Source organism: Peromyscus californicus, unplaced genomic scaffold (assembly GCF_007827085.1).
Source record: "Peromyscus californicus insignis strain IS unplaced genomic scaffold, ASM782708v3 Scaffold_24__1_contigs__length_46423439, whole genome shotgun sequence".
Lineage (NCBI taxonomy): Eukaryota > Metazoa > Chordata > Mammalia > Rodentia > Cricetidae > Peromyscus > Peromyscus californicus.
This window is the reverse complement of record NW_026294535.1, coordinates 6,403,582-6,547,760: the sequence shown is the minus strand read 5'-3', so window position 1 is coordinate 6,547,760 and position 144,179 is coordinate 6,403,582. Positions and strand designations below refer to the sequence as shown.

At 41.5% G+C, this 144,179-nt stretch overlaps 1 protein-coding gene across 7 annotated transcripts; it reads right to left on the bottom strand.

The window, feature by feature from the left end:
* Nucleotides 1-54,128: 54,128 nt before the first annotated feature.
* Igf1 (insulin like growth factor 1) lies at nucleotides 54,129-129,177 on the bottom strand. Of its 7 annotated transcripts, none has more exons than XM_052753028.1 (5): nucleotides 128,529-129,177; nucleotides 123,360-123,516; nucleotides 74,506-74,687; nucleotides 73,096-73,147; nucleotides 54,129-60,345 (listed from the first exon to the last, which is right to left on the bottom strand). In XM_052753028.1, the coding sequence occupies exons 1-5, from the start codon at nucleotides 128,589-128,591 to the stop codon at nucleotides 60,320-60,322; spliced, it is 480 nt and encodes a 159-aa protein (XP_052608988.1). In that variant the 5' UTR covers nucleotides 128,592-129,177; the 3' UTR covers nucleotides 54,129-60,319. The 7 variants fall into 7 exon arrangements, with proteins under 7 accessions (XP_052608988.1, XP_052608987.1, XP_052608991.1 ...); XM_052753027.1 differs by lacking the exon at nucleotides 128,529-129,177 and adding an exon at nucleotides 128,310-128,413; XM_052753031.1 differs by lacking the exon at nucleotides 128,529-129,177 and adding an exon at nucleotides 127,492-128,246.
* Nucleotides 129,178-144,179: the final 15,002 nt, after the last annotated feature.

The following is a 144,179-nucleotide window of genomic DNA, read 5'->3' as shown; positions in this document are numbered from 1 at the left end:
TCAGAATAGCTTGTTTGCTAGATCCATTGGCTTGAAATACCTTTTTCTAACCTTGTACCTTAAGGTGGTGTCTATGGTTGACAGCAAGGTGTTTTTTGGAGCTAGCAAAAAAATGGATCTTGTTTTTCAATTCAGTATGCTAGTCTGTGTCTCTGTATTGTGAATTGAGACCATTAATAAGAAGTATCATTATTGAAAGAGTTATTGTTGTATATTAATTGTTGTCATTTTGTTGCTTTGTGGTGTTTCCTTAGATTCCTTTTTATTAACTATTCTGGAATTGTTTATTTATTCCCTACAACTTCTTGGATGTGCCTATCCTTACCTTCCAACCAAATTATTACTTCCAGTATCCTCTGTTGAGCTGGCTTACTGGTCATAAATTAATCTGTTTTTATCATAGAAATTTTTTATTTCTCCTTCAATTTCAATAGATTGTTTTTTGGGTATACTAGTCTGGGTGGACAATGCGGCAACTAGTGAAAATGACCTGGAAGAATTTCCATACAAAGAAATCAAATAATTATTGTAAGTATATTCAAACAACCCAAAAGACACAAATGTACTCTGCCCCGGCCAGCAGGGCTTCAACGGGTTCTCGACCACCCTAAGGACTGAATGATAGGGACAGGAGACACAAAGGAAATACACCAAGTCAAGATTCTGATCAAGGTGCAACTTTATTTTTCTCCAGGAGAGTTTATATAGTTCCTGCAGGGTGGGGGGAGCAAGAAGCTGTTATCTGCATAGGGTGGGGCAAGCTAACAGGATGTTTATGTAGGATGTTTACAGGGTGAAAAGGTCAAGGGCTCTACTCAATGTCCTGTTGCTAGGCAACCTGACTGTAAGATGATCTAGTTCCCTGTCTTATGGGGTCTGTATTTTTCCACTAACTAGAGATTCTGTCCTTGTCCCTGACAGTACTCCAAGGGAACAAAAGCAAAGTGATGAATGAAATAAGGTAGTTAATACAAGGTATGAAAGTAGACTGCAACAAAAAGATAAAACTCATTGAAGAAAAGCTAAACTGAAATGATGCCGAGAATGAAAAACTCACTAAGCCAAATGAAAACCTTAGTAGAAAGCCTCACTAATAGGATGGATCATGTAGAAAACAGAACCAGGGCTGGAAGACAAGGTAGAGGAACTGAATCAACTCAGTAAAGGTCAACAGTATAACGAGTCTTTTTCTGTTCCACTATATATGGGACAGTTCCCAAATAATGACATGGAGACTTATTACTAATTGTGACAGCTTGGCCTTTAACTTAGGCTTATCTCAACTACCTCTTATAACTTAAATTAACTCATATTTTAAAATCTATGTTCTGACATGTGGTATTACCTCTCTTCCATCTTGTACCTCCTGTTTCCTCTCTGTATCTGGCTGGAAACTCTGCCTTTCTTTTTCCCAGAATCCTCTCTCTCCCCAGAAGTCCCACCTAACCTCTTCCTGTCTAGTTATTGGCTGTTCAGCTCTTTATTACACCAATTACAGCAAACACATCTTCACACAGTGTACAAATATCCCACAACACAACAATGTATTCTAAGGAAAAGAACCGAACATAGAAGAGCTGTGGGACACCATGAAAACACCTAATATTTGAGTTATAGCCATAAAAGAAGGAGAGGAACACCATACTGAAAGCATAGAGAATATTTTCAATAAAATAATGGAAGAAAATGTCCAAAGCTATAGAGAGTTGCCCATTGCTAGTATTCTCAGAACTGGAATGAACTCTGCATGCTGCCCAAGGAGAAATTTAAACACCAACCCAGCTATAAACTGCTGTGGGATGTTCTGTATGTCAAATGTGTTGCTGATTAGTCAATAATTAAAACACTGATTGGCCATTGGCTAGGCAGGAAGTGTAGGCGGGACAAGGAGGAGAATAAAGCTGGGAAGTGGAAGGCTGAGTCAGAGAGACACTGCCAGCCGCCAGGATGAGAAACAGCATGTGAAGATGCCGGTAAGCCACGAGCCATGTGGCAAGGTATAGATTTATAAAAATGGATTAATTTAAGCTGAAAGAACAGTTAGCAAGAAGCCTGCCATGGCCATACAGTTTGAAACCAATACAAGTCTCTGTGTTTACTTGGTCGGGTCTGATGGCTGTGGGACTGGCAGGTGAGAGAGATTTGCCCTGACTGTGGGCCAGGCAGGAAAACTCTAGCTACAATAAACCCTTCAATCTACAGTGATGTCCTGTCTGCAAGGTATGCTAATACAATGGCAGCACAAAGCCTGTGGGAGTTACAACCAACATCTGATTTGATTTAATGCCCACTCCACAAGATGGAACCCATACCCAATGCTGCTTGGGTGACCAACAACCAGAGACTAGATAGCCCAGGGACCTAAGGAGAAAACCAAATGCCACTGCTCTCCTAAAGGAACATAGCGATAGAATGACTCCTAATGACATTATATTACACTCATAGATCAATGTCTTGCTCAGCCATCATCCAAGAAGCTTCTTCCTGCAGCAGATAGGAACAAATATAGAGACCCACAGCCAGACATTATGCAGACAGTGGGAGACCTGGGGACTCTGATCCCTAAATGGGATGTCTCCATTGCATCACTCCTCTTAGGGCTCTGGCAACCTCATGGAAATGGAGATAGAAAGAGTGTAAGAGCCAGAGGGGATGGAAGACACCTAGGAAAGAAGGTCTTCTAAACACAATAGGAACAATGCACATATTAACTCACAGAGCCTGAGGCAGAAGGCCCAGGACCTGCACAGATCTGCACCAGATGGGGTCCTAGAGATGAAAAGAGAACTGGACTCATGCCCCTATCCCTAACCCAGAAGCTATCTCCAATTGAGAACCACTTGCAAGCAAAAACTTAGTTTTCTTCAAGGGAGTCTCTCTAGGGTAGCAAACTATTCTTAAGGATAGACCATATGCCCAGCGGTAGATGGCCAACAGAAAATAAGCTCATCGGCATTTTTGGAGGTTCTTTGTCTCATAATATAGTGACATAATTCTGTTTCTTTTTAAAAAAAATTTAGCATTTTAAGTCTCCCCTCTCTCCCTCCCTGCCTCTCTTTTCTGCGCGCATGCGCGCGCACGTACACACACACACACACACACACACACACACACACACACACACACACACATACACACACACACACACACACACACACACACACACACACACACACACACACACACCATCCAGGTCCTTTCTGTATATATTATGGCTTCGAGTTTGGGGTTTTTATGGGATTCCTGAGCGTGTCTCTGCATCTGTATCTTGTGTCTTTTCTTGGGCTCTTTTCCTCCTGTTCATTTGTTTTGTTCTATTCTGATATTTTTGTTTTGTTTTATCTTATTGCATTTTATTTGATTATATCCCTTAGATGCCTGTTCTCTAATGAGAGACAGAAAAAGAGTGAATCTGGATAGGAGGGGAGGTGGGGTGGAGCAAATGGAGGGGAAGATATAATCAGAAAATATTGTATTAAAAATCTATTTTCAATACAAGAAAGAAAAAATTAAGAAGAGTTGCCCATTGAGATACAAGAGGCTATAGAAGACCAAATAGAAGGGACCAGAAAAGAAACTCCCCACGACATAATGTAATTCAAACACTAAAAACACACAACAAGAAAAGGTAGCAAAAGTTGCAACAGAGCAAAGTGGAGACACTTGTAAAGTCAGGCCCATCAAGCATCACCTGATTGCTGAACAGTAACTTTGAAAGCCCAAAGGGCCTGCAGAGACATTTTACATGTTCTCTACAGAACTTTACAATTTCTTCCTTTGAGAACAGGCCTTTCAATTAATTTGTCCACTTGTTGCTTGGATGATTTTTGATGTCTGCAGTTTAGTTCTTTGTATACTCTAGAAGCAGTTATGAGTTCCTCACCAGCTGTGCAGCGGACACAGGTTTTCTCCCATTCTCTGGGGTGTATCTCTTCACTCTGCCGATTGCCTCTACTGCTGTGGGGACTTTTTAAATCCTTGAGATCCCATTTGTCTGTTCTTGTAATCATTTTCTGAGCCAATGGGGTTCTTTTCAGAAAGTCTTGGCCTATGTGTATACCTTTAAGTGTTTTGTCTGCTTTCCTCTAGCAGAATTGAAGGTTCAGAGTTAAACTACACCACAGACAAAATAGATTTAATAAACATCTACAGAAATATTTTATCCAACAGCTCTGGAGTATGCATTTTTATCAGCAGCCCATGGAAAATTCTCTAAATTGGATTACATTTTGGTCACAAATCAAGTATTAGCAAATGAATTAACCTACTTAACACATACAAACAAATCAAAGTTGTTTCATATGTATTATAAAATCATAGTAGAATAAAACTAGAAATCAGTGGTAAGAGAAACTGTACGAATGTGTGGAGATTCAGTAATATATTCTTGAGTTGAGCAAGTTTTTAAAATCCCTAGAATCAAAGTGAAAATACAGTTTACCAGAGCCTTTAGGATTCACAAGGCAGTGATAAGAGGAAGGTTTATAGCGGCAAGTACTTATACTTAAAACAGCAGAGAGTTGGCCTTGGAGTGAAAAGAAATAATGGATGGACCTCATGGCTTTAGAAAAGCAAGAAGAAACCAAACTCAAAAACACTAAGTGAAAAGAAATAAGGATCAGGGCAAAGTTAATAAAATGGATATTAAATTAAAAATATAAATAATCCAGGGGTTTGCGGTAGTATCTTTAGGGTATTTTAAATATAGGACCATGCATGCCATCTATAAATAGGGGTAATTTGACTTCTTCCTTTTCTATTTGTATCCCTTTCGTCACTTTATCTTGCCTTATTTCTCTAGCTAAGACTTCAAGAGCTACATTAAGTAAGAGTATACACATATGCTTGCCGGGCGGCGGTGGCGCACACCTTTAATCCCAGCACTCGGGAGGCAGAGGCAGGTGGATCTCTGTGAGTGCAAGGCCAGCCTGGTCTACAGAGTGAGATATAGGACAGGCACCAAAACTACATGAAGAAACCCTGTCTAGAACCTCCCCCCACAAAAAAGAGTATACACCTATGCTCTTATATACTCATGTATAAGGCTTTAAGTGAGCCTTATATATGTTGTAGTTCTCAATCTTTAGTAGTTCAACATTTAAGTAAGGATACAAATGTTATCAATGACAACATTAACAATTTAATTCCAATTGTGATTAGAGCTCTTTGACAAAAGTATTGTAGGAGAACTTGGCTTTACCTCCAAGATAGGATGGCAAAGTCTTACCAGAAAGAAACCAGAAGAGGGTAGGAAAATGCAGTGGTGAGAAAAGGTAGAGCAGGCAAAAGGGACCCGAGGCTGGGAGAATCATGGTTTTACCCCTAGACAACGCAAGTAGTCCCAGGGGATGCTGTGCTGCACTCACTGCATTCTGGTGTCTGTGCAGTTAGGGATTCACAGTCTGTGGACTCACTCAATTGGTTTTATACTTCTCATAGATTTGTTGCCTTGTACAACAGACACAGAGACCTGCTGGGGGATGTCTTTCTGTATGCTATGAGTATATGTTGTTCCCATTGGTTAATGGTTAATGAATAAGGTGCTTTGGCCTATGGCAAGGTGCTTAGAGGCTGGCCAGAAATCCAAGGAGAGAGACAGGAAAGAAAATGGTGGAGTCTGGAGAGACACCAACCTTCTGCCTAAGGAGCAACATGCCAGCAGACTAGTAAAGCCATGGAACACGTGGCAAAACAGATGAATAGAAATGGGTTAATTTAAGATGATAGCAAGCGAGCTAGGAAGAAACTTAAGCCATTGGCCATACAGTTTGTAGTCAATATAAGCCTCTGAGTGATTATTTTATAAGTGGACTGTGGGACGATGGGGCCGGGTGGGACCGGAGAAACTTCCAGCTACGAGACTATTTTGCTCTAATTGGAAATGTTTCTTCAGAAATTGAAGTCAATGCAAGAAGGGCTGAAATAGGTTTATTTTCTACCTCGGTTTTTTCTTATTTCTGACATGTATCCAGGAAAAAGAAGCCCCTCTTCTGACTTGGGAGCTAATAATTTAAATATGTGACATTTAAACCGTGGGAAAGAGTTCAGTCTGAGAGGAAGGAGAGCCCTTGTGGACCCCAAAGAATCTCTACTGCCATTTGGCTCCATGGCTCATGACTTTTGGACAGCTACCAAGCTTCCCTGAGCTTCTTTTGTCTCATTTGTGCAACAAAATAGTTGAATCCACAAAAAGAGGCCATTAATCAGACTTACTTAGAAACATCATATAACAGAGGTGTTTAGATCATAAAGCAATGTTTAGAAATGTTCTCAAAGTCAAACAAGTTTATAAAATCAGTATGTACCCTGGATTTCAGGTCTAAAATATTTGGCTTAGTTTTGCTAGAGAAGAAAAAACAAACAAACAAACAAACAAACAAAAACATTTTTTTGCCATGGTTTGAAGATACACCATAAGAGAAAACTTCTTTTAGATACATCATGGTGCACCTAGGTTGAAAAATAATTTATAGTACGGTATTATAAATAAAGATATGCTTGAATTCATGTGAAGTACCTTAAGGAGATTTTATGTGTAGATAACACCCTCAACTTGTGCTTGCTCGAAGAATTAAGTGAGCTGTGGACACACCCAGGAACACGTACATTTTTGAAAGGATAAAATGTAATTCCAAAAAGAATTCTAGACATTAAAAAAACCCCTTTATTTCAGCTTGGTTTTTATGATAAATATGAATTATTATTTCATCTCTTTCAAAATTAACTGCTGGTTTTTCTGGTTAACTTTGAGTCATTTCTGCCAACAGACTATTGATTGAATAAAAACTCTTCATTTACTGACAACAGTGTTCTTTCACATGTCTCTAAACCTTTACTTTTAAAATACACCTTTATTATAGTGCAGTGTGATGTGTTTGATGTAGATGAACTAGATTTATTCCTGAGAATCTATCAATTTACTTCCGAGAGTTCAAGAGATACCATTAGAGAAGGAAAAGGAAAGTGATCTTCAGTTACCTTATGAGCTTCATGAAACTTAATTTTAATATACATTGACAAGAGAATATTTTTGAAGGATGCCATATGAAATAATACAAATCATGCGCCCCTATAGTCAGTAGGTTAGGTGGAGCAGTGTTAAATGTAAATGATAATTATGAATATTCATATGGACACACGTGAATACTGCAGGGTCGTTTTTCCCTTCCATTGTGTGTGAGTATGTTAAAGGAGGGAGTTTTATAAGAAAGAAGTAAATGGCAAAAACATGTAATGTTTGTAACTGCAAAGCAATATAAACATAGGTTGGTGTCCTTGATGAACAAAATTGAAAGCTTGAGCAAACTCAGAACTTGCCATCTTTCTTTCGAAATTCTCAAAAAACTTTTTTTAATTAAAAAAATGTTAATTAAAAAATTGTCTGCCCCTTTGGCCTATCTGATTTGTGGGAAAACTTACCCTGTGATCAGGAAAAGTGTCAAAAAAACCATGGTGCTATAGGGGTGGCCTCATGGAGCATGTTAATTAATCAAATTGACCTAACATCATGACTCATCCTCCTTCAAGGCTGAAGGTGCAGAGAGTGACTGGGGCATCTTACACCAGCTTTTCCACAGTCCTCTTCCAGTTCCCTAAAGGAGCCTCAACATCTCTAGTCACTGGCTTCTGAGATCAGCCAGAGCTTGCCATCTTAAGAACAAGCCCAGAGTACCTAGGCCTGGTGTACAGAACTTTGTGAATCTCTACCCAATCCAGATGTTTCCTTTGTCCAGTTTGAAGCTTTGCTGAATTTTCTTAGACTGCTATGGTAAAATGTGTGGGAGTGCCTATGAGACAGAGAACAGAGAATCAAAGGGAAGAATTTATATGATGAATTTGGAGCTTGCTTGCTAATGAGTATTTCTATGTGGCAGACTGTGGTCTGAGATTACCACTCAGTTAATGATGAAGGAAGGAAGTGGCCACAGCTTCTGTTTAACTTTTATCAGATTAACAAATGCTTCAGTGATGAATATTTATTTGCTAAGAGAGTCTGATAACTATGTAAGATCAAGTTGGTTTACATTATCCTGTATGCCATTAATTATCTGTGAGTTTGCATATATATATATATACATACATACATACATATATATATAATGCATTATATGTATAGTGCATGCATTATATATATATATATATGCATATACAGAAATTCCATGTCTACAGAGAATTCATAGGTTAATTTAAAAATAGAATGTTATCATTTCTGTTTATGCGAAAGCATTGGATTTTAAGACCACATATACCAGAGAGAATGGTCTTATTTGCAATACTAAAGTTGATTGAGGTCAATGTAGCTAGAGTTTTCCTGCCTGGCCCACGGTCAGGGCAAATCTCTCTCCCCTGCCAGTCCCACAGCCGCTCAAATCCAACCAAGAAAACACAGAGACTTATATTGGTTACAAACTGTATGACCGTGGCAGGCTTCTTGCTAACTGTTCTTACAGCTTAAATTAATCCATTTCTGTTGCTAAAGTTTTCCTGCCTGGCCCACAGTCAGGACAAATCTCTATCACCTGCTAGTCCCACAGCCCCTCAGACCCAACCAAGTAAACACAGAGACTTATATTGGTTACAAACTGTATGGCCGTGGCAGGCTTCTTGCTAACTGTTCTTACAGCTTAAATTAATCCATCTCCATTAATCTATACCTTGCCACGTGGCTTGTGGCTTACCGGCATCTTCACATGCTGTTTCTCATCATGGTGCCTGGCAGTGTTTCTCTGACTCAGCCTTCCACTTGCCAGCTTTATTCTCCTCCTTGTCCCGCCTACACTTCCTGCCTAGCCAATGTCCAATCAGTGTTTTATTTACCAACCAATCAGAGCAACACATTTGCCATACAGAACATCCCACAGCACATTTCCATTAATCTATACCTTGTCACATGGCTCGTGGCTTACCGGCATCTTCACATGCTGTTTGTCATTGTGGAGGCTGGCAGTGTCTCTCTGACTCAGCCTTCCACTTCCCAGCTCTATTCTCCTCCTTGTCCTGCCTATACTTCCTGCCTGGCCACGGGCCAATCAGTGATTTATTTATTGACCAATCAGCAACACATTTGACATACAGACCATCCCACAGCAGGTCAAGGTAATATTTGATTAATAAAACATTTCAGTGATATTGCTGTATCAGTTTCTTAAGGGACAGATCTGAAACTGACAAATGACTTAGTAAGATCTAGAGTTATATCCTGGCTCTGTCAAATGACCTCTTAGAATGTTTATTCTTATAAGCCAGTCTCCATGCTGTGAGGAAGACTAAGGCACCGGTGGAGAGATTTACCTAGAGAAGAACTCACGGGCAGCACCAGCTTACTAGTGACATTAGTAATTAGCCTTGGAAGTCATCCAACCCCAGTGATGCTGCAGGGAACATCACTGTGATATTCTCACCGAGACAGAGTCATTTCAAGGCTGCAATGGGGAATGTGGCAAGACTGTATCTTAAGAAGGAGGGAAGGTGAGGGAGCTACTTGGTGGAGAGCACATTCCTGGTATACAGGAAGCCCCGAGTTGATCCCCTCTGCAGCACAAAAACAAACAAACAAACAAACAAACAAACAACAACAACAAGCTATCAGTATCTCATAATTGGGGCTGAGAATTGAAATCGGGTTTTATTAGTGCCTCTGATTTTAATTAAAAAGTCAAGGAAAGCCATCGAAATAAATAACAGCCTTTGGAGGTGTTTCTTCGTCCTTTGCGTACTCCGTGTGTGCTGCAGCCATTATTTGACCTACTTGACAGATGGTGGCGTCACCACAGTCAAGGGTTTGTCACAAACATTGTTAGGTGGGAGAGCAAAGTGAAAGTACACTCCAGGTCATACAACTCAGTCTTTGCAGGAGAATACCTCTAATCTCTTGTGCCCCAGGGGAACTGTTTCAAAGACATTCCAACCACAGGATCATGCCAGTGCACTGGTTATCAATTATTGGGCTGATTCTTTTGCAAATCCTGAGACTGACATTTCTGCCTTTCTGAGACATAGATCACAAAGCATTGTGATCCCCACTTTGCTTTGGCATCCCCACTCCAGTCCCAAGGCACACAGAACAAGCATAGCGGGGCCAGTGACTTACTGTTTTCCCACACAGATCATGGCCGAGCTCAGACAGATACAGAAGATCTATCGTTAAGGAGAGAAATGCAGCGTTACTTGCTCATAAATTCAACTTAATGGTAATTTCAGTAGGGCAGCTTGCCCAGAGTTTGTTGAAACACAAATCAAAAACCCCGAATTCCACGCATATTCGCCTGGAAACTCTTTTGGCAACTTGGTTCCATTGACTTTTTAAGGAAATCAGCTCCCCTAGTTATGGGAGTTAGGGAAGGTTTGTGCAAAGTCTGGATATCACTTTGGCAGCCCAGAAGCAAGTCGGTGGCATGCTGCTCAAATGATTTTGCCAAGCATGAGGCCTTGACACCAGTCATCTAGGAAGTACAGACAGACAGACACACAGATTTACAACACAGCCCAGCAAAAGCCGTCAGCTGTCAGACAATTCAGATGACTAAGTTTATGCTTTTTTTTTTTCAAATCCTCCTGCTATTGGCCAATCACAAACAGATGAATCCTGATCATTACCACTCTTCCATCACAGAATGAGTTGATCCTTGAAGAGCTGACTCGGTTCATGTCAGGTTAGTAGAATATAAATTGTACTCAGGCACAATACCATTGGATTGTTCTTAGTCACCCTGAGAAGTGGACTAGACTGTGGCACCTTGTCCATGCACAGTACTCAACGTTCACTTCTCCTGTGGAACCTACCAAGTTTGTGCTTACATATTGTTTGTGTTTAAGTATTCCTTCAATAAACGTGTCCCCAGGTATGGTGATATCATACCCAGAACTAATTTTCTAGCTTCTTGTACAGTGCGTGAGATGTGAGGGAAGCATGGTTTATAATGTTGGATGAACAGAGATGTGAAGGAATTAAGTTCATGACTTTTAGGAAGTCAAGGCTTTTAAGTCAAGGAGCCTGGCCAGTGGGCAGGTAATTTAAATGGCTAAGTGAAACTATGGGGAGAAAATGCATTCAAAGACTACCACTTCCCATAGGCCACAAGCTTATTAAAATATAGTTTTGTTTATTTGAATAAGCATGTGTAATGCCAGTACAGGCAATGAATAGTGCCCAGTCCTGAAGAATATTCAGGGTGACTAGAAATCAAAAGTTTTTAATCTATTACTAATTAATTCTAAAAATCCAACACGTGATGATACCCTAACTTGCCCTCCCAATAGCCTAGTTCTTTCTTTAACTTTCTCCCCTAAAAAAAGATTTATTCTCTGATTTGGTTTGGTAGATGGATGTAGCTGCCATTTTCCTCCTCTAGGTATGTGAGCCCAGCTGGAAATTTATTTCTATTGTGTTGACATGTCTAGTACATGGGAAGGCCAAGATTAGAGTTGAGATGGAGGCTTGGAATACCTAAGGGACATTTAAATCTTTATGGTTTTCTGTCAGTCATGATGCTAAGATTGAAAGGCAGTGGCTTTCCAGCTGACGTGTCCATCATAATTACTCTGAGGGACCATTAGGATGCTGAGATTGCTGCCCGGAGTGTTCCTGTCTAGGCTAACATCCCAGGGTCACATTTCTTTTTGTGTATGTATGTGGTGCTAAGGAGTGAGCCCACGGTCTCATGTGTGCTGAGCATGTGCCCTAACACTGAGCTAGACCCCAACCCATAGATGAATGATTTTAAAGGAATCCCAGCAACAGCTGATCTAATGTAAACTGATGATTACTATGCATCTTGAACCCGATTCTCCTGAATGCCCTCTTATGGTGCTCTTCATTGATACGTTCAGTCATGGCAGCCTCTGACTGGAACAGAAAAAAATCAGTTTGAATTGACATAACTATTTTTGGTGATTTTTTATATACAGATGTTTTCTTTATTGCTGTGTACTTCATGGCTTTTTGTGCCACCTTTCCTGCTGTTAGTTGGGAGTAAAAAACAGTCTATAACCCTGTTAGTAACATGGGCATACATGCATGCAAATGATGCCACTGGCCTTGTGTGGGTTATTGTATAAAAATGGAGAATTTGACATCAAACTTGAGACTATTTCTTCTTCCCCGCATCTTTTCTGACTAGGAACACACAGGAACTTTGGTCTAAATGGGGAAATATCAGTCATGCCTTTCAATCTTCTAAAAAGCTCCTATAGTTCAGCCAAGCTACCTGGCTTTCTGATTCAACAGTTTTTGTAGAGGGGAAAAAACCTCTCCCAAGGACCATTTTTAGTTACTTTCTTCTCTAATGATGAAAAGCTTTTCCGGACAGCCCAAATTTCATTCAGGATTCTTTCCCATTCTCTGTCACTGCCCATTCTTCCCTGACCCCACCGATCCTCAGACAGCCAGGGATTTAAAAATACGTTGGAAGCTTTTAATGATGTCTGAAGAATAGAATTGTATTCAGACACCAAGCCAAAGAGAGCAGTCTGTCTAGCTCATTTGTCATTAGTTTCACGGGATTGTTTTCATTGTGGCATGGCTTAATCACTGGCTGTGTGCAGACTATGCTACATAGTTAAAATAATTATGGGGGTCGGATACAAAAAAGTTTTGAGTTGGTATAATGCTTCTTTTACAATGAGCTTTGTGTTTTTTAAAAGGAAAGAGCAAAGAAGGACAGCCAGTTGGTGCTATTATCCATTCATTTTTGCCCCTTTACTAAAGCTGGCCAGAATAATATACATCTACTCTTCTAGATCACCTTTTGTCTGTTCAAGGATGCTCTTGTCCCTGTTCTGGAGATAGTGTGTAGTGACTCATACTATTTAGAACAGCTAATAATCATATATAGGCTTCACTACTAGTAACTTTGTCCCCATGACACATTCTTCTGAACCCAATGGTATGTTTACATAAATGATGTCTGCTACCATCAGAGTGTGTTCTGAAGGTCAGTTTTTGATGCAACTGGTGTGATAATCAGTTTTATGTTTCAATTTGACTGGGCTAAGAGCTTCTCACATGGGTGGTGGAGAGGAGGGAGTGTAGGTTTGGGAATGTCTTATTTGTTCTGGTTTCACTTAAGATATTTCAGCATCTCAATGATGCAAAAGTGAACATTTTCACTAAAAGTACACTTTAGATTTTGATTTTGGGTCATTATACTGGGTAAGTAGTTTGCAGTGTGATATATTCTTCAATGATGGTCAGTAGTAGAAAGCATCAGTCCCCAAGCAGCCTTAAAATTCATATCATGAAGTTAAAGAGCTGTTACTGTACTGTGTGGCCAGCTTTGGGGAGGTGAGTGTTGTATTTTGTGTTTTTGTATGTCATATTTGCAAAATGCCTATGTGTTTACATGAGACATTCAATAATTTATCATAAAATAAACCTCTTTGTGTCAGGTAATTTTTACCTGACATAGGTTAATGTAAGTGTTCAATGTAATATTGAAAAAAGACAAACTAGGCTTAATGCTTTGTAGTTTAGGTGCGTTCAATGCAGTTCTAAGGTTTTTGAGGACATAACTCCACAAGAAATGGAAGAGCAGCTTTTTTTTTTTGAGCTAGCAAGAATCTACAAGAGTTGCTAATAGATGGGGTCAGAGGGTAGGAAGCTAACTGCAGACTTCTGGATTAAGCAGTGGGGTGGAGTGAGTGTGTGGAGGAACCAGTAACTGATGTTAAGAAAACAAGAGGGCATAAGGCTTTTTGAGACATGTGAATCTGAGATAAACATCAACTATCCAAGTGGAAGTATCAGTGAAGAACACAGCAGATAAGGCATGTTGATTAATATGCTTCTTGGAATCCTTGCCGTATACATGTAATATCCATTGCTAATGTAGATCTTGAAGGAGAAGTTAAGTCAACATAAAGGAGATGTATGCGTTATTACTCTATTCTAGTAGGGCACTGTCTTTAGATATGTTTCATGGATAATAAGTAAGGGGTGTGATTTGAATTTAAAAAAAATCCCTCTTTCCACTTGCCTTTCTGTAAGAAAATAAATATCAAATTTACTTTTACAGTAGCTATGTGAGGGGCTACAGAACTGGTCAAGCAATTCCTTAGAATATTTTAGTGTGGTTAAGACCCCCTTTTCGATTTTCTTTTTTTTCTCTTTTCTTTTTTTTTTGTTTGTTTGTTTTTTGAGACAGGGTTTCTCTGTGTAGCTTTGGTAACTGTCCTGGATCTTGCTCTGTAGACCAGGCTGGCCTCGAACTTACAAAGATCCGCCTGGCTCTGCTTCCCGAGTGCTGAGATTAAAGGCGTGCGCCACCACCGCCTGGCCCCTTTTCGATTTTCTTATGCCATACATCAGAAAATGTCTGTCTTTCTCTCTCTTAAGACAGTCTTACAGTGTAAACCCCAGCTGATCTTAAACTCATGCCACAGCTTCTTAAGTCCTGTGACCCTAGGATATATGCCGCCATGCTCATTTATATAGCATTTTTGATTGAAAAATAGAGAATAACTTGAAAAATCCAGCCACTATTAGGTGAAACAAAATTAGAAAATGAGTAAATAAATCCAGTGTGTTGCCTGAGGAGGATGATACAGCAGCACTGCTGATTTTAAGTTGGCTGTTTTCACTTACTTTGACGGCCCTTGGAATACTGTTTGCATGTGTTTTGAGCAAGGGGTGATTGGGATAAGTACACAACCTACCACGTGATCGCTTCAAAGGAAAGAGCGTTTATTTAGTTTGCAAAGCTTCCTTTTCATCCGTTGACTCGCTCATGATGATATAGTTACCATCTATCTGCCATGTACCAGGTGATTTTCTAGTCAATTATACACAGTGAAAAGAAGATGACAATGCTAGCTTTTGAGATTTCATCTTTGGTCTAAAACATTGCCATCTCTCGGCCTTATTCCCCAACCCCTTTACAACCCCATCTTAAAAAGGACAAAACTAAATAACTCAGCTAACATTGAAACAAACACTAACAGTCAAAACGTGGAATAGGGCTGGGTGTATCCCCCAGGGGTAGAGCATTTGCTTAGCATGTGGGGGAGAGTGGGTTCAATCCCCAGCAACCCCGAAAAACCCTACATTTTTCAAACGATGAAAATGAAAGAATTTTTAAAAAGTTAATCAATATGTATTTTGCCTGGGAATCTTCTCTATGGCTGAAATCACAACCTACACGACTTATTTAAACTGCCAGGCAGAAAGTCTGGGAGCAAAAATCTTTCGGTTTTCACCAATGATACTATTTCCTTTTAAGAGATGTTCTTCAGCACTCAAATGACATGTAACATATTAGCCAGTGAGCCTCACTATTGCGCTCCAGCCATGGGCCGCATTTTGCCTTGGTTTTGTTTAGCTAGACGCTGCCTGTACACTGTACTGGGCCCTCTACTACCAGAGCACTTCTTCAGCCTGGGCAACATGTTATTACAATCAGTCCTACTTGTTCCCAGTACTTTCAACATCTGTACTGGCAGCTGGCTCATCTCCCACTTCGTCAGGAAGTGCATTCAAGGGTATCCGGCTAAAAAGTTCTTCCAGCAAGCATTTCTTCATAGTGGAAAATGAAGAAGAAAGGGTTCAGTTGAAGGTATTCGTATCTGGGGTGAAGTAAGGTAGAATGAAGCCAGGGAGGGTCTTCCATCATCAAAGTGTCTCCATCATGGGTGAGACGTGTAAACAATATCCCTTCTTTTCCCCTCGTAGACTAATAGACTGGCATTCCTTTTATCCTGGTTGGAATCAGAAAAAGGGTGAGCAGAATTATGCTACTGGCACAGCCCTTGCTTGTTTTCTAAATTCCCAAAGGTAATTGCTCTCATACCATGGATTTGCTCCAAGATCTACAGTCGGATTACTCCAGTTCACTTTTGTGTGGGGCTTCCTGCGCTTTGCCACTAAATAACCATGTCTCTCTTTCTAGAAGTTAACAGGAAACCCCCAGCATGCCCATGGGGTTTTGCTTTTTCTTCCTGAGAAAACAGCCTCCTACTGTCTTCCGCTTGTCCTTGTGTTCTGGATTCTGAATAAATGTGCAACAGTATGAGGAAGGTAGTGACGATAACTAGGACCTATCATAAATATCCCAAACAAGTCCAGTTAATGAGAAAGAGCTTGTGTGAAAATAACTGTGACCCGGAGAACAAACATCTCACATTTTCTCCCTGCGGGGAGAGCTCTGGAAAATGTTCATTCATTTGTATGTGTGCATGTTCATGTGTGTACGGGTGCATTCAGAAGCCAAAGGGCAATCTTGGGTGTCGTTCCTTAGGTGCTGTCTACTTTGCTTTGTGAAACAGTGTCTCTCCCAGGCCTATAACTTACCAAGTAGGTGAGGTTGACTGGCCACTGAGCCCTGGGACCTGCTCTCTCTGGCTTCCCAGCTCTGGGACTACAGTGGAATATCATCATGTCTGGCTTTTTTTTTTTAATGTAGGGTATAAAGATTCAGACTCAGGTCCTTGTATTTGCATGGCAAGCTCTCTACAACTGAGTCATCACCCCAGCCCATTCAGTTTTGTTGTCGCTGTAGTTAAACAGTATGCTGTGTGTCTAGGAAGGACTGTTACAGCCAGAAAGGCTTCCCTAGTGTTTGGCAGTTATGGAGATGGATGTGTTTTTTATAGAAAGATTAATTGGAGTCTTAAATGTTTAAGGGAGCTAACAATTGTTGAGTGATTGTTTTGTAGCAGGAAATATGTTAGGAGTTTCTGCATCTAGTATGTCACAGAGTCTTAATTTTCCACTTGTTAGTTAGACATTGATTTTATTAGTATGGTATGAAATGTTGCCTGTGTAATTTATACATGAAACAAAGTGTATTTAGTGATCTGAAAAGAAGCATTGTTTCCGGGCTGTGGCAGTGCACACCTTTAATCTCAGCACTCCAGAGGCAGGCGGATCTCTGTGAGTTCAAGGCCAGCCTGGTCTACAGAGCGAATTCCAGGACAACCAGGGAAACCTTTGTCTCAAAAAATAAATCCACTCCCCCAAAACACAAAAAAACTAACAAAAACAAACTGTAAATAACAGGATTTGTTTACAAAGCAAACAAACAAGTGTAAATGATAAAGTTGGAGGGGTCAGAAGACCCACAAGGCAATTTCCTGAGCTTGGGACTAAGTCATCATTAGACCTATTCATCCATATTTCCAGACTTCTTACTTATCCAGGGTCCTTATGGTAAATTATTAGCAGATGATCCTTGTAATTATACATTTTCCCACATCTCCCAAATTGTGGACATGCTTGCTTTGACCAATAAATAGAATCAGAATTGTTGACTCCTACCTTCAGGTATAAGGTTTTTGGGCTAGTACATGTTGGTGACCAGCACCATTTTAGAGGATGGCTCTGCCAGCCTGAGTTCTGAGTGAGGATAATGAAGTGAAATTCATCGACCACCCAATATACCAGGAATAAAGAAAAGAAACCTTTCTTGTTCTAAGTCCACCAAGCTTTGGTGATGCCTTTCAAACTTAGCAGCTCCTAGACTCTGGCGAACGTAAGTACTATTCACCTAGAAGATGGAAACCAAAAGCCTTCTCTAAATGCATCTCCTTTCTGGTCCGAAAAATTCAGTCTGAGTTTTGGACTGCTCACGCCTTTTGTTTGTATACGGTTCTGCCACTTTCTGCCTATAGAAAAACGTGATGACTTCTCCTGAGTTTCAAGTTCTTCATCTGGAAAAGGGGGTAAGGCAGCACTCACCTTACAGAGCCGGTGTAAGGCGAACTAAAATGATGGACAGAGGCACTGAGCATGGATGTCCCACTTACAAAGGGTTCTGTAAAGACTGTTAGCTTCCTTCTATTGTGTAGTCCAAGTGCTGATTTATAGGACTTTTGTGTTTGGAAGTGGGGGAAGGGGAGAGAAACTCAGACAGGAAGAGGGATGAGCTTAGAGAGAATATAGAATACAGTCAGGGATGGAGAGAAAGCTCTGGGGACCAAAAGTTAGAGGGGAGCCCGGTTTGTTTAGTCCACGGACAGGAAAAGGGGCATCCTTTAAAACAGCCCAGGTTATAGGCTGGAAGGAGAAGACAGATAACAGGGAAGAAACCCTGCTTCTCTAGAGACCCAAAGGGCAAGGACTGTTCCAACTGCCTTTGTCCCTGTCCTACTGTGCTTCTAAGATAATAGCTTAACTTGGTTGGGATCAGAAAGCAGAAATGCAACTGTCTAAATGGAGAGGGACCCACGGAGTTTCTAAGCCAGCCCATGTCAGGGGAGACCGACAGATAAATGGAATTTGAAAGTGGCAGGTAGCCTTGCTAGGAAGGCATTTTCCCATACTTCAATAAGCCTATTCTTTTCTAGAATTCATGGCTGTTGACTCTGAAGCATGTTGGCTCTGAGCTGAGTTTACCAGCAGATGGTATTCCAGGTCAGCTCTGGAAACTGAGACCTGAACATTCCCTGTCAGGTGTTAAAGAGCCTAGTCCAGAGCTGATGCCTACTTGACCAGTGGGGGAATCCATTGGGGGTCAAGGTGGAGGGAAGGGGAAGGAGAGGTATCCTATGCTGGAGAATCAAGTGGGCAGGAGGACGAGTCACTCCTCCACCCTGACCCCTACCACAGCCCTCGGGGAGATGAGGCTAGGGATCTGGCTAAGTGGGTTGCTTTGATATAAAGGCATTCTGTTGTTTGCCACAGCCTTTCCATAGTTTGGAACTAGAGAGGCACCAATAATCCAAAGATAATACACATAGAATGGGAGAGACAATGGTTGATAACGCTTTAGAATCATCTCAATTCTTGCCTTCTAATTCTTCTGTATCCCTATTGAATCAATCCTGATTCAATCTCGAGGGACTCTGATACTTCTGATTTGGATCACCAGATCCTGAGAATTCCTTCTCTTGCCTTCTGCCTCTGGGGAGGGCTTTACAAATGTTTTCTCATTGGAAAGTCTCAGATGCTGTGACCCCAGATCCATTCTTGACTCAATAGTTGCATCTTTATGAAGTTTCCTTAATTAGTTTAGCTCTGGTTTCCTCTACTATAAGTGGGGGTACCATGCTCCACCTCCTTTGGAAGTTTGACCCAGATGTTTGAAGTGCCAAGACTACACCTGGCCTTTGTTGCCCTCTCATAAAGGGTTCCTTCTCCTATAGAAAGCTGAATGCTTAGGATTTCATTGTTGCCAGAGTCATCCTGAGGGGGCTTGCTCCAGAAGAAAGCAAGGAAGCTTAGTGTGAGATTATCAAAGAATTAGCTTGAAATCAATGAATTTTCTTCTAATTTGCCAAACTGGCATGTTCAATGTACTGCCCTATCCAATGTTCATTATTTCTTTCATCTTCCAGCTTCTGATTGCTTCCCTTGGACTCAGGCTCTTCCAGAGTCAAGCCACTAAGCCATCCACTGGTCCTACATAGGAACTAGCTAGAGGAACTAGTGAGAACTGGCCCACTATGCATATGTTCTATGCCTGTAATGCTTTATTGAAGTCAAATAAAAGGATACAACGTTAGCCCAGGCAAGGGATGATATCAGACAGCATGCACTTCCCAAGTGTAAGCTCTCAGGATTTGCAGGTCCTGACAGGGGACATTGAGGTGCCTCTCTGATCCTCTACCACGCCATACCAGAGCCCAGAGAGGTCACCACAAGGTGGTAACAGCATCCACATCTGAGTCAACCCTAGGCTATAAAATGATCAGCAGGCACTGTACATGCATTGATGATTCATTTTCTAGCCACGAGGGTTGGGAGAGACTGAGTGCCTCCCATTTGTCCACAGCCTTAACAGCCGCCAGTATTGGTCTGCAAGGCTCTTCTCCAGCAGGGGTCAAGTCAATGTTCTTCATGGTGTGAGTTCTTGTGTCTCCTGGTTCCTTTGACAAGCTCATGTCGTCAGTATTGCAGGGCATCATATTTCTCAGGTTTTCTTACCAACTAGTTTTCAGGTAGCTTGGTTTACTTGAAAGCACCCGTTGAAAAGTAGACTGCAGAACGACTCAGAATAGTCCTCTTCATTAGGCTTCAAAACGAGGCCCCCAGCAGTGGCTGCTTCTGTTGGTTTATTTGAGCAATTTCCGCTCTTGTTGATTGGCTCCTTCTCAGTGTTCTCAGCCCTCACAGAGTACAGTTCTTTAAACTGTAGTAATGAACTGACATGGAGTTGTGTAACCGAATGGGCAGGCAGGTCTCAAAACATTTGGAGACAGTAAAAAAAAAAAAAAAAACAAAAAAAAAAAAACAACTTTCTGAATATGGGACAGACAAGATGTAATAAAAATCATGTAATAAATGCAATAAATTGTAACAAATAAACATGTAATAAATCTGAAGTGTTTCCGGAAGCATTTGCATCAGGCAAGTTGCATCATGCAGCGTCACTGCAATCTTGTTGCAGGGCACACAACAGGTGCACTTCTCATGGCATGTATTGCCATGTCTAATGCTCAGGACCTCTCCCTGAAACACCTCGGCTCAGACTGTAGACTTTTGTATGTTATGAATTACAGCATTTTCACTGTACATACAAAGCTTTCTGCTGCTCTTATGATTTAACTTCAGAAATCAGAGACTTTTAGTATTTTCCTACTGTCCTTCCTCAGCATGTAAGTACCAAATTAGCAAGTATATGGATTTTTATCATTTTAGAATATTTTATTTTAACAATTGATTTTTGAAATAATGACTTGAGAGTTTCAAAAGCTGATAGATTTTTGTCATGAGATTAGAACAGAATTTCCCACAATTTCTGAAAGGGCCCTAAACATATTTCTGCCATTTTGTGCCGTGTATTTGTGTAGAACAGTGTCGTTCTACACAATTTATTATGTGGTCTCAGTATTATGATTAAAATTGCAAAATGTGGAGCAACTTTGAACAGTGTTGAAGATGCTCCATGTCCTGCGGTAGCAGATATTCAATCAGTATTTAATTCTTTACAAAAATAAACAGCACATCCATCTCATTAGTGTGCGGATTTGCTTTCATCTTTGATAAAACTGTACCAAAGGGAGGTTTCTTCTTTTTCTCCATTCCAGACAGGTTTTCTTTGTGTAACCCTGGCTGAAAAGGGTTTCTTTCAAGTCAATATTCATACATTATTAGTAAATACTTGATTTGTATAACTATTTTTTACATTTATTTATTTAGGTATGTGTGTGTGTGTGTGTGTGTGTGTGTGTGTGTGTGTGAGAGAGAGAGAGAGAGAGAGAGAGAGAGAGAGAGAGAGAGAGAGAGAGAGAGAGAATACACATGTAGAGGTCAGAGGATAACCCACAGGAGTTGATTCTCTCTTTCCACCCTCTGGGTTCTTGGGACCAAACCCAGGTCATCAGGCTTGGTACTGAGTTTTTAATCCATGGGACCATCTTGCGGGTTCTGCTACTGAGTGGCCCACACCGTGCCTGTGACATTTCTAAATGGATTTGCTAATGCTGTACCCGTCCGGTGTCAGCCTAATCCCAGGGAGGAATGTGCTGCTCTGGTCTCGGTCTCCATCTTAGCTCGCCCTTGCCTCTGTGCCCAAGTCCCTACAGCAGAACGGTTTCTGTTGTAAACGACTCAGACGGTGTGTGTTCTTCTCATTAGATTCTCTGATGCTTACCCCTGCCTCTGTTGTTTTAGCTTTATGTTGGACCTAAGACTCACCACATACTGGGAAACCTTTAGCTCTTGGCTTTCTTCTCCTTCCACCTCTGAACTTTTGACCCCACGAAGGATACAGAACATTTACCATGGCTCAGTGACTTGCCTTATGTAAACATCAGTCAACATTGTTTAAGACTACCCTCCTACTAGCTGGTTAAATTAACTTCTTTTACAGTAACGAAACCAAACCAAATCTTGTTTACAGTTGATCCCCCCAATTTCTCTGCTTTCTTTGGTTCAGGCTATAAAGTTTATATTATCCTTCCAGCCTGATGTTGGATGTAAGACTTTAAGAGAAATAAACACAAATACAGAAACAAGCCAGTGACGCAGAGAACCAGGGACCACACAGATGCACTCAAGAGATGCGCAATGTAGACAATAGCTCCATCAGATTTGGAATAATGAAGCGATGGTGGGGGGAGGGCGCATCAGCAGTGCTCAGTGATGAGAATGAGTGTCGTTGTCCCCCGCCCGTGTTTGTGGTGGTGACATGCATGTCAGCGTCAACTGAGCTCTGATAATTTTAACACATTTATCATCTTAGCCTGATCTCAGGTCTCTGGTTCCCAAAGGCATTTGTTTTCCGTGACATGTTTTGTTTTTTAATCAGCAGTTGTTTTTCCAATGTTTCTAACTAAACGACGGCTGAAGAATATTCGTAAACAAATACTGCGCTCTGACCCACAAAACTGTCCATTCTGTGCTCAGGCGCACTTTACTCTGATACGCTGTTAGAATGGGCCTGCGCTATTTGAGTTCCCACGGGATATTTAGCAGACGGTAAATCAATCAATATGCTCGAACATTCCGAATGACAGATCTTGGCCAAGTTCATCTCAGTGTTGCTCAGTGGTCTTGATAGGTAAAGGATGATAGTTGTAGGAGCTGGTGTACCAGTTGGATTTGACGGACCTCCCTTCCCCAAGGCTTGGCTGGCATCGCCACCCTTTGCCGCTTGTGTGACCAGCCTTGGTACTTCTGTCTGCGGCTATTCTGAGAACAGTGAGTCATAAGGTGTCTCCCATACTCACATGCTCAAGCCTCTCCACTGGTGTCTTCTTTCCCTAGTTTCCTTTTATCTATATGCTATGTTATCCCCTTAGTGTCTCCCCCTCAAAGGTCCCTTCCTGGCTTCTTGGCTTCCTCTTGTGCTCCAGGTTAAACACAGGACAAAAGATTCAGAGCTAGGATCTGCATAGGAGAGGACATGTGGAGTTTGTCTTTCTCGGCCTGAGTTACCTCACTCTGTGTAATATTTTCTCAGTTCTATCAATTTACCTTCAGATTGAATGATTCCATTTTTATTTATAGCTGAGTAATATTCCATCGCATGTATGCATCACACTTCACTTATCCATTCATCTGTTGGTGGACATCAAGGTTAAATCCTTTCCCCAGCTATCGTGAGCTGAACACAGATGTGCAAGGAAGTATCTCTGGGGGATGATATAAAGTCCTTCTGGGCATGTGCCCTGGAGTGCTATAGATGGGTCTTTTTCTAGGTTTTTGAGAGATCTCCAGATTGATTTCCAAAGTGGCTACACTAGTTACTCCCCAAAACAGAGTGACAGGGTTGAGGACATCTAGGCCCCAGCCCTTACTGAGGAGCTATTGGCAGTTGATAGTTTCTGGGAGAGGGGGAAATCATTCTCTCTTTGTGAGGGGGTGGCCACTGATGGGATTTCCACATTACAGTGGATGGCCCCTACACCGATACACACACAAGCAGCACTAACCGGACTTAGCGGGTTATACAAAATAAAAATGTGAGGTTGGGAGGGAGGGATGTTTGGGGAAGGAAATGGGATGAGTACTGCCATATTTGTTTGTATGTATGAAGTTCTGAAGAGTAAAGAAAAATAAAAAATAAATAAAACTGAAAATAAAGGGGTTTCAGTTGACACTTCCTTATGGAGGGAGAAGTAGTGTATTGTGGGCTCTAGAACATGCAGGATTTGGATTTTTCTCCTCCCTCCCCTCCCCTCCCTTCCTCTTCCGTCCGCTCCCTTCCCCTCCCCTTCCTGTGCTACCAAATTCATCACCTGTCAATATTCTTGACGCTTTGTGTACTGCGCAGCATCCAACACACCTGTGCTTCTCACCAAGAAACACAGTGTAAAGTCAAGGGTAATAGGTAGCCAGGAAAATCCTTGATCTGATCACAAATTCTGGGAACAGCTGGATTTACAAAAACAATGGAGTGACCGAGTCATAATACAAACTTGAAATCAGCACCTTGAAAGGCCGTGCGGCAGAAATGCTGGAGGTCATTGTTAACTGTTCTTTGTAGATGCCAGTGGGCTGGCAACCTGAGGAACTAGAGGATAAGCATCATGAAAATATGTCTTTATTTCATCTTTAGCAGGCATATTTGTGGGGGGAGGTGAGGACAGTCAGCCATTTCAGAGTTGAGTCTTCACGGGACTTCTGTCCCTGCCTCTCCAGGTGGTCAGTCACATTTTTGAGAGCATTGATGTCTGGGGCTCTCTCATCATCATACATTGCAACTCTTCCCTCATTCTGTTGATGTTTGGGCTCAGGCACTTCTTGAAATGGAAGGTTACATTAATTTATGTTGATGTCAGATTTGTGCTGCTCTTTCAGGGGCATCTGGGCTGGGGGTGCTAACTCAGAAGAAGGAAATCATTGGTGGTGCATGTGCTGAGCTAGTAATAACTCACATGTATATGCTGTTGCAATGTGGAGCACAAATGATATAGAACATGAAAATGTCCTTATCCATCCCTCCTATTCCTTATCACGTGGGGCCTTCCCTTCGTAGAGATAATAAAGAAGAAGGGCTCTATGCAATTCTATTAACTATAAAATCAACTCTCTCTTTCTAAGTGGTATGTATTTCTGTATCTTGGATGTTATTGAAAATTTTAACTGATATTTTACAATTATTCATTTATGTGTATGTATATACACATGTTGGATGTTATTGAAAATTTTAACTGATATTTTATAATTATTCATTTATGTGTATGTATATACATTTATATCCAGTTGTGCAGCAGGCATATTTTAGGAAGGACTTTCTTTTTTTTTTTTTTTTTTTTTTCCGAGACAGGGTTTCTCTGTGTAGCTTTGCGCCTTTCCTGGATCTCGCTCTGTAGACCAGGCTGGCCTCGAACTCACAAAGATTCGCCTGCCTCTGCCTCCCGAGTGCTGGGATTAAAGGCGTGCGCCACCACCGCCCGGAAGAAGGACTTTCTATCAGCATCCTGATGAAGGAACTTTTTTGCTTCTGCATATTAGGTTTTTTCTTTTTATTAAGAAAATTTCTATTCATTTTATATATCAACCATGGAATCCGCTGTTCTCCCTCCTCCCACCTCCAGCCTCCCCCCCCATTCCCACCTCCTCCAAGGCAAGGTCTCCCCTTTGGAGTCAGCAGAGCCTGGTACATTCAGTTGAGGCAGGTTCAATCTTCTCCTCCCTGCTCCAAGGCTGAGCAAAGTGTCTCAGCATAGGAACTAGGTTTCAAAAAGCCAGCTCATGCACTAAGGACAGGTCCAGGTCTCACTGCCTGGGGGCTCCCCAAACAGTTCAAGCTAATCAACTGTCTCACTTATCCGGAGGGCCTGATCCAGTTGGGGGCTCCTCAGCTATTGGTCTACATTTCATGTGTTTCCACTAGTTTAGCTAGTTATCTCTGTACTTTTTCCAATCATGGTCTTGATAGCTCTTGCTCATATGATCCCTCCTCTCTTGTTGATTGGACTCCTGGAGCTCCACCTGGGGCTTGGCCGTGGATCTCTGCATCTACTTTCATCAGTCACTGGATAAGAGTTCTATCATGACAGTTAGGATGTTCGGTCATCTGATCACCAGAGTAGGTCAGCTCAGGCACCCTCTCGACCATTGCCAGTAGTGAGGACCCTAGGAAAGACACAGGGATTGCCCAGTGACAGAGAAATGGATGAGATCTACATGAGCAAACTGGGGGAGAGGGCGGGTAATGGAGGGCAAAGGTCGGGGGAAAGGGAGCTTAGGAGAGCGGGAAGTCCTAACTGGATCAGAAACAGAGTGGGAGAACAAGGAAAGAGATACCATGATAAATGAAGACACCATGGGAATAGGAAGAAGCAGAGTGCAAGAGAGGTCCCCAGGAACCCACAAAGATGACTCCGCTATAGACTACTGGCATATCAGTTTTTGAAGTGTGCTCTAAAGCTTCTGCTTGCCCTTTTAGCAATCCATCCATCCATCCATCAATCGTGAAGCCCCAGTAAAAACTGGGCACTGAGGTCAAGTGTTTCAAGTTAGAGTTCTCTGTTTATATTTTCAACTCCTCAGAAAAGGTGATGCATCCTGGGGACAGTGAAAGCTTCACCTTTGCAGCCCTCCTAAATTCCCTATTCTTTCCCTTTGGGAGGTTCTGATCTTTGCCCTGTAGGAGCAGAGGCCAACAGTGCTGCCCATATTGCTGGTTCTAGCGATACAAGGTATAGGATTAATGCTCCTGTTCCTCATGGTAGTTAAAGGTGCGCCCTTTCGCTTTGTACTGTCCAAATCACCTGCCTCCTTCAGAACCGGCCCAGGAATTCCCACGGATTTTCTAGGCCTTAAAATGTGCCCTTAGAGACCATTTCATTGCTGCAGCTTATGTTTCACATGTAGGTCTGCAAATATAGTATTAGGTCCTTTAATCCAGCAGGATATCAAGGTCTTTTCCCCCTTTACTCTCCAACCAGCACATCTCTCCATCAGTGGTCACCAGTATTTGGGGATTTGACATGTCCTACTGCATTCCATTTGTAGAACTCTACCTATTTCACGTGGTGTGGTGGATCGCCCCCAGCTAACTTGTGATTTCTGTGCTCTTTGGTGGTGTCTCATACTTCTGAAACAGCACCCTCCCCCAGTAGCGACGGGCATACAATGGGCGCTCTTTTCAACAAAGATTGGTGAATAGAGTTCTCATTGAGCCGTAATTAAGTGTTTTGACTGAAATGTATGTTAGTCATTATGTGTGAGTGTGGGTGAATGTCTGTGTATCCATTCTTAGCCATTTCCTTGAGGCTCTATGAGTTGTAATCTCTTCTTGGTTTGATCTCAGGACTATCCAACATGAGAGGGGTCATCCTGCTCATAGGAAATCTGGTTTGGATTCTGCAAGAATTAACTTCATCCTTTGCTTTACATCTAGTACCCACTTATAAGTGGGTACATACCATGTTTGTCCTTCTGAGTCTGAGTTACCTCACTCAGGACAATATTTTCTAGTTCCATCCATTTGCCTGCAAATTTCATGATGTCATTGTTTTTCTCTGCTGAGTAGTACTCTATTGTGTATATGTACCACATTTTCTTTATCCATTCTTCAGTTGAGGGGCATCTAGGTTGTTTCCAGGTTCTGGTTATTATGAATATATGCTACTATGAACATAGTTGAGCACATGTCCTTGTGGTATGATTGAGGATTCCTTGGGTATATGCCTATGAGTGGCATAGCTGGGTCTTGAGGAAGATTGATTCCCAATTTTCTGAGAAACTGCCATACGAATTTCCAAAACAGCTGTACAAGTTTGCACTCCCACCAGGAGTCCAGTCCAAGAGAGAGAAGAGGGATTCTATAAGCAAGGGGCATCAAGATCACGATGGGGAAATCTATACAGACAACCAAACCAAACTAGTGGGAATTCATGAAACTTAGATCAACAGCTGTGGAGCCTACATGGGACTGGACGAGGCCTTCTGCGTAGCCAGACTGTTGTGTAGCATGATCTGCTTAAGGGGCCCCTTGGCAGTAGAATCAGAATCCATCCCTGGTGCATGAGCAGGATTTTTGAAGCCCACTACCTATGATGAGACACCTCGAACAGCCTTGAGGCAGGGGAAGGGACTTGGACCTGCCTCTACTAAATGCATCTCCCCATTGGAGGTCTTACCTTCTTGTAAGAGGGAATGGGGGTGCAATGGGAGGGGAAGGCTGGAGGGACAGGAGGGTGGAAAAGGGGGATCTTTGACTGGTATGTAAAATGAATAAAAATATTTCTTAATAAAAATTTTTTTTTAAAAAGAATTAACTTCATTTCAGGGATGAAGGTTCTTTAAAGCCAGACCCAGCTTCCTGGAACTAAGAGTCACCTTGGTTACTGTCACCTAAATTTCAAGCTTTCTGCATTTCCCATGAGAGTAGCAACTTAGTAGAGCCAGGGCAGATCACTAGGTGAAGGCACCCGAGGATGCTAGGCTTCTCACTAGAAGCCTCTCCCCACTCCTAGCCCTTGCAGATTTGACTTCGCTAGTTTACAAGCCTGAGAGCACAAAACCCACTCCAGTCTCTCGTTCAGATTTGTAGTACGTCTGTCTAATCTGTGATTATAAGTCTGGGCTTTGCCTCATCAGTCTATTTTATTTTAACTTTAAATAACAAATGCCCAGGTGCTATGATTATCCATTATGGCCATAGGCCTGGCTTCACATCTACTTCTAACTTTAAATCGCCGTCTTTGACCCTGAGGGGGTCAGGAAACAAACCTGATGTTTTTGGTACACACTCTGTGTTGGTGGAATTAAGCCTTCATCCTGGTCCTGGTATTTCTGCCAAGCTGCCTCATGGTGTCCAGCTATCTTCTCTTTTCTTGCAATAGGATCTTTACTGTGCCCCATTCCAGCATCTGGAGTCTCGACACACACATATTGATACCCGATATGATGACCAATCCCACCAACAATTTCACTTAATTCAGTAAACATTTGCCAGATTGAGTTACGTCTCAGGTGATGTGTTAGGTGCTGGCTGGATAATACGGTGTGATAAACGCTTTAGCAGAAGCGTGTATATACTGCTATGGAAACTCAAATGGAGAGTAATAAATTCTTCCAAGGAAGGATCAGAAAAAGTCATTGGGAAGAGTCTATATTTGGGATCAGAAGTTCTCTCTGAGGTCAGGGAGGTAGGTGGAAATGGGCATTCCATCAAAGAGCAAAGCCAAGGGAGAGCCAAGGAGTGAATACTTGGAGTTTCAGGGAACAAGGACAGGGTTTTCCCCAGTGTGACCTCTAACCATCCCCATGATGATTCCTTGGGGAGATTCCTGGAAATTACATTTTGAAATCCCATGTCACGGTGATTTGGAATCTCAGGAGTGACATCTGGCAATCTTTAATAACAATAAGCACCCAGGTAATTTGTTGTTTGTTTTGGTTTTTTGACAGGGTCTCTCTGTGTAGCCCTGGCTGTCCTGGAACTTCCTCTGTAGACCAGGCTGGCCTCAAACTCACAAAGATTCACCTCCCTCTACTTCCCAAGTGCTGGAATTAAAGGTGTATGCCACCACATCCTGCACCTTTGTGGTTTTTAAAGTAATTGAATCAATGCTTATCACTCTGTGTACACTATAATGACCAGGAGGATCAATAAGATAAGATATCAATGCCAGATTCATCTCCAGAGGTTCTTAGTTAATGATTATGTGCCGTGACCTAGATGTCTAGATTTAAAAATCTGGTGTTTCTGATGCAGATAACTGCTACATTCAAAATGGAGGACTCCAGGTCCAGAGTATGAGCTTTAGGAAGCAAAGCAGGTACATGGAGACCTGTTACACATTATAACAGGCATGTAAGAAGCTCATGACATTTTTTCAGTATATGTTGGGGAGTTTGCTACTCGCAAGTTGATCTTGCAGATGCTAGAGAAAATGAAGTGTCTCCCAGCAAGTTAAATTTCTATTGAGTTATCCCAGCCAGTGATGTCAGGAACCCAAATCTGACTTACGTACTCTCCATATTGGAGACAGGGATACTCAAGTACCTTTCCCAGGAAGTGGGTTCCGCTGTGCCCTAGTAATTGCTCTTAACACTGTTTCTTTCTCCAGAGGTACAGTATCTATTTTGTATCCCACTTTAGAAACTTCATCTGCGTTTGGGTAAACACTGAGCCAGGCAAGTTCAAGAAGGCAAGACTTCTGGCAGGTTGGTGGTAGAGATTACACATTTGTGTGGGCGCCAAGCCTAGCATCATACAATCCAGAGAGTCCAAGAGGTTCAGAAATAAAAGGAAATGTGGTTTTTTTTGTGAGGATTACAGTATGTTTGGGGCACTGGGGAGTTTTTAGGGAAGACTATAATGTTTTGGAAAATGACGATGAAAATCGCCACCCTGGATTGGGGTTTTGGAACTGCAGTGGTCCAACATGATCAGGAGAGTACCAGCTACATCATTGGTAGAGGTAAAAGGGAATGGTGGGAAGTCCCATGTAGGGCATACCTCTAGGCCCTACGTAGCAATTCATCATATAGCCCTCTTAAGTGTCCTTGATCTTATCCCCTTTCTCTTTGTCTTTTCTGTCCCTCATCCTTTTCTTTAGCCCTTTGTATCCTCACTCTCTGTCCTGAGCCCTGAGATGTCCAACCAAGCCCAAGTAGCCTCAAACGTTGCTTAAAAAAACAACAAAACATCTCTAGTCAATGGTGTGTGTGTGTGTGTGTGTGTGTGTGTGTGTGTACCCATGTGTATGCCATGATGTACATGTGTAGGTCAGAGAACAACTCCGTGGAGTCAATACTCTCTTTCCACCTTTAATGTGCATTCTGGAGAATGAACTCTGTCCTTCATCCTTTTCCTTAGCCCTTTAGGCTTCATAGCAATGCTGTTTCACACTGAGCCATCTTTCCGCTCTCCCTCCCTGCCCTTTGCCCAGAGACCTAGAGAGGAAAAACGCCCAGGAAAAAAATGTCATATGGATAATTAGTGGTAGTACTATGACAGGACCATGTATTGTGCTTTCTCTCTTGTAGATGAATTGCTAAACGGTCTTATTAAATAAAAATCACAGAGCCAGATATAGGGGTGAAAACCTGAGAGATCAGGGAAATAGGAAAAGCCACAAGCTAACCTCACCTCACCAACTCTGCAGCTTCCAAAGCAAGCTACTTCCTGTCTACCCACGCCTATATGCCTTGCTGTTCTGTTCTCTCATTTGTTCTCTCAACCCAGCTACATCACTTCCTCTCTCCGCCCAGCTCTGACACTTCCTGTCTGTCTGTACAGACCTCTAGACCTCTATGGTTAGTGCTGGGATTAAAGGCATGTATCACCATACCTGGCTCTGTTCCCATTGTGGCCTTGAACTCACAGAGATCCAGACAGATCCCTGCCTCCCAAGTGACAGGATTAAAGGTGTGTGCTACCATTGCGTGACTTCTATGTTTACTATAGTGACTGGCTTTTTCCTCTGATCCTCAGGTAAATTTTATTGGGAGACCCAGTGTATTGGGGGACACAATGAGTCACCACACTCTCTATGCCTGTGTATACTCTAGTATCTTTTGAAAGCCAAGTGAATCATTTGAGATATACATTGTATGTCATGTATGGTACCTACACTGGTTTTCTAAGAAAGCGCCACCAATTAACCTGGCATGCTGACTAAATTAATTGAAAAGGACATTGCCTAAAATTTTTGTGAAAATGGAAGTAGGAATTTACAAAATAGGAAGTTCTAACTCACATATTTTAGGCTGCATGATGAGTTACTAAAGTTACGATCTGCTGTTGTGATAATGTAGATTTCCAGAACCATGAATGTTAGGACAAGAAGAGACCGGTGACCTTGTGGTTGAATATGGAGAAGGTGTGCTGTGGTTGTCACTTTGGTTCATCGACCTTGCTCAGGCTTCTTTCTTTGGTCTTTAGACCCCTGTCTGTTGGTGTCCTCACAGGAACGTGTGGAGGATCAGCTCACTGCTCTTCTGGCACAGCACTGCACTGGTTGTTTTTGTTTTTTTTCCTGTGGTGTTTTGGAGTCTGGGAGCCCAAGGCAGTGTCCAATTCCGTGCAGACAGAGCAGATACTAAAGGTAGCTGCTGAATTGACTGGTGTGATGTTTGCCCATCATACAAAATACTCTAAGCACAGCCTTCCACAGGTTTTTTCAGTCTCCAAGCACACTATAACTCCCTACAACACATTAGATAAGAGCCAGACAATGGCTGATGCTACTTCCCATTCAGAGATTATACATGTTGGCATCTTTTTTTAAAAAATTCCAAAAATTTGGAACTTGGAGAGATTTTGAAGGTCAATGAGCCCAACCCACAGCTGCTTTGAGAAAGCCAGAGTAATTCAAAGACGTAGGGAATTGGCAGCTTCTTGGTTTGTGTACTAGTAAAAAGTCAGCCAGAAAGAATAATTCAGATTAAAAGTCATTTGAGGGCCAGAGTTATTCTTTTTGGCTACATCTGTCACATTGGTCAAGAATAGTTAAATCTATTTGCGTTTTTCTTCTTTGTTTTATGTTTATGTATTCAACACATACAAGACACACAAATTTTAAGTTTCTAGCTTTAGAAACTTTTTACCTATACGCATTCGTCCGCAGAACTATCTCACAAATTAAGATATAAATCATGACAGTGAGTTGGTAGTCAACTTGATTGGATCCAAGATCAATGAAGAGACATGCCTCTGGAGGGATCTTCGAGGGTGTTTCTTGGAATGGTTACCTAAGGTGGAAGAGCCTCCCTCAGAGTGGGAAGTATCTTCCCTGCACATAAAGAGTTCTGAGAGAAAAAGGGGGCTGCTTTGACCTGCTGCTCTTGGCTTCTTGGTGATGAGAGCATCTAAGTTGCTACTTTTGCTCCTGCTGCTACCATCTGTCCTGGCACCTGAATCCAGCTTCTTCTCCCTTACAACATAGACTGAAGACCCAGGCCTCCACACCAGACTGTGAGTGCCGACACATCCACCCTTGGGGACTGAGTTTCTACCAGGTTTTAGGCTCTCTAGCCTGTACTCAGTCCCTGTTGGACTACCCAGCCCACATCCTGAAGAGCAATCTAATAAATCTTCTCTGTAATATGCATTCAGGCTAATGGTTCTGTTCCTCTAGAGAACCTTGAGTTCCTCTAGGGGGACCCACAGTCCATTTTAAGGCTGAGATTGGTAGCGCGTGCCTATAATTGCAGCATTTGAAAGGCTGAGACAGAAGGATTGCCGGTTCCTGGAAATCCTGGGTTACATAGCCAGACACTATCACAAAGAATCTTTAAAAATGACATAGTCTGTTCCACAGGGGGAAACTTTACCCATGAGCTCATGCTCTCTTACTGCTGTTGTCTTCTCTAGGAAATCTAATTTCTACCTCCACAGGTTTGTTGCCTACCTTCGAACTTTGTATAAATGAACTATGTAGTTTTACTGGAGGTTTATCCATGTTGTTTTATGCACCAATTGTTTTTTTTTTTTCACAGCTGAGTATGAATCGCATGACTGCAAGTTAAGAGTTCATTAGTACAGGGTATTAGCTATTATTCAGAAGAAAGTCGAATGTGTTGCAACTTTAATTTAGCAGCACCATGAGCTCCTTTCTGGATTCCTTTTCTTCAAGTGAGAAGGAATGGCTAGCATTGCTTTTCAGTTCTAGAGTCAGTGAATGGTATATGCATTGAAGAGTCAACTTACAACTGGAAGACATTCACAAATTACATCTGACAAAGATTTCATACCAAGAAATGTCCAAATAATTCCTATAAGGCAGTGAGAAAAAGAGAGCAATTATAGCCTAAGCCAAAAGGGGAAGAAGGTTTGTGTGTGTTTGCTGCTGTTGTCACAAGGAAGTAATTGCTGAGCAGAGAAACCCTGGCGTCATTGTAACGACCTTGGAACACATATTTGCAAAGTCTCTGAAGTGTTTGGTTATCTTCATGCTGCAGAAAAGTGCCCCTTGTATTGTTCATAATGAGGAAGATAAGGCACTGTATTTGAGTTTGGTGACTATGTGGAAATGGTAGCACAAAAGGACTGCCCAAAATGTAAAGCTCCCTGCCAACGAAAAGCATCATTGTTATTCTAGGTCTGTATGAATGCAGTTGACATCTGCCACCATTCAACCCAGTTGCAGGTGTAGCCACAGGCGGGGTTATTTTCCTTTGTTCCCTTGCCATGGCAATGGGAGAGTCTCCGAACGCACACAAATAACAGCTGTGATCTTCATTGAGAGTTTTGAGTGGCCAAGCAAGGTGTACACTGAACGCATAGCAATAGATAGGTTTTCACTTGGGCAGGCACAGTATTATTCCCTCCAAGTTTAAAAGGGAAAGTTTTAACAGGCCTCTTGGAAGTGACCCTTGTTTCCCCCCCACCTGTTCTCAGTTACTGTCAGAGTGCGTCATCTCTCTCCCACATGCCCAGTGGGAAAACAACTTTGCCATCCAGAGCAAAGGGAGTATTTTGCTGTGTCAGGGATACAAGGGTCTGCATATGGCTCATTGTGCATTTCCCAATTAGCATTCCCCCCGCCCCCACTCAGTGCTGGAGTTCCCTGCCTTATCATTTCAGCATGAGAAGCCACTGCAAACCAAAGCTTTGCCAGAATGCTTGTGGTCTCTCTGCCTTGGCCTCTTTCAAGATTTTGCAACACTGGTCTCATCTGAGCAGGGTGAGAAATTGTCCCATCATTGTAATCAACCCAGATTGGTCAACCAAAGAGAATTTGCTTGTTCCTCACATTTGCTGCCCAAATCTTCTTGGACAAGGAGATCCCCATGACTCTGCCCCAAGACTGGTGGTTAACTGTTAGGTATTCCCTGTTTAGAATCATCCATCAACTTACTTCCCACTTGGTCTTTTCTCACCCATTTCTTTTCTAAAAGATTGAGCTGTTTGATAGTAATATAAATGCATACAAACAGCACACAGAATCTAATACAGTGTAGCTAGCTGCAGATTACACAGAGTTCTGAAGAACAAGTATAGGTTTGAATCTGAGTTTAGCACAATACCTGGGTGATTAAAACCCCAAGATTCTGGATCTATAAAACTGGGACAAAAACATCACCCCAGCTCCCAAGATTCTCAGTCTGCCATATGAGGTAACCCAGTACACCATCCCAGAGAGTGGACGGTCCACAGTAATTGCCTCATAAATACTCTGTGGGATGCTTGTTCCACAGACTGTGCAGCTGGGATCGATCATCCTGTGCAGTGGCCAGCTCAAGTTCACAGCAAAAGTGTATGATAATCCTAGGACAACAGCGAAGTCCCAGAGTTCCTTTCCACTGGGGGCAAAAAAAGGCCACAGGGAACGAGGACTTCTGCAAGCTTGGGTAGGAAACAGCACAGGCAAGACAAAACAAAGTGCCATGAATTATTACGTGTTGTTGGCTTCTCCAACTAAGTGGTCTAGTTGACTGGCACGGAAAGGAGGCTTTCATCCCGGAAATGGTAATCCTGGCTTCCACTTGCAGCCTTTTGTGAAGGGCATCCATTTTGCTTTAAGGAGTTGTGACTGTTAGATTAGAAGAGCAAAAGGAAGCCAGTAGTATGGGCTCTAGGGCCTCCTAAGAGGAGCATAGAGTTGATACTTCAGCTTTAATTGACAAGAGGCAGGTTTTTTTGTGGAGAGAAGAAAAGATCTTTGAGAATAAAGGGAAGGGTCTTTTAGGGGAGGTGTAGATCGATGACGTAAGAGCTGGCAAATAAGAGAAGGGCCAGGTTATGGCACTCCCTCTCTAGGCTACTAGGTGGAGAGCCTCTGATTGGGAGAAGGAGAGGAGTGGTGGGCTGAGTACCAGGATGAGGAAGACGGACCTAAGGGGATCACATGGAGAGGAGCCGTTGAGCATAGGGGTGGCGTTCCCTGGAGAGCAGCAGCGCCACCGAGAGAGGGCAATGTTAGCTGTTCTTCATGGTCTTTTCTGTTGTGAATCTTCTATAAACCTCTGCCTGCATGCCAATCTGTACATTTTCAGCAGAAACAATACCCTGGATTTTTCTGAGCCCCATATGAGCTACCTTGTCAGATCTCTCTTTTTAATGCCCAAGGACACTAACACACACTACAAAGCCTAGACCCAGTCTGGAAGTTCCTTGGAGATGTAAAATGAAGCTCCCAGTACTTGCATTTTGTGTCCCAACCAGTCCCATTACTTACGTTGTAAATTAGAAGTTCGCAGAGCAAGCTCATCAAGGATATGGTCTCTGGAGCCAGGTGACTTTTTCCTGGTTTTCTGCCCTTATTAGCTAGGAAACTTGGAGGAAGTTTCAGAGGTGCTCAGAGCCTTGGGTTCCTTATCTTTCATAATTCCTGCACCTGGGTTTGCATTGCCTCCGTGAATTAATACCTGGGGAGGACTTTGTTAGAGCAATGTCTCATACTTAATGGAGTACAGTAACTGCTGGTTGGAGATGTTGCTGCCTGTGCTTATCCACAAGTGTGTGTGTGTGTGTGTGTGTGTGTGTGTGTGTGTGTGTGTGTGTGTGTGTGTGTGCCTGAGTGTGTACTTTAAGAGATGAGAAATTGGAAGGTTTTTTTTTTTTTTAATTAACCAAAGAGGAGTTGTATTTCATTATCTCAACGTTTTGGGTGCTATTCATTTGATTTTTCTATTCCTTGATTAATAAATGCTTTAAGTAATTATGGAGCCCTTTAATAAATGATTCTTAAGATAGGCATACCTCTGCCCTCAATGTAGCTTGTAACTTCAATTAGTCTATCCAACAAACTTTTCTCTCTTGACCTGACTTGGGGGCCCGTGTCAATCTCCAGAGCATATTTGCTGGTCCTGGAAAGCTGGGGTCCTGCAGCAGGTCATAAACTGCATGGTATATGGGTTTAATAATGTCAGGGGAAATTTTCAGTTAATTCCTTGGACTGTGGGTACACCCAGGATTCAAAGGCCAGACCAAAATGACATGAAGAGAAACAGAAAACTGGTAATTATCTGGTGAATTTGGGTCATGTGGAAAGCCAAACCAAATTACTTTAGCCAAGGAAAAAGTGATTTTTTTTCAAATGAATTAGCTTTGGGAAGATTTTGATGGGGTCTTCCCCTCTCTTCTCTCTTCCACCAGGTATTTCCTACAAGCCAACAGATGGCTTGGTAAGGTGAAAGTTGGGGACTCTGAAGGATGTCAAATTCAGGGGAATCTGTGATCTTGCATTACTCTCAGTATAAACATATATAGAAAACTCACAGCTTGATTCTCAAAGCTGTGGCTATAGGACCCACTACTTCTTAGGTGTTCTTCATTTTAAATGAAAGTTGACAACTCTTTTTTTTTAATTTTGAAAGGAATGTTTTCACTGAGATTATTTCCTATGTATTTTTTTTTTAAATTAAATTATATTTTACTTCAAATTTCGATTTCTAGAGTAAAAACAAATGAAAGAAACAGGTTTTAATTTTTATGTTGTCAGTCACTTATTACACTTTTAATAGAGGATTTCAAAGCATTTCCTTATCCAAGAAATAGTAATGGAAATTGCTGACTCCATCTGTAACCTGCAAAATCCCATTAACTGGTGTCATGAGAATTTGTCACTTTGTCATCTAGCTGACCTTTTATAACCCGGGCACTCAGAGTGGACTGACATCCCCTTCAGTTCTTCAGATTTCATTGGGGTCTCACCAAGAACCCCTTTCCATCAGCATCTCAGCCAGCCCAAGCCAATTTTTAAGCAAAGTGCATAAGCCGAAATTGGCGCCAACCTTTGTGTATCATCTTTTCCATATTCAAAAACTGCCCGAGACTCATCTGATTAAGCATAAAAATAACTCTGTGAATGTCATTAGGCTGATGAACATTCCACCTCTGGCCATTTGAATTTGTATTCTGGGCATGTATCATTAAGTCACTGTTAAGTTGTTTCTCTTGTAAGGACCTGACCATGCTCTCTAGAGTCTGAAGAGTATTTTCATATTGAGTTTCGAAGGCTTAAATTTGCAATTTCTATTCAACAGAGAGGAAACAGCTGGTAAGTTAGGAAAGGCCAGCACAGTTCATCTGGCTACCATATACTCTACTGGGTTCTTTGGTTAATAAAGTGTCTTCATTCCAACCAGGGGTCCCTCCCTGCCAAATCTCCTCATTAAATAGAGTTGTGATTAGAAAATAATAAACGACACTTTATTTTATATGTGCCTCTTTCCAAGCTTCCATAGCTGTCTTTTAAGTTTCCTCTTACACAACTTTTCCTTGGCTTTGGGTTTTTCTTCTCCCTGGCAGTCCTTCAACATGGGATATGCAAAGTTCTTGATCTATAGCCCACTACTGAATGGAGCACCTTTTTACCCATTCTTATGGGATCAGCTGTTATCAATGCATTTGTTCTTTCCATAGCCCTTAATTGCTTCACACCGGTTAATCCTTGTCTTACTGGATCAGAAACAGTTGATACAATGTTTTTCTGTTAGTTGGGAGTGTTTCTAAAGTTAAGGAAGCTCATTAGATGTCTTCTATATAGGATTCCAAATGTGTACAGATATTAACTGGAAAAGTATCACTTAGGGAAGTTGCTAAAAATAGGTATTTTATGGTCTCGATTTCCAGACATTCTGAACCATTTTGAGTGGGGCCCATAAGGTTCTAATGTACAGTCAGATTTTTGTTCCAGTGATGGATCAGAGTGCTTGATTGCAGTGGATCCAGAGCAGGCAGATGTCCTCGAGAAATGCCTGGGAAGTGAGAACAAGGAATCAAAGACAACCTATTCATACATACAATTTTTTAATTTATTTGTTGAGACAAAAGAATACTGTTTATTTCATTAACTGATAATCTCTCAGTACAGATCGAATGGAGCAAAATCAAACACACAAATAAAAATAAAAAACCAGCCAGGCAGTGGTGGCACATGCTTTTAATCCAAGCACTCAGGAGGCAGAGGCAGGTGGATCTCTGTGAGTTCTAGGCCAGCCTGGTCTACAGAGTGAGTTCCAGGACAGTCAAGGCTACACAGAGAAACCATGTCTCAAAACAAAACAACATCAACAACAAAAAAGGTTAAAAATAAAAAAAAATACAGTCGTTTGATTACAAAAACCCAGCCTTTACCCTTTCAACAGGAAACAAATTGGCTTTGTTTATTGTGTATGTGATATACTTTTTTGGATATTTTTCTATACCCTGCTTTTCATTTAACACTGTGTATTGGAATTCCAACTACATGCTTTGTGGAGATTTTTTTCCCCATTCTTTTCAAAGGCTTCTGTCTGTTCGTGATCATGAACGTTCTCAGAGTCTTCATGTTGCCAACAGTGACGTCATTGAGACACCCTCATGGTGGTGGTATTGTCAGGGCCTTTTCAGCAGTGATCAGTTCATGAAAACCATCATTTATGAATGGATCCGGGCATTATTAAATGGCTGGGAGGAGATAGCTTAGTCCCTTCCATTTGTCTCTTTGTCTATCTCTGTGCGCCCTGGAAGATGCATCAGGAAGGCACAATTTTGGAAGCAGAGAGCAAATCTGTTGACATCTGTCTTCACCTTGGACTTCTCAGATTCTGGAATTGAGAAATAAATTTTCATTATTTATAGATGGCTCATTGTTTTACACTAGTATAAATGGACTAAGAAAAGTCATTCCCAGGTGCTTAACTATGAGCTAAATGTCTCCAACCGTGGACTTTAATGCTGTTCACAGTTTTTGATTTGGCAAAAAAAAAAAAAAAAAATGCTGCAACAAACATCTTCGTGCATGTACATGGGAGAGCTGCCCTAAGAGTAGAAATAAATCTGATGGTTCGCAACACATGGGTGCTTAAAATTTCAACAGTTTCTGTCCACTTGCTACTGTTCACTGTGAATACAGGCACGATTTGAGGACACCTGTTTTTCTGCACTGTTATCAATACTCGATATTCAAAAACCTTAAAAGTTTGCCGCCAGGTGGTGGCGGCGCACGCCTTTAATCCCAGCACTCGGGAGGCAGAGGCAGGCGGATCTCTGTGAGTTCGAAGCCATCCTGGTCTACAAAGTGAGTTCCAGGAAATGCGCAAAGCTACACAGAGAAACACTGCCTTGAAAAAAAAGAAGTTAGCCAATATTTTGGAAAAGTGGCATTTCACTGTGACTCAGGCTTCTGATTTTCTGCTTAGAAATGAGAGTAGCACTCTGTTTTCCATGTAACTGTGGATGGGTTCACTTCCACAAGCTTTCCACTCATATCTTCTCCCAATTTTTCAATGGGTTATCCATATTTTCACGTTGATTCACAGGAATTATAGGTAAGATTCTTTCCCCCATTTTCTGTAATGAAGCTATTTAACCATTCTAAGCTAGGATTACTCAGTAGGTAATTATGGTAACCCAGTAGGGTCATGTCGAGTCAGAATTGATGGAAGTAAAACATTAAACTCTTTGTGTAGTGTTTGATATATGGAAATTGCTCAGGGTGGTTGTTTCTGCTATCAGCATTATATTGTTCAGATGACAATCTTAGACCTTTCATAAAATCTTAATCTAATTTTTCCCAGGCCTCAGCCCAACTGTTAATTAGCTCATCCATGAATTCCATGAATCTTTGCTGATAGCTGGGTAAAAGAAGCTGCTGTAAATAGGTCTTCAGGACTATAAAGGTGTGATGGTCAGAGACTGGGAGGGGAAATGGCGCCCAGTCCTGTGATGAAATTTAGTGTTTTGTGAGCCTGTATCTTGGGGCTCTCAGCCCCATAGGCACTCTTCAGGATTTTTCTATCTCCAGGAGTGGCAGAGTGGTGGGGGATGTTTCATTTAGATAGTTTAAATTGTGATAACTCCTAACCTGATCTGCTAGTGTATCCTGGTACTATGCTCACTTCCGTGTTGGAAGGAGGAGAAGGCTTTTCTCTGAAATTTCTGTTGGGATCTGGCTGAGTTTCTGACAGTAAATCTCAGAATACTGTAGGGGGATCCTAGAGCTGCCTGGAGTTTGTAACTCTCAGAATGGTAAGTGCCAAGTCTCCAGTTCTCAGTCAGTTACAGTCCATGGTTTGCTACCTTAGCCCTGCCTCCCACAGTTTCTGTTTGTGAGTTTATACTCACCTGTCTCCACTCTTGGGGGCTATGATTTATCTTGGGTTTTTTCTTGCGAATCCAAGAAGAGCTGTTGGTTTTGCAGTTTGTTTCTAATATTTACTTTTAAGATGGAATTTATGCTTCTATATCTTCAATGAAGAAGCTGATACATGGACTGCCTGTTTTAAGAACAGACATGATCTGCATGTGATGGCTGATGCCTGTCATGAGCATTTGGGAGGCTGAGGCTGGAGAAGCACCGTGAGTTCCAGGCAGCCTTGACATAGTGAGTCTGAGGCTAGTCTGAGCCTTTAGTATAAAATAGTCTCTAAAAACCAAGCAGACAGACAGACGGTATGGGACAGGACAGGACAGAGGTTGGTTAGAGCTGCCATAATTAAGCAACACAAGCTATGTAGGTTAAGAGGACAGAAATTTTCTCCTTACAGATTCAGTTCTGGAAGCCGTAGGGATAAATCAAGGCACTGGCAGGGCCTTCTCTCTCTCTCTCTCTCTCTCTCTCTCTCTCTCTCTCTCTCTCTCTCTCTCTCTCTCTCTCTGCAGGGGAAGAACTCCTCTTTGCTTTGCCCAATCCCGGCAGTTTCCGGCACCTTGGGCTTGTAGTAACATCAGTCCAGTCTCTGTCACCCTTGGCCAATGGCTTCCTGCCTGTGTCTGTGTTCCTCTTTTCCAGTCCTTCTCTTTGCTCTCAGAAAGACCTTAATCACCAAATTTAGAGCCTACCTAGGTCCAGGAAGACTATGTGCTGAGAGTCTTAACTAATCCACCAGCAAAGATGCTCATCTCCAGGTACTCACTGTCATTGGTGTTTAAGGGAGACTTTGAATGTATCTTACCAAGGGATACAGTTCAACTCACCATATTAGTAAAGAACCAAATTAAAACTTGAGTACACCATGGGAACATCTATATGGTGATATATGTATGAAGATAATGGGAAATTAGATTTGAGATATATTTTTATCAGAGAAAGGTTATAGGATTTGTTAATGGATTCAATTTGGAATAAGAGAGAAAAAAGATAAAAAGTAACTCAGACTTTTCATCTGAACCACTTGCTAGACAGTAAGATTTATCTACTTGTCTAGAGAGAAGCAATCTTCCAAGGAAGGAGAATGTGAGGCCCTTCCCTAGTTATCTTAATAATTTAACAGAACCTAAGAACGAGGCTCCTGGGACCAGATGGACTGGGCTCACAGTGTTGTGCATTGATCTCCATCTGCAAAACATATTTACTAATAGGACTAGCTCCCTAAGAATGCTGTAGGGTCAATTAGATGTGATTGTGCCTGTGAGAAATAGAGTAATCCATACCAGTCAGACAGAACTCCTACAATCCTCATCTATCTCACTTTGAAAGGAAACTGTAAGGATCCCAAAGGTTTCTTTGAATGTCTCACTCTTTAATTTTGGTAGTAGATGAAGAAAACTGATATGGAGGTAGTATGAGGGGGACAGAGAGAAGGAGGCATGGAAGTTGTGAGAAGCTGTCCTTAGAGATGTTAAAGCAGCGTTCTGAACAGAAAGAAGGGAGGAAACTGCCCAAGGCTTGGTAAAAGGTAAAAAACTATGAGGAAAGATAAAGACTCAGGACTTTTTAAGTCTGGACTGTTGGAAAAGAGTCTTTAATGGAAGTGGGAAAGCCAAACTGTAAAGTGGCCCTGAGTAGAGAAAAGGTGCATTCAGTTTTACCTTGTGGAAGCCCTGGCTGTAGAAGGGGAGAACCCAGCAGAATGATGGCATGTTGTGATGGTTCGATATCAGGATGGTTGGTAGATACGTTAGATGACTAATTCTACTAGACATACAGTGAGGGCATGTGAGGGGGCTAGGGGTGGTGGTGGTGGTTAAAGGCACCTGTTGCCAAACCTGATGGCCTGAGTTCAGTCCCCTGACCTCACATGGAAGAAGGAGAGAACTGGTTCCTGAAAGCTGTCCTTTGACTTCTACATGTACACTGGGGTACATGCCCTGTGTACCCCCACAGAGATACAGACATAAATGTAAACAGAAGTTTTAAAACATGAGTAGCCCAAAAGTATAAGCTGCATGTGAATTTTTTTTAGTTGCCACTTTAAAAAAGTGAAACCCAAAACAAAACACAAATGAAACACATTTCAACAATATAATTCAACTCACTAGAAGTAACATACACCCTTCCAACACACAAGCAACATAAAATATTAATTAGCGTTGTGTAGCAATTTCCTCTGAATTGAAACAGTCCATAGTGGAGAGAGGGTTGTTAAGACTTAGAAAGTAAATGAATTGTGGAAGGCTAAGGAAGTAAACAACTTAGAACTCACAGGAAGTTCCTGAAACTTGTAAGCCACCCAGGTTGTTCCGCTGTCCCTCAAGGTTAAGCCAGCAGTAACACCTGGTGAGAAGAGGATACTCTCTGCATAGCTGAACTTCCTGTAAGTCCTTCGGGGGTGACCCAGGGGTGCAGCTTAATGAAACTTTACCATGCTGGGCCCAGCTTTTTGGGAATGCAGCTATTTTGAGTCATACATATTCTTGTAAACGAGCAATCCCAATGGACTCATTGGTCCACTAAGCTGGACTCGGGTGGAGTCGTCTCTTTGGTCTGTCTTTGTTGCTTCTCTGGGGTGAACAGACATCTGTGCACATGTCCCCAGGAAAAGTCACCTTTTGATTGTTGTCATTGTTGGTCATGGCACGTCTTTGAAATCTGGTATTTTATAGTCATACACATCCATATTTTGAGAATGCAATTCCTGCTGCAGTGGACAGTGTTATTACAACTGGAGATGGTGATCACACAGAAGATTGGGACAGGATTTCAAAAGAAGATGTAAGTCTGGCAAGGCTTGTATGGAGGGGAAGATCCTAGATAATAGGTCAACATTCTCTGGTCAGATTTGGGGAATCATTTATTTTGCACACATTCAATGTCCTGGGGCTGAGAGGTAGCTTAATTGGTGAAGTGCTTGATATCCAAGCATGGGGACCTGAATTTGATCCCTAGAAGTAACAGGAAGCCCAGCACAGTAGTCCGTGCTTGTAATCTCAACGCTAAGAGACAGAGCAGGGGAATTCTTGGGGTTTACTGTCTAGCCTAGCTTAATTGGCAAGGGCCAGGCTAGTGAGAGTCCTTGTGTCGAAAGCTAATGGCACCCGAGGAACAACACCCAAGGTTGAATTCTGGCTTCTGCAAGTATTTATACACACACACACACACACACACACACACACACACACACACACACACGTATACCTACATATAAACAATAAGGCTGTGCATGCAAGCGCACATAATTTGAAGACATTCACTTCGTTTGTTACACTACCTGGCCGAGAGAAGAGGTGAATTGATAGTAGTAATTCAGTTCACATTTTTAATCACAGCGTCTCCTGTTTTCTTTACTCTCAATTTTGTAAATACTTCACTGTGGAATGTTGTCCCCTAGGCATGCCATTTGGCTATTGTCTTGAAATCAGTGAAGCTGTGATTACTCAGGTGAGAGTCTCACAAGATTAAGTCCACGGGCATTGCTCTGTGGAGGGGAGGAAGAGCTCATGAAGTAGTTCAGGAGATGACTAAGGAGGTGGCTAAGCAGGCAGTTCCAGGAAGAGCTCCTCACCTCCCTGAGGATATGGAAGTACTTACCCATCACTGAGAGGTGGTCTGGGAGCTCTCTTTGTAGGTTAGCCACCTTGAAGTTACCCATGATTCTTTAAATTACCTCTGTTAGAGTTGTTGGCTCACCAAGCCAGACTTGGGTGGAATTGTTTCAGTGGTAACCTATCTGGAGGGACTTGACATTTTCCCCCACATCTGTGCAGGAGAAGTTGATACAAACTTTGCTCATGTATTATTCTAATTGTCCATCTCTTCATGCCTGTAATGTAAATCTGATTTCCTTATAGCTGCATTTCTAGAATAGAACATTTTAGGTCTCTAAAATTGCCTATGACATAAAAGCCAAATCCTTGCCTTCCATGAGTTTATAGGATGACTAGTAGAGAAGAATGTTATAGAACAAAAGCAATCTAGTGTTAGATAGTGGATAGCCAGATAATATTGCAATATGGGATCCAGGAATTTAACAGAAATAGAATCCACAGGGTTTGAAGTAGCCTAGAATAGCAGAAGTGAAATATGGACCATGTCTTTACATGGCTATCCAAGGGCTTGCCTTTAAGCACATGGAAAGGTTTGAAAAGGAGACAAATGGTTGGGCAAGCGATGCACAAAGGCAGGGTGCATATGGATTGTTAAGATATAACAGTGAAGAGAAAATGAAATGAACTGGAGAGTAATGGAATTTGAGTTGTGCTAAGCAAGACTTTTGTGACTAACTTTCACAATGGATTGAAGAGAGTAGAGGCGGTATGTGGCTATTGCAACGGCCTAGAAGGCGATAAGGGGTGGATGAAGGTGATGCTTTGGGCATAGGTAGGAGCAGAAATGATGACAGGTGTTTGAACAGTCCCCTCACTGGACTAATTTAACCTAACTGTGTATTGGAAGGTTGAATTCATTGTGAAGGACAACTTCAAGGTTCTGAACTAGTTACTGGGTGATGGTGCTACAGATTGAAAGTTCCAGATGGATAATTGCTTTTTGAGGCAGACATTGAGAGAGGAAAATGGGTTGAAGACAAAGTGTTAGAAGATGTCTAAGTGGGAATTTCCAGTAAGCCTTGAAATGATGAAGGGTCTCAGAGAATGTAGGTTCTTTCCAAACTTGTTTTTTTTTTTTTTTTTGTTTTTGCCTATACAGAATGTGTTTACTTTATATGCTTCCCTGTGGCTTAGTTGATTACATTCTTATGTGTGGTTTGATGCTCCTCTGGCTTCAAACTTGTATTTGTTTTGGGCACGGTTGAAGTAAAGTGCTAACGAGCCCAAGGTCACGGGTTTGATCCCCAGAAGGGCCAGTTAGTTTCATAAAGAGGAAAACAGCATTCCATGGTTCACAGACTTCACCCCTCGTCTCATCTAACTTCTCTCAAAACTAGGAAGCATTGTCCCAAGAGGGTCTGGTGAGAAAGTGTGAGTGGCCATGTACAGTCCATTAAGGCCATTGGAAGAACAGGTTCAGATGGGTTCATCTCGGCTGCTTCTCTGAGGAGCACTGTCTGCTGTTCTCACTCAGCTCTTGGGAGAGCATCTTCTCAGAGACGGCATCGGCATTGTAACCAGATGCACATGGCACTGTCATGTGCGTCTCCACTCCCGTCTGCCTCTCCTGGTCCAGTGTGGTGATCCAGGAATGCATGGGCCTTTGCCATAAGTGTCTCCTTACCTGGGCTGGAGTATTAGTAGTTTGATTTTGAGAACCCGCTTTCTAATGTACAAATAAACCCTGGAGAGCGCAAGTGTGCCCTGAAGACTGGAAGCAATCCTTTCACTGACAGATTTTTCCCATCGCATCAGGCTGCTTCAGCTTGCTAGAAACTCTTTCTGAGAAATACACACGCACGTCTAAAATTCTTGTGCATTTGTCATACGAGGGTACAGCATCCAATATCCCATGCCTTTCAAAGGAATGATGACATCTATCAATCAGCCCTGAAGTACGTTTCCAGAAGACTTCTGCCATACAAGCCATTAACAGTGCTTGTTGGGGTAGCATCGGAAGCCTGTTTCTGTTGGTACTGCATTTTCAAAAATCGATCTTGGAGGTTCCCAAATTACTTTCCAGTCAACCGTTACTTTGCAGGGTCCCATAGGAATGACCCCGTCCCCTAAAGAGGATTTGGAAGAATATTTCATGTATCTTGATAGACTCATAAGAAATCATCATGGTTTAATGGGGACTTGAAAACAGATTGCCTTTTCTTTCAGGGAATTAGTGTTTGTCACACCGGGGATATTAAACCACTCAAGATTGATATCTTAGATGATTATGCTGTGGAATAAATGCCTAAGTGTAAAGAGTAACTGCAGCATAACTCCAGTTGCATGCTGATAAATTTAATAAAACTGTTTGGAAAAATTATGTTTGGGCATAACAAGAAGCACGTGATTCACATACATTGCTTGTTTGGATTGGTCGCCCTGACAGGCACCAATATTTGGGTGATGTATGGAATACCCTGATACGGTCAAAGAAAAAGTTAGAAATCATGATCCTGAGGAGCTGTAGTTCTACTGCTCAGGTTGGGGTGAGGAAGCAGGAAGAACTGTAGTAGCACAGCAAGAAAATGCCCAACTTGGAAATCTGTGTTTGCTGGGTAGCATGGCACAAGCTTCCCTACCAGCACTTTCCCCTGCTGTTGCCAAGGAGAAGAATCTGATTAGGGCAGAAAAAGTAATCACTTGGTTAGTGTTAGGAAAATTGGGGCCACGAGTCAGTGCATACACAGGAAAAAGCCAGAGAAAGCCAGTGGAGAGGGGTCTATTGTGAGAAGTTTACATACTTAATTTACCCCTTGTTAGGTCTCAAGCCTAGGACAAATGGCTAACTGAGGTTCCCATTAGCATATCGCTACAGACCTGGTCTCCAAGTTCTCCCAGCATCCCTCAGTCCCTACCTATTACAGGGTTATGGTTGGCTTACCCTACACCCTACTCTAAACTTCTCCATCCCAAGGGCTGGGCTGCCCTTCCTCCAGCTGCCCTTCCCTATATAATCCAGCCATTTTAGTTACCCGGTACTTTGCCGCCTGGCCTCTTGATCTGGCTGGCTCTCCCCTTCCCGCTCTCCTCACATGGCCCAGCTCAGGGTCCACTCTGGACTCTCCCAGATGTCCCTGCCCCTGGTTATGCTCTCCCTTTTATCTATAATAAACCTTCTCCTCCACCAGACCTAGGAGCAGCCATGGCCTTCCTCTGTCGTTTCTTTTCCTCATTCACCCCTTACCCTCTCTTTTTCAGACGGGGGTATTACCTTAAAGCCTTGGCTGGCCTGGAACTGGCTGTACTTTGAAGTCAAAGTCACAGAGATCCACTGGCCGCTGCCTCCTAAGGGCCGGGATGAAATGTGTGCGCCACCATGTCTGATAATTTTCTCATTCTTCGTAACAACAGGAGAAGGAGTGACGATGAAGATCATGATGATGGTTCCCCCTTTCCTGTTCACAGGACTCATCTGTAGATGGAGGGTGTGGAAGAGGACGGGAAAGGAAGGATAACTAACACTAAGAGTATTTGAAAATCAATATGGGAACCTATATTTTATAAACTTCATAAACATATATATATATACACACACTCTTTTATATGAAATAATTAATTACTTGGAGTTACCCTGCACAGGCAACAGTGATTCTTCTAGAAGCCAGAGGTTGTCAAATAAAAAGCCCAGTGCCAGATGTGGGATACCTCCTCTCAAATTGTTGCTCAGGAGTGTCCCAAACAATGCAGGTTTTTGATTGCTATTGGCCTTAGTTTCCCACTAGAACTTGATGATAGACCCCTATTGCTGAAGCCACCACACGCTTTAGTCCCTGGGTGTGGAGACACCACGCTGGTACTGACCTGGAAGCCTGTTGACGGGCTTTCATAGTCCTGGAAGGTGCTGTGATGGCTGCTGGGAGAGACAAGTCATCAGCAATTGTATCTAGCTGTGAGCCCTGTGAGCTACAAATAATGACTCCCATGGTTAAAATGAATGTTATGGGGATAACCAAGTGATTTCTGATTGGCTCTCTGGTCTGATCCACAAGAGAAAAACGTATGCCTTGTATTGTAAATCTGGACAAGAACCCATGATTGTGAAACTCACAAACCCCAGGGGGTAAACCTACTATCATTATTGGGCTAAATGAATTGAATTGCCCTTACATTTCTATCTCTATATCATAGCTCACCGTTCAGACCTTATCAATAACATTTCTCTGTGCAGTGACTTGCTCTCAGCACCTGGCTGAAGGTGTCAGAACCACATCTAAGCCGCAGTCTGCTCGGCTTCAGCTTACAGTGTTCTTTTCCTCCTGTTTCTGTTTTTATTGTGTGGAGTCCCCCAAAGAAAGCAGGAGCTATGTTAGGTATTTAAAGCAGAATTTTATGTAGCTGATAAAGAGATGAGCAGTGAGAGGGGAAGAGGCGACCAGAGATGAACAAGCGTCAAAAAATCACCACACCCAGGGCTAGAGAGACAGAGAGGAGCCGTGCTTTCATTTGGAAAAACAACAGGAGGATAGATATAGGTCCGTCAGGAGGGACAGATACTTCTTGTTCTGGGAGGCAAAGATGACGGAAGGAAGATATGCAATTACTCACCAAAGTGCTACTTGGAAAAAGATAGAAAGGGGGAAACTATGACTTCCTTCCTCCCTAAAAGTCTTTTGTTAGTGCCTCTGTCGGCCACACTTACCCGAAGCCCAGGGACAAGAGGTGCTACAAAGCATAGTTCCTTATGGAAACAGATTTTTAAAAAAATGTTGAGAAATAGTCATGAGAGGGAGGGATCAAATAGGCAGCACATTCTAACACAATCAGAAGTACATTATTTCACTGCAGTTTTTACTACAGTTGTGGGGTCTAGAGATACCAGAGGCGTCTTCTCGGTATTCGCAGTCTAAGAGAATCAATATGTTTGGCTATGGGAGAAGGGTAGGAATGTCTATTTCCAAATGACCTTTAAAGCAGAGAGAAATGAAGAGAAATTTGATTCTGGGGTAGTTCTAATTGTGCGTATTTTAGGTTACATAAGGGAGTCTAAATGGGAGTTGTGAGCCAAATAAGGCGGGGAGGCCCAACCAAGAACAGCGGCTCTGCTTCTCTTACTGTTCTCTCCCTCAGTGTCTCAAAAAACCCACCTAAGCCCTTCTCATGTTTTAGAGATTTGAGGTTTGGAAGGATAGTTCCACGTTTATGGGCTGGAATGTGAGGTTCTCTTTACAGCATTGGAATAGAGAAGTTGCTACAACGAGAGCCTACGACTCCAGCCTCAAGCTTCCATTTGGAGGAAGAAGCTTTCTTCTCTGTCCTATTCCCGGGATGCTGGGAATAGGCAGGAGGATTGAGTTCAAAAAGCGAAGCGGGTTAGGAAACGGCAGGAGGGTTTCTCAATCTTTAGCTCTTCCTTTATGCCAAGAAGAGGAACATTTCCCACATTACTTGAAATCCAAGGGCAATTTCTGGTTCTGATGCACTGCTGCAGTTGTTTCAAATCCAATTTACACCTGTTTCTGCTTTCAGTTGACTGCTGTATTCTTTTCAAAGTCATCTCAGCCCATCACAGGGTGAAGGAAATAACTTTTAGAAACCAGATGTTGTAATAACTATAACCATTATCCTTTGTTGGATCCCAAGGAGAATTAGTCTCTATCTATAAACTGGAGATGGTTTTCAGCTCAGCCTTGCATTGAAGACTCTTCACTGCTTGGGGACATATGCTCTGTAACCTATTTTCCAGTAAGAGTCATTATTGATAGTCCTAGAGTCTTCAGTTTTAACTTAGAACCATAAACTTAGTAATGACTATTTTTGATATGCTAATATCCCAAAGTGAAACTCAATGTCGCCACACACAATTTCAACAGAGAATCACTGCAGAAATGCATGAACTGCAGTGGTAGGGAGAGACAGGCAGAATGTACAGCAAAATATACATGAAGAAATGCCTGACACTACCTCACTGAAAAATACAATGATGCCACCAGATGTTTGTAACCATGTGAAGAACTATAGTGGCATAGAGTGATACAGGTGTGGAATAGAGACTTCAGATAACCCAGTGAGCGTCACCATTGTTGATAAGATTTTCCAAAATGGCGGATAAGGCTTGGTAAGGTTACGAACAAGGGAGAGTTGACCTTCCCTTGAGTCGATGGCGATTTCATCCTTGTAGTGTTCAGCTTAAGTTAAAACCATGGAAAAATCCTTTGAACTTATAATAAGTTGAAGTTGTACTCTAGGCTCTGATGATGATTAAACAGGTTATCATTTATATGAAATGTCTGAAGTCTTGGTCCCTGCTCAATAAATGCCAATCACATTTCCCTTATTATTCAACAACTCTGAGTGTCTCCATAGGTTTTCAAAATGTCAGAACCTCCTGTGTGACTTGGCTAACGTGAGTTGAAAAGAGATGTAGGTATGTTGATGTTATGAAACTCCAGGCTATAAAGATATATATTTTTTCCAGAACCTCTAATTCAGCCATTGGCCATTGAGACCTCAACAATTTTGAACTGTTGAGGAAAAAGCAAATGGATTACTTCCAAGTCTCTAGTAAGAGTCTTCATGATCAACTTACACATTTCCTTATGTATGAATTGTTGGTCTGTAGCTAGAGTTTTCCTGCCTGGCCCACAGTCAGGACAAATCTCTATCACCTGCCAGTCCCACAGCCGTCAGACCCAACCAAGTAAACACAGAGACTTATATTGGTTACAAACTGTATGGCCGTGGCAGGCTTCTTGCTAACTGTTCTTACAGCTTAAATTAATCCATTTCTATAAATCTATACCTTGCCACATGGCTCGTGGCTTACCAGCGTCTTCACGTGCTGTTTGTCATCATGGCGGCTGGCAGTGTCTCTCTGACTCAGCCTTCCACTTCCCAGTTTTTCCTCCTCCTTGTCCCGCCTATACTTCCTGCCTGGCCACTAACCAATCAGTGATTTGTTTATTGACCAATCAGCAACACATTTGACATACAGACCATCCCACAGCACTTCCCCTTTTCTTTTCTTAAAAAGGAAGGTTTTAACCTTTACACATCTCCAAAGTCAGCTTGGTATATTTGGGAATTTGGGCGTAGCTTCTCTTACTACTTCCTGCTGGAGGGGGGTGCTGTATCTTCTGGGGAAACAAAGAAAATTTTAGGATCATGGAGTAGTCCGTGAGGCTGTATCGTCTGAGCCAGTTGCCTTGAAACCATTCTGGATGTTGGATCATCTGAGCCTTGGTGTCACCTTTCAGGGGGTCTTGGCTGGTCAAACCTGATGTATCTTAATCTGGAACAAATCCATAGCCTCTGGCTTTCTGTGGGAACAAAAGCAGAATCTCCTTTCCAAAGCAACATATCCTTATATCCAAATTTTGAAGTCAAAGTACCTTTAAAATATACATTTTGGCATAACTCAACAGCTTTTATGATCAAATGTTTTTCTGCAGTTAAAAATCCCAAAGACAACACAATCCAGATTCTCTGTGTAATATTCATCTTTATGTGGCTTATTTTTTATATTAATTTTACTGTCTCTTTAAAGACTTTATTTTTTAAAACTATTTGTTTATATAACTGTATATATCACCCTTTTGTCTCTTTCAAGCCTACGTATATTTTACACACATTTTAAACTATTACATCTGAATCTGTCTTATTGTGAATCTATTGCTTTAAGCTGCAGCAGCTGTGGCTGCTGGCTCCACCCACCTCAGCTTCCCAACATGGCGTGGTACTTTACCACCAGCTCTGGGAGCTATCGTGGGTCTACGCTTTTATCCAAGCAGCGTGTAGCCCAGAAACCTCTATTTTTGTTTTGTACTAGCAAAGGCTAAATCCACCATGCAGCTTAATGTGCCACTTGCAGAGGCCTCATTCCTGCCATACTGCAGGTCTAGCGCGCACTCTAGGAACCCGCCAGTAGCTCAAACCGGCAGCTGCCGCTCATTTGAGACAATTAGGAACTGGTTTTAGCTCTGATTTAGAATCTTTTTTCTCAGTTTTTAGGTGGAAACTCTTGCCACCACGTTGGACGCCATTTGTAGCTAGAGTTTTCCTGCCTGGCCCACAGTCAGGACAAATCTCTATCACCTGCCAGTCCCACAGCCGTCAGACCCAACCAAGTAAATACAGAGACTTATATTGGTTACAAACTGTATGGCCGTGGCAGGCTTCTTGCTAACTGTTCTTACAGCTTAAATTAATCCATTTCTATAAATCTATACCTTGCCACGTGGCTCGTGGCTTACCAACGTCTTCACATGCTGTTTGTCATCATGGCGGCTGGCAGTGTCTCTCTGACTCAGCCTTCCACTTCCCAGTTTTTTCTTCTCCTTGTCCCGCCTATACTTCCTGCCTGGCCACTAACCAATCAGTGATTTGTTTATTGACCAATCAGCAACACATTTGACATACAGACCATCCCACAGCATTGGTCCCTGGACTATTGCAGGTCTAGGACATAACCTTGCTCATTGATGTCTCCTGAGATTGGTTTGCCCTTGGATTTCCCAAACACTATTGAAAGTGCTATCAAGAATTAGCACTGTAACCTAAACAAGTGGAAGAGAGACAGTAGTAATGTTGAGAGTTCAGCTTAAATACATTGCTGCTGTGTAGAAATGTTTATTTATCTTGATAATGCCCTCCAACATGATTTATGACCCAAAGACATACATAACTGCATTCTGCCTCTAAAATGGAAAATGAAATTTGAATAAAAAGTGTCAATTAGTATGCTGCTGTGTCCTTACATCTGAATCAAATATGAAATGATGAAGTTTAAGTATGCAGACCATATTCAGACCATATTCAGGTATGCTTTGACTGTCTTTGACTTTTAGTGTATTGATGTGTTTGAGCCTCCATTCCTTGTCTTTAGAGTTTATAGTAGTGCTTGATGCCTTTTTTTAAAAACAAGGATAAATGATACAGTATAGGTAGATCACAGCAATAACTTATTGTTGTTAGTCATTATTACTATTACAGTTAGTGGTAATTATCAATGATGCTCATTGAACAGCAAGAATGTTATTTTTAAGAAAAGCAATGATTTGGCCTAGATTATATTGGAGATCTTTCCAGGGGTAGAATTGCTCTTCAGCTCTTTGGGAGGAAAATGGCTTTGGGCAATATTCAACAATAAAAAGTAAGTCAGTCTCCTCATACCCCCAAACATAAGTTAAAGCTATGAGGAAATATTGCTTCCCAGAACATAATGGAATTTCCTTGCAAGCTTGTGAAGGATTTGGTAGGAAGTCATGTAGTTCCTGGGAGAATTTCAGAGTAGGATAGGGTCTTACCTAGAGGCCTGTGAGCAGTCAGAAATCCTTGGTGGGTTTGAACTAATAATGATGAGGGGTGTCAAATTGGAAACCCTGTTCTATCATGTGCTACCAACCTCTCACTTCATTATCTACCAACCATTTCAGAAAAGGTGTAACCAGGTTAAATGGATGTGAATGGAGGGGAAAGATATCATCTTGGGCAGAGGAAGGAGAAGAGCTACATAGAAGACTATTGCCACTGGAGACAAAACACAGGGGATCTGGAAGAGGGACTGCAAGATGTTAGTGAAAATCCATGACAAGTTTAAAGGAACAAAAACTGGGAATTAAGTTGAACCAACTACCAATGGTATGTGGGACAATATTAAAGAAAACATCTGCCTTATTTCCTTAAATCCAAGTGCAAATCTCATGGCTCCTATTTACTTTAGTGTCTCTCTAAAGAGTGAAAGGTAGGATAATAAAAGGGAAAATAGAGTCAGACTCTTTTGAACAGGAGGAAAATTTCTGTATGCTACAACTTGTCTTTCTAATACTTGTATGAGTGTGATACCATGGTATGTATTCAGTAAATAGATTTCTTGAAAGAACTCAATGGTGAGAAATCATATTCTTATAAAATCTCTTCATATGGGAGTGCATCCAGTGTTATTTGTGTGTGTTCCTTATAGGATGTGGGTGGATCTCTTGGAATGCAAATGTTTTCCCAGCCACTTGCATCATGGGTTATAACTCACTGTTGGGTCACAGTGAATGGGCTTGGTCTCATCCACCTACTTCTTTGTTCGTGAGTATATTATACAACTCATACATCTCTTTATTCTGGGTGTTTTCTGTGTTTGTGAGTTGCACTCACCATCATTACTAAAAATGCTATGTAACAGTAGGCATTTTAAGAAATGACACACTACAGCAAAAGAACCAATTAATCAAACATGATTAATTTTAATGTAATTACTAAAGAAAGATATAACATTTTATTATGACACTCTAGCCATACATTTTCAAAATATGCTTACTGAACAGTAAATGTAAGATAATGATTCAGTTAGTTACATTTTTAGAAGTCATTAGGACTGATATTGTTTTTCCATAAATGAATTGAATAATAATCATTTCAAATACAATCAGGATTAATTTCATAGAAAATGTTTTTGAAAAAAAGAAATACAATGAGTGACCAATTATTACTTTCAGGTTTCAGGAGGAAAATTAATTCAATATCTGTAAGTTAATTATCACACTTGGCCTTTAAACGTGATAAAAATAAATGAAGAAAAATACATGATGTCATCCAAATTCTCATAGCTCATTAACTCTTTAACCAACAGAGATCTGATATGATGTGATATTTGGAGCTTTTATGTAAATTGAATATAAACTGCATGATGTTTGGAAATTTTTGATATTTTGAATAGACATTTTAATGATACATAAACACAGATAAGAGTTGTGAAAAGACAGCTTGAGGCTTCAGAGTCCTCCTGCAGTGTGGTTAGCAGTAGGAACAAGGTAAATATTCCAACAGAATGAGATTAGGCGATCAACAAAAGAAACTTTACAATGAGCTGCTGAATGGGGTCAGTGGGTAGTTTGGAAGGGAGTTTTTGAGTTCTCTTTTTCATTTTCTTACTTTACACAAGTGCATTTCAGGCAAAAGAAAATGAATAATGCTTACTTTTAGGCCTAGGCAATTTAAACTCAGGCAGATTCTAAAGACCGTGAAAGGTCATGTTGAAGGTGATTTAGCCTGGGTTTCAAGTAGGAGACAGTATTTCCATTTTAGCTCCATTTCAATGGGAGGTGACATTTGGATTTTTGTATTCCTTCTCATTTTTTTTGTTAATTTTTTTCTACTTAAAAACCCATATTAATGACAGATTAAAAAAAGAAAAATCATTTTTGAAATCAATATAATCATACATTAAGAGGGAGCATGTGAAATGTGTGTTTTAAAATACAGTCCTTTAGTTATTAGATGTTCTCTGGCCAGCCTCTACAAAATTCTGAGGCAGACACTGGGGGAAAAAGGACTGTGAGGAACAAAGACAGTTTCCAAAGTCCCCTGGGCTTCTGTCTTATCTAGGAAAGTTTTCCTTAAAATGATAAGAAAGAGGGGATAGTACCAGATGTGACTTGGTTATCATGTACCAGATGCACTTAAGCTTCAGACAGTCTTGTCTTTTTTCTTTTAAAGAGAAACCACACAAAGAAGGTATCTATGTATCAATTTCTAATACCTAACAGGAAAGTCTTATAGAATATCACAATAGCAGTAAGTAAATATGCACTATAGGATTAAACACTAGCCTTGAAAACAAAAGAAGCAACAAAAATTTCCCTTAGTTCCCCCCCCCCCCTCGAGTCAGGACTTCATGATGTTTTTGGGGAGTGGGGACAGAGACTCACACCTCTACTGTATTTTAAGGTGAATAATTCCTTAATATTAATCATCCATCTTTGAAAACATGGGAAAACCAATGTGCTTTGAATGGGAATGCTTATTCATGGGAGAAGAGCCGAGTAGGGCCTACTCTAGACAATCTTTTATGATTGAAAATAGAAAGGAACATTTAAAATAGTCTGATTCAATAAGCCAAACCATACATTTCTAGCTAGCCTATAAAGAATGGATGTGAGTTTATTATCTTCCATTCTACTCTGAAAGAGAAAAAAGACCAAGTCATTTTGAATGTTAAGACTTTGATTCATAAAGACTGTATAAGGTAAAAAATAAAACCCAACACAAAACAAAACAAAATCTTCACAGATTGTCAGCCATCTTCTTCAAAAATTTCTCATAAGTTCTTAACTTTCTTTGTTGGTAGATAACCCCCATCTCACAAGAAAATACTTTCCAACCTTTCCCAATGAGATCCATGACTGTTTCTAGGAGAGCGAGCACTCTTTGAGGCGCCTGATGGAAGAGCATCCTCTAAAAACCAGAATTTAGTGCATATCCCAGAGGCTGTGGCAGAAGCTCTTTCTAGTAATAGGTAAGTCTATGTTCTTAAAATCTTTGTTTTTATTTTCTCCACATTCGGAGCATTTGTTTTAGAGTGGAGCACACACATGTGTGCACACACACATGCATGCACATGTAAGCAACACACGCACATCAAAACTAAAATCAAAACCAAAAATCAACAAGAAACCCAACCAACCAACAAAAAGCAAGAGGTAACTTAATCCTCTTCTGCCATTTGCCTCAAGTTCTTTTTCTCCTCCCATTTTGACTCCATGCTATTGAGCAGCATTTCAGATTGGGTAAAGTATTGCTAATTTTGTTGAATTTGAGAGCCAACGAAATAATGGAGTCTTCAAACTTTAAAACCTTTTCATCCTCTGTCTCTGAACCCCCAAACTCACAACTTGGTGAACAATATTCTACTTGTTAGTGATATAAAGTTGAAAGGTGGTGGCTAGATCTAATACTATCTTATTAAGCCGTCTATCTATAGGATTGTTGTTTTCATACTTTAAAAAAATATGTCTATGCTTTCTTTTTTTTTCTTTTTTCATTTTTTTTTAGTCAAGTACTTTCTTAAAGAAACAATAGCACCACATTGGCATAGCTGGCCAAAGAATAAATGGGAAAGCAAAACATGCTGCACCCTCTTTTCCTTACACCCTCCAAGTGCTCATACCAGCAGCAGAAATCCTGGAGCCATGGGGTATGAGATGGTTTCATCTACACAGACATTCCACATGTTGCATTGACATTCCAAGAAGGGGAAGGAGTCTCAAGGGGGCAGGGCTGCCTTTGTTAAACATAAGATTTTCATGGAAATGATTTCTTTTTATTATTCCATTTGGAGTCTCTTAGGGTGAGTAGGTGGTGTGTGTGTGTGTGCGTGTGTGTGTGTGTGTGTGTGTGTGTGTGTGTATACACACATATGTGTAGGGTGCATACACGTAGGATGGGTATTTAAAAAGTGTTTTTTACCCTAGAGAAGTAGATTATAGTGGAGAGATGCGTTAACTTTTTCAGTAGAACTGATTCACCTTACAATGTTCAAACAACTGATATTCTTTGGTGACTAGGACCAAAATTTGACCTAGGTACTGAGTATTTTTAGTCAAATCAGGAATAAGCCTATCAAATGAAAACTCCTTCCTACCTATCTTTATAATTCTTTTGTGAACTTCTTAAAGTTGCCCCATTTCTAGACACTAAACTATTTAACTCCGTAGCAAAGCTTACAAAATTTAGAGTTGTCAAATTTGAAGTGCCATTTCCTACCAATCTTGAATCACATTCTGATTCATCATATAATGGTCAGTTGGCCTCCAGAGTCTACGTAGATTATCTTACAGTGTTCGTTCGTCTGAGAGTGTAATGATGTGTTAGTATAATTAATTTTTATTAGTTGATTTCTGATTCAGTTGGAGAGAATTATGTATTGGATAAAGGATTGCATATTTAGGTTTTCATCAGTGAGAGAATTTTTGACTAAGTATAGAATTAAATAAACAAAACATGTGACAGACACTTGGAATCACCATCTCCAACCATGGCAGGAACCCCACAAATCTGTTTAAGACTGCCTGTAAGGCTTTCTTGGAATCACTAACTTTAAAAGGTACACACTGGAAATAAGAACTAATGTCAGAAGTGCCACCCTGGGTATGGGAAGGTCCAACTTTTCCCACCACACCTCTGGGAAACAGGGAGATGGTGAAACGGACCTAATATTCCATGTACATCTCTCCATGATATATAGGGCATGTTCAGCGCGCCGAATCCTTCTGAGGGTTTTACTGAACAGCACTTTCTCATTTATTCAGAGATGCTTGAGGCAACCCAGCAGAAGGAAAACTAAAAATGTCTTGTTTTTCGTTTTTGTTTTTCTTAAACATTTTGTGAAAATATTAAGGAAATCTGCAAAAGAGAAAAAGGCTGTAAACAAGATTATCTGAATATTGGATAATTTTTTGTTCTAAAGAGGGAGACAATCTTGATCCACAAATAGGGAACCTATTCTAGGTTCTTTTGGTTATCAATGCCCAGTTGAATGTATCCTGCACATCTGCAGGAAGCTGAATTCTTTCTTTTAAGCAGACACTAGGGAGAACCTTGGGGCTGAGATGGAAACTTTTTGCCTCTCAAGTAGCAATTCTGGCCAGCACATTTTCACAAAATAAAGTAAGTATGTATATACACAAGCAAGGGCATAAGAGTACATCCACTAAAGTAACTTGTGGTTTTTAATAGATGTTATTATTAGGGTATTTATTTTTTATATGCTAAAGGGAATGAAAATGTGGTTTTGAAACTGAATAGATTATCATTGATAATAGTAGAGTTATTCCTAGATACTAAGTGTCTACAAGGATTAATATGAGTAGATAAATGGAATACTCTTTAATTGGCAAGGATCTTTCTCTTTCTCCCTTTTTCTTTCTTTTCACTTATCTTTATATTCATAAGTTCAATGCAGAAGTAAAACCCAATTATGCATCAAATGTCTCTTACTTTGCAGCATGCTGGGGAGACGGAGTCATTAGCTCTTCACTAGTTAGTCGGACAGCTTCACCAATTAGAACCTGGGTATCATACTGTCACCTCAGTGACTGACGAATAATCCTTGGAGCTACACTGTCAATGGGTTATTTACAGAATTCCTTGCATCTCAGCAATTCAAGGGCTCTGATGTCACACCCTCCTGGAAACCCAGAGGAAAAATCTGAAGATCTATCTTTTTAATACTCATACCACCTCTCTGAGGTAGGTAGATGACATATTGCCCCCCATTTTGCAGATGAGGAAACGGAGGCACCGAGAGGTGGAGTAACTTGACCAAGGTCACACGGTGGTGAGTCCACGTGGCAGAGGTTGCAAATCCTTGTTTCTTCGGTGGTAAAAAGAAACCAGGACTCCTAAAATCCCTAGCCTCTTGCTTTTCCCCATGCCATAGCTTCATCTCTGGACACACTCGTCAAGTGTGTCTTAGTGGACTTTGTATCTTAAATTCCTCTCGGAAGGCGTAGCTGGGGAGGCCTTTGCGTCTCCCAGGAGGGTGGATTGTTTTGCAGTTCCCTTTCTAAGTTTTGTCATCTTAGGCTCCAGGCTTTCATCTTTGCTTTGCTTTCACCTTTTACCGTTTTGACCAGATTCTTTCCTATAACAAACTACAAAATAGCACCATTGTACTAAAAAAACAACAACAACAGAGTTTTACATACTGGTTGACATAGCCTGTATTATTGATATGCTAAATTTACATAGTGCTCTATATGGAAAAAAAATAAAAAGAGCAATTGCTAGTTAGGTTACAAACTAACTTATCATTTGAAGGAACCACCAAGAGTTGAAGAGATGTTCTACGTTTCAAACACACACCTAAAAACGATTGGCCTCAAAGTTGCAGTTATTGTCCTTCTAATTTTTTTTTTCTTGTAATACGATGTGGAAAAATAAAGCTTTGTGCCTAAAATAAACACATCCAACTTATATTTGGTACAAATGCCACAGATGAAGTCAGGTGGGTTAAAACTTGGTGGGCCAATTGACGACTTACTTGCTCTTGCTTTTGAGGAGGCCAAATTCAACAAATGCCAATGTTAGAGAAAGGGCTAATGGAGATAGACAAGATCATTACCCTCTGTGAAACAAGCAGCTTGAGCTATGTGGGGAAAAGTAAAAGTAAGAGAGCAATTCATAAACCACGGATACACAGTTGCTGAATGAACGGCTTCAGCAGCCAAAATTCAGAGAGGAATTTAGTGCAACTGGATCTGTACAACACCCATGCATTTTCGGCTCTTGAGAGGCAGGGACTAGGAGATATAATTATATATATATTTTTTCCTCTATAGAACGTTATTGATAAAGGATCAACAGCAATTTACCCACTCCAGGACCACTTTTGCAAGGTGCAAAGCTTTTAACAAACACTCCTAAAGACAATGTTGGAATGTTTACTTGTATATTTCATTGGGGGGAAATGCCCGTCTTTGAAATGTTATTGAACTTATTATTCTTCTTATTTTGGCCAGTGTTCCAATGTTTTGCAGGTTGTTCATGCAGATCAAAGGATCCTGCCGTGACACATCATTTTCTGCCTCTTGAGAGGTTCTTCCTACATCCTGTAGTTCTTGTTTCCTGCGCTCCCCCTACTTGCGTTCTTCAAATGCACTTCCTATACATAGGGAAGAAGAAAAGGTCCCATTAAGTTGTTGTGGTTTATGTATCTGGTTATGTCTTTAAACAATTCATTTATCCCTTGTGTTTAGTAGTCACTATGTGATAGATAATTAACTCGATACACATATGCAATGTCAATGACCAAAACAGGGTGAGAAGTATTTCAATGCCTTTCAAGATTCATCATTTCTTTATTTTGGTAGCTTTCACTCTCTCTTGTAACTCTTTATAAGATGGATAATAAGTTCCTGTTATACTTATAGCCCCTTTCCCTTTGTTCTTGTGCTATAGCAGACTAGTACTGATTCTTCCTGGGTACTGAGCCCTGCTATTTCTAATACTGGGTCTCATCTTTTTGTATCTTATGCCTCACCAACCAAGCTAAAAGAGGGTTTGGAGTCTTGAATTCTTTGAGAAACATACAGATGGACAAACCTTTAGTTAATACTTCAAACAAACTTGACTTATCTCTATGAGCTTCTACGGCATGGGTACCATTGCTTTATAATTACACAAAGATGCCATCCTTTCCACCTGCCTCTCCCCCAGATTCATTCACAGGATGGAGATCCTGAGAATTCTACCCTTCTGACTGGAAGCTTATTTTCCCCCCAGTGAGTAAAACTTAAAAACAAAGCAAGCCAGATCCAAACAACAAGAGCAACAAAACCCCAAACTCCTCAGACTCTGAGGTTACCTCTGCTGTCTTGTGGCAGCTTGTTTTACATTATTGTTTTATAAAAAAGGAGATGTTGCTTTTGATTTTTGTTCATTTTCCCCTATGGAGAGAGGCAGCATTTTGGAAGCAGAAGATTGGGAAGTCAGGTAAAAATCCCAACGTCCTGAGCTGAGCCCCAATTCTCCCGTCTGCTGTTGGCCAGCCACGTGAACTTGTATGCAAGTCAGTTCCTTTGTCCATAAAATAGAGCAAGAGGATCTGTAAGACTGAGGCATTAGCATTCACGAATGCCCTTTTCTAGACCAGAGGCATAATAATTAACACGAGTATTAGATGTTATTATTAACTTTCTCTCTTTATTATGTCGTCTTTGTATTCATGTAGTGTGTGTGTGTCTGTGTGTGTATGTGTGTGTGTGTGTGTGCTCACGCACGCACATGTGTGCATGCAGGTGTGTATATGGGTACAGCTACAGTGCTGCAATCTTTTTTTTTTGGGGGGGGGAACAGTTTTTCATTGACCATGGCTGGAGCATTGAACAGCAAGCTCAGGGTAACTGCCTGTTTCCACCTCTCAGCATTAATGCCTGGCTGCCTGTTATGTATAGGAATGCCAAGGAGTCTGAACTCAGATTCTCATGCTTTCACGGTAGGCTCTTCACTGACTGACCCATCTTCCCTGCCCTTGTTATGTCATATTAACTGGAAAGTAACAATCCTAAGGCCCAAATGCCATGTTCTTTGAGTTGCTAACATTATCACTTCCTCAACAAATAACGATGATGAAGGAATGAAGGAATATGAATTTTGGTTAGAACAGAAGTCCTAAGAGAGCAGACCCATCTGCCTCATGTTTGTTAAAGCTTGGAATCTAGCTTGGGACGTTGCAGGTAATTTACCTCTAGTCAGAGGATGTCCTGTAAGAAGATGCAATGGACAGTTGCAGGTACAGAGTGGCACTTCAGAAGTCATAGTATCCCTTATCACCGGGGATACACTTCTGTCAAGACCAAACAGTCATTCTCACACTAGCAGCCAGAATTGCCAAACTTTTCTCCTGCCTAGGGTAATGCCCACTCAATCTCAATACTGTTAGGAGCTAAAGGACTTTAGAGACCTCAGAAGGGTTAGAAGATTTAATGCTGGTGAGCACTAACATTTCTTGGAACCAATACCTATCAACCAAGACTCTTAGGCATGTGGTGATTTTTCTGACACATGTTGATCATCACTACCGGGAACACAAGTTCTACCACTGAGTCCTTCATGAAATATGAAAGGGAACTAGCCCTTTGTGAGGCAATGGTCAATATCCTACTGACCAAACAGAAGAAAGGTGGCACCCTCATGTAAAAATACTCTTTAAAATAACAGGTCCATGCCCGCTGTAAGAAAAAAAGCAGGCCAGAAGAAAGTGGGATCTTGAGTGGAGCATCTTGAAATGCCATCAGTTTAAAATATTGAGACTTCCCTTTTTTATAACATGCAACTCTTATGAAGTTCACTTAAAGTACTTTTGTTGCTGGGCAAAGCATTAGACATTGATCTACCAGTGAAGGTCTGCTCCTTATTCTCAATCGTTTTCTGGACAAACGAAAGGAGGCATCTGTGGTAGAAGAGTGGGATCATTAAAGCTCCCAAACCATCTGAAGCTACATGTGGACCCATTTGTTCCCTCTCACTGCACACTTCAAATAGTGGAACTGTCAACAGCACTAGTCTACAAAACTATTAACCAAATTAACTAACAGGTAGGGGAGTATACTCATTTGAATTTTTTCCTATTTAATATGCACACTAGCTTAGAAATAAAGAACAATGAGTCTAAAACACACTAAACAACTCAAGAATGACCTGGTAACAATGAAAGAAATCCCATCATGGATTGAACCCCAGTTCTCAAGCTGAGTTACAAACTTGTCAAAGAACACAGTCAGGTATCTTCTGACCTTTACTCTTTAAGTGTATGAGGGTTGTGCACAACTAAAAGGGGAAACTGAGTTTAGATTGACCATCTTACAGATCTTTGCCTTCTGGTTGCTTTGCTTTTCTCTGAAAGCAGAAGGTAGACAGGGTAAGGTTGAGCAGAGGTGTCCCCTGGTGCTTTTCTTGTGGGTCTGCCTCAGTGGCCAGTAGGGTGATGGGCTGAAACTCACCCACCACTGCTCTAAGTAGCATGCTTCCCAAGCACACGGGCTCAGCGGACCCATTTCAAACCAGCTGTGTGTCTGGTTTGCATTTGGCTCTCTTCCCGGGCGCTCACATGTGATTTCTTTGTTGCAGACAATGACAGTGACGAACAAAAGCACTCAGAGACTCGGCTGCATCTGTTGCTTCTCTCATTGTCTTAATTTAATTACGCTGGCGACCCTTGACAATAGGCTGCAGGTGGAGGCCTGTTAGGAGCAGCCATCCTTGGAGCTGGCACCCACCTTCAATGTACTTCTTGAAGGGCTATGAAACAGTTTCACAGGCAGCCAAGCAAAAACTTTTCACTTCAGCAGCTTGTCCAAGACAAACAAACCAGCTGAAACTGTTTCTAGTGTGCAACTAGACAGATTTTTGAAAGGAAAACAGTAGTGAGTAAATATTATTTCCTATTGACACTAGAGAAGGTAAGATTGTTAAAAAAAAAAAAAATGCCCGTCTTCCAGCTTGCTGGGGTGGATGGAAGAAACCGACTCTTCTGAAGGAAGGGCTAACCAGCCTATTAGGGAATGAGCTGGGAAAGGGATTAATTTGTAATAGAGGCCATCTGCTTTCTTCCCTAGCTCTCAACCTTTCCCCTGGAAAGTTATCCATAGACCCTTTGAGGGCAAAGATCATCAAAGGTTAATAACAATAAACATCACACTGATCTTGTCTGACACCTGCTGAGGCTTTACAGTTGAGTACATTCTCTCTCTGGCTCCTCACATCCGTTTTGGCAAGGTGACCTTATTTGCAGCCACTCCATTTCCAGACTGAAGGCTGCAGAGGAACAGGCTGTTAGAATTAACAATAGAAATAATAGTAGCCATCACTTGAGCATCGATAATGTGCTAAGGATCGATAATGTGCTAAGGATTAGTTCAAACACATACATGTTTTCTCATTTAATTCTCACAGTCATCCTCAGGATGGGCACTGGCCTCTTGACCATTTGACCTTTAAGGAATCTGAAGCTTTGAAAGGGTAAACAAACAAACAAACAACCCCCCCCCCCAAAAAAAAAGAAAAACAAACTTGCGTATTTCTTAGAGTTAAGCTAGACTTCTGCTTTGGGTTTGCAGCAGTTCTTCGTGAATCTGAGGCTGACCTGTTAGCCTGCTACCTACCACACCAAGAGGTGGAACAGAACCTAGCGCCTCAGAGTCCATATCTCTTTCTACTGGCAGTAGCTCATAATGCCATCAGCTGTCCACCACCCCAGCTGGTTCATAGATGAAGGTAGAACCTCATAGGGAGAGGACTCTAAGCTAAAAGGGTGGGTGTTCTTCCAGATCACAGTGTTAGCTAGGCCACACTTGCATGGTTATTTATAGAGCTCTGGAAATGTAGTATTTTCAGTTAGCAAGGGCTAACTCCTCGGATATCATTACTGCTGATTTTCACCATGCCTGTTGGGGTGTGTGTGTGTGGATTTTTGCCTAAGGGGCAGAATATAAAAGAAAGATGATAGGCTCTTTAAACTTGAGGAAGGAAGTGTTGATAGTCTCAATAGACCGTGTTTCCATCTTCCACTCACTGCAAACAAGTTAAGTATTGTATGGCATAGCCTAGGAAAGGCCTGGCCTCCTATAAAGAAGCGCTGGGGAAATAATGCCCAACGTAGAATGTTAGCAGCTTCTTTAGAGCACAAAGTACTAACTCAGCATTGACCTTCTCCACAGAAGGGCAAATAGAAAAAAAAGAACAGTGGACGATTGAGAGGTGACCCAGACATCAACCCTTCACTTGTTGAAGAGGATGTGCTGTAGTTCTTTTTTTCTAGTTGGTTTGGGTACACATGACATTGTGGAGGATGATTTAGATGTCTTGGTATCAGCTTTGACATCTTTTTACTTCAAGGAATCCCAAGTTCCAATTCTAAGACAGTCTCAGATCAGCCTTTCTTCTCTGGTAGCCAAGCTGAGTGAGTATCACAAGATTTACTCTGTACATTAGGATGTGATTTTAAAACGAAAGAACAGAGGACACAATTTGAGAGGCCTCTGGCTGTTTTTTGGAAACTACGCACTCTTCTGCCTTTAATATGATGGGAATGGCTATTTCTTCCTCTCCCTCCCCATGCCTTTTTCCTTTGAACAGTTTGGATTGTTCCAGGCTGACCCCTCACCTAAGCTGCGTCTGAGTGTAGTGGAGATACACACTTTTGGAACCCAGACATTTTTAGTGGCCACTTTGTCCTAAAGACTCCCTGATGGCTGTTATACTATCCTTAACACCTGATATCAGCCTCAGACATTTCTGCTTGAGCTCCTTTCTCTCTCTTCTTCACTTGGGATCAGATGGCATTGCTGTTTGATGGTTTGGGCAAGCTACCAAACTCTATTCTCTTTTCTTTCACATAGGTATATCTCCTAATAACATCTTGCTCATTTGTCTCCCCGAGGCCATGGGTTTACATGCCTAGTTTTGGTCCCAGCTCCATCATCTCACAAGACTTATGTGACTATGGACAGTCACTGACTTGTTCTTGCCTCAGTTTCCTCTTCTATAATGTGAAAGAATGGAGTAAAAGCACTGACTTCATTGAGTTGGCTGATTGACTGGGTAGCATAGGGAGATGGCTACTATTGTGTGCAAGAAGGCTCACTGTCCAAGACACTTGGTTTAGATCCATTTTCTGAGCTTGACTCTTAGCAACATCATTCTAGACTGGCTTGTGTGAGATCTCATTTGCACCTACCTTTGTTAGAATACTGACATGTTTTAGAGCAAATTCTGCACATGTTTGTTTCTCCCACTTAAAGGGAAGCTTTGTTCTTTACCTCTGTATTCTCCCTAAATGCAAACAGGTGTTTTAAGAAACAAAAGCCAATAGCAAATTTGTCTTCTTGTTTACATTGATTTGAATTTTCTGCAGAAGTGATAGGGTAGAGTTTAGGTCAACAGCAAGCATTGCACCGTCACTTGTTCTGTTCACAAAGCAAAATGTAACAGAGCTCTCTCTGGTCTCCAAACTTACACTGATGATTGTGGCCTAATCGATGTTAATTAAGAAACGGAAGAAGCAGTGAGCTGTCTGGCTAACATGTTGGGGTCCATCTTGGGTGTGTGTCCTGACTTGGTCAGATGTGAGAGCAAGACCTTGACAAGGCATTTAGCTTTTTTCAGTTGATTTTCTTATCTCTACAGTGGGGAAAATGATAGCACTTACCAGGGATGCTTATGATGATTAAGTGAAATGATTCACCAAAGCCCTTGCCGTAAGGTAAGTGTTGAATAAATACTATCTATTATTATTATCATCCAGTTTTTAATAGTTACTACTACTGAAACCCTTTCTGTGCTAGAATGCTACCTTTTCTTCTGATTATAGGCAAAGTTAGCTACCTTCTGGTTTTGCAGAGTACCCTTGAATGCTGGGGAAGCATGCCCACAGCTCTTTTTCCCTTTCTCTTTTAATGAATGATATGTCCCTAGGAATGCTCAGAAGTCAAGGAACTTGAATTCATCCTACCATTATTTCAAGATTAGTCTGATTTAAGAACTTTCTCCCTTCAATAACCACCTGATTTGATGTCCAGCCTATCTTCCTGCGATGTAAGAAACTGGTGGTTAATAGTTTAAAAGGGTGGAGGGAAATAGAAGAAGAAAATACTGAAGGACTGTTTTCCTTAAGCAGCAGAAAGTACTTCTTTATTTATATTGTCTTTAACAGTCTCGAAGGGTGCTGTAGAATCCTGCAGGTTCAAGGTCGTTTTGACTAATTTTATGGACAACTGGTTTGGCTATTTTCATTTGTGATTGATGATGATGATGGTGATGATGATGAAGATGATAATGGCGGTGGTGATAAATAAGCCTAATCATACCATTGTTCCCTGAGGGAGTTGATTTTGGAATTGCTGAAAGACTCAGATGTCACATTTCAAAAGTGCAATACCAGATTCTGGTGATTTTACTGACGTTTGCACCTCTCACCTGAAAATTCGTTCTGATGTTATTTTTCCTCTTACTTTTACAATGCCATTGTTCCAACTGGCTTATGACTTACACTAACGCTGAACTAGTGTGTGTACTAATTTGTATCATGCTGTCCTTGAGAGACCTGAGGCCCCCAAAAATCTTCTGGTGTCAGTTCAATGTACCAGTGATGAGTTCACAGGGTTAGTAAGAAAGGGTGTTGCCGTCTTCCACTCAATTCTTTGAGTGTGTGACAAATCTGGGCAGAACATTCAAACTCTGTGTTCTGAATTTTCCTTTTCACTGAATTGAGAGAAATTTTGGAAGCTTGGAAGACTCTCCCAAACTTTTAGGATGAACAAAATAACACTATGACAGGTTGAAGTGATTTGCATCTGTTTGAGGTTGATGGGAGCCTTCAGCGTATAAAAGTAAACAAGGAGAATGCCAGCCAGTGCTTTTCCAAGGCCGAACAAACTACAAGAACGGTTCATGCAAACAATTTTAAAATTTTAAAATCATTTTGTGGTGCCAAAGCACCTCTACCTCTAGCCCTGTATTCTTTTGAAGAATACGAATATTATTCACAGAGACAAACCGAGCATTTAATAGTGACCCGGTCAACTAATACTGACGAAAGAACAATAATGATGCCATGCATTTGTTGCTACATTTACACTTTCATTTCTTCTGGTCTTGCAATGTTCCATAAACTTTTAAACATGCCTTGCCATGACATCAGCATCACACATTTCCAAGTGCACCATTGTCAAATGATTAGGAATCTTTCCCAACCCTCAACCTGCCACACTCTTGCTCTTAATTATTTGAAATTTTCATCCTGCCATAATTGTTATCTACAGCTGTGAAAATAGCCCATCATATTTTCACAGATGGCAGGGCTGGTTGGTTTTTGATTACTTAACCTCTTAGTGTTGGCCAGACAGAAAGCCCCATGTGAACATTTCTAGACTTTACACAGAATTTTGTAAAAACTTTTGGCATATGAATCTTTGCTTAGAAGTCAGGGCCATTCAGCCAGTTTAAGTTTGATTTAAAATTTCTTAGTTTTTCCCTTGGAACTTCGGAGCCATTTTAACAAGGGTAAGAATATTTGCTATCATGCATAGACTGTTGAATAAGAATGGATAGTCCAGAGTAAGGAGAGGGTATTGGAGACTTATGGGGAGACTAGGGCTGGAGAGATGGCTTACAGGGTAAAGGCAATTGCTGCCAAGTCTAATAACCTGAGTTTGATTTCCAGGACTGTCGTGGTGGAAAGGTCAAGTTATTCTCCAACCACCATATACATTCCGTGGCATGCACCTCTCCTCAGAATAAATAGACATAGTTTTAAATCTTCTTAAAGGAAAGGGGAAGGAGATAGCAGAAGCCTGGGGCAGTTGTGGCCAATATCCTAATCTCTGAGAGGAGCAGGAAAAGGGGAGGTGACTTCATTCTTGCCTATCTGGTGGCTCCTGAAGAACCTTCTCTACCCAGCACCAGGTGTCCTTTCTTAGGTCAAAGGAACCAGTAACTGGCCTTTCAGCCCTGAGGTAGCATTTCAGGAAAGAAATTCTATGGTGGGTATTCTAAAACCTTTTTAAAAGGACTGTGCTTCATTCAAAGCTGTCAATCTTTCCATTGCTTTCAAAAGCCCTCACGTTAATTTCAGGCTATCAACTTCATTTTGGCTCAAAAGTCAACTTTGTGTTATCAATTACTTATTTCAAAAAAAGTCTGATTCCCTTCTAGCAGGCAAATAAAAAGACTAGCTTTTGTCTTCCCTTATAAATTCCAGTAGACCTGAGAACTTGCAGGCTCTGTTGACTTAGGAAGCCATGTTTCCCACTGTCAGTTGGAGGGAGGTAGTCAGGAGATTCTCAAAGAGGGGTTACTCTTGGGGAGCTATTTCTTTGTCTGCTTTGCAAATGTTTACATCTTACCAGCACAAATTTGAAGCTGTATGAAGTTGGGTTGTTTGTAAGAGACATTTGAAAGACCTGGTGCTGGGGAAAGGTGCTAGATCATCAGTCCTAGAAACAGAAGTGTCCTGGAAGCCCTGCGAGCCCGGAAATAGCCCACATTGCTATTTATTTTGGCAGTTTTACTTGAAACTATTAAGATCTAGCATCCATGCTACAGTTAATTTTTCCCCAGGCACCATGGAATGAAAACACATATTATATTTGATTTTAACTGGTTGAGAAAAAAAAGGATGGTTTTCTGAAAAGTCCATTGTATGACCCTGAAATAAACATTAACAGTTCTTCAGATGTGGCAGACAGAACTGGACTAACCATTTCATTTCGAATTCTTCACAGAATCAAGTATTCTTCAAGCTGGGAGGAATCTTAGACCACTGAGTTCTCTTCTGCCATATGTTGGAGAATATGAACTCATTGGAACTGTTGTCAAACTTTGGCTTGACATGTTTGGCAACATGTGATACTTCTACTCCAGGGAACTTTTCTATTGCTCTGATTTCCAGAAGTACAGTGATACTAGCTAGTATTTCAACAGTGCTTATTATGTGCAAGCACCATTTTGAGTACACACACACACACACTTATATGTGTACACATGTACAAATATAGATATATCTATATATATTTATCTATCTATATCTCTATCTATCTATCTCTATCTATACCTATATCTATCTATCTATCTATCTATCTATCTATCTATCTATCTATCTATCTATCTATCTATCTATCTACTTTCAGTAAGTTCTCACAACTGCTGTATGGGGTAGATTCAGTTGTTACCATATCGAGAGATAAGGAAACTGAGACATAGATGAGCTAGATGGTTTGCCCATGAGTACACACGCAGCTAGTAAAAGAGATTTGACTTGCATTAAGGCATTCTATTGGTGTTCTGTGTCCTTAGTGTTGATACTATCCTGCTTCTCCGACTTGTAAGCTTTATGCCTCATTTAGACATTTACAGTCATAGATCCTCAATTAACTTGTCTCAGAATTATGATTCCTTGTGTATTTTAATTAGTTTTAAACACAATTATCAATTTGCCCTAACACAAACACTTGAAGCTGAAATATGGGGATTGTAAATAAGGATTACTACTCTGTTTACTTCAAGAAAACACTGGGATGGATGACAGTCACCATGAAGTATTTAGCTAATCACAAACTGTCACATTGAGTTTTTGAGCAATTTCAATTCAAGCTAAAGAAGGACATTTCAAATATGTGAGATGTCAATAAACCTCCTTTGCCTTTCCTGATTTATTCTGTGATTGCCTCACTGTCCTTGGTAGGAAAGGAGGAATCAATCTCAACAGTTCTTCTCACTTTTTGTGGTCTATTTTTCTGCTATAGTATGTCTGCCTATATCACTCATTTATCCATCCAAACATTCATCTGTCCATCCATCCATCCATCCATCCACCCATCCATCCATCCATCCACCCATCCATCCATCCATCCATCCATCCATCCATCCATCCATCTATCCGTCTGTCCATCTATACATCCTTTCACCTACTCAGTATTGTATGTTGTGCATATTCCTCTAATTCCTTGAGCATTACTTACTACTAAAATGAGATGAAAGGACAATGCTTGATTATGATTTCCTAATTCCTATTACATGGCAATGGCATGTAGGCATGTTAAGGATTGCTTTTAAATGGATAAAACCCATTTCAAGAAAAATGTATTCCAATACACCGTCTATGGCTATGAGAACTAATTTTAACTAGAAAGTTCTATTGGTTTCAGTTTGACTAGAATGAAGTTTATAATTAGATACAACCACCCAAACCTTTCCATAGGACATAAATACGGAATTATTTTGCTGAACTGTGGTCTCTTGAAAAGCTATCTGTGTCTGAAGGCTGCAAAGTTGATGTGGCATTAGTGTCAGCTTTTGCCTGAGGCTGGCGCTAAAGTGTGCTTGCTATCTTGACAGAATGTAGTATCTGCTAATAATCTAGGATCGGTTTGCAATGATACCAGAAGTAGGTTAGCTTTCATTGGGGGTTTTGACACACATTTCTAACTGAACCTTTTAATCCTATTTTGAGCTCTGGGCATCTCTATAATATTGAAGAAATCCAAGATTTTCAGTAAGCCATGGTGAAAAGGTGATCCTGGAGTAGAAGAAAAATATCAGGATCATAAAGGACCAGGTAAGAAAGGATGCTTTTTAACACCAGGACTTCTTGAAGGAGGTTTCATAGATGAAATGTTTCACTGTGGCTTTCAGTCATTTTACCAGCCCAAAGGTCATCGTGAGCTTGCCTGAGTATTACTGTCTTCTACACCCTGTTTGAGCTGTAATTCACAATTTGAATAACTTGAGATTTTTGCTTTCTGCTCCATGAAGATGTTGCTGTACTGATTAAATCAAGGGAGGTAAGGGCAAAGGTCACTGAGACCCACTTTCTGCAAGTTGAGTGACACCTTCTTCACATTCAGAAAATTCAGCGTTCTTGCTTGTATTCACAACCTTTCTTCTGGCAGAAAAATATCAAATTAGAGGAGACTTCCAATGTCCAGTTCTACTCCCCTCTTCTTTTGTACTTCATTCACTTTGATGAAGTGTTGTTGTCTGCCCAGAAGAAGCTTAGAAACCAAGTACATTTCTACCTATGTCCAGATCTCCTGGTCCTTAAAAAAAAGAGAATCAAATGGCTTCCAAGGCCTTTATCAGTGCTAACAGCATGATCCTAGAGGATTTTCTAATGAAGAAAAAGCTTATAGGATTTGAGATTTCAACATCTAGCTCTGTGTGTGTGTGTGTGTGTGTGTGTGTGTGTGTGTGTGTGTGTGTGTGCATGTGTGTAGAAAGAGTGAGGTAGGGAGGGAGAAAACGGATAGATGGATAGTTAAAAATGTTTTGTTCTCCCTAGGAGATAACAGTCAAATGATATAGTTTGATATCAGATATGTTCATTATGGGCTGACTGCTATCCTCTCCCTCCAAATTCATATTTAAGGTCCCAATTCCAAGTACCTCAAAAATAGAGTACACTTAGATATATAGTCTTGATTGAGGTCATCAAATTCAAATGAGGTCATTAGGGTGAGCCCCAATCCAGTCTCACTGATATCCCAATAAAAACAAAATTTTGGACACTGAGATAGATATGTAAGGAGGGAAGATTGTGGAGACACAGGAGGAAGGTCTCCAAGGAACGGACACCTTGAATGTGGACTTCTAGAACTGTGAGAGACAAAGCATCTGTGGGTTAAAGCCACTGCAGTCTGTGGTACTTTGCTATGGCAGCCATAGCAAACTAATACAATTTTTATGTCTGATACCAAAGTACAAAATAAAAGTTCAGAGACCTTTTAGAGGTTACCTCACAGGCTTTTATGTAAATACTGGATGCTCTTTGGCCTAAACCCTGGGCTTGACTAAGAAGCAGAGCTACCAATGAAATTCAGGGGAGAAATCTGGGAACTTCCATGACACAATACATGTTGCTGCGAATTTAGGGTTAATCTTTAACTCTGAACATATATTTACACGGGCAATTCTTTTATAATAGATTTGTACAAAATTTGGAATGCATGCCGACGATGTGATTTTTATTTGCATACTTTCTATTCTGATTTATTTTTTTGAAGAAGGGGAAGGGTGTATCTTGTTGGCATGTTTCTTAACTCATTTGTTCTTGATGGTCCCTTGTCACTTGGTGCTTTCTGAGGTGTTATGATCTCCTTTTCCATTCTTTCCATGTATAATTGCCACATTCCATAGTAGGTTATTCTTACTTCCACCACAGACGTTATCTAGCTCAGCTGGGCCTACTTTTCTTCATTTCCTCTCAACTCCTCTCTCATCCTTGCCTTACCACTTCCCTGTTGGCCTCTGTGCTCACAGTTCCTAGCTCCACGCTCCCTTCTCTGCTCTTCCTTCTCTCCCCTGATTTGCTGGGTCACTTCTGTTCCCTCCTTCCCTCCAGGGTGTGTCTTTGGCTCACCTTTCCTTCTCCTTTGGGGCTTCATTTTCTTGTTTGTAGATAGGGCCTGGGACTGCAAACATCACAAAAACAATTGCATTGAGAATAGATGGTTCCTGTTCCGAAGACAGTCTTTGAATCTGCCCAGAATGCCTGGGCTCCATAGGAAAAAGGAGCCAGCTTTGGTGCTGGAAAGGGGTCTATAACCCAGGCACCAGAGCTGACATTCCAGAGCTTTGGACCTTGTCTCTCATACCCACGTCCTCTTCAACTAGAAAGAATGAACATTCCTTTGCCCTTTCACACACTGGAATTTCTTCTGACTCTGTGCCTACTGTGTTCTGTATATACCAACCAAGTCCTGAACAATCCCCTCCCATCCCTTGAGGTGACTCACTGGGGTGGTATCTCCCCTAAGACATCATGGTCCTCCTTCAGCCTCAGCTGTGGTTTAGGACCAGGAAACAGCAAAGGTGTCAGTGTGAAATTTTGGGTCTCTTATCTTATGCTTTCCGCACATGCTAGTTTTGTTTCAATGATAGATTCTACACATTCACCATTTTTTCTTCAGCAAAACTCCTCAGAACACCTAAGAGAGGGATGTTCCTTCCTTCCTTTCTCCTTTTCTTCTTTTATCTTCTCTTTATTTCTATGTAAGGACTATGATTTTACTTAGGCTCTGAAATATTCATTCACTCATTCATTCATTAACAAGTGTATCAAGTGGCCAACATACATCTATGTTTTATCTGTTTCTGGTCACACAGATGGTGTTCTTGAGGTTGCTTTACAAAAAATGCTTGGATAAAGGATGCCTTGTGTTTTGATCATTAGAAACATCTAAGCATTCCTACAGCCAAACAGAGTATGCCCATTTTTAGTATTTTTCCTTTAATTTATAATTGCCACTGTGAATTTCAAATAGGTTCTAGTACGGAGTCTTTCTGTATTTGGACCATTGTGGAACTCCAGGTCATACAAATTTTGTTACTAGACACAATTATGGCAAATGTTAATCCTGTCTAACAGTTACTTGGTATAGGCATTCCACTTGTACATGGAATATATCTTAGAGTATATATTTACTGAATTCTGACAAGTTGCTACAGTACATACTATCCTCACAATTTCATTGATAACTGGGACTTGATATGCGATTTGCCAAAGAGGCCTCATTGGGCAACTTGAGTCTTGACAGGGTTAGTCCTCGCTTTCCACCATCATCCAAGTGTCAGATTTGTCCACGGCCATGGAAAAGATAATTTTCAGTAGAGAGTGATTCGAAGGATGGAGCTGTAAGCCATCCCATTGGTGGGACTGGAGCCTTTTGACCTGCCATCTAGGAGACACAGGACAGAATTTCCATTCCCCTCCCTGCCCATGTATGAAAGAGCACTCAAGAATGACTAAATTCCATTCACACATGCTTACCTTCTGAGTCTTGGGCACGTCAGTGTGGCGCTGGGCACGGATAGAGCGGGCTGTTTTTGTAGCCTTGAGGGGGGCACAGTACATCTCCAGCCTTCTCAGATCACAGCTCCGGAAGCAGCACTCGTCCACAATGCCTGTCTGAGGTGCCCTCCGAATGCTGGAGCCATAGCCTGTGGGCTTGTCTGCACGAATCAGAGCAGCTTGGAGTTAGACAGCTTCTGCCTGTGCTCACAGACTTCCATCTAAACCCTGATGCCTCTCTTCTCCCTACATCAAGTCTCTGTACTTCTCCAACATGTCACCCTTTTCTTGAAGTACCTCCAATAACGTCTGAGCTAATATGTTCCTTTAGATTCCAGTATGTCCCCTGGGGTTATAACACACTCATGTGCAAGAATTCATTCACCATACACTTTTATTTGTATTGTTCTGCCCGTGTTTTAAACAACCCATGTTCAAGGATCCTGTTTATGTCCATTCCTTTCACTCTTCTTTCTATTGTCTTAGTTGAGAGACGTTTAAGAGTGCTAGTCAAAAGAAAATTTACAGATCATGTTTCTTAAAATTTTGTAAACATACTGTTTTGTTGTTAATTGACAAGGTAATTGTATATATTGCAAGGGTACAGTATGATGCTTTGGAACACATATATACTATGCAATGATCAACTGAAGGTATTTAGACTGTCCATTATCTCAAACATTTGGGCAAGAATACCATTTAATACATGATGCTGGAAAAACTGAGTCTTCTTAATGACTTTAATAAATGCGTACAGTTTTTGTACATAGGGCAGCTCAGTTGTTCTTTTCTTGACCATTTCTATTATAAAATCAAATTGCAAAGAGGCAAAGTTTGAAGTCTAGAAATATATCCCTGTTTTATTCTGGGGAAAACTGAGACTTAGAGTTTGAAGGACTTGCCTAAGGTCATTCAGGCAGTAATTGGTGGAGTCAGGATTTAAACTCTTGATCTACTTGCTGTTAAGCCCACGAACTTCATGGAGCCCAGAAGATACTGGTAAGTAACTCCAGAAAAGTCACTTGAGCTCTGAAGGTCTCAATCTATTGTACAATGGGTAACATCTTTCTTGTCAGAACTGAGGATAAGATGAAACAATGTATTAAATAAAACAATGTACTGCACCTGGTGCAGAAGAGATCTCAACTACTTATTAGTTTGTGTGCTTGGAGTATCCTTGCCAGTGTCTTAAAAGGGCTTGTACAATCACCCCAGAAAGCATGGAACAACCATTTCTGTTTCCTTACAGTATAACTGTTGGACTGGGATGGAAGGAACTAAATGCCAGGGAGAATACTGATATCAAATCTCCCTTGATATTTGCAAATCAACTAGACCTCTTTACGTGGCTAGGTTTTGGTTTGATTTGATCATGTCTTTGACCACACTTTTACTGGCTTTCAGAATTTAAAAAAAAGATAAAACGAGTTTACATAGAACTTACCATGCACCCAAATGACTGATTTTTGTCACTATATAACGTTTGTGAAATCAAATGTTGTCTTTATAGTAGTGTATCAAGCATATATAACATGAAGCTGTGTTGTCTTAGATAGGAGTATGCAATTTTCATCTGTTCTCATCTCCCTTACATCCTTTGGGGGATAGACTACTTAAGATCTCTCCTTTGATATCTAGGCTTCATGAAAGAAATTTGTGAATCATTGACCTATAAGAATCCAATTAACAACATGATATATGCTTAATCTTAATTCCTGACCCAAGAAGGCATGGCATTAAAGTCACACAAATAATGACACAATAATAATGGAGTTCTGAAAGTCAAAGTTTTCAACAGTATTTTCAGCTTCCTCACTGGGGGAGAGAGTGAGGTCCGTGGCAATAACTCACTATCACACTAGTTTGGCTGCCTCGCTGCTGAGAAGGCCAACTGTTTATGGCATCCTCTAAGAACCCAAATGTTTTCCTGATGCTTGGCACAGGAACCTTGTTGCTGCTTCCTCATAAGGAAGGTTTATTCTCAGGGCAGCTGGCAGTAGTAACTTCATGAGGGTTCATTTGCGCTCTGTCGGGGAAGGGTCTGCTCTCTCTCACAGCAGACCCTATGGGCTGCTTGTGGTTGTGGGCTTGGGGAGGGACCAGGCAGCTGACCCCAATGGAGCCTCAGCAATGCTTTTACTTGTTGTTGGAAGGAAGACTAACAGGGAAGTGAACTCAGGGCTTTTACTTGCCAGCCAGGCCCTGGCAAGTTGAAATTCAGCTGGTCCCCTGGGCAATGTAAACAATGTTTTCTGTTTTCTTGTTTTTTTGTAATCTTTTCCTGGGACTATAAATTAGAGGAAAGACACAAATGGATGTACATGACTCTTGTAACTCACAAAGGACTTCTATATAGTTTTGTAACTGGCTAGCCAGTTAAGACTAGGGCATACATTTGGATTCTCTTTACAGGTCGGGAAAGGAGAGAGGATCCTGTCTCTTTGCTATACCTATCACAATAGTAACTTTCAGGATGATTGTCCTTTATTTATATACACATTTTCTTAAAGGGCATGCATAAAGAGTTACTTGTTGATTATGGAATAGTTATTTGATATTTAGGAGTGGAGTTGTAGGAGTCCTTCTAGAAACTTCCAAACCCAGCTAGATCAAATACAACTGTTTTCACAACTCAAGCTTATGGATTGAAAATGGAGAGGGATAGATTGTGGATTCTAGACCTATTTAAGATTTCTACTCCAAGCACTTCTCAATCTTAATTCTGTGATCCATGCTTGCTCCAAGAAGAGGGTGCCAGTCATTACCTTGGGATATCAGAAAGCATTTCCATACATTACATGACCCTTCTTGGTGACTCTCAAGAGCCATGAGACTACCACAGGTCTATTTCATCTTCTGAAATAATAACCATCACCACAGCAAAGAATAGCACACCACCCTAGCAACTAGCTTGTTGTATGTCTCAGAAGAGCTTAGAGTTTGATGTAGTTTGTTTTAAAGGTAGCTGTGCTTTCCAGTCCACAGACTGATGGATTTTGAAGCAGAGTGCTTGAGGACTTTTATGTAATGTTCCATTAAGAAGCTTGATTTTTATCTTATATCTGTATCTTCTTTTTGAATGCCATTGGAGTAGTGGTATACATGTGTGGATTTTCCCATGAATCAGTGAGTTCAAGCTACCAATTTTAGAGGGATGTTTTTCTTTGTCAATTCATAATGACTACAATGGACCCTTTGTACTGTATTCATAATTTATGAATATAACAAATGTTTACCTGCTGCTTTTTAAAGCTTAATTAATCCTTTGAAGTGTCCTATAGACTTGATTTCAACAATCATCATCTCTCAGCAATCGAGGGACCACAGTTGTGGGTCAAAGTTTTAGGTTTTACCTTCAACTATCTCATGTAAGTCTTTTTTGGAATAAAAGTATTTACTGTTATGATCTAAAACAGAAGCCTAGTGCAATACAATTTGTCATATAGGCAATCAAGCAAATCTCCCCAGCACCTATTGATATAAGTATGTATCTTAATCACAGCTAAATTACAGCAAATTTCAATCAGTTCATTATTTTTTTTAATGAGATAGAACTGGTGGCTACATCATTGCCTTTAAAAACTACTTATTACATATGTTTATTCTGATTGGCAGAATCAGAATTATCAGGGAAACAGAAAACAAAATTGGCTTAACATAGAAGATTTTAAACAATTTGAAGAAAAATGTTAAGGAAAACAGACGTTCTTGAAATGTAATGAACTCCTCGCTGCAGGAAGCAGCTAAGGAAAGGCTGTACAAATACCTGTCACTGACCTTAGGAGCAGAATCCTATATTGGAAAGTGGATGACTACTGTGGTCCTTTCTATTCCAGAGAGTTTATAGAAAATCTTGGCTAGTCAGCATAGTTGGGAAACACATTGCCTTCAAGGAAGAGTTTCAAGCATTTTCAAACTTAGAAGGTGAACATTGATCATTTGTCTTCTCCAGAATGCTCAAAACACTTCTCCTTGTTTCTAACCAATGCAGCAGTAAAGGACAAGTGACAAGGTCATTATCTTTCACAACGAGATGGGATCCAAGGGTTCTCTTACTGTCTACACATTTAACCATTAGACTGTAACATTCTGCAGATGTTTTGCTGATGAAGTCTTAACATTGAAAATTCATAGTAATAAATTTATTTTGTCAATATTTTGGTTTGGGGTCGTCTAGAATATAGCTCCAAGACAGCTTAGCAGACGAACTGGCCACTTAGACTTTGAGCAGGCATAAGGTTTAGGTATAACACACTTCTGTATTTTAAACATAGGCCAACACATAGACTTCCAATAGTTAAAGATCTGGCTTCTATAATAGCAGTACTTTCCTTTAAATAATGCATGGTCACTGGAGTAATTCAATAATCTTCAGGGCCAACTTGCTAGTTACAGGGGTTTGGGGCAGAACTGTAGTATCATCAAAACTACACTAATTAGCTGAGTATCACATTTTGTCACGGATGCAAGCAACCCCCTCTTCTCCGTCTCTGAGAAGTACGCGCTTCAGAGACTTAACTGGGGCCATTGTTTATAGAACAAAGAGTTCTGCCCACCCATCATGAGTAAAACTACCTCTACCCATCTTCATGAATTTGTGTTTCTTATCAGTTTCTGAAAATAAACTTGAAGCACTGTATTTAACTTTGATTCTCTGTGAAATTTCCCCTTTTCTTGCTGAAAAAGCTTTTTAAACTCTCCGTTGGAAAGAAGGAAACATTGATTTGGTGAATCAATATTTCAATAATGACAAATGCAAGCATTTTCAAAACAGGAATGTACCTAGTTTTAAAGATATATGCTTATTCTTTTCTGGGTTACAAAGAATACAACAATTCTCTAAAACAATTGCTAATAGGGGGAAGAGGTACCAAAGTAGATTCTTTTTAAAATTAAATTAGTTTTTTAAAATTGATAACAGGATGAAGAGTCAAGAAAATTCAAGATGGGGTTTGGAGGCTATTTCTAGAATATTCTCAGTCACACACCTGATAGAAAACATAGATGGAATTATTAGATAATAAACAATTGGCCCTTAACTTTTATTAGCTGAAGCTTGATTATACAACCAAATATCATAGAATCTGTAGGAATCAGAACATTGGTTTTCTTATACAAGTTAATTTTTTTTTTTGCCAACCTCTAGATTCACTGACAATTCAGAATAAGTCTGAATGATTGGATTCTTAAGTCAGTACTGGTCTGTGGGCAAACTTATCTAATAAAAATTAATTTAGTTGACTTCAATTTGCACTGGATATTAGTAAGAAAGTTCTGAAAATTGTATAAGAAGTAATCTTGCAGCTATCCAATAATTTTTTTTTTGTCCTGAGAATAGAACACAAGGTCTTATGCTGGCTGAGCACACACTGTACCACTGAACTAAGCCCCTGGCCTTATGTTTCAGCATTTTAATATCCTTTCTTCCTTACTCCCTTGCTCCCTTCCCCTCTCTCTCCTTCCCACCATCCTTCTCTTCCTCCCTCTCTTTCTTCCTTCCTTCTTTCCTTTTTTTCTTTCCATCCTTCCTTCCTTTGTTTCCTTGGGGACAGGGTTTTGCTACATAGCTCAGATTGGCCTTAACCTTGAACTCATGAGCTCCAGTCTTCCGAGTGCTGGGATTGTCGGTTTATGCTACAATTCCTGGCAACATTTTAATTTTCATTTGCCGAAATAGAAGTTACTTGCCAATATTTCCTATTTCTGATAGCTTTCTATGGAAAACTGATGTGTTTCATGATTCCTAATATAAAACAGCGTTAGCTGGGTGGTGATGGCATATGCATTTAATCCCAGAACTCATGAGGCAGAGGCAGGTGGATCTCTGAGTTTGAGGACAGCCTGCTCTACAAAGTGAGTCCCAGGACATCCAGGTCTACTCAGAGAAACCCTGTCTCAAACAAACAAACAAACAAAAACAAACATACAAACATTGTATGGTTGATATTTCCTGAATCCATAAGACTTACAGTAACCTTTCAAAGCTTTGTAGAAGTCATATTTAATTAAAATAAATTAATAAGGTGTGTGTGGACTATGTGCTTAGTAAAGATGGAGAAAGGGAACTTGTTGTTGCTTCCATCATTTGCTATTCATGACCACACAGGTTTGCACTTACAGACTCACACACATCAGAGAATAAAGTGAATCCTCATCAATATTAAAGGTTTTCAAATTAGGATTATTTGCATAAGTTTTAAAACCTATATTTAGAAATAATGCCTGACTGATCCTTTTCTGAATACCTGTGTTGCTGCATTTCTGTGGAAGGATCTTTCCCAAGCTTGACCTTTGGCATCTGTAAAAGTGGACACTGAGAAAATGTTCTCTTTTCTACGAACAATGTGTCAGAAACAGTCTGGACAACCTATTAAATTCAGGCATCGATTTCACTTCTGGTCTGTGTTAATTTTTAATTGGCAGTGTTTGCCAGTTCCACTCCTCAGTTTGGATGAAGTCATCTTTTCTAGGAATCATGACCCTATGTGACCCACCCCACCCCCACCACTCAGCAGCCCTGTCTCAGCTACTAAATCTCTATAATGCCAAAGATCAAAGTCTCCTTGTTACCCAATCATGTCAATGTTTATGTATCTCTGGGTCTCAAAGGAATGACACGGAGCATCAGGAGGCTGCTCCTGTCTTGAGTCTCTGTTCTTTTGGAAGCCCCAACTCAAGGGCAAGTATGGAAAGGAGGCTGTTGGAGTACCCTTTGTTTCCAAGGTCAGGGAGTCAAAGCGCAAGGCTTAGGGGCAGGAACAGCTGAGATTCAAAGCAGAAACATTGTTGCTTTAAGACTCTTTAGAGAAATGGGCTGACAGAATGGGAAGCAACATGATGTATTACTTTAGCCTGATACAATGCCCTGGAGGGTGAGCATCTTGCCAGGACAGCAGAATTTACTAGCTTGGGGCTTATTCCAAGGCTTGAAGGAGATAGACACAGCCAACAAAATTATACTTTGGCAAGAGAAATGCTTCACTGCACAGAAACTGTTGTCCTAATGGGATGGTTTGGTTTATCAGTGTCTAAGGTGAAAGGTAATCAAATGCCAAGAGGTCATTTTTATGTTGAAATTATTTCAGTGGGGGCTTTCTATGTAAGTTAGCTATTATTAACTAGTTAGGCAATTTCTTCCACTTACAAAAAATCACAGAATCTCAGTGAGATCTGCCAGTAATACCTGTCCCAACGATGACAGAGGCAGTAGACCAAGTGTTTAAAGCCCAAAGGACTGAGTCTGACGGTTTATATTCTGCCATGTATTCAACTGCTTGAGTCTTCTTCATCTTCATCTTCTTCATCTTCTTCTTCTTCCCCTCCTTCTCCTCCTCCTTCTCTTCCTCCTCCTCCTCTTCCTTCTTCTTTTTGGTTTTTCAAGACAGGGTTTCTCTGTGTAGCTTTGTGCCTCTCCTGGAACTCACTCTGTAGCCTAGGCTGGCCTTGAACTCACAGAGATCCACCTGCCTCTGCCTCCTGAGTGCTGGGATTAATGGCGTGTGCCACCACTGCCCAGCTGGAACCCAGTCTTCTAAGATTCAGATCTTCATAAGTAGATTTGCCATACCAAAAAATATCCTAGAAGTGCTGTGAGGATTAAGTAGCTCTTTGTCTAATGTCTGGCATGCAGTGAACTACGTAAATATTGGCTGTCTGTATGATTCGGTTTTGTTGACTAACACAGCACCTTGGGCAAGAATTGTCTTCCTCACTTACTGTTTAAAATGCATTCTCCCGCACCCAAAAGAAAGTTCATTCAAAACAGATTTTCTTGATAGACAAGGACTGTCTGCATTAAGGTGAATGAGTAACTGTTCCCTTGGAAGCATATCTAAACTTTATTTGTGTAAACCACCCTGACTAGTCCTGAGTTGATGGCAAGGATGGATCCTCCAATCAGGTCTAATAACATAATGCCACATATGGTTACCTTTGCCTATTGCGACCTTGGATTTCTCTCAAATAACCTACTGGTTAAAACCATTGCTTTTCAGTATCCAACTTACTTCAAAATGGTTTGAAGGCATGAGATGAGTGTGGGTGGAACACGTGATCCGAGCGGTGTCCTTCTCACTTCCAAGCACTCCGTGTCTTTCTCTTTGTCTTGCTCACCTTCTTCCTCCCTTCCCCTTGCTTTTCCTGGTCCTGATGGTGTTGTTTCCCCTCACCAATGACTATCAGGATGGATGCTCAGGCCATGCTGAGTTCATGGTAGGCTAGGAATTAGATGCTAGTTCCCCCTTGGACAATTGAAAACTAGGGCTTCCTCCTTGCCAGGTCTGCTTTGGGAATGAATAGTCATCAAGTATCCAGTATTACCGGACCACTAATCACTACTCCATCTTGGACTTGTGCCTGGATGCGGTAGAAACTATGAGAGAGGATACCAAGGGTACCGAGGATTGCCTTCGTGAACTTCAGTGTCCTCCCCCTACCCCACCCGCCACTCCCCTGCCTTTCTCTCTCTGAAAGATTGAGACAAAAATTGGCAGCGAGTCTGGCTCTAATCTGGAGATAGTAGCCTGGCTATTGATATTATCTCCAATGCATACACTGTTAATCCTAGTTTACTCTCAGCTATGATAGCGGCCTTATAGTCAAAACACAAGGAACTCATGACTAGAGGGCAATGCCTTTCTTTCTGGTGCCACAGAGAGATGGATCAGCCAAGGGGGTACGAAAGCACACCCTCCTTAATTTTTAGTTTTACTCTAGAGTCTATCATCTCTCTTTGCTTTGCAACTTGGCACCTGCCCTGCATTCTCAGGGGCCCTGCTCCCTGTCAGTCTCCTTTCCTGAGGCTTCTGGGTTTTTTTTTTTTTTTTTTTTTTTTTGTGCTTGGGGCACATCTGGACCTTTTCCCGGGGGGGTGGGTGTGACAGGGTCAGCATGGCAGGTAAAGGGGTGATAACTGCCAGGGAAGTCTGGCATGTCTGCAGGGAGAGCCTTGAGAGGTGGAGGCTCTGACAAGAGGGGCCTGCACCAGAAGAGTAAACTGTTGGAAGACGGCCTCTGCAGCAGCAGAAACAGCTCTTGGCACCATGGCAGAGGTAAAGGCAGCCAGAGTCAACGACAGATTGAAGCACACAGAGAGCGGAAAGGAGGAGGGTGGGCAGGAGGAGACAGTTTGGGTGTTAAGTGGCATAAATAACTGCCTGATGTGTACTCAGATGCTGGTTGGGTTGGGCATGACAGCCCCTTTCCTGCTATGTTCTCAGACTGAAACATCCCAGGGAGTGTTTCTATAGCACCCAGTGCTGAGCCGTACGCAGAGAGAAAGATGGCGGTATGGTATGTTCAGAGCAAGGCTGGATCTCAGCCTTAGAGACTTCCCATGGACTCACACGCTACCCAGACTCTCAGAGATTCATTCCCATGACCAAACTGAACTCTGGATAACACCAGGCACCCTCGCTGAAGACGTGACTCTCAATAGTGCCAAGCTGGCTGTGCTTCCCACGTTTGGAATAAATAATGTTTACATCTGGCACATGAATGCTGTTCTGGAGTAAGAGGGCAATGTAGCAAAGCAGAAGGTCCAATGAGAGAATCCGAAGTTTCTTCTCTGTCTGATTAATTTCAGATACAAGCAAGTTTCATCAGCTCAACTTAAGGACAGTTAGGGTCAGTCAAAAAATGAAGAAATATGTCAGGTTCTGATGCTTGATTAACAGATAAAGACAGGAAAGTCTGTGGGGATTGTGGAGGCCCTTCAAGGTAGGGTTCAAGTGTATGTTGGAAGGAGAATAGGAAAGAACCCTCCAGAAACTCATTTTTGGGGAGATATTAAAGCAATAGGAAGACACAAACTACATATTGCTAACCAAGGTGTTAATAAAGAAGAATGCTTCTCATTTAATTGGGAATTTGCAAAAAATAAGTGTTTATATAAAAAATTTCTTCAACTTTTAAAAGCTTTATTTTATTTTATGTGTATGAATGTTTTCCCTGCATGTATTTTTAAAGTACCCCAATCATGCCTGGTGCCCACGGAAGTCAGAGGAGGGTGTTGGAACACCTGGAACTGAAGTTAAAGACAGCTGTGGGCCACCAGGTGGGTGCCGGGAATGGACTCCCGGTCCTTTCCAGAACATTGAGGACTTTTAACTGCTGAGCCATCTCTCCAGGCCTGTATAATTCCCTTTTAAATGGGCCTTTTACTGTTATCTTCACAAGAAGTGGCTCTCTGCCATGGGCAGGAGAGTTGTTAATATTGTTGATCAGAATGTCTAACTTCCTGGTAGTCAGTGGGGGTTTTATCTCCCCAGTTTCCATAGTGTCCGTCAATGGTGTCACACCTCCTGTGTGACAGACCCTTCCTTCCTTTCAGGTGGGCACATGTAGTTTGCTCAGAAAAGACTAGTTACAGTTCATGGTAATCCACCTTAGGTAATGTGAATAGGCTTCTAGACAGGTCACCATGAACGTCATTGCTATCCAACATGTTCCCAGGGGACAGCATCAGCATCAGATAAGAGGTAGTAAACATGGTTTTTCAAGCTCCCTTGCTCTCTCTCCCTCTTCCTCCTTCTCTCTCGTTCTTTTACTCTCTCTCTCTGTCTCTCTCTGTAAAACCAACTTGTTTTAAGGTTACTAACATTTAAAAATGTATGCAAGAAGTTCTTAAACAAGTCAGAATATATTACTTGTCCAAGTATCAAGCGAGCATACAGACTGAAGCCGGATGGTTCATTTTTAGTATAGTAGATATTATATATACTATAAATAAATACATGTATGTATAATAAGTGATTGCATTATTTCAGGACATTTCAGATAAAGGTGGACTTGTTGGACCATTATTACTTTTCTCTGTGGATTTTTGCTGCCACAGTTGCCACCCCTTTTTCCTAGCATTTGATTTCCTAAATAGAATCAAGAGACCTATGTGTTTTCTTCAAATTCCTTCATGTTAGCTTTTTTTTTTTTTTAATGTCTTTGGGCATCGCAGCAAAATCAGAGTCAACTACAGTGGTTTCTCTGCAAGCTTTTGGCAGTCATGGAGCCTGGGAGCTTTGTCCTTTACATTCCCAACCTGGCCCCACCCAAACGAGGTGAGCTATGAGTAAGCAGAGAGAGAGGGAGAGAGAGAGAGAGAGAGAGAGAGGGAGAGAGAGAGAGAGAGAGGGAGAGAGAGAGCGAGAGAGAGAGAGAGAGAGAGAGAGAGAGAGAGAGAGAGAGGGAGAGAGAGAGAGAGAAAGAGAGAGAAAGAGAGAGAGAGGGAGAGAGAGAGAGAGGGAGGGAGAGAGAGAGAGAGAGAGAGAGAGAGAGAGAGAGAGAGAGAGAGAGAGAGAGGGAGAGAGAGAGAGCGAGGGTCAAGTAATAGCTTGACTCCAAGTTAGAAGATGTTCTCATCTTTATTTCATCTGGGACTAATATCATGCCTACATTCCAAAACTCATTAAATGCTTTTTAGCAAATATAATTATCTACCAGGAAAAAAAAATTGATTCTTTTAATTATTTCACTAAATTCAGCATAGAAAAACCACTTTGGGGTATGCTGTTGGATAAAGTAATCTCATTTTTATTTGTACTTTTTGGTACAAGCCTAAACACAGAATGGTCACAGTGCTCTGCCCTGGGACTTGGTCTGAGGCAATGGCCTTTTGGCCTTCTGACCAATCAGTCACTCACTTCTGCGAATTTCCTTTCTGAGAACTGGAGACCGTTGCCTCAGAAGTCATTTTCCAGTTCTTCGCAAAACTTATTCACAGTTGCCGAATGAGTTGGCTTCATGGAGAAAAGAAAATGTGAGCCCTACTGTGACACACAGCTGGGAGGGTGCTTGTGCCGGGGGACCCTGTGCCAGCATGGCTGTCTGGGGGCCACTGTATTTCCTCTGACTGCCTCCATCTGCTCACTCTAGCTCAGATCTAGGTTCAGGAAAGCTCCATTTAGGGCACTCATGGAATAAAATCTGTCCCTGCTTTAGCAGGAAATGGGGCTCTAACTGTCTCTTGTGATCTATAGTCTTGCAGAAGGGCAGCTCTCATTCTGTTTTCCAGCTGGCCTTCAAGGACCTTCTTTGTCCTAATCCCACACAAAGCTTCTCATCTTTGGAAGAAAGGACAGTTTAAAGTCCATGGACCTATTGATGGGTGTGGTCTCCACAGTCTCCACCATGACAAATACATGTGCATTCACGAAGGAACTCCATCTGTAAACTTCTAGAAATGACTCGTAAGGGCTCCTGGCCATTTCCACACAATAAGAGAGAGAGGGTAATGAAGCTTCTGCCTTTGAGCAGTAGGAGTTCTGATAAGAACAGACAGAGAGCACCTCAGGCTCTTTTCACTGGTTTGGTTATCTTGTTGTGGCTGTGATAAAATGTCTGAAATAAGCAACTTGTAGGAGGAAGGATTTTTTTTTTTTTTTTGACTCATGGTTTTAGTTCGTGATTAGCTGGTTCCATTGCTTTTAGGATGCTTTTGTGTCAAGGCAGAAAACATCATGCTAGAAAGGCATGGTGAAGGGATGTTTTCACCTCATGAAGGGCTGGAGAATGGGAATGGGAGTGGGAGGGAGAAGAGTATGTGTGTGTGTCGGGGAGGGAAACATGGTGACATGGGTAGATAAGATATGCCCTTCAAAAGTATGTTCCAGTGACCTCCTTCCTCAAACCAAGACCTACTCCTTGATAGTCCATTTAGGTACCATCAGCAGCTTCATCCATTCATGAAGTTAATGCCTTTATGCTCCAACCACCTGTCACTAGCACTGCAAGCTGGGAACCCAAGCCTTCGGCAGGTGAAGCTGTGAGTGTCAGTTCACATTCAAATCAAACGCATCTGGACTGTAAGCTTCCGCCACTGAAGAAGTATTTGAAAGAAAAGAATAATAGGAAAAGGACAGAACAGGAACACTTGCATCTACTTCTAAAGGTTCACCCACTCATTTTGCTCCTAATCGAACTTCTCTCATCTTTCCTGCTTCTGGATCAAGAAGACACCCAGGCAAAGGTCAACTGAGAAGTCCCAGGCTCTTCATTTCTTCTCAAGTAGACTTGCTCTACTGAGACTTCCCTTTGGCAGACATTTCTTGCAGCGGGACCATGAACTGTCATAAATTCCTCACATTCTTCAGAACATCTGTGCCTTCTTTGGCCAAACCTTTTCCTTGGTACTCAACAGGCCACAAATCACCCTTTGCTGCTCTTTCCAGGCTGTGGATGTCCTAACACTCTTCTTTCAAACCAAATTCTTCTCTCGTCCTTGGCTGTGGCTCTTGGCATATGAATCCTCTCATATCCCCCATCTGGGTTAGGCATCTGAGGCTGCTCCAGTCTGTCTACCTGACTTGAAATGCTGCCTTTCTCTAAATGTCAGAGTTGCTAAGGAGGCTATGTTACCTCCTTTGAAGTTTAAATTCTCAACCTGACTTACACAAAATAGTGTAGACAATACTTCCATATAAACAAGAACACTAATGACAGGCATCTAGAGGAAATTGACTAGCTAGCCACAGGACAGTACAAAATGATCCAGAGATAAAATCAAAAGAGGCTATAAATGTTTTCATTAAACACTGTTTTCTTTGTGACATTTGAAAAACCAAAGCCTTTGCAACAACATATAGCCAATAGCATCATCTCTTTTAAGTGATTCCTATTAAACTTTTCATGTCTTATTACTTTGCATGTCTTATGTATATCTTTCTAGTATCTACATGAAGTGGGCATTATGCCTGCATCCATTTAATCTGTCAGGAAGCTGAGATTTACAAAGATTAAGTAGTAACTTAGTATATTAAGTAACAGAGCCAGGCTACTTTCCTAGGGGCACTCTAAAAGTGGGAGAATTCTCTGGTGATAAAAAACATCCCGAAGTTGACACCATTAGTGAGACTTACATACCACATGATGCTAATATCCATGATGAGGATAGGTGAGATCTTCTAAGTTAAACTTTCAACTCAAGGGTTCAAGCACTTCCATTAAACAGTTTTCTCCCAGATAATGTGGTGACATGAGGTAGAAGTCTTTGAACTTCTGCAACTAAGGACACAGATTAGGCATTGGATGCTCACATACCATTCATAAAACCATGACTCCGTTTCAGATGGGGGTACTCAGCTCAGTCACATAGCTAGACAATTTCACTTCCAATGGTACTGAATTTCAAAAGTTTTAATAACTTTAACTGATAGTAAAATCGTGAAAGTTTACCCATAACTTAAATATCTCAACAAATTGCATTACCTTCATTTTTTTGGTAATTTTTCCTCATTCTTATCCAGGGGTAGATTATTTTTACGTAGCTACAGTCACAGCCCAAATTTAATGTTATGTTATATTTCTTCCATTTAATTAATGTTTTATTGCAAGCATTTCCCATGTTGCCACCTGTCTTCAAAATTATAATTTTAAAGCTGTGGGATATTTTATTGGGTAGATTTATTATCCTTAGTTTCTTCAAGCATTTTTGTATTCCTAGATGTTTTGGCTATTTCCAGTTTTATTATTGTTTTAACTAATGCAACAATGAAGTGTTCTTATAAAGATAATGCTCTAATCAGAGGTCATTGACAAGAACGCGTGCTGCTCAGGAATGGATTTGTTGAGTCAAAGGATACTATCTGACAGTCCTATTCTGATGAGAGACTGCCTTTTTACCATAAGAATCAGAAAGAATTTAGTCGCAAAAGCAGATAATTGTATCCAGATTTCCTCTCAGTGTTAGAAAAGAGAAAGCTAAGGAGGAATCCAAACAGGAAGCTTACCTGTGCCCCATGAGTTAGAATAAAGGAACCGCTTTCTGCTTTCAATTACTGGTGCTGTTTTTATGAAGGGAGCATGGGGTGGAACCAAGCTTGAGTTTGGCATTCAAAGGTTTACTAAGTAGGAGGAAAACCAAGGGAAATGAAATTGATGACAAGAAATCCTGGTTCTCAGTTTTCTAAAGCACCGTGGACCTAGGAGGCTTCTTCTCTAGAGAGGGCTCATGGATCACAGCTGCCGCACCAATACTACACCCCAGTGAAGGAGTGGACATCTGCCTTCCAAATAACAAAGGTGTTGCCCTTATGCTCCTTTGAGCTGAAGTACTCTATGGAGAATGGAGATCTTGCTCAACCTTCTTTGGGACACATAGGATGCTGACAATCTACCTTCCCACCTAAACAGAAACTTGGGCAACCATATTTGCTATACTGTTACCACATTTTTCTTCTGCTTCTGGTCATTTATTCACAGATTTTTATTTAGTACCTACTCTATAGTCTAGACACTATTCTCAGCAAAAAATACAAATGAGATGACAGATCATTATCCTCTATGACCCTAGTGACGGTGACAACTTTAATGTCTACTGTAGGGCAGGGGTGCTGAATTCAACAGTTCGATGACAGTTATTCAGAGAAAGTATTTAAGCCCCAGTATATCACAAGAAATTTCTTTCAGGTCCTGGGGTGTACTCTGCTCTGTTTCAATTCCATTAACCTCTTTGAATATGTAAAACAACCAACAAGCGGTATTTAACTATGTATTTGCCTTTAACTTCTGTTTTTTGAATACCAACCTATTTTCCCAGTTTGGTTTTAAGTATCTTAAGGACAGAAACTTCATCCTTCTGCTTCTCCGTCTAAAATCACAACTTCAGAAATGTGGGCCTTTCCTACATGCTCATTGGTAGATGTAGTGGCAAGTCTGGTGCACCATAGCACACAAAAAGAAACAATATGAAAAACATCTGGGCATTGAAAAGAAGAAACCTAACATCAGTAACTGAGCATTTAATACAGCAATAAAATGCTGGCCTTGCATGCATGGGGTCTGGGGTTTGAGTTCAACACCACACACATACACACACCACCACCACCACCACCACCACCACCACCACCATCATCAGTGTATGTATTTCAAGGTCTTCTGTTACAGGCATAATAATAGTACCTGTATCTATGGGTAATCAAATTAAGGCACAAAGACAGCTTGGAGCAGCAGGTGGCATACAGCAGGCACTTGAAAGATGTAATTTCAGGGTTGGGGATTTAGCTCAGTGGTAGAGCATTTGCCTAGCAAGGCAAGGCCCTGGGTTCAGTCCTCAGCTCCAGAAGGAAAAAAAAAAAGGATGTAATTTCAATCACTCTTCTGCCATCACCATTATGACTTGAATGTGGGGGTTGTGGGAAACTGATTTGAACACGGGCACTTTTCTTGAGTTAAGTCATTGCTTCTACCATTTCAAGCTATGGGAGCCGAGTAAACTCCTGGACTGCTCAGGGCTCATCCTAGGAGGCAGCCACCAGTGATGGATGCAGTAAACTCTTAACGAGTTTAGTTAATGTCATTCAGCAGAGTCAGTGATCAGCCATCCTGTGCCTGGACTTGGTGCTCTGAATGCAGAAGAGGGCAAAGGAGAGTTTCTGCCTCTCACCCTCATCTCCTGGAACCTGCAGTTCATAATGTACGTCAGCATTATCGAGCCATACAGCCAATTATCAACCGGCTATCGATCCATACAGCCATGAATCTGTGGCAGTTCCTGAAGCAGCTAGTACGCAAGAGGACTAAACATTCTAAGATACACAACAGTACACACACACCCATCAGTGATTCTCTAACTTAAACTTGCATTGATATCACCTGGAGGAGCTATTAAAACATGGCCCAGTGGGCCACACCCAAGTTCTCTGCTTCTGCTAGTCTGAGCTAGTGAGTGCCTGAGAATTTGCATTTCCAGCAAGTTCTCTGTTGATACCATTGCTTTTGTGTGACACCAGCTGCCCAGGAACGAGTATAGAAAGAAGAAGGAGCCATTGAGAACTACAGTCCCGAAAAAGACCTCTTTTGAACACTTAAAATATGCCAGAATGTTTTCATATCTCTTTTGTTGATTGCCTAGTAAAGGTATCCATATGTTAGTCTCGTAGCATAACCAATTTTATTGCAAATCAGAGAGGGGAAAAAAACACATCAAAACCTTCCAAAAGAAGAAACTGAAACAAAAGACACAAGTTGACCTTTCCCCGTTCACTGTGTTTTACGTTGACAGTCTGTGCCATTCAGGATCCCAGCTAACACCTGAAGACACGGTGCGGGGTCTAAGGGTAGGATGTTAGAGCATTAACAAGCTAGCAAAATAGAAATTGGGAAACACAGGGGTGCCCTCTGATACTGAATGCTGCTTTTCTGAGTTCCATTTGTTTTTAAGCGTCCAAAATTCCACGGTGGGAATTCAAGCTGCCCTGCTCAGTTGTAAACTCAAGCTCAGAAGACGGGGTTCACAAGAGCCTGTGCCCACTTTTTTCTATGCCTTCCACCTTTATTACCCCCTAGGGTAATATCGAGAAGTAAAAAATACAAAAATGTGGGGTGGGTTTACAACACACATTCAGGGCTGTATCATCACAACATCCTTTCAGGGACCATTCAGAACTGGAGGAAAAGTTGGAAGAGAAGCACACCAGTTGTGATCACTTACAGAACCAACTTGGGGGTAACTAGAGGTCATGTGATTGTGCAAAAAGAAGAATGATAACTTTCTATTCACCAGTCTCTCCTCTCTCTCTCTCTCTCTCTCTCTCTCTCTCTCTCTCTCTCTCTCTCTCTCTCATCTCTCTCTCTCCATCCATCCATCCATCTATCATCTATCTATCTATCTATCTATCTATCTATCTATCTATCTATCATCTATCTATCTATCTATCTATCTATCTATCTATCATCTATCTATCTATCTATCTATCTATCTATCTATCATCTATCTATCTATCTATCTATCTATCTATATCGTTATTGATATACCTCAAGCAAGTATTAGAATCAGTCTTGCTGCGGAAGCTGGATCAATTAATCTAATTGCTTCCAGAAAGAAGAGACAGAAAGGGGGCAAATGATGCTTTCTTAGTTTCGAAGCCCTCCTCATGAGGTTGTCTTGGAGCTTCTCATAGCTTTAAACCAAACAGTGCCCTGTGGGCAGCAACTCCAGACTGGTGGCATGAAGAAAGGAGGCAGAAGCTGTGGATGGTGCAGTGATTCCAACTTCCCTTAAGCTCCACTTTACATTTTCCTCTTGAGAAACAAACAAACAAAACAACAAAAACAAAAAGCCCACTAGGATTTTTAATGGTTCTTTTTCTAGCTATCTACTTGCCATTTCCACTCCAGGATATTTTACACATCTCCTTCACAGATCTATTTCTGGGATAGGTAAGAGGGAAATGGTCTCATTCACTCAACAAGAAGTCTGTTAGGGATCCCCAGGGATGACTGACATGTCTGTGCTGAGACACTCCCACATCTTCCTTATTGGTTTCTCCAAAGACTTCTAAGGGCCCTCTAGGGAGGACCTGCCATAGGCACAGAAGTGTGTATGAGCATCCCTTAATATGGAAGTGTTCCGCCAAGGCTGAAAAGAGTTTGAAGTGTGATAAGACACTTGGCCTGGTCCAAAAATGTTCAAAGGCTACTAAAAAATCATGACTTCGAGTAGTGGTTTCCAACCTGTGAGTCTGGACCCCTTTGGCAAACTTCTATCCCCCCAAATATTTCTATAGTAATTTATAACTGTAGCAAAATCACAGTTATAAAGTAGCAATGAAAACAATGTTATGGTTGGGGGTCACCACAACATGAGGAACTGTATGAAAGGGTCGCTGTGTTCGGAAGGCAAGAAGCACTCCCATAGAGGATGATATGATCCAAAAACAAAGACTTCTTCAAATACAAATTCCTTAGAAATCTTTTAGTCTATGGGTATATCTGGCACCCTTTGCTTGCTATATAACTACATGACTGTGGATTTTCTAAGCGAGAGGAAACTTAAAAATTTAAAAGACTCCATTGTGTAGAGAAAATGGAGAAGGACAGACCCAGCCTCACAGAGACACTGAAGCAGTCAGTCAGTAAGTACCCTGTCAAGCACTGCAATCTTTTCTAAGATATTTAGGGCTTGCCTACACACCAGACTTCTTATCCTAAATGCCAGTTATATTGTTAAAAAACACTCAAAGATCCAAGTTGTTTCCTTAGGTCAGCACTCATAAAAGACTATTTGTTGTTCAAGAGATATCACACAAAAATCTTCAGATCAGCTGCAAATGTGTATTGAGAGTTTCTAGCTCATGGGAAGTTCCATGGTGAAGAAGTCTATCTGATGTCACCTGCTCTGCACTTAGTGACACCATACTCCCATTTTTCAGAGGTAATAGATGTTACCTCTCTGAGTAACAGGGCTCTGAATCTCGAAATTCCCTGTTTATCACATTTGATTAAAAGTCCTCCAAGGACCCATTGGGCATGCTAATAATTAACTGAGGAACAATGTGTTAGCAAACATTAACCTCCATTAAAAATTCTGGGTCAGAGAAAACAGAAGGTTAGTTTGCTAATGGAGATTGGTTCAGAATATCAGAACTTCCTTAAATTGTAATCGCATTCTACTCAAAGAAGGGCCCCTACTGTCCACCCTATCTAAGGGAGCCTCCACCCTCAATTCTACAATCCTATTGTTCCTTTCCACACATTTATCAATACTTGACATGATCTTCTTTATTTGTTTGCTGACTTGTACTTTTTCTCCCTTTGCCCTAAGTCCAATGAGAATGTGAGGTCTACGAAGCCCAGAGCCGTTTACTCTGTGCTCATTGTTAAAACAACAGAAGCCAGAATAGCTACATAGAGTCAGTGCTTAGTGAAGACATTTTAATATGTGGATAGACGAGTTAATGAATGGATAGAGAAGCTGATTTGTTCATTCTTGTACCCCTAGTGAGCATCGTTAGTGCTCAGAAGATGACCATTGCATAAGTGAATGGAGAGGGGTGATTTGTACCATTTCCCACACTTAAACCATGTTAATAGGGAATGGGAGAAATGAGTAATATTCCAACCCTTCCTTCATGACAAATAATAGAAGAGTCTCTTTTTCAGATAATCTTGAGTCGGGAATAGAACTTCAAAATGGTTGAAGGTAGGATTATAATTTAAAGAGACCTTTAATGACTTCAGAACAAGTCATTGAAAAACAGAAAGATGTTTAAAATGGACAGAAGTGGCTCCACCTGGCAAAGACAAGCACTAAAGCAAAATATCTGTGAGCTCTGGGTGAGCAAGAAAGTACACTACAACACATTGTAATATGAAGCGAGCTCACGAGGGGGATTATGACATGAAAGCCTAGAGAGTTATCTTTCCGCAAAACTTGGATTGCTGAGGTTTTAATTAGAGAGTAGGAACTCATATTTCACCCTATTTTAGTGTTTATTTGAAGAAGCTGGAGATATTCCAGCAAGATTTTTTAAGAAATGATTAACTGGATAGAAAACACAGTTAAGATGTAGGTCTCCTAGAAAGACGAGGCTAAGATCAGTGTGGGGAGGTATAAAACAGGGTATAATCGCATGGTACTCTTCTTCATCTCCAGTGACGACTAGACATGGATAGACAGGCTCAGTCGACATCCAATGTATTCCCATTTAGTATCAGGAAGAATTTATTAAACAGGGGAAACATGCTGAACCAGGGCCCATGGGAAGTTGAGTAATTGCTACCCTGGAGATCTCTAAATGTAGGATGACAACCATCTGCTTTGGAAGGCTTAGATAGAGGCAGGGGACTGGACCTAAGGACCTCTTGGCTTTCCTTCTGTCTTTGAGTCTGTGTTTAGAGAATCGTGGCCCCTGAGCTCCCCTATTCTTTAGTGATCCTCCATTCCCATCACAGGACAGACCCCACACTGTCCAGCTCTGAATGGCTTCCCCTGGGAGGAGCTCAATTGTTCTTCTCTGGACTGGAAGGAAATGGAGAGTGTTGCTTCAGCTGCTTCCCTTTTCCAGCCCCCACAGAGAGAGGCCAGCTTTTGTCCTGTTGGGGCTCCTAACATGCTGTAGCAGCCTGCTTCTCCATCTTGTGTGGGATTGGAAGGTGGGTGCAACTGGACACAGTCATAGGATGTCAGATCTCCAAGATGTTTGAGGTTCAGTCTGGATCTATCCCCGTGTTACTCAGAATAAGAACATGGAAGGTAAAACAACTCTCAAGGAATCCAGCTGATTCTTCTTGCATGAGACTGAATTGTAAACCCCTTAATCCACAAGGTCTACTTGCTCCCTGTGTCTGTGCTTTAGTTAGAAAGAATTTTTTTGATGAAGATAAAGAGTCTAAAAACCATATCTTAAGTAGCTGAACTGGAAGTGAGACAGTGAGCAAGAGAGAACAGGCATTTTAATAGAATAACTGTCAGTGTTGACATTTTCATACACAGGGGAAGCATTTGGAACAAGACCATTGAAAGGCTTTACCAATTGCAACATGTTATATTTCTGTGATTTGAAGTCATGGTTTCAGAAATTATAATGTTTATGGTCTAATGGATGAAAATTTTTTTAGAAGATCACTTATGCAATCAAATGATATTCAATCTTTTTGAGACTCTGAAATGGTAATTTTCATTCTAATTTATTTATTTTGAAAAATTTGTGTGTGTGCATGGTTATGTTGTGCAGGTGGTGTGTGTGCTGTTAATGTGCTCATGAACATGCAGAAGATCTTTCATGGGTCTCCACCTAAAGCAGAGTTTCTCACTGAACTTGAACTTCATTGATTCAATTAAACAGGGCTGGCTAGCCAGTGAGTTTTAGGGACTGTCTGTTTCTGTCACACCCCAAACCCCTGATGGGGACCTGGATCCATCGTCTTTTTGTTTGTTCTGCAAGCATGCTACCAACTGAAGCTACCTCCCCAGACCATGTTATCCCATTTCAAAAAGTTATTTATTCTTTCACATTTGCCGAGCAGAGTGAAGGGTACAGCTGTTGCCTGTATGATGAAGCTTCTAAGCAATTCTTCTGTGATGCCCTCTCAGCATTAGATTATTATCCAACGACCCATGGAAATTTGTGGTTCATTATCTCTAAAACCAAAATCAACATCTTTGCCACTGATAAAAGTCAAGTTGACCCAAGTCACATCTTTTGGACTTGACATTTCTTCTTGTTTATCCAAACTCAAATTCTGACAGTTATATTTGACTTCTTTCTATAGGTAATCTATTACCACAAGTCTTCTGTTACAGGTCTCATGACCCCTTTCTACTTTCTACTGCCCATTCCTTTTTAAAAATCACAACAACTTGTGATATCCCCCATCTTCTTCCTATCATTTGGGTAAACTTAGGGCAAAGGAGACAAGTGATATGATGCTAGTCCTAGAAGTCCAAAGTGAAAATGGCGAGTGGAAAACACTTGGGAATCTGCCTGTAAAGTGGAATGACTTGGAAAGATTTAAAAAAACCAAAACAAAGAAAATAGAGAGAAATCATGAGCCATCTTATGTAGATACTGGACAGAGGTGTGACCTGAGGAGACTGAAAAACCTGGGGGTATCTGGTTTAGATATGAGTGTGTTATTTATCTCTCATAAGAATTTTATAGTAAGGACACCATTATTTGCTTCATTTATTGTTGAGAATACTGAAGCTTAGAAAAGTTTAATAATGTGTCTCTAGCTCATCTGTCTATTAAATGGTTAAGCCAGAACTCATAGTAGAATCCTTCTAAGCACCAATTCATTCTACTACATTGACTCTTACCTTAAGTAGAAACTTCCTGACTACTTACAAGTCAATAAGAAGATCTCACTGCCTCTTAGAACATTCCCTAAGAGTCATTTAGCATGAAACAAGAAAAAAAAATGAAGTCATGGTACACTTCATAACTGTAACCATTTACCTGCTATGACATAGTAAACAATGTTTAAAAGGTACATTTTCCTTAATCCTTTTATAGTGACTGCCCACATTAGTTTTCTTGGCAGGATTAAGAGGGTAAAATTGAAAGAAATGCTGTCTGCATTCTGAAAAGGCCCCCTCCCCTATTCTGTACAAATTTCTATTTTTTTTAATATTTCTTATCCTAATCATTATTTCTTATATTTCTGAGAAGTCTATTAGTTTCTTCTGTCTGGTCCAATAGCATCCAACAAAGATGGGAAGGAAAGGGTAGATGAGGATAATGACACTCTCTTGAACAGCTGCTCATTTGCTCACATGCATCTGGTGAATGGATAGGGTGTGAAATTACTCAAGAAAACACAGCTGTCAGGAACTTTGGGAATGTTTTCATGCTCAGGTTGATTTAAAGCCTGGAGCAGAGCCAGCCTTGCATACAGGCAGAATTAGAACAGTAATAAATGTGATCTGAGCATCTACTCTATCCCTCTCACTGTGCTAGTCATCACAGATCATCCCATATCATTCCACAGGAACCTAAGAAAGAGGTTTTGCTTCAATTATTGGTAGCCTGGGAAGTGGTTCAAAAATCACACAGCTTAATAAATGATGCCAAAAGACAAGATATAAGTATAGATCTGACTGACATGAAAGCATCCTCAGATTTTACAGTGCCTCAAGGTTGGGCATCCTACTCATATAACTTAAAGAACTTAAGGAGATCTATTCTTACAGTATTCCTATCCATTGTCCAGGATCCTTTTTTTCTGTGGTAGTAGAACTCCTAATCTTTAGATAACTACATTTGTCAGCCTCCCTTGCAGCTACATTTGACCATTTTCTCAACTTCTACATAAAGGAATACAAGTTTAAAGCATCATATAAAAGCTTTGGGATTCTTCCTTAAAGGTCAACCAGAAACCCTCCTCTTTCTCTCTCTCTCTCTCTCTCTCTCTCTCTCTCTCTCTCTCTCTCTCTCTCTCTCTCTCTCTCTTTCACACACACACACACACACACACACACACATACACACACACACACACATCTTTCTGTTGACTGTAGCATGGTTAGAATGCTGAACTATCTGTGGCCATGTAGATGAGGACTACAACACACGATGATGAAATAGAATACCAGAAAGAGCTGGATTCTTTGTAAAAAACAAACAAAACAAAACAAAAAACAATTTTGTTATTAGTATTATTTTGTGTTGTTTGTGTTATGGTGTGTGTGTGCATGTGTGTGTGTGTGTGTGTTTGTGTGTGTTTATGCACACAAGCCACAGCATGCTTGTGGAAGTCTGAGGACAACTTTGTGGTCAGTTATCTTCTTCCACCACTATGTGGGTTCTGGAGATTGACCTCCATTCATCAGGATTGCAGGACAAACGATTTTACCTGCTGCCTCACTGGCCTGAGAGCTGGATTCTTGGGGATATTGTGGAACAGAACTGCTTTGCATAACAGGTAATTCAGTGGTATTGAACTATGTGGCTTAAAACTTATAGGTGAGAGACTGACTTTCATCTTACTGAAGCCAGTGTAATCTCTAGACACTCTTCCTGCTCACGTCTTGGATGAAGAAAGGAGTAGATGACTGGGAGACTACTGGAGCCTCAAATGGCACCATTATATCTTTAGCCTATTGAATTAGGATGTGTTTATATGGAGATTCTGGGGATATCACATACAATAGATCAAGAGTATGTGCACAGAGCAAGAGGAGGCACAAAACAGGTGATTCTGGGCCAGGCTTTATGCTTCTGCTTCATAGGGAAAGGGGAGAGCAACCACTATGAGCAGGCATTTATTTATTGATTGATTTATTCACTCACAGGTTCACTTAAAAAATTATTTATCATCTACTGTGTCAGGAATGGTTTTTGGTAGATTAAATAGTAAGGAAATTTGAATGTATGGTGACAACTTTTTAACTTCAATTTTTTTTAAATAAAACTTTATTATGAAAGCCTTGCAAATAAATAAAGACACCCCACACCAAAATTAACCAGACCCAAAGTCTATTCAACTCAGTGAACATGACAAAATTACTTCTAGCCTAATTGTCTTCTTGTATAGCTAAGCTGCTAGTTAATTTAAAAACTGTAGTTGTTAAAAAGCAAGCAAAACCATTGGTTACTCGCCATATTTAGGGTACTGACTCCCAATGCTGTGCACTGTGAAAATGGATGGGTGAGTCAAAACAATGATCCTCAAGGAGTTAATGTCCTAGTAGAGATGAAATAACCAATAAGCGACGAAAATGAGAATAGAATAAAGTTAAGTGCCTTAGCAGGTGCAGACAAGGAAGGTTCAGAGGAGGAACTCAGCTGAGTCATTGTCCTACTGGTTAGTGAGACACCGCATTGATGTGCTTTTCTGTTTGCAGAATAGAGGAGGCAGTGAAGTTGTTTCTGGTCCCCATGCCTGAAGAAGTTCCAGCACAGGCCTCTTTCAGGATGTGGAGGAAGCAACTGCTCCCCTGCAGAAGTATTTTATGAGGTAGAAGGTCTTTTCCAACTCTTTGAGGATCTATTTTTTGCTTTCATTTTCATTGTGTATATGCTTTGTACATGGTGCCATGTTACATAGGCATTTTTGTGTGAGTATATACTGCTCTTTGACTAGACTTCCCACTGTGCTTTTCTCCTTTCCCTTTATTAGTTCCTTTGTTCCTCTAGACAGCTTGGCTCCCACTTTCATGTCATATATACATGCATGATTTTATGTATCTATGTAAAATCTAGGAGCCACAAATGAGAAAACATGGCATTTCTCTGTAAGACTTACTTAGCTCTCTTCATCATCCCCAGGTGCATTCATTTCCTGGAGACAACAAGGCTTACTTCTCATACTGTGGATAAACCACGGTTTCCTTATCCAGTCTTTTGCTGCTGAGCATTTAGGTTGGTGTCTATAACTTAGCTATTGTGAGCAGCACTGCAACAAGCATTGGTGTGCAAATATCTCTGTGATATGCTGACTCGAGGTCCTTCAGGGGAATACTCATGAGTGGGACAGCTGGATATGGTAGATCTCCTCTTAGACTTATGGGGAGCCTCCACCCTGATTTCCATAGTATCTCAGTTGGTGTATTTTCCAATCGACAGTACATATGGGTCTCCTTTTGTTCACATCCTGGCCAGCATTTGTTTTTATTTGTTCTTTTAACAACTGCCACACTGGCTGGACTAGAATAAATCTACTTCTATTTTTGACATGAGCTCTTTCCATGACAAAGAGTTAGAAAATAGCGCAGACAGAGAGCAAAGTGACTATTTTGGATACAACAGGGATGACGTTTTCCTTTGGGACCTGTTTTGAGACTTGGTAAAGCCTCACTTGCCCCATAGCACAAGCAACTTTTGCCATGAATGGAAACATAGCCACCGAGTAATGCTCCACATAGAGATAAATGGCCTTCCATTGGCCCTGGGACTAAATTAGACTTGACAAAATATTGCTTTTGGCGGGGGGAGGGGGGCTCTTCCATCTCCTCTTCATTCCCTGTTTGAAAGCTAAGAGTAATCACCATCTAATTCTCTACATGAGCAACATCTACTTTTGATTCATTCTGTCTAATTTTAATAAGACTTCCATAATACCTTGGGTAAGTTGTCAGAAGAATGGTCTTGAGTTCATTTCTTTTAAGCCTCTAATTATTAGACTTAGAATTGGGTACTAGGGAAGCAGAATCACAGACCAGTACTAAAAGAAACCTTGAAGGATCTTTTTCTATTTTAGTAGGTTGCTCTAATGGTATTTAAAGACAAACAGGAAACAGGTTGTGTAAAATCACAAAGCCTTCTGATAAGAATATAAGCTAAGATCAAAACACTCCAAAACTGTTTCAAGTGAATCAGTCTCCAATATGGAACTTGATCAGTGGTCCCAACACACCTAGACTACCTTGTATTCTTTCAGAAATCGTGTAGACGTACCGTGTAACTCCCGGGTAGGGATTGACTTGATCAGTAAAGTTCTGTCCATCCCTCTGACTTCTTTATGTACTCTGTCTTCAAGGATGTGTGATGACTGCTCTCCGTTCAATATCCCTCAAACAAGTACTGTGAGAGTGACTGCTTGTCACCATTATCTATTTTATTTGTTTACAAAGCAAGGTAAACATGATGTTTCTACAACGTGGTAATGAAATTAATGATGCAAAAAGTTCTAGATCAGGGTGCCAAGAGATCTTTTCTTGACACTTACAGAACTGTGGGCCTTCTCGTGGCGAGTGGGACGCACTCAGAAAGTCAAAGTATAAAGGAAAGTGGGAAGGAGTCTGACTGCAGATATGGACTAGCATGTCTCCTTTGGTAAGGTGAGATAAGAGGAATAATCAAGAGCCTAAAATGAACCTTTCAGGAGTGCTCCCCCACCACAGGAAGTCAAATCCCTTTCTATAGCAGTGGATCTGCAAGAGTGCATGCTGCCGAAGTTAATGAGGAGAAAAAGAGAGATGAAGGAGATAGGAGATTGATCAGGTGTGTATTCCAATCACTGGGAAGGAAAGGAAGCCTGGGAAGTATACCATGCATTTTCCAATTGGGTGACTCCAGCAGACAGGGCTCCTTCCCTTTCTGGTTGTCCTTGAGCACTGCCCACTTGTGCACCTATGACAGAAACCCTGTCAGTGCAGTTGAGCACCACAACCCTTACTATTGACAGCAGTTACCAGACACCCATGCGCCTTACCAGTGCTCAGTTTTGCACATCTGGAACACTAGCTGAGTTAGGTCAGTCTGGTTAGTTAGATCGTTGTACGCCATTTGACATCCTTACTATTGTTTTTGACTTGCTGAGTTGAGGCAACTCATGGCGAACATTACCAATGTCTGTTTAGGAGGTGACATCATCTTCCTACTGCTAGCCTCATCTATAGCGCAAAGAATCCTGGGAAGATTAGGATGAAAGAGTGAGGTCATGGGTTGGAATCTTTCAGAGAAATTGAGACCTTAGAGACATCTATGTTGCAAAGCAATTTAAGGACATGGGCCTGAAAAAGAAAACTGCAACTGCCTTGCAGAAGAGTTAGTTTGGAAAGTGCTAGATTGGCAACACATCGTACCCTGTGAAAACTTGTGACTTCAATGTGGAAAAAAAAAAGGTTTCAATTAAATTGGGTGTTTTTTAATCTCCCTCGGGGGTGTTCAGGTTTAGGGGTTGAGAAGCTGAGAACTTTATGAGGATGAAGGAAGCCTTCTAGAAAATCTTGGAACCCCATAGCTCGTGGTAAGACAAATCATCCACATGTGGACACCGCTTTGCCTTTAGAAGCATTGTGGTCAATGGCATTCTTTTATGGCCATGTGTGGCTAAGCCTGGAATGGTGTACTTGGTTATAGCCCAAGAATGTCTATACTGTGCCTTTCCGAATTCATTTTTATGGGTTATAGACTTAAGAAGTGGAAGAATCCCCCACAAGGCTCAGCATTTCTTAGGTACTTATTTGTCTTTGGGTTTTGATTTGAATTTGAAAAGATAATCTTAAAGACATATTATAGTAGTAAAGCATATTTTTGAAGCCTCAACCAGAAGCTCTGGCATTCGGCCTAATTTAGGAAATTCTAATTGTGTGGTTTCTAATATATGTGCTAAACATTGTCCCAAATTCTAAGGCTACCCAGAGGAATATGCCATCAATTCTGGCTGGATGAAGTTTACGAATAAATGGATACTTAACTCTATTACAAGTATCTGTGGGGATTTTTTTCTAAGTACAAATAAAGAGATGCCTGGAGTATGTAGGGGATGCTTCTTACTAATGGTTTAAGAAAATATACTAAGCAAAGAATATATGCTTTCAGGCTTAGGGGTTATCCAGGAAAGGAAGTGAAAGAGAGAAAATATCTAAAGACACACCAGGCACCGGGGTGTCTAGTTGGTTGCCTGTATGAAGACCCTAACTGTCACACTAGATTGCTCTGTTCCCATCGGTGAATGTGTGCTTGTGTTTCTCAGTGAACTCACTCATAACAATAATGAGAGTTCCTGTTTTACAGAGGTGGCAGAGAATGAAATGTGCTTATGATTCATAGAAGTGCTTAGAACAGTGCTGTGCATGTGACGAGCCCACAGAATGTGGTAGTTACTATTCTTCAATGTTAAATGTTGTACCAACTTCTGTCAGTGGCTTATTTTACCAAAAAGCCTAATATTTAGACTATTGACCCGATATATTGTGTGCCCTACCCACACATTCGGTACTTCGATCTCTAGACACGCCTTCCCATTCTCACCAGAGTGTCTTACCCATCAAATCCTACATTCCACCTTAACCACTAGCCATGAATTTCAGAGGAACATGAGGATTCTCATTGTACGTCGTGGGTCTTGTGGCAAGTTTTGGCAAACTTGCCTTCAGAGTAACCAAGGCTGATATTGACCCTCTAGAGTGACTCATAGGATCTGAGAAAGGCACAGCTTTTCTATCCTCAGAGAGGAGGACGTGTAGGAGGGAAAGGGCAGACTCATCTTCCTGCTATTCCTAGATTTCCCTGAAAGATGACAGCAATATCAAAGGAACAAGACAAACACTCATATCAGCTGGTCACTGGCGTGTGCCAATGTTTGACTTCACCGAGTCTAAAGGCCATCTCCACCTTTGTGAACAAGCCAGGACTTGGCACTCTTTATGAAACCGCCAAGCACATGCTAGGCCAGCTTATTTAAGAACAGAAAAAAGCCTCACCTCCTCAGTTATGGAAACTGTTCCAGTAGACAGAGCCAGATGAGTGGTTCATCAAGAGGCCAATCAAATTAGAGGTCAACACTGGATATAAAGCCAGGCTGCTGGATGCAGCCCAGACATCTTACAGGGAAGACTGGAGGGTGTCTCCTGTCTGCTGTTTACCTAACCGTCTGGGAACAAATTGGTGTACTCAGACCCATGTCTTCACATCCCACTGAGTCAGAGCCTGCCATTAACGTAGTGCTTGGCAGGGAGCTTGAGGGCTGGCCACATGAGAGCTTGAATTGCTTTGTCACTTCGGCTCTGGCAAAGCCTGAAGATTCTTGGATTGGGGTGTCAGGGAAGGGTAAGAAAGGAATGGAAGACATGGTTCCAGCCACCCACGGTGCCATTTCTAGGTTTTGATTAGGAAAATACTAGATCTGATAGTGCTGACTTACAAGATCCAAAGGTATTTTGACTTTTAAGAGGAATGAAGGGCTTGGGTTTCAGGGGAATGGTCTTGCTTGGAACTTCTGACTCAACACTTAAATGCAAGCTCAGTTATCAAAGTGACATTGCTGTGGGTCTGGGTTACACAACAGCATGCCAGCTTTCTGATGGGAGCTGAGCTGATGGGTGTTGAGCAATGCCACTTGGAGAGAGAACTCATACCCAGCAACCTGTTCAACAGTTCTAAGACTTTATGTTTAAAATGGTTTATACATAGTTTTACAGGTGGGAGCTAGACTTTCCAACACCCGGTCTGTTTTGTTTGTGTCAAGAAGTGAATTCCCAGCTGATGACTTAAATTCATTTAAAAATATCCCACAGTGAAACCAGAAGAGATCATTTCAGGTGTGTATGAGTTTCCCAGAGAGATCACTGCCCATTGTATCAGCTCCCACCTCCCAGCTATCTTTATCTTCAGCCCATCTGGGGGAGGGGTGGAGTCAAGCCCCTAATGGGTCAAGGTGGGGAGACTTGATCAGGATGTTCTGTCCCCTTATCCCAGCAGAGGAGATGCCCACCCCCGCATTGCATGGAGGAGCGCCTGGTAGAGGACCGAAGCATCCACTGTGACCTCAGGAGGCAGCTTGGATAAGAAGCTGTCATTTCTCACCCTGACACAGGGAAAAGATGAGTCATGAGCACAAGCAGAGAACGAGGAACTGGCAAACCAGTCATGAAGAGTTGGGATCCCTCTAGATCTTTCTCCCTTCAGAAGAAAAGGGAGATCATTCCTTATCCAGCAAGCGTTCAGGTGTGAGAGGTAGACTTTGCCCTGCCCATAGTTTCTGTTAGCCCCCGGTTACGTTACTTACTGCTAATAGGTGCTCATAAGGACTTGCATGGACATAGTAACTTGGCAAAGGATTTATTTCACCGAAGGGATGAATAATAATAATAATAATAATAATAATAATAATAATAATAATAATATGCTGTAATAGTGAGTGGCTGTCATCTTGGGAGTGTCTCAGGAAATAGTTGTACCCCCTTTTGAATTCATAATCCTAGCATTTGATTTACTTAATAAGGGGTGTGTACTAGCGTGCTGTCTAGTCTAGGGGGTAAGGAGAGAACTAGAGAACTGTTGAGTGTGAGGAAATGGACTTCAAAGACTCTGCTGAATTCGACATTGAAAAGAGAAGGAAAATTTTCATTTGGAGAAAGGCAGAGAGGCTACCACGGGAAGAAATCCTATCAAACCTGTTAGCATGTGACAATATTTTATCAGAGGCTCTTCCTTTATTCCTGTTCAACTGTGGACTTTTAGCTACTGCTGATTTTCTAATCAAAAGGGAGCAAATCTATTTATAATTGACATAAATGACAGTCTTATTTATAGTTCTCCTTCGCCTTCCATGTTTCTCTGTGGGAGATTTTTCCTGAAACAAAAGCCTAGTTTTTGAAGCACTGTATTCCAGGGCAGCCTTGATCATTTCTGTTGCCCGAGAGATGTATGTAATTAACCTTTTATCCCTACTCAAGGGGTGGTGGAATGTTCAAAGGAGTGACCAATAATATAATGACTCCATTTTTTTGTCCTTGTTATTCTAGTCGAAAGAAATCATACATGACCCAAAATAAGAAATGGTAGTCCCCAAGCTCTAAAGAAATGGCCACGAAGGCCACCCTAACTAACCCACTTTCAGCTTAAACATGTACTATACAGAGTCCAATATTCCTTCAATTCTGAGAACTTGCTAGGCAAATAATTTCTAGAAGTTAGCAGTGAATCTTGAGTCTTAGAATTTGGTAATGACTACACAGTTGTCATCTCACACCGTTTGGTAGACAGGTGGGATGTCTGTCTCTCTGTTTTAAAGGGAGAAAATTGCCTGAAGTTTCCCAGCTCACAAAGAGCTATTCCAAAGCCCTCCATGATGATCAGATCTCTTAAGCTCATGCTAAGAGTTCCTTTTTATATTCATTATTGTCTTTCTGGTAGTGAAATAAATGTTAATTCAGTCCTCACAGACCCTTACAGTTGGATCTCTGCTTAATTTAGGAAAAAAGAAATCCTTATGCTTTGAGAAACTAACAATGCCCACATACACTCCATCAGATACTCTCTGTATTGTGGGGTAGAGATCAGGTGGGAGATGAACATTATAACTCTAGGTAGAATTTGGAAGGTATTGACTTTACATTGGAAAGACTGGCCCAGCAAGTTCACAAAAGAAAGGACTCCTAGATGATCTTCCCATGAATTCCAATTCAGATTAGCTTGTCCACACAGTATTTCTAGCCTCTTTCAGGATACAGAGCACATCCAAACCTTTACTTCACCAAGGATCTAAGCAAGGAATGCTCAGAAGTAATGCCTCCCATCTTCTATATAACTCAGTGGAAGCTCTTACATGATCATGTATAAAGAGAGTAAAATAAAATTTCTTGATATTGATTTGGAAATTCAATAACATAATTTAAAATCTTCCATGTAAAGGTGGAAGGGAAAAGGAATATTACTTTTAATGTACCCTATTTAATACTAGATTATTGTGCTTATTTCTATATATAGGTAAGGATTAGTTTTTAAACCTGATTGAAGAACCTTAAGGTAGACTTTTGACAACATGATAAGTGCCCATTAACAGTAATGTGCTCTCTGACTTTATTAATTTAGCTTTCTTGTCCTCTCTAACTCTGTAACAAACAAATAGTATTTCACAAAATATTGCAGACTTCAATGAAATTTATAACAGGCACTTTTTTTTTTTTACAGCATTTTATAATTTGACACTCAAATCAAAATTCATTGTGTTGAATCCATTTCTGGAACATCAAATTGACTATAATCTTGATGATAGATAACTCATCTTTCCTGGTACTTAGAGAAGATGGGGATGAGAGTCCCTTTCTAGATACCCTGAAACTACAGAGATAGACGCCTTCTGATGTGGGAGGCGGAGCTCTTTGTATTTCCTTTTCCCTGTGGTGTTTGTGTTATACCTGGCATTGGCACAATACACAACTTTCAGCTGGGGCCCAAGGGATGGACTGACTCCTATAACTCTAAACAAGTTACTCCTTGTGAGGCACGGCATAGTGTTTTAATCTGGCGATCATAGCAAACTTCCAACAAAAAGAATCATGGTCTACTTACCTAAATTCCCTCAGCAGTTTTGTTTTGATACATCACTTCTCACTTTCTACTTGGAAATGCCTAACAGTCCAGAAGGAGCATCCAACCCAGCCATGTCTGCATTTTAAATGAGTTACTGCCTTCTTATGGGCATGCACAACTAACCTAGCCCGTGGGTCCAAAGGAAAAAAAATAGATAACAATGACTTCCATGTACAAAGGAGCTAGGAAACTCTTACAGAAATTAATAGCCCTCACTTTCAACAAGCTTTTTCTGAGCAGACAGTGGAAGGCACAAACACTCAAAAAAACCAACAATAGCCGGGCGGTGGTGGCGCACGCCTTTAATCCCAGCACTCGGGAGGCAGAGCCAGGCGGATCTCTGGGAGTTCGAGGCCAGCCTGGGCTACCAAGTGAGTCCCAGGAAAGGCGCAAAGCTGCACAGAGAAACCCTGTCTCGAAAAACCAAAAAAAAAAAAAAAAAACCAACAATAAAAAACCCAACCAACCAACTAAACAAACAAAACCATGAAATAGAACATATTATAAAGGCTTCTAGAGTAATATTATTGCTTTCCTGTTTCAAAAGAGAGTTGGCATCTGCTAGAAGATTTTACAAAGGAGGTGACATTTGGGAGAACAGGAGGAAAGTTCACAAAAACAAAACATGGTAGCAAGTCATGTAGGTTGGATGTTGGAAGATATAGGGGGCCGCTGTAGACCCCATGAGTCAATTGATTCATTGACTCATTGATTGAAACATGTCATATAAAGAAGAGAAATGGGCCAGAATAAGACAGTTGGGAGACTGGAGGTTTTGGTGAAGCAGAAAGGACATGCTAATATGAAGAAAAGAGTCGTTCAGTAAATAATGGCAGATAATCCCCATTTTCATCCAAACACTGTCTTTGCCAAGAAAAATACTTCAGAAGACTGGATATGACTTACAGACTGCTGTTTTGTGAGCGCTGCTGTAGGGAGACATTAAGAAACGCAACTGGACAAAGTCAGCTAGTGGCATTCCTTAACATGCCCTGCTGTCAATTGAGGAATTTGGGCTCAATTTATTTAGCCATGCATGGTCACTGGAAAGTTGTTTAGGAAAGGACTAAAGTGATTAGAACAGTGTTTATAGAGATTAATCTCCTGGGTGGGATGCCTGGTGTCAAGCAAGATTGGACACAGAGCGATCATTGAGGAGGTTGTTGCAATAGCTTTGGTGAGTGCTGAGGAGGTTCTGAATAGTGAAGGACTGGATGGAGGGACACATGTGCGTTATTCCAGGGAATTGGTAACAGCTGTTCTGGATCTTGGTACAAAACAAACTATAATGCTACAGCTTGCTTTGTCTAAAGAGTTGGGTTTGATGCTCTGCACTGTCCTAAACATGCTGGGGGATTGCATAAACCATCCATGGCGTTGGCTGGAAACCTGGCCTTTTCTGCTTGACAAGGCCACTAGCCAAATTCTCCACTTGCTCTTGAAGGAACATCCCTTTGATGATCTCTAAATTATTCAATGTTTGGAATTTCAGACTTGGGTTCTTCTTCTAATCAGGAGAGTCTGATATTTTACAAATCCTGGATGATTTGTACCTCTGGTATGTCTGGGGAGAGCTGTGGAGTTGTGCAAAGATAAAGTCTGTGTGGTATTCCTATGAGTCAGCAGAGGTTAGCTGAGTGATGGTACAAAGACAATAAGTGCATGATGGATTGAGTGCGAGGAAAGTGGATAGTTATCAGACAAAGGGATCTTGCGGATCACAAGCAGAAACAGCAGGCTAATGGCAGAAGGGTGTATAAATGAATGAAGCAATCCTCCAAGGACACTGTGGTGAATGCTAGGGTCACAATCCATTCATTGAAGGGTCCAGACAAGGGATGCCACTCAGGAAATCAGGCCCTGCCATACTATGTCACCCTATTTTTCAAGAGACTATGCTTAAAACAATTCACGTACGTGGGTGATAGTCAGGTGGGTTATGAGTGGCGACTGGCGTCTTGTGACACGTGCTTGCAAAGTCTGTGAGTGCAGCCCTTGTGCTAACTTAACCCTGTTGTCACCAGCATGTGGCTAAGCAGGGGACGTTCTGGAGTACAGAGATGGAATCAGAAATAGAAGAAGTATTCCCATCTGACTGTCGGGTTGTAAAATTGATATTTAAGGGGTCCTTGTGCACAAGGGCTGCACTTCTGTCAAGGCAGGTTTCGTCCTCCCTTGGATACCATTTGTAATGCAGCTGATGCTCAGCGGATGGTTCTGCAGCTAAACGGGCGATTGCTGTACGTTTAACTCCGTACGTTTTTTATTAAAGTAACAAGCAAAAGTTAATGAGAGAAGAGTGCTTACAGCACAGTTTTAAAGTTTATCCTTTGCTTTCTGATTGGTGACTGAAATACATTGTTCTCATTCTCGTTTCTCTTTTACTAAAATAGGAGCCACAATGGTTTTGCACTCAATGCAATTTTATATAATACACCCATGTAAACAGCCACGTAGTATATGTATAAATGCATGGATATACACATACACAGCATTGTTGCTGGGCTAATTTTGAAAACTGTGACTATTGGAAAAGCAGCTGGCAAGATCTTAAGGTCTGGAGCTGAGGTCCTGGCCCTGGTGACAGGTTTGAAAATTGCAGCCACAGCAATTGGGAGCTCCAATTTCTAGTTCACGGAAAATCAGGCCACAAGGTTATCGTTAGAGCATTGCTGTGTTTCCTCTGTAGAAAAGCTCCACTGACTAGAGGGAATCGGGGCTAGATACTGCTGCCTTGCCTTGTATATTGCACCACAAACAGGGTAGACCCCAACATCATCATCCAGTTTCAGTAAAAGTTGAGCTTGCTTAGTTTCTGTTCTCTCTCTTCTGGAATGAGGGCCACCACCACCAACAAGTCACCCCAGACTCCAGTGTGCATACAGTCCCCCAGTGTATCTGGCTACCATGTGGATTTGAGGTCTTTTAGGGAGCTAGCAGCCCCTGATCCTGCCTCTCGAATAATCTTCCAGGGTACTTTGAGCATCCTGCCTCCAGATCCACCAAGCAACAGTGGCATGCACCTTTAAGAGCATGTGCTAACCAAGCACACGTGACCCAATGTAAACAAGAGGTTGTTTCTTGTTGTGAAACATTTTCTATATCTACCAATCACATCTTTTTTCCCCTGAAGGAATAGAGCTCCCTATTCTTTATTATTGCCATTTTCTTATGTGAGAGGACCAAAGTCATTTATCCTGAAACCAGTCATCTATCCAGCGACTTTAAGGCTCCAAGTGGCAAGTGCTTGCTTCAGAACCAGCTATATAAGCTCAATAAGCCCATTTCTGTCTTTAGTTTGCTTATACGTCACAGTGCTTCGGCATAGCTCCTGGCCTATGGCTTATATATTAAAATACATTTCCATAATTTCATGCAAAGCATTATCATGAAGAGCCTACAGGAATGCCCACCAGACTTAGGGCACTAACGCTTTTCAAAGCCTTGGGATTCCTACAAGTTTAGGGCCTTCAAAATCGGCCATAAGGGAAGCCTACTGTGTGACTATGGCATTGGTTGTCTAAGACATTATCTCCAAGTATCTGTTCCATCCTTGGAGGTAAGGAGCAGCAGACAAGAAAGAATCCCTGGGCACACAAAGATATCTCTACCCCCAAACTAAGAGAGTGGAACTCGAAGGTATAAGTCACTAGCATTTGCATCTGTGCTGAAAATATATTCATCCTTATAACACGGAACATTTGCTGTGCTTGACAAACTCACAGTGAAATGGTTGGACATGCTGAAAACGGTTTCAGTTTGGTCCTGTTTCTTCCGTTCAGTAGTCATTCATGGAGGGTGTCCAGCCAAGAACAATGAGACAACTGGAGCTTTATCCTTCTACCACACTAGATAGAGTTGCCGTTAAGAGTTATGACGTGTTTCAGGAATGGCAAAGCATCCATATGGAACAAATGCTTGGCAGTATGACAGCTGATGAAACCAGGGAAAAGGAGACAAATTATCAATTTCTCGCTCCCAAATTACCCTAAGAAATTAGATCCATTTTCAGTAGCTTTGCCTTCAAATTTCTTCATTATGTGAATCAACATTACCTTCTGCCAAGCTAAATAAGCCTATGAACAACTGGAGACTTTAACGGAAATAAATATAAGACTCAAAATACATAGGGAAATTTAAACTCCTTCAGGGAAGACCTTCATGGAAGACTGGCAAGTCAGGAATGCAGCGAATGTGTCTACACACTCTTTGCTTTGGGTAGCTTCTACTAGCAAACAATAGAAAATGCGGTAAGTAGCCAGCCAGCTAACGTGCTGTCATATTAAACTGACTCAGAAAAAAAGTTACCCTTTAACCTTTTTCCTTTCTTTCTGAACCCTCCAATCTATCAAATTTCTAAGGTTTATGAAGATATCTGTAGTGTATTATAGTCACACTGATGGGGAAAAAAAAGACTTAATGAAGTTGATTGGGAGAAGTTGGGAGAAATGTTTTCTGAATGAGGAAGGGCCTGGAGTTTTCAATGAGTATTCTCATTCATGTAGCAGCAAATGTGACATAGCAGTTCATTGTGAGGACTTGAACTGTGGTCACCAGGACTATTATACGTGGATTTTTTTCAAGGTTACACTGAACGTGCCTGCTTGTTCAGGAGTTCTCAGGACTGAATGTGGATGACCAAATTGCACTTCTGGCTTTCCCCACTGCTTTGCTTTAGGACTTGATTCCTGGTTCTGTGGATCTGATGGCTGCCTGTGATTCTTCATAGCTCTCCAATTCTTCAGCTCTGCTTGGGCAAATAGAATTGTATCATGGTGTTTTCTGAGGGTAGATCATCCAGCTGCGTTATCTACCTTTTGGATTATATGCCAGGGGTTCATCACTTCCCTGGTCTAGAATGGCTTCTTTACACTAAACTGAGAAGAACAGGAGAGAAGAATGGAGTAAAAGTTTCCAAAGTGGTGAGACATACTAGTGAGGGTCTGGTAGCCTCTGAAAAGTTCCCTTTGACTTAGTGTTGAACTGAGTTTTCAGTGGTGAGGGAAAATTCAGAGTGATCACCTCAAGTAGACCTGGAGACCTAACTCTTTTATTATTTTGGTCTCAGATTCACAACGACAGTAGTTACCAATGGAAAGCAAAGTGCTTATTCTGGAAATGGGAAGAAGAAAATAGATTTTGGAATGACTTTTTCAATATCAAATCAGGAATTTCTTAAGTGTTCCATACTGGCTACTGTGAAGGACAGAAAAAGTATCTATGGGAGTTTAATTCCTGGTTTTCCCAGTGTGATGTAAAATAAGATGGAAATCCAGCAGCAATTGTAACCAATACTTCATCATGTGCTTCAGAAGTGTCTTACTACATCAAATCTGTGTCTCTAGGAATGACTGGCTATAAAGCTCCTGAGAAAGAAAAACACCTTGTTATTGGCCTTTATGGTAATAAAACTCATACTTTTTATTGTATCAAAACTGTGCTTTAAATAAAAGCTGCTTCTTAAATCACTGTCTAAGTCAGACAATGATTAAAAAAAAAACAAAAACAAAAAAACACTCTAGTTGAGCAACATGAGGGAGAAAGATACTTTTCAGCCTGGAAATAAATCCCCTCTGCTGACCACTCTCTTTTGAGGCTAAGCAGGGTTCACTAATAGCTGACTCCAGGGAACAGACATCTTTTGCTTACGTGTGCTACTTCAGTGACGACCTGGCCACCTCTTAGTGGACAAACTCTCAGCAGCCTTCACGCGGTAACATAAGAGGCTTCATCTAGTTCTTCCAACAAGAGAAAATAAAACTGTCACCAAGTGGTCTTTCTAAGTACAAGGAGATGAGTGAGAAGGAGACACCGGCATGCTGTTACCTTTAATTAAGAAGTTAGAGGAAAATACATGACTGAATTAACTTTTCTAGATTATAAGTATTGCAGAAAGTTTTTACCGAAATCAAACCATTGAACTGAATTGTCGGCCATGCGTAAAGACAGAAGGCTAAGTGTCTTATTCAGTCTCTTAAGAATGACATAGTTGAAGGATAGCCCCTTCAGCTTCCGAAGCCCTTCTGTGGCTGCGTCTCAGAACGGTTCTGAGGAGTAATATTTTTATTCACATTTTATGATGAGGAATGGGAGGCTCAAGATCAGAGTGAGTTCCCCAAGATCACAGAGCTGTTCAGTAGGTAATTTGGGTCAGACTCAACGTGGGACTGCTGGCTTTCTGGACAACAAAATGAGTCTGGTGATATTCAGGAAAGGCATCGCAAAGGCTGAGGGGAAAAAATGGCCATTTACTTAGAACTAGGCCTTTTGCTAGTGAAGAATAGAGAGTTTATTTATTAGGGGTCTAAGAAAGGAAGCCACAGTCACAGAGGTGACTTGACTCTGTGTCACCAGCTTCCTTTACTCTGGCTTCAGGTGACCTCAGTCTAACTTCTCAAGCCTACAGCCTCGTGTTGACCATTTCTTTTTGCCCTTACGTCTCTCACCACAAATGAATGAGTTCTATGGCTGCAAGACAAGAAGGAAAGCCTGCAAATGATTTCGGATAGCACATAGAAAGAGCTGTATGTTTCCACAGAAAAGTTTTCAAAATTCCACTGTCTTCCCATCGCCTACTCCAGGCAACGGGCCATCAGTTCCCAACTCAGTAACTAAGGACTGAGTCCATAATCCCGTCATTTAGGAAGGCTTCCTAGGTGGTGTGTTATTTCTAATTTTATACACGGTTTTCCTCCACTTTATTAGTTGTTTCTCTTCTAGAGTTTTTCTAGTTCAGTCGTTCAGAATTGGGGGTAATTTTGCTCCCCAAATATATTAGGCAGTATCTGGAGTAACTTGAGTCCATTACAACTGGGATGATGGAACTCCTGGCATTGGTAGGAGCCAATTGTATTTCGATGAACCTACTCTAACGCACTGGACAGGCCTCTCCTTCAGCAGAAGTTACCAGACCCCGAACTTCAGTAGGCCTGCAGTTGAAGCTCCTATTGCTAATACCATTCCAAAGGAAAGGAAGAGCTGTTTGAAGAATGAAGTATGATTTCAGAACATGCTGCCTGGGTTCATAAAGTAGCAGGGAGATGGAAGAAAAGACATCCTCAGGGTCCCCTAATCCATTTAACCCGGAGTTCTAACTCTTGTGCTCCTTCGCCCAGTTTCATGGATAGTCAGGAGTTGGCTCCACGTGGTTGGCTCCACACAGTCTTTCTAAATTGCTTGCTTCTGATGAAAGACCCATTTCATCAGGGTAAATGGCACAGAGGTAGGGCCATCTTCCCAGAAACACAGAATTGCCTGACAACTCTGACACAGTGTAACCAAACTTTAGCTTAAACATGCCCCTTAGATAGCCTTTCCTGGCACCCCATAAAGACCACAAACAGTTAGGGATTCATAAAGTATTTGCTTGAGAGTCTGAAAAGAAATCAGGTGTAAATTTTTTTTTTTTTTTTGCATGAGACAGAGAAATCTAAAAAAAAAACCCAAAACCTGACAACTGATCCTACAACTCATCAGGCTGTTTCAGATTTTCCAGGAATGCAGCTTTGCTAAGCTAAGTCATTCCAAAGCAGTTCTACCAAAGTTGACATTGGAGAGAGTAGCCAGAGGATCGAAATATCATAATATACAATAATAACCTAAATTACAACCTTAAGTGGCCTTCAATGCCCAAAGCACATCTGAAGGCATTGTACACCATAGATCCAGACAGGCAGGGGATGGCTTTAATTTATGAATACTTCTGCCACAAGGGAACAAATCGTTAACTCTCAGGTGAGTTGATTAGAATGAAGGGGTTGCCTGGGACTGTTCATTTGGATGAACTTGATTTTATGCCTCCCCGGGTCGTTTTAAGTTACCAGGTAATTTCACATAGGCATGATTAATTGCTATCACCTGGAGGAAAGCTGTGTTGGGGTCAGAAGAAAAGGAATCAACATACCTCCTACCACCACTCATTAGCTATGTGATCTTGAATACATAACGTCCCTCTGTTTTAATGTTGATAAGATTATTTTCAAAGATTTCCAAGCTTGTAGCAGGGTTTAATATTCTCCTTTCACTAATCAGGTAGCTTTAAAAGACAGATAGAAATACATATATTTGATCAATTATCAGGTTCTTAAGTATCTTCCCGGGATTTCAGTATAAGTTTTTTTTCTTTTGAAATGGAAATTACTATTCCTGCAGAATGCCTGAACATTTAAAGCAAAAGGTTTTAATTTAAAAGACTGTGTGGTCTCTTCTGGGTTGCACAATTTCTCTTTGTGTCTCCGCTTCTGCTGATCAAATATTGCAAAGCCATTAATTACCTTAGGACAAATTCAGAGGGCCACGTGCAAAGGGTCTGGTGAATTACACAAAGCAATACGCCAGATGTAAAGCAAGCGCAGGGTTTCTCTTGGTATCTAAGGTTCAGTGGAAAACTAAAAGGAGCAGTTATGCCAAGAATGAAAACCCAGAGCTTGCCAAGTGCCTCTTTAAATGTCTCTAGCCAATGTGAGACTAAACAATGCATTAAATAGGCATATAACTTGCTACAGTTAGGGAATTGCATGTCAAATAACAGCTCTTTGCTATGTTTTAAACATGATCTCACATATAGATAAAGACAAACAAAACTCTGTGATGTCGTCTCCTTGGTCTAACAGTTAATAAGAGGTTTGAACTTTGCAGGCAACCAAAATAATTCTTTGGGAATGTAAGAGCTCATGAAGATTCAAAGAAAGGTGTGGGATGGAATGGTGCCAGGGTAACAGCTTGGTGCAAACAGGACAGTTTGCCACCATGGTCGTCAAAGGCATCTGGCTACATGCGAGATCCAAGCCTTTGTGGCCCGTTATTAAGGACAATTGGGGAATCTCCTTGAGAGAGACCCTTGTGCGTGTCTTCAATGTATCTGGTTCTTTGCTGTGGGCTTTGAAATCCAAAGGAAGGCTTCTGGAGAGATGGGATTGGCTCTGATGGAGCGCATAAAGGATGCTGGCATGGCATGTGGTGTCTGGACAAGAGAGTTGGAAGAACACTGAAGTCATATAATGCTCTCTCTCTCTTGGACCTACCGCCACTGCTGATGTGAGACCTTCTGAAACCACGGTCTCTAACAGTCTGTTGAGATACTCATTGCATCGATAGAGGTCATGTGTTCTCAGCCACTGGCTGTTCCCACCCCTCTAAGGCTCCCACTGCCTGTCATAGTACTGCATAACTTTTGACTCCACTTTCCCAGTATCCCACAAGAGATGTTCGGCCCAACTAAATAGCCTTTTGGTAATTCACTGTGAAAAAAAAAAAAAAAAACCCTTCCAGACTAAAAGCTGCAAGAAAGGAAACATTTGAGGTTTTCTGATAGAAGAAGAAGAAAATGCAACCAGTGAGTGATACGTAAGGCTTCCTGGTGCTCACAGGAAAGGGGCCATGTACTGTCTAAGGGGATCCTGTGAAACTTCTTGTACAGTACTTATCTCGAATCAAAGGAAACTTTTCCTTTTTACTCTGAGGAAATCCCACTGGTATTTTCTTAATGGTCCCTGGGGTAAAATGCAGGTTCATTACAAGGAACCTCCCCTCCCAGGCCTCATTTCAAGAAAATGTTGAAAACCAGCTGCTTTCTACCAAGGCTCTTACTCCTTATTTTCCAGAGGATGTCTGTGATTTGGGGAGCATTTCCCTAGACTACAAAACTGTGCAAGGGACCAAATGGGCATATTGCATATAGACAAGAAGTTGCAGGTCTGTTTTTTTGGTCCATCAAGTTTCAAAATCTCCATACCTTTCATTTCATTTTGTGTGTGTGTGTGTGTGTGTGTGTGTGTGTGTGTGTGTGTGTGTGTGTGTGTGTGTGTGTTGTGTGTGTCTATTCTGTGCGGGGTGTCTTGTCACTGTACATGTCAGACTAGCTGGACTGCAAGCCTCTAGGGCTTTTCCCATCTCTGCTTCCCACGTCTCCTTATTAGAACACTAGAACCGTAGGCTTGTGCTACCACATCTGGCTTTACATCTTCATACTTGCGTGACAATGCGACCTGCTGAGCATCTGCACAGTCCATATCTTACACTCCTTACTTGTCTAATGCAATAATCATCTTTGCCTGTCAAAATGGGGATAGAGACAAAATGGAAGAGCAAATGGATTTTGAAAAAAGTAAATGTGGTGCAAGCCAATAATTTTTCTTGTCATCAATACTAAGAAGATTCCCATAACTGTTACTACCAATTATTTTATCAGTTGCCCCAAAGTGGAAAAAGTGTGAGTGCAGAGCTAACTAGACTTTTCAGAGATCTTATTTTTCACAGTGGATTCTGCAACTGAGTCCAAGGAGAGAGTAAAATAAATTCACTAGCTAACGAGTGTGGTACCTCTATGTGCCAGCCACCATTCAAAACTAAGATTATAATCTATTAGCTCATTTAACCCTAATATCAATACTATAAGGAGGTCCCATTTTACAAATGAAGAAATTGAGGCACAGTGTGGTTAAGGAGCTTGCTCAAGGTCTCCTAGAGTAAGTTACAGAGCTAAAACTCAACCCTGGATTTTTGTCAAATGAGGCCAACATTTTTGCCCTTGAACCCTTCATTCTCCTGTTTATAGTACTCCATCCAGGAGAAGGCCGTCTTAACCAATATTAACATGCCATAAAATTGAAAACTATTTTCTAATTTCACACAGTAACGATCATTTTCTTAGTCCTACAGACGAGTCTTCTTGGGTCTATTTTAAAAAGTAGTAGAAAGCATTTGCGGGTCAAGATAAAAGCCCAATGCCTTTTTTTTTTCCAAACCATACCTGTGGCCTATTAGCTCCATGTAAAAATAAGGGCAAGGTTATAAGGTCAATTCCAGATGTATCAATTTCAAAGAGAATAGTTTTTCCACAGGCAGTGACCGCACTCACCCCTAACATGGACCAGCACTCACACAAATGCATGCCTGGCATCCCCAGATGGGTGCTGTGTGTAAAGAAATGTACATGGATGGAGCTCAGAGTCCACACTGGCCCCAAAGCAAAGCTAATGGTCGCTATGTGTCTTTTTGAATACTCCATTCTTCTTCTATTGGACAGACTGTATCTAACAGGCTGCCAAAAGGCTTTGGATAGATTCATAGGGTCCTCTTCCATGCTAATGGACAGACTTCCTCACTGCTTCTGAAAGTTGAGGCGAGGTGAAAGCGCAAAGATGACAATCACCAGACAGTCCTCGGTAACAAAGAGAAATGTCAACCTTGGGCTTATGACCTGGGAGTTTGTGGCCATGTCTGAGTTTCTGTTCTGTCCTTGGAGACCTAAAGCCCAAATTAAAATATAGCAGAGCAGCTGGCTCTCATTTCTTGAAGTGAGCAGATTGCCTACCTTTGGGGACCAACCGAAATGATGTCAAGAAGACAAAAGAAGCTAAATGTTCCTTGGTCACTAGTTAAATCCAGGGTTCTCCTTTCTTCAATAGCGTGAATGCTTGTTGCTCGCAACCTAGAGGTCGTCCATTAAAGTTAAAAGTCATTTACTTTAACAAATCCCCCTTGCTTTACAGACAAGGACATTTCAGCCCAGGAAGTTTAAATGCCAGCCAAAGTCACACAAATAATGATTGACAGGTCTGGGGGTAGTTTTATGAGCTCTGTATATCAAAGGAAAGAAGCCTGAGTTCATAATAATAACCCAAACCTAGGAAGGTTTGTGCAATCAATAACAATGAAAGCTAATTGCAAAGTTTCACTTAAACTCTTTAAAAACAGTATGCTTTAACACATGAAGGATGTCATGGTTTATTCAGATCTGGTCTTAATAAGCATGCATTGTAGGGATGTTTTACTAAAGCCATAAATCTGGGTAACTGAAAGGGTTTCCAACTTTCTTTTCTAATTGATTTACTTCTCCTTCCCCCAAGACCGCCTGAGGTCAAGCATATACAGTTTATTTAAGAGACTGTTTATAGACTCTTAAACTAAAAAGGACCCCAGAACCTCTCTTTCTTCTGGTTGTTCTTAATTGAAACCATTCAAGGTGGTTGGTTGCCTGTCAACTTCTTAAATACCTCAAAGGGGAAAAATTCCAGAAGTTCCCAAACAGCATCTTAAAATGGTTATAATCACCATAGTTATCAAAAGTTATACCTGTGGCAAGCTTAACTTTTCCCATTTTGTTTTACCCATGCGGTGTGCTTCAGACAAAACAAAGTTATAATGGGCCCTCTTCTGTGTGTGTTCCAGCACATGGGTGAGTTAATACAGAGCTCTTGCCTAGTGAGCTTTTGCCTCCACAATGGCACCCCACTCCCCACAGGACCAAGACAGCATAAGCCTGATTGACACGCTCTGTCTATGGTACATGGGGAAGAAGCCATAATTAGCTCTTCCTTGGGGTCTTCATTTTGTAAACTGTCTGGGGAAGCTGCATTCATTTTGGATCAACTGTTCTGCTTCTGCTGGAAGATACTCACACACCGTCATCCAGAAGGTTGTGTCTGCTGCGCTCCCACAGAACTTGGGCTAGAGAGGAATACGCACTCATTTGCAAAATTGGGTCAGTCTACCAAAGCAAGAATTGCCAAACAAACAAATGAAAAACTTACTTAGAACAATTCTAATAGGATTCAAAACCCCTCCTTGTTAAATATTTTGTATTATCCAAAAAGTAAAGATGGAGGCAAATTTCTCTCAGATGTTTAGATTATCAACCCCAGATCAGACACTTCCTTCCACTATTAAGAGAAATATATACTTCCAAAGTAGAGTTGAAACAGGTTAAAATAAAATGATATGGGCACAAAAAACAAACTTTGGAAATAAGAGGAAAACTCAGTAAGTGTCTTGGAGGGACAGCCATGCGGAGAGTGCTTCCTTTTAAAAGGTGCTTTGATGACTGTAAATGCTTAGGACTGACTTTGCCACACACAGTAAATCTCAGGGGATGGAAAGGAAACTCAATAAAATTTGTTGACAACAGTTAATGCCTCTAAGAATAATTGGCTCAGGAACAAAACAGACCATCAGTGTAGCTTGGGGATGGCCAAAGTACAGCTTCTAAGTTCTTGTTGGAATACATACATTGCATTCAGTGGGGGCAAAGCGAAACAGTTTCATCAAATAACTGGGTAGGCATGAGTTGAGAAGCCTGTCCCCAAATATTTGGCAGTCATAATTCGTCATGGTCCTTACTATGAGGGTCCCACAGAAGCAGTTCTATTATGTTTACTTGGATTCAGTCTTGCCAGTTTAAATTTATAAATACCAGCAACTACTGTATCAGTCAGACATTGAACTTGACCCCGACCTTCAAAAATAAATAGCTATGGCCTTTGAGGGGTTCACTCAGAGGGCAGAGCTTCATGAAGACATGCCATACGTGAGATGGATATTTAGGGAAAGCATTAAGAATATACACTTTTCTCCCAAGGTTTTTTTCTCCTACAGCATATGATATGCACACTTTTTTTCTAACCTCTGTCTAGACTCTTGCTCTAAAGGCAAGGTCAGTCAGTCTCTAATTCATCTCTGGGCATTTTGGCTGTACCTTCTGCTACTGCCCAGCAGATGCTCCCCCAGTGTTCTGAAGTAAACTAAACCAACTGAAAAGAACCAGCTTTTCTCAGGTAGAAAGGTTGTGGTGTTGAACACAAAGCTATCAAGAATACCTTTGTGCTTAAGGAACAGAGGCAGACAGGGGATTTAGCTTAGATCAATGGATACCTATAAGGCAGAATATGATTTTAAAAAAAGAATGAAATACCCTTAATGGCAGAATTGGATATAGCACATGTTTCACAAAGCCATTTTTGTCCAGAATTCTTTTATGATATTCTGTCACTTGTCTTATTTTATTTTGCCAAAATCATGGTAAATACACATTACCAGTCTCCTGCTTTAAATATCAAGTGGCTATATGGATTCCTTTTATTTTGAGTTATTAAGTATATGTTAAACACATTTACTAAAATTTGATCCTTGTAGTGATCAGATGCAAAGACCTTTTCAGTGCATTAAAATTTGTTTCCATTGTCAGGGTTCATTGCTCAAGTGTCTGTGTGAACATATAAAAGTACTGGCCAGTTATCTAGTGTTGATTCATTATTTCTTGTCTTAGTTTTCATTATCTACTGCAAACATCACAGGCATGGAAAAATCCAGTAGTCATAGACCATATATGGAAATCCTGGGGACATGATGATGAGTTTTACAATTCCACCTGGCACTAAAGAGAGGGCACTTGCAAGCTTGGAAATGATCAGTGAACTGGATGAAAGGAACTTGAACAAGTGGGTTACCAAGGCAAGACCAAGTCCTTGGGAACCAGAGGTGAGAACCGCTCATGCTTTTCAAAGTGAAAACGTGGATCAATGGTAGCAAATTATAGAATGATCACAACTCATTGTTTGTCATGTTGACGACTCATGGTCACCTTCTCTAGAACATTTTTAAAGATGAAGCAAGTCTGGTATTAAAAAAAAATCACCCACCCAATAAATTTATTCATTTACCCTCCAACAGAGAACTAGATGAAACTATTTCATTGTCAGAATTTTAAGTGAATGTATTAAAATAAAGGACTGACAGGAAGCACCAAGTGGACATTTTTCCATTCCAATAGCTAAAAGCATGTTTGACTCTTTGATGATATTCTGTCACTTGTCTTTTTTATTTTATTTTGCTAAAACCATGGTAAAGGAGCATTACCAGTCTCCTTAGTACTTCCCTTGCCCATCTCCAGACTTGTATGCATAAACTTTTACCTCATTCTTACACACACACACACCACCACCACCACCACCACCATCACCCACCACCTCCCACCCCCCACCCCCCCACCCCACCCCCACCACCCGCCACCACCATTACCACCTGCCTCAAGAGAGACTTTTAGAATGTGAATCATACAAGAGCTATGCAAAGCTTGGTAGGTCACTGAGGTAATCTGTCTGCACGTGAGTGATAGGAACCCTGAGGAATGATTCATGCCCCAGTTTCTTGGAACTCTTTAAACTTACAAAGAAATGTACAGAGTTCACATCTGTCTCTCAGTTTTTCACTGCATTATAATGTGCTGCGAGATGGAGGTGTGTGGGGTAGATTGTTTTCAAGTGATCCCTTGCCTTGGTAGTCATTGACTTGGTGTGTGTTATTTACAGACATTGACTCCTTTGTCTCTTTTTCACTGACTGTTGACTTTCTTACTGTCTGAGACCTATTGATAAGATATGCAATGCTGACTTTTTCAAAGAGTCCTCTCCAGGTGGATATGACACCCAGGGAAGAACTACATCAAAGGGAAGTAGTGACAAAATATCAAGGTCAATTTCCAAGGAGAGCATTTTGGTATGCCACTCCAGTGTGCAGTTAGAAGCCTCTATATTTACAAACATGTCTTGGCAAAGATCACCTTCTGTCCACTCCTGGTGACTTTGTATCACATGGAGACATCTAATTTGCTCTCCATTTAATTTATTTCTCAAGTTCACATGAATTTGGGGGTGGGGGATCCTTATCATTTTATTATAGATCACAGAACACTCAAAGTAATCCTGCATGTCTTCCAAATGTTTATATATGCTCCCAAAGGTCTAAGAACAAAACCTCCTATCCTCCAGGGCTGTTCTGTCCTATTCTTCATTAGCAAGGATAGGAGAATGGGGGTAGACCATAAGCTGGAGAAAGACCCATGAGGAAGCAAAACTCTTAAGGAAGAAAATTCCACCCTAAATCTCCCAAACCCGCCAAAGCCCTCCTGAAACACTATGCATACTTTGAGGGGAGGAATCTTGGGCTGAGGATGGCTCAGCCATGGCCAGTCATTCAGTTATTCATACAATCCCTGCAGTTGTAAATCCACAAACCCATATACTTTAGAACTGTAGTAGCCTGGAGAAGGGTGGTGGGAGTGGGTGCGGGAGAGTTACTCACTGAAGTAAAAGCCCCTCGGTCCACACACGAATTGAAGAGCGTCCACCAGCTCAGCCCCGCAGAGGGTCTCCGGTGCAGCTGTAGTAGAGCTGGTGAAGGTGAGCAAACAGAGGGCCAGGTAGAAGAGATGTGTAGACGGCATGATGTGGACCTTTATCTGCCAGAGGGGAGAAAAGGAGGATCAGGTATCCTTCTGGGTCCAGAAAGGGTGGGGCAGGGATGCACTGACTCTTAGGATGTCCATGTCATCACTCATCAAAATTCTCTGGCAATGCGGCAAGAAGGGCCCCTGCGGGTCCTGGCCTGAGCATATCTTGACATCAGACAACCTATGTTTAGTCCCTTTGACCTCCAGAAGTCCTCCTGAACCTGATAAAACATCTCAATTATCAAAAGTTCAATTTGCTCAGCTTTGTGGTCAAACTGTTTCCATCTAAATGCTCTAAAACACGGCTCTCTGCAAAGGACACATATATCATTATATTTATTATTGATCAAAATACTAAATGAACTGGGGCATCATTTTCTGCCTATAGATTACGAAGATTTGACAGTGGCCAGAAAGGCATTGTGAAAATACATCATTACAGCTTTTCAGAGGGCGAGCAGGGGGTGAGGGAGGGAGAGAGAACAGGAGTTGGGGAAGAGGACGAGGTGGCTCACCTGAGAACATCAGCAGTTAGCCCTGCCACAAGTGGAAAGCAAATAAGCAATCCAGAGAGAGGAAGAACGTGAGGACTTAGGGATGAAATTGTCTCTCACACAGCACAGTGACAGAAAGATCCGATGCTTTTCCTTAAACACCGTGAAGGACATAGTCTGGACCTCTATAGTAAGTGCAGGATGACAGGAGAAAGTCACGAGGCCTTTATTTATTAACTAAAGGTTTAGATGAGGAGAGAGCCTTCAAGAAAAAGACTCCAAAATGAGGGGAAACCCTTTTGTCTGCTGCTGCTGCTGCTGCTGCTGTTACGCTTCAGTTTAATGGAGCATGAGCAGTACGGTTTAATGACATCAGGCTGAGGTGGGAAACCCAGCACGTTTTGCCTCTCCTGATTATTCTCTGCCCCTTTGGGAAACATTTCTAAGTCGTGGGTGCTGGATTCAGGGCCTCTCTGGAAGAAAGGGCCAATGACCCACCCTCAGACAAGGCAGGCAACAGATTCTGCTCTGTCCAGCTTCTCTCCAGAAAGTCTGGGGAGGTTAGAAGCAAATGTCCATGTTTTATGGCTGCCTTGGGAAGAGGGTTTCTAGTTTCTGTGTCTGCCTGGGAGAGAGAATGACAAGTGGGAAAGGAGAGGATGGCAGAAGGTCAGGAGGTTTGGAAATCATTTTCTGAGCTTTAACAGGAAATAAAAGTAGTTCTTACATCCTAAAGTCCCTCTCTTCAAGTCCACTATCCAGAAAGGTCCAGACAGATAGTGATTTTCTATGTGCAGAGCACTGGACCCAAATCATGCAGCAGCCTTTTCTTGAGCAACAGGAATTCTGACTTAATCTCCGGGAGGCATTCATGTATCATTCTATCACTTTTATAACAAAATCTATCAAGGGACCTCTGCTTGGCACAAGTTGGTCAATGGCTGATAGCCAAATGGCACCCCTGCCAAAGTCGGGGTTCCTGTGACTCAAGTCTCTCTTCATTCTAAGAAGCAGACACATGGGAAGACAGACAAATAGTTTTCCATATTGCTGATTGTGGAACCAGCATGGACTTTCTTCTAGGAAGGCTCCCAAGGGGAACAGCTTCACCTCATTCCAGATACGTATGCTTTCAGCAGCATGGGAAGAGTCACCAACGTGTTATTAGGTGGCCTACTCTATGAAAGGGGTCATGGCAATACACTGGAAGCTATATTTTTTAAAAGAGCTCTTTTTGAACCTCACGGTTGGGGAAAGTTCACTCAATCCCATCTGGTTTGGAGAATGAGATCTAGACATTTTGTTTATGACCACTTTCCCTGTCCTGGGTGAATTCTCAACTTAATGGTCCTGCATCCCTGGCAAATTTTGCTCCGTTATTTTAAACAAATTTCCAATTTTGTGGCTAGATCTTCAGCTTAGCATTTGGAGGGGGCAAGGAACCCCAAGTCCCTGATTCTTGATAGCACCAGATAAATATTTCAAAGTGCTTGTAAAGTAGCTGTAAAGGAAAGGAACACTCTCTACTTACAGATCATCATGAAAGAGGGCGTGCACCCATAGAGGACGTAGGACCTCAGTTAAGCCCTCGGTACATTTCCTCAGTAGGACTTCGGCATGGAAGCCCTCCATCTCTACACAACCAAAGGCACAGGATTTCCTAGAAATGAGCTAATATCCACTCAGTTCTCTTAGTTGTAAAAAGAATGAAGGGGTGTTTACCCTGTAGCATTTCTCATGGAAAACTGAACAAATCTGACCCAACAGGGCTTCATGGCTCTTTGTGAAAGGGCAGCCCTGTAATCCCCATAATTGGTCTTAGAGAACACATCCCTACACGCTGGCAGCAGGTCAGCTCTAGAATGAATAATACTCCAGCAAACCCATTTCTGAAACACCGCCCCCTATCCCTGCTGAGTTTCAGATAGTGGTGAAGGCCAGCCACCTGCAATGGTTAGTTTGGACCAACTCCACAGGAACTATTAATCAATCTCACAGCCTTTGTAAGTTTAGACTGTCATGAGCTGTCACAAACTACATTTTAATAGTTATTTTAAGTCCAGCAAGACATATACATCTCTAGAGTTTAAAAACTGAAAATTGCTTTAACCAATTTTTCCTTTCTTTTCTGCATGGAATTATACTGAAAACACTGTCTGATAAATACCAGTACTTACAATTCTAGGACCTCTGGTACATTTTCCTTTAGCTCAGACACTAGTCCAGCACACCCACAGAGAGTCGGAGTTTATCACATCATGTTCCCCAAACAGAAAACAATAACGAACTTGCTTAGGAGCTAAGAAAAGTTCCCAATAAGCCTTCCCATATGTTCTCCATTTCCTCGGCCCCTTATTTCGTCACCCACAAGGAAAAGGAACAGAGAGAAGTCAGGGGGTGTGATAGGAAGAGGTCAAGGAAGAGCCTGCGAAAGACAGGGCAAAAAAAATCCCAATCCCTAACCTGGAACACTTTCCTCAAAGACCATCCACAAATCCACGTTTCCAAAGACCTTCCTGTGTTAAACAAGTGGGATATCAATTGATTCCAGATGTCTGAATGACAGCGAAAACGCCCAGCAGAAGTGTGAGGGCAATAGACATGAGAAGGTACTCACTGGAAGTGCAGTCATTTTGGTACGTCCCAGGTCTTTTTCACAGCAGGTCAGGGTGGGTATTATGAGGCTGATGTGAATAGAAAACTCAGGACTTAAAAACATGTGCTGTTTTGTGGGTGGGGTTTGTGAAAGCATCTAGTTACATTTGGACACCCAGGCAGGTATGCTATGAGCCTGGGTAAACTGCCTTTTGTCCATTCAAACCATGAGCAAGCTGCACAGCTGGGAGTCGAGTCAACCCCCCCCTCCACTCCCCCCCACTCCCCCCTCCCCCCTCCCCCTCCCCCTCCCCCACCCCCCCCTCCTCCTTGCCCCTCCCTCCCACCTAGTGAAGACGCTGATTTCCATTGTATGGCTATCTATCTCAGCTACCCAGAATAGTGATCCAAGTTCCAGCTCCTTGCCTTCCTCCCCCACCTTCCCCTGGCTCCAGCACTGGGAAATACCTTGAGACTTAGAGTACAAAGCCAGCCTGTGCCCTGTGTGCACTGCTCTAGGCAGTTGTGCTCATTGAATTACATTTCAAAGACCGCCACACAGCAGCTCCCTCCAACCATCTCCTGCTGCAAGCACGGAGGGAAAAAAGTTTGAAGCATATTGCTAGCACCACTTCTGAAATGTTCTGCAGACCCAGCCTGGAAAGAAAGTTCATTTGGAGAGGATTTTCCAAACTTGCAATGAATGCCGAGGTAACATTCCATGGTTTCTTGGACGAGCCTTTTAAATAGGGAGACGCAATCCCAGCTGCCAGACCACACAGCGTATATGAACGCTGACTTCATTCCTGTAAGGTGGCTGGAGCCTGTTGGCATCTCAAGGATGCCAGAATTAAGTGCTTGACAAGGTTGTCTCCCTAACTCCCAAGCCACTTACTTGCCTAAGAAAAGTCCTAGCGACGATGCGTTTGAAAGCAGCCGAGAAACGCTGCACTCTGTGGCTGGGATCTTTTATGAATTAAGCCCTCCGGCAACTGCCTCCAAGGAGCCAGCGACAGCGGCTTAAAAGTGCTTGCAAATTGAAAAAACACAAGTCTGGAAGGATATAATTTTGCTGAGAATGGAAACTTGAACTAGACCCAGTGATCGGAAAGGAGAAGTCAGTGCGTTGACGGCGGCAGCCGCAGCCAGATTCACCTAAAGAGACTTTACTGCACCCCGTGCAAGAGCCGAGGCTTGCAGCTCGAAATCCAAGCCCAGACTCGGTCCACGAAAGCCCCCTTCCAAAGAGAAAAGTTGGACAAGCAGCCGCCAGAATGCGCCTGCTTTCCGAGCACAGCGTGGATCTGTTTAAATTTTCCGAATATGCAAAGACAGCAAGTTGTCTAAGCGCTCTTTTTCAGAAAAGCAAATTAAACTTCACTTTAACTTTGACTTTCTGGGCATAAGTGCAGAGAATCCCCGATTCTTGGCTCCAAAAAAGCATATTTAGAAAGCTTTCCTATCGTCTAAAATGTAACTTTTAATCTATGACATGCCTCGTAAATAAAGTCCTGACGAATTACACACACACACATAGAGACAGACACACAGGAACATGGTCTTAAAAAGCAAACGCCTGCACCTGTGAAAGAAAAAGCAAACCCAAGTTCACATCCATGCTTTCAAGCCCCGAGCCATAGGCAAGATTTAAAGGAACCTCTTTAAAACGGCAGCGCGGAAGCCCTGTGGAAGTGGAGGGTTTATCATAAGTACCTTGCAACAGTTTCTACCCGGACCGATATCTCTGCAATTGCATTCATCTCCCGGGGCTCTTTTCACAGCTCGCACAGAAATGCACATTCAGCAATTTGTAAATAACTCCCAGTTCTGAAACAACGCAAATTCTAAAGCGAATAACAATTCTAGGCAGAAGAAAACAGTGCACAGTTGAAATACAATTCCCCAAGAGTTCAAAGAATAAGAGATATTTACCTTCAAGAAATCACAGGAGCAGCACTTGAATAATTGAGTTGGAAGACTGCTGATTTTCCCCATTGCTTCTGAAGTACAAAGTCTGAAAATGAATTGGTGAGCAGGAATAATGAGGTAAAAAGAAATCCAGAGAGATGGGAGATGTTAGAGGAGCAATGTCACATTTCAATTTTGAGGACTTTATTCCATTGCGCAGGCTCTCTCTGCTCCGAATTTAGCAGTGACAGTGAGATTTAGCAAACAGAAGAGGGATTTAGAGAAAATCCTCACATTTATCTCCAAAACACAGACACTGTAGACAGGAAACAGCTGGGGGAGCTTTCGCCTCCTCTCTCTCCCTCTTCTGGCAAAGTTATCGAGTAAGGACTTTTTTGGGCACGGTGACAAATAACATCATACCTTTGCTTTTAAAAACTGGAGCACAGAAGCATTTTTTTTCCCCCTTAAAAGAATGTGTGTTACTGACAGGGTTAGCAGACATTAAATACTGATGCTGCCATAGAAAATAGGGTCTGTTCTCTGATTAACTTTCCACAGGGCATGAAGGTACACATGCCTGCTAATACACCTTACCAGGATTAGAGGATCTAAGTGGGACAGGGGGGCAATTTTGTATTTATTTTAGGGCCAATACAAAATTTGAAAAAGAAGAAAAAAGGAAGAGAAGATCATCTCCAGAAAGTCTAACGATGTTAACCCTGAAATGACCGGGCTAAACTAGTTTGAAAGCCAGCGCTCCGGTGACCCCTTGTCCTAGTTGCTAAGCGAGGGGAATGATCTCATTTCCTAAAACCTATAGACAGGCAGGCGGCAGTGGGCTGGCTCCCATTAGGACACTGTATCATGCTTTGTGCAGAGAAAAAGACTATGCTGAGCTCTGGAACCAACAGAAAAATAAAAAAGATCTTATTTTTCAACAAAGCTGTCACCTCTGCAACCCCAAGGAAACAGATATGAGGGACACACTGGTTCCCCGTTGGCCATATTTTTCTGCATAACTCTGTGTGTGTGTGTGTGTGTGTGTGTGTGTGTGTGTGTGTGTGTGTGTGTGGTAACTGTGTTTTCTTTCTCCATTTTTTTTGTGTGTATATTCCAAATAATACCAGCTGGCTAGCAATACCCTCTCTAGGGTTATGATGTCATTCAAATCCCTCAACTGGGTAAGTGGCTGGCAGCATGCTTCCAGCCAGCTGCTTCGCTATTTATAATGTATACTTGCCTTTGCCGTAGAGAATCAAATTCTGATCTTTTGTTGACACGGTTTGTACCTATTTCTCGGTGGTTTCCAGAGGGAATAGATAAGAAGGTGAATTATGAAAGAGGGTTACTAAAGCCCAGACCAGACGTTGTGCTCCCCGTGGACGTCTCTCTAGGTGTGGTTTCCCAGGAGGGATGGAAATGAACCTGACTTTCCTCACGACTCTGGGAGGGGGGGGGGGAATGAAGACACTAACACGTCAGTGGAGACAGAGGTCGGCTGGAGACTATACACTGCCTCGTTATACTGCCCGGGGCTGGAAATCTTCTCGGAGAGGTGGATGTCCTCAAATGAAACCAGTGTGGTTTTGCAAGGGGTTTGGACTTGTTCCAATCCTCTGTGTGGTCAATACTTGATGGCAATGTTTACCTTTCAGACACAGACATTGGAAACCTGGAGTTAGGCTGTTCCAGTGGTGGGTGATGTTAGGTATCTTTTGAGGAGAGTACCTACTGTGTGCTCAGTGACACATACCTCTAGAGAAGCAAAACAGGAGCATGGAACAGGCAGGAAGAGAGGCACTTCCCTGCCATGTTTTGAGCATGTGTGGCTTTAACAGATATGAGCAGTGCAGAGTGGGAGGGGGCAATAATTTTTTTTCAGGGAGGTGGGGGTGAAAACCTGTTTGGGAAATGAAGAATGGGGGAGGAGAGAATGCAGGGTGAGAGGCACCGGGCTGGGATGTTCTTGTGGGTAGGCTTGACTCAGAGAACACAGAAAACTGCAGTATCACCAGGTGGTCCCGCATGTCTGTGGTTGTGTGGGCAATCCTGCACACAGAGGAACCCAAGGATTCCTCTAGCAAGCCCTCCTGGAGCACCTGATTTATGACAACTTGAGCAGTTCTTTTTCTTTTTCATAAAAAATGTCCATCCTCCTCTTGAGGACCTTGAGGATGTGCATAATACGGAACCAAAGACCTGTTAAGAGTTTCTTAGTCTCTCAGGCAGGAGGATCGGGTCCAGGCCGGAGTCCTTGCTCTACCACGGGGTGCCTTTCTAGGCAGGCCAGGGCTGCCCAAACCTCTCCCCAGCACAACTGCAGCGTGCTTTAATTGTCTCCATACATTCTAGAAGCTTGCTACATTCCTCCGAGTTTGTGACTCTGATTCCTGTGCTTTCTGAGCACTGTGCTGTGCCCTGCTGAGCCGCGCTGTGTCGCGCAGTGATGCTGTGCTGTGCAGAGGAGACCACCTTATTCGCTTCCTCTGAAAGGCTGTTTTGAGGACAGAACACACACACACACCATCCCATCAGACACTGCACTCCGGCAGTGTCAACAACACAGGGACTCACTGGGTTTTATAACCCCAATTACCCTTAAAGGATAATTGAGTTTTAATTTATGTCCCAGTTTATGGCACAATCAAAGAAAACTGAATTCCAGTGCATCGTAATTGTCATCAGCTGCGCTGTGGAAACATTCTGATGTGAACTATCAGTTTCCTATGGGGCGGAGTGGGGCGGGGGGGGGGGGGGGTAGCAATTTCCTGAAGTGATTCACGTATATTTCAAACTGGGAAATCGTCCGTGTTAGCAGGGAGGGTGAGCTAGCAACAGAGCAGAGGGCGATAATTCCTGGAGAAACGTCCATCTTCTTTGTAAACTCCAGGAGTCAATTCCAAGATGAAAGGGCCTTTAATGATGGGGTGCGGGACCTGTTTAGAGCAGAGAGCAAGGGGCGAATCTACCGCTGAAGCTCCAGGTGGCGTAAATTTAGTACCAGGGAGGGATCAGGCCAGGAAATCCCCCTGGAGAGGCTATCCATGGTCATTCTGAAATTCCTGCACGCTGGTTTTGTTGCCTGTCTGGAAAAAGAAGCTAGCAGATATGGGGACTGTGTGCCACAGAAATAGCTAGCTGCGAAGATGCGCTCATCATGAGAACAGCCGCTCTGGAGACGCAGGCTCGCAGTTTCACCTTTGCATGTGTAATGCCTGTGAGTTATAAATAACCCTCCCCTCCAGCCTTCTACCTGAGCGCTCTATTTGCATAAAGCCACAGCTCCAGAAGGCTTCTGACACCTTTCTTAAAAAATAAATAAAGTGAACTTGTTCATTCTCAGAAAGTGAAGGTTGCCTGAGAGCCGCTGAAAATGGGGCGATACCTGGTCCCCTCCAGTCCCCCCTCTTTTTGCTTGAGTCATATCCCATTTTCTCTGTGTTCCTCAGAGAGGGGTCACCTTCAAAGGTCACGCTACATCTTTGCATGGTTGGACATATAAACAATTGCTGTCTTTACTGCTGTTGCTGACATTAATGTCAGTATGTGTGTATGTGTGCATATGTGTATATGCGTGTGTGTCTGTGTGTATATGTGTTTGTATGTGTATATGTATGTGTCTGTATGTATGTGTATATGTGTTTGTATGTGTGTATATGTATGTGTATATATGTGTGTAAATGTGTGTATATGTGTGTATGTGTGTATATGTGTGTGTGTCTGTGTGTATGTGCATATGTGTGTCTATGTGTGTGTATATGTGTTTGTATGTGTGTATATGTGTATATGTGTATACGTGTGTATGTGTATATGTGTGTATATGTGTGTGTCTGTGTATATGTGTGTGTGTGTGTGTGTGTGTGTGTGTGTATGAAAGTGGAAAAGGAATGTTTGAGGAGAGAAGTATATAAAGAACAGGGAAGAGAAGAAAAAGAGAATAATGGAACATGTGACCTGAAAGCAGAAGGAGGAACTATTTAGGGCCCGGATCGAGGAGAGGGAGGGGAAAGAGAAGTTCTGGGTGGGGGTTTGGAGGGGGGGGCTCTGGTATCCCGAAGGCCACCACGCAGAGACCTTGGTGAAGATCTTGGTGTCGCTCTTGGGTCTTTCTTTGTAGGGAAGATTGCTCTGGTGTGCGGTCCTGTGTCTAAGGTGAAGAACTTGTATACAGAACATAGAATTTAGAGGAAAGTGATGTATCCCAAAACTCCACATGCTAAAGAGAGCGGACCCTGCAAGGTTTTCCCAGCCTTCTGCTCAGGAGGCACCTCTTGATCCCAGAAAGGATGTTCTCTAGCTGGGGGGAGCTGCTGCAACTGCTTGAAAGAACGTTTTCCCCACAGTGAAGGGGAAATGGGAAGACAAACCCATTCCCTGAAGAAGAAATCAGTGCTTCTTTTCAGCATCAAACTTGGATTTGATTTCTGCTAAAATGCCTAAAGGACAAGTATTGGAAACAGAAACCAAATCGATGTGGGTTTGGGAGCACAACAGTCCTGGTGATGGTAGAGGAGGTGTCACCGTAGGGGGTTAGCATGGGTTGGTGGAGAGAGAGAACGTGAGGGCTCACTGCACTTGTCCCAGACTGAAGAGAAAAGTGGGCAAGGACACTCCAATTCCGAACCTCAGGGCTAGAACCCACACAGGCTCTTTCCTTGGGAATTTAAAAAAGAAAAATGTGGGCGCCCTCTAGTGGGAACTTTGGAAAGTGCCTCTTCAATCTTCACTGGACGTATGTGGAAGGAGTGTGTGTTTGGGAGTGGGGGTCGGGGTCGGGGTGGGGGTGAGGGTGTGAAAAGTCCTGGATTCATAAGCTGCAATATCTTTACTTAAGTAAACCTTTTAAATAAAGATGCATATATTTGCCTCACTGTCATTTAAAAGGGAGTAAAGTGTTGAGGGGCAAAGAAATACCGTAAACTTCACGGATGTCTTCTTCATGCTGTATGAGTCAAAACACAGAGTTAAAAGACCTAGAGTATGGAAAATAAATGGTGATAAAGGTAAAATAGTTTTTAAAGTCATAAACCCTCTAAGTAACATAAATAAGAAAAACGACACCGGGTGTAAGGACTGCTAGGTAGAAAAATGATGTATTAAATGAAACCTAAATTTAGGTACTCCAAGTGCAGCTTGGATTCAGGCTTCCTGTGTGCTCTTCAGGCTTTCCTACACCCCAGTCTTCAAAATGTGGGTTAGAACACCCAGAGTCAAAGACTCACTAGGTACAGATGTGATTCCATTTTTAACCCTCTTTCTATCCCGAATCTACCAAGAAGAAAGTTTCAATCTGACCCTAGTCAGCTTGAGCGCCAAGTGCCCACCCCCCACCCCAATCTTATTTAACAAAGAGAAAGCAGATCTCAAGTCTTTCTAGGTGGCAGTTTCTAGCTAGAATTCAATAATATTGATTTCATGTTACTAGTATTAGTATCTAACGTCATTAACATGAGTATTTAAGATTATTAAACTTAAAAAGTTTGTTTTAGGCATATGTTTTTAGGAATGCCTATTTAAGATAAGAGATGCTGGACTTAGAATAAACATATTGTTATCTTCTAGGAATGAATTTTTTATTTTTAAAGTTGATATACAAAGTAATGGGTTTCACTATGTTTTTTTCATATATAGATACATAGATATCATTATACTTTGTTCTTTCTCATACATGCCCTTTCTAGTCTCATGCAATACACACACACACACACACATATACACACACACACTACACACTGTTAAATCCAGAGTCTGCCTATAAGAAAAAAAAAACCATGTAGTTTATGTCTTTCTGAGTTTGACCTTAAAATAAGTAATAAAGTTGAATATTAAAACATATGTATCCAAGTCTCAAAAATATCTATTTAAGAAAAAATATATTTAAACTAAGTAAATAATACTATGGATGTTCGACAGTTATGATAACGAATGGATGATGCATGAAAGTCTAGTAGTTGAGAATTGCACCACGTGACGTGTTATTGTGTTGGGAAAACAAATGCAGTCATAAGACAAATACTTAGAACAAAGACCATGGATGTTTAGAACGGTATCCTTCAAATGAGCTAATTGCATTTCTAGATAGTTTGGAGCTCCATTAGTTTCACTTGTGTTTTGGTCTGGTCTTTGGAAGGATCTGGAGATGTTGGCACAAGCTGGTAGTGAGTTAGGGCTTGAAGCATAAGCTCACTTCCAAACTGGACCTCAGAAAAAGCTGTTCCATGCATGGGCAACAGCATGAGCAGAAACACAAACGTACCTACAATATATTTTTGTTCCATTTTATAAGCGCTTAGTGAAGGCTTCAGCTTCTTTCATAGAATGAACATTAGTTATTTAATATTAATTTAAAGCAATTTAAACACCATTGCATTAGTCAAGACTCCTTAGAGAAATGTAATAGATGCATGTAGGCTTTTCCTTTCATGGAACTGACTTACAAAGATGTAGTGGTTTGGAGTTCTAAAATCTACAAGGTAGATCCGTAGGCCGGGAAGCCAAGGAAGACTTGACATTTGAAGCAAAGCAGTTTGATATCACACTTCCCTCTTTTCCATCCAAGGAGGCCAGTCATTCTCTAGTGAGGCCTTCAGTCAATTGGATAAGACACAGCCACATTATGAATAGAAATCAGTTTCACTTTAAAATCTGATTTAAATATTAATATTTCTTTAAAAACAATCCCAGGAAGGCCAGTGAGATGGATCAGCAGGTAAAGGTACTTGCTACCACTCCTGACAACCTGGGATGTATCCCCAGGAACTACTCGGTGGAGAATCAACTCCCTCAAGCTGTCTTCACATGCATGTGCACGCTTATGTACGCAAACATGCACACACATTTTATTTAGTGTGTGTGCACTTATGCGTGTGCTCATGCATTTGTGAACACACTCATAAGTGCACACACACTAAGTAAATACACATACTAAATAAAAAGTAATACAATTAAAAAAAATCACAGTAACATATAAAGGACATTTGACTAAGTATGTAGGTACCATGTGGCCTAGCTAAGCTGACACATAGAATTAATCATGTCACCAAGGGCTCTCAAAACTGAATCACTAAAACTGAATCATCAAGATAATAAAAATCTTTCCTGAGTTACAAAATGAAATCTCAAGTGAATGGTCCATGTTTTGTGATTTTAAGTTTTCGTCCGTGCATTTTTCTCAAGTCCTAGGTCCCTTCACTCATTACTGTTTGGTTTGGCTAAAAGGAAGCCCTCTGTGGCACTTGCTTTGGTTATACCATTAACATTTTACAAAGGCGCTGCTTCCTGGTGACAGTGTTTTGAAATTTTTTTCCGCAGGAGGAAATAAATATGCATAAAGCACACACATTCACACCACTCAAACACATGCACACAAGCACCTACTTAAACATCTGCGCTAAGATTTTTTTTTCCCTAGACAAGATGAAGTGTGTTCATTCCCTCATAACACAATCTGCTGTTTGGATCAGTGGAGAGAAATTGCAAGCCTAAGGTAGGATTTGGGGTAAGGCCAATGAAGACAGACATTTCCACATCCTTTTCCTTCAGAGGATGACTCTGTGCCTGGCTTTATTTGGATCATGACAATTTGAGTAGGAGAGGAGCAAGAGACTATTAACATTCATAATGCTTTTCTGCATTTTCTGTTTTCTTTTCCACTGAGCAGGTATTACAACAGTTAATCAAAACAGCGTTTTCTGCTGCTAGGTGCTATATACACTCTTGTTATGAATGTCAGCTGACACTCTAGTAGTTATGTCCATTTTGTGGGTGCATACTTATTTTCTCAGTTTTCCTCTTTATTCTTCAAGGGCTCTGGACCGCTCTAAGGGTGAGGCTAGTCTCGGCTTGCTTCTGTGATACCTCTGTGTACTTACTCATCAAACCTCACTCTCTTGTAATGTTCTTAAGACCCACTCCTTTCCTTTCTATTTTCTTCCATCCTTCTCCAGGGGGTCGAGAGTGCCTCATTAGTGTGTTGATTTTTTTTTAACCGGTCTCCCTCCCACCCAAGGAATCCAGCCAACGAACGATGGCTGAAGCTATTTCCGTAACATTGTATGTTCAAGGGTCTCACACTTCTTCAGGCACATGAAGTGGGTCCTCAGAGTCCTTTGGCCCATTTAAGCCCTCCTCTTAACCTTCAAAGCATCCCCTTCTTCAGTAGCCTCATCTGTTGCTCGTTCCCAGTATAGTGTAGTCATAGCTAAGTCATAACGGTTTATCCACACATCCCTAGCTCTGAGTATACATCTAGGTGTTTAATGGCTGTTCAGTAGGATTGGCCAGTTAATAATTATACTACCACTACCACGAGTGAATGCATATTATATCCAATTCTTTATCTCATCTTATTTTAATGATCTTATTTAATTCTCGTGTGCTTTAATGGAATATTCTATTTTCATTTTCACTAAAAAGGGCTTAGTGCCGTTCTAGGAATATATAACACTCTTGAAGTCCTTGTGAGACACAGGAAGAAAGCTAGGAGAAGTTAAGTGCTTTTGCTAATGTATGGAGAGTAAATTACAGACCCCAGACTTAATCTAGTTATTCATTCTGGTTCAGACAGACCTTCTCTCATACTGGGCTGCCTCTAATAAAACAAAGCAAGCTCTCAGAGCAGCGCAATTAGACAATTACTTTCCAGAAGGAAGAGGTGGACGAGCGCAACCCAAAAGCTCAGTTGAAGCTCAACGTGGACTAGAGAGCTTTGTGCTTTCCTGGGCTTCCTGCAGCAAAGTCTTCTCGGATTTTTAGGTATGGGGAGCTGCAGTAAAGCAGCTCCAATGCCAAGCAGCACTCCGTGAACCCCCAACGTGACTTAGATAAGCTTTGTTCAGACATGTGGGCTCACTCAATGACTACCCCACTTCTCAGAGAGCCCAGCTCCAGCAAACACCGTCTTTGTTTTGCTGTTCTGGCTTTCTTAAGGTTGAAGAGTCCGGGTATTCTTTGCCGCCCCTCTGCACCCGACTCCTTCCTTTCTTACTTTTCCCATCTAATGAGTGCTAGCTCAACTGGCCCCCTGCAATCATCCCTGGCTTCACATCCCCGGTTCTTCCCAAGGAAAATGGTGACTTCAGATTTGGATCTTACTGGAGCTACAGTCCTGCCAACCCAACTGGCAGGCTCTCTGCCCACTTTGGCTCCCATCAAGGTAGTGATCCCACATCCTAGCCTTGGCAAGCTCCTCTGCCAGGTGCCAGGGTTGTTAATCTCACTCCACTGGTTGGCAAAGCAAGAGGCATCCCGAGATGACTGTAGAATTTACAGAGTTGGGAGGAGCCTGGGGCTTCTAAGTGGGGGCCTCTGTCTCTACCAAGGGGCTTTTCAGGTCAAACCTCCTGACATCTGGCCCTTACCAAATCTCTAACTCCTGGGGATTGAGCAGATAATGCAAATGAAATCATAGACATCTTGCCACGTGTTGCCCGTAAGCACAAGCCCGACAGAGCAACCAACCTACTCTCATGACCCAATATAAAACAAGCATGACATAAAGCCCAAAGGCCCTGGGGACTGAACGGAATCTTCACAGTGGGAGGAATCAACCCAGAGCAGATGTTAAGTGAGGTCACAAAGAACTATCTAATGACAGTTATCGGTGTTCTGCACCAAGGGCCATCCCCATGCATTTCTGCAGCTAATGGATAACATTCCCACAGGGTCTCTACTGAACCCTTGTTAAGTATTTCAGTGGCACCCATGTCACAAGCATGCCAATACTAACACTGCGTTTACCCTACCCAGGGGAATTTTCTTTAGGAAGGGAAAGCCATGACTTCAATGAATGGTGGGAGGATGCAGCTCTTTGCTGGGGCAGCCCCATCACTCATTCTGAAGCTGGGGTCACCCCATTGTAGAACAAACTCTGACAGCTATTAATCTATACTACCTGGAGAATAACTTAGCCCCAGGATCGTGCAAGTTAGTTCAGTCCATAAAGTGAGTCGGAAAGGCCAACGGGGCTGCATGGGTACCCTGAGCTGTCTCATCACCTTAAACGGGTCTCTCGCTGGCCCTCTTAAACAAATGTTATGTGACAAAATCATGTGTGTGGCGTCACTATGTTAACACGTTTTATAGTCCGAGAACCCAACGGGATTAGGTCTATGGGAATCATGTAAAGAAGCTGAATATGTATTCCAGATGTTCATGACGCTATAACTCTTTGCTGGGAGCAGAGGAGAAGTTTTTGTCTTGGCCAGGAAGCTTGATTTCCAGAAATTGAGTCAGAGATGCACTTGAAATGCGGTATATTTGAGATTCTAACGTTAAGTTTCATTCTTCCAGTTAAGTAAGTGTATTTTTTTTTCAAAACAAACCAAATAAAAAGTGAGGAGGGTATTGAGAAAAAGAGAGAAAAGAAAGAAGAAAGGGGGGAAAGAAGCAATCGAGACGGTGCAAGAGAACTCAGCTGTCCCTCTTGGATAGCTTTGTCCCACCTGAGCCTTGCAGCAGCGCCCTCCCCTCAAGGAGACTTAGGGGATGGAAAGCGAATTTGGCATGGGTCCTCTCTCTAGTACCACTGAGTGACAGACTAGTGTGGAAGCAGACCCTTTAATGGCCCACACCTTTAGAAACAGAGGCATTGATTTGAGGCTTCAATTTTAGACTGTCTTCTGTTAGCTGTAAGCAACTTCTAATGAGTTCCTCTAATGAGAATGTATGTTTTGTATAAATAATTATGCTTCTGCTTAAAAAAAAATAATAAAAAAGTGACTCTTCCCTTTTGTATGTGGCTGTTTCTTTGAAAGGTTAACGCTTACACTCTTGCTAATGTGCTAATAATAGGCTGGTGGCAAAATACGCTTGATTTGTCTTACAAAAGAAAAGCATATAGTATAGTAGAAACTGAGGAGATGGTTCAGCTCATAAAATGCTGCTCAAACAAGAACATCTGAGTTCAGATCCCTGGTACCCGAGTAACAAGCCAGACAGGTGGCATGTGCCTTTCATCTCAAAGCTGGGGAGGTGGAGATGGGAGGATCCCTGGGGATGGCTAGTAGCTGAATCTGTGAGCGACACTGACTTAAAAAATAAAGTGATCAAGTAAAGTTACCCAATGCTGACCTTTGGCCTACACACACACACACACACACACACACACACACACACACACACACACACACACACACACACACACACACACAGGAATGCTCACGTTTATATAAAGCACATGACATGAAAATTTCTAGACCACAGAAACCTGCTTCAAAATGTTCTTTGTGATGTGTTGAATTCCATCAACCTTTCTGTTGGTGACACTATAGAATCAGTGTAGCATCTCACACTCTGCTGCTAAGTTTGACCTGAGCATTGTAAGAAAACACAGGTCTTTACATAACTCATCTATTGTTCGGCCACACTGTACGACTAACTGGACTGCAACTGCACTGTCCTATCTGTACCTTTAGCTCTTGTTAAGGGATTTTTCATCTCCACCTGGCCTCCAATTCTCTAGATGAAAAGATTAGCGTATTTGTTGCCTGGGTTTCATCAAACCTCCTGTTATCTCTTCTGTGACATGCCCCAAGACATCCCACATACACTGTGGAAGCTAGAAATGATGACTTATCCCTGTGAACTCCGGTATCACTTTTTCTTTGTCTGTACCTTGTCTTTTTGCACTCATGTGTGCAAATACTGTGCACTCAATTATACATTTACCCATGGTTTCATTCACAAAACAGTTACTATTCATAATATGCAACATACCAAGAGCTAGATAAATAATAAAAATACACATTATTTTTCCCTCTATAGAACTTTCTCTACAGGGCAGGAAGACAGCCCTTCACTCACTAATCATACTAAAGAATGGATACATATCAGGCGAACTACATACCCTATGGTAAATTGCTATTGCTAGTTTTTATATTCATTTATGCTTTTAAGCAAGGTAACAATGGCACCTGATCAAAGTTTGACCTGAGAAGGAAGGACACAGGGGAGTATTCCTTAGGAACCAATGACACAGAGGCAAAAATATTATTTACTTACATTTCATATGTGCAGTTTCCCTCAGTATCCACTTTTGATATTTTCTCCACCAGTTCCTTTTTGTCTGGAATGTGTGGGACGGATTCCTTTCTGTCTGGAATGGGCCATGGATGACCACTCAGTTTACTCCTCTGTGCATCATTCCCACCTTTATCAGTTCATGTTTATGGAGTCATCCTACACACCGGCAATGCCCTGTGACATATCTGTCCAAACAATTGGTTCCCGAAGGCACAGGACAGCCCACTTATCTAAGAGCTGTGGCGGCCACTGATAGTTTAGTGAGAGAAAGCAAGCAAGTTAGTTCTGGGTCAAGATCTTACACTCACAGCACCCCGCAATGTGGTTGAGGCCCTCCCCTGAGGAGCACCAGAACACTGGCCGTCTGATGACTGTGTGACCCAGTGCCAGCCTCTTCTCCTGGCTCACCCTTGAGTCCTGTTTGAGAAACCCACCTCCCTAAATCCTGCTACTCTTCTGCCTGATGACGCAGGTTTTCGTCCATGACTATCAAGAGATGAAAGATGAAACCAGGTAGGTGGGAGCTGCAGACACGGAGGATCCCATGAGGATCAGGACAGCGTCACAGATATCACACAGCGTACTGTCTAGGGGGTGTGTCTGAGTCTTCGTGTGTGTGTGTGTGTGTGTGTGTGTGTGTGTGTGTGTGTGTGTGTGTGTGTGTGTGTGTGTGTGTAGTGAAGCTGAGGCTGGAAAATAAGCATAAAAAAGAAACAAATAATTTCAAAAAGTACTAAGCATAATGGACCGAGTAAAACCAAGCGGCAGTATCGGGCTGGCCAAGCAAACTGGTGGGGTTTGAGAGACCTGCAGCTTCTACTGTTTCTTAAAATGCCACGGTTTGGGAATAGAAAGTCCTAAATGCCATCACTTCCATCCACATACTTTTACAAGTACCGCTCTCAGCCACCATGTCCTGCTACCAAGTGCCGAGATGGTCACGGCATTGAGCCACGTTGGTAAGACACCTCCTAGAAACACAAAGGGAAAGCGTTTGCTGCGAATGTTGACTCAGCAACCGGAATCCCTAGTCTCCCTCTCCTTTAGCATCCTCATTCTCACACAGGTACCATGGTACTTCCCCCAGTTTCCTTCTTCTGCCCTGGCTAACCGCTTCCTCATTCTCTCCTTCCCTTAACCGCACCATTGGTTTTTTTGTTTTGTTTTGTTTGTTTGTTTTTTGTTTTTCAAGACAGGGTTTCTCTGTGTAGTTTTGGAGCCTGTCCTGGATCTCGCTCTGTAGACCAGACTGGCCTCGAACTCACAGAGATCCGCCTGGCTCTGCCTCCCGAGTGTTGGGATTAAAGGCGTGCGCCACCACCACCCAGCCACACCATTGTTTTGTTGAACTTTTTTCACTTACTTTTTACATTTTAAAGTTTTGCCATTGTAGGGAGTTGGTTTATGAGTGCTTAGAATTTCTATACATCTGATTCCAATGGGATAGAAATTAAGTGTTTTCTTTTGAGGTGGAGAATCCAAAGTACCACTTAAAAGTGGATATTGTGATGCTCTACTGTAGTGTGCAGTCAATTCTCTGGTCAGCACATTATGACCATAGACATCTTTTTTTTTTAACATGTAGTTTTGATTTCTTTGAGTTATTGATTCATTTTTTATTAAAATTTAGAATACAAATCATTAATACATTAAGTATTAATACTTCATAACTATGATAATCTTGGCCCATTAGTAACAAATAATAATTTATTTTATGAAATTGTGCCAAAATTTTGTTAGAATCAGGTAGATAGCTATTTTGGAAAACAAGAAATTACAACAAACAAATTTAAGTGATAATCAGCCAGGCAGTTTCTTAAACTCTCAGACATCTAGAGCATCTGTTCTCAGCCCATGAGTCCTGACCCCTTTGTGGGTCAAGCGAGTCTTTCACAGGGTATGCATATCAGACATCCTGCATTTCAGATGTTTACATTATGATTCACAAGAGTGGAAAAATTATAGTTATGAAATAGCAACGAAAATAATCTCACGGTTGGGGGTCACCACAACATGAGGAACTGTACTAAGGGGTCATAGCATCAGGAAGGTTGAGAACCACTGAGCTAGAAGAATTCAACAAATTCATATCCCCTGAAGACAAAGGCAAAGGCATGCTTCTTTTTATTTTAATCCTGAGTACTGGAAACACAGATTTCAAAATCTGAAACCCACAACCATCCTCCCTTCTCATGGTGAAGCCCGTGTACCTGCCCTCAAGGAAGAGCCTAGGAACATGGAGGCCCAACATTTTAAACAATTCCTATCTTCGTGTTGCTTGGGTTGGGGAGACAGGAGCAGCAGAAGGCCATACCTGCAGCCAGGGAAGATCATTTCAGGCCAATGTCACAAGCAGAGCATTTTTAATACTTCGAAATCAAGAAGAAACACCATGACAATAAATATTTTTAAAGTAAATATTTTAAAAAGCATTTAACATTTTTAACCATAATTTAGCAAAGTAAGAATACTTTGATTTTCTATCTCACCCCAGTAGGAATGGTTATGATTAAGGGGAAAAATCCAAATATTGGCAAGCTGTAGGGAAGGAGAAAGTATTTTTCATTGTTGGTGCAAATAATTAAACTGGTGCAGCCAAAAAGGAAGTAGGTGTGGAAGTTGTTTAGAACTACCACATGACCAACTACATCACTGGGGATATACCCAAAGGACTATGTATGAGATATTTAAATCTTCATGTATATTGCTGTTCCACTTACAACTGCAAAGGAATAGAACCAACCTAGATGTACATCAATTGACAAATGGGTAATGAAAATGTGGTACACATGCACATGGAATTTCATTCAGCCATAATAAAATGTGGAGCTGAAATTTGCAGAAAAATGAATCAAGTTGAAAAATACGTTAAGTGAACTAACCCAGACTCAGAAGGACAAGTAACCACATACTCTTTGTCATATGTAACTATTGCTTCTAACACACACACACACACACACACACACACACACACAAACACACACACACACACATATATATATAACATATGTATATATATTATATATATGCAGTTACATGGGAGCAAATGTGGGTAAAGGTCATGAAACTAAAAAGGGGCCACAAGATGGACAAAAGACACCTCAGGAGGGCAGTGGAGAGGGTAGGGCACACATGTGACATGGCAGTGGGGGGAAGAATACTGGAGGGTTTACCATACAGGTGGAGAGGGAGTGGAGATGGAGGGAGGTGGGGAGAGAAGGATTAACCAAATCACAGGGTATGTGTGTAAATGCAGAAAGGAAATCTGGTACTGTGCATTCTAATTTTAAAAACCAGAATGCTTGTAGACTGTTGAAGTGTTAACTGGAAGGAACCTGAGTTGGAAACAGTATAAAGTCCAACTTTCTATTAATTCCATATTTCATGGACATGGAGAGAGGGAGATCTGATAAGGAATTAACGAACATAATAATTGGGTACAATGACCCCAACTGGGCATGAGAACAAGGAAGAAGAAATGGGTATTTCATGTTCTCTAATGCTGCTCTTTATGGAAAAACAGGGTAGGGAATTGTTGGGGAAAGTATTCTTTTAGATTTCTGCACTCAGAAATGAGGCCACACTACAATAAAAAGAATGATTAAAACAGACTTTTGAGAAATACGCCAAGCTTCAAGAGAATTCAAGGAC

Coding starts and splice junctions, on each gene's coding strand:
- Igf1 (XM_052753025.1), bottom strand. CDS start 126,753: ATGCTTTCACAAACCCCACCCACAAAACAGCACATGTTTTTAAGTCCT. Junction 74,688..123,359: donor ACCGAGGGGCTTTTACTTCA/GTGAGTAACTCT, acceptor TGATTCGTGCAG/ACAAGCCCACAGGCTATGGC. Junction 60,346..73,095: donor GCCCCAAAGGAGAAGGAAAG/GTGAGCCAAAGA, acceptor CCCTATGTATAG/GAAGTGCATTTGAAGAACGC.